This window comes from Emydura macquarii, unplaced genomic scaffold (assembly GCF_026122565.2).
Source record: "Emydura macquarii macquarii isolate MOO-44397 ecotype Brisbane River unplaced genomic scaffold, CSIRO-AGI_Emac_v2 contig_2897, whole genome shotgun sequence".
NCBI classification, from domain to species: Eukaryota; Metazoa; Chordata; order Testudines; family Chelidae; genus Emydura; species Emydura macquarii.
This window is the reverse complement of record NW_027133034.1, coordinates 33,739,144-33,883,322: the sequence shown is the minus strand read 5'-3', so window position 1 is coordinate 33,883,322 and position 144,179 is coordinate 33,739,144. Positions and strand designations below refer to the sequence as shown.

At 40.2% G+C, this 144,179-nt stretch overlaps 1 protein-coding gene across 2 annotated transcripts; it reads right to left on the bottom strand.

Annotated features, from left to right (window-relative positions):
- Positions 1-51,312: 51,312 nt before the first annotated feature.
- On the bottom strand, positions 51,313-136,104 carry ST8SIA4 (ST8 alpha-N-acetyl-neuraminide alpha-2,8-sialyltransferase 4). 2 transcript variants are annotated; one of them, XM_067568765.1, is made up of 5 exons: positions 135,683-136,104; positions 127,636-127,767; positions 113,321-113,578; positions 86,757-87,050; positions 51,313-52,230 (listed from the first exon to the last, which is right to left on the bottom strand). In XM_067568765.1, exons 1-5 carry the CDS (start codon positions 135,793-135,795, stop codon positions 51,948-51,950), a joined length of 1,080 nt encoding a protein of 359 aa, XP_067424866.1. In that variant the 5' UTR covers positions 135,796-136,104; the 3' UTR covers positions 51,313-51,947. The 2 variants fall into 2 exon arrangements, with proteins under 2 accessions (XP_067424866.1, XP_067424867.1); XM_067568766.1 differs by lacking the exon at positions 51,313-52,230 and adding an exon at positions 54,341-54,505.
- Between the last annotated feature and the right edge of the window lie 8,075 nt (positions 136,105-144,179).

Sequence of the window (144,179 nt, the reverse complement as noted above, 5' to 3'; positions counted from 1 at the left end):
ACATTCACCTTTGCCATGACGTACAAATATTTGTCAATGGCTAGGCAGCTACTGTGCTGTAATCCCCACTTATTACCCTAATCATAACTCTTCCACTGTTCCCTTAGGCTCCCACCAATCGCACTTCCTCAGATGTCTGTTGTATCCACTGGTTGCCTCTTATATACTTAGTCTGTAAGCTCTTTGGGGCAAAGACAGCTTTGTCTTTATGTATGTACGAGTTCTAGCACAATGGTGCCCCAGTCCAGCTGGAGCTTCTAAGCTATACTGAAATATAAATATTAAATAATAAAAATAGATGGGAACATTTAGTCACAGATAAGAGAGAGCCCTAGAAGGGGTTATACTTTAGGTGACACAGTCTCTTGTGAAGGCAGCATATAACACCTTCTTAGAAAAGATTGCTCTCCAGTCCCTACCCCCAGGATGCCAGGAATACTGGCTACCTTTGCAGGTCATCTGGCTGTAAATTAGCTCTTTGTTTGGTCTCCAACTCAAGAGCAGGATGAAGATCTGGGATGTTTCAATATGATCACATACAGAATAAAATTTAGTTAACCAGGAGTTTGTTTGCCAAAGATTCCTTAAACTGAGCTGTGCTCTATGCCCAACTGTTCTTTTTAACCCCAGGGGAAGGGGCTGGTGGTTGGTAGGTCTAATTTTGGCATAAAGTTTGGCTTAAATTATAGATATACTTGGAAAAGTAAGACAAAACTTGATGCACCTGATGTGCAAGAAATTGGAATTTAGCATCTCTAAAATGCATTTCCATTGTTTTATCCTTTACCGTGTTTCTTCAAGTTAGAAGAAGAAATTGAGAAGTTTTGTTTGTCTTTATTTTTCACATAGACAATAGGATCTCATGGAAGTGATTATTAAAAAGATAAGGTACAAACGAGACATTTAAAAAAAAAAAAAAAAAGCTGGAGAAAGCATCCTCTATAATATGTCAAGGGCCCATGGAAAATAAAGGACTGTAAATATGTGTAGCTGATCATCTCTCTCCCTCTTTTACATAGACTGATCTTGGGGGAGTTTCTGTAAGTAATAGTTCTGGCTGAGAGAGAGATTATGATTTGGCATTACATAGTATTTAAAAAGCAATTTAAAGATGGGAATAAAGAAATCACTCACCAAATTGCTGATTTCTACACCTGAGTTGAGAGAAGATTAGGAAAGTGATATCACAGGTCAGTGAAGTTGAAAAGAAAGTGAATAATGTGGAAGATAGGGCGAATAAATTGGCATCGGTGAATAGCAAATGTTTAAATCAACTAAAACAACAAAGATTGAAAATAGATGAATTAGATAATAAAAGCAGGAGAAACAATCTGTCTCCTTGGCTTGCCTGAAAGGGAAGAGAGAACAAGAACAGAAGGATTAATAGGAAATCTCTTTAAAGAAATGTTTATAGAAGATTTTAAGAACTTATTGTTTGTCATGGGGAGGGCACAAGGCATAACACCTGTTAGCTTCCTCAAAGCAATTATAAAGTTTCTTAATTATAGTAATAAAGACAAGCTGTTACAGCTGGCTAGACTGAATAAAAGTCTGATTTATAATTCAGACAAGTATTGCTATTCCTAGATTCTAGTATGGAAATACAAAGGAGAAGAATTCATGGAAATTGAAAGCAAGCTTTGGGATTATAAAATTAAGCACTCTGTTTTATCCTGCTACATTTACAGTTGGATTTGACAGAAACAATTAGTTCTTTACAATGTCAGAAGACTGTCAATTTTGATGTGCAAGAGATGACAAAGCCAGATCTTTATAAAAAGTTAGGGGCCATATCTTGTAAATCCTTACGCATGTCACTTAGGAGTCTTTACAGGCACGTGTAGTCCCAAGGAAGACTCCTGTAAGTAAAAAAAAAACAAAACCCTGTAGGGTCTGGTCAACAAATTGTAAATGTGAATAAAGCCTTGATTTATTAATCCTGCTGAAAGAAAATTATGACTTAGTACATTGGGCTAAACTGTTCAGCAGTTTTAGAATGAGTCTGTGGGAAAAATGCACTGTTTTGCCCATGTTACATTCTGGCGATCTTTTCTGTGAAAAGCTGTTGCATCCCCCCACTTGTGCTTTGCGGCAGAGACTTGAAAGTTGGTAGGGTTGTGCTTTTTGTCATCCCTATGGAAAATCTGCCCAAATTTGGCCAATAAGACTTTGGAAAATTGCACATACTCTGTGGAGATGCATTCAATTTTAGCAGTTAAAAATCTCTAATTCACTCCTCACTGAGCATCCTGAAGGCTCTCTCAACTCCTAATGCTAACCAGACTAAACCAGTGCCAACCCCCTCAATGACTAAGCATGCTTCAGCTCAGCGCTACAGGTCTCAAAGACTTTCCCTGTAATTCCTCCTCGTCCTCACTGCTCCAGGCTGGGGGCACGCAGACAACAGAACTGAGAGCAAGAGCACAGCCTGTGCTCTCAATGTCCCTCCCCAACCCGCCCCCCTTCGCCCCTTCACACACACACTGGTGCCTGGGCAGCATGAAGGAGGAAGCCATCTGTTTCAAATGCAGATGAGACAAAAGCCAGATCGAGGTGAGGGAAAGGAGTAGGTTGAGAAAAGGAGTCTACTAAGAGTGGGAGTTGAAATGGGGGAGACTAAGGACAAGGAGTTAGGGCAGGATGGGGGTACATGGAAGTGGATGGGCAAGGAGACAGACTAAATGTGGGGAGGAGGAGAGACTGGGCACTGGGGGGGACTTTAGGACTAGGATTGGCTGGACAAGGTGATTGAGACTGTGATGAAGTGGAGAATGGGACTAAGACAAGGAGCTAAGGAAGGGGATGAGATAGGACTGGGACATGAACAGCTTCGAGAGGATGGGTCATGCAGGGGAGGACAGACAGATGGGCTGTTCCCACCAAAACACAAACTTCTCCAGAGCCTGGAATGGAACGCATGTTTCCTGAGTCTCACCATACATCTGCTGTTAGCAAATATTTGTGAAATGCACTAGCAAATCTCATGTGTCACCCCCCTTTAGTGCTCATCCACAGAGGATATCAACCTACTGTTGCTACCAGTTACTCCATTAGCTCAAGTGGTAGAAGTCTGTTCTGTTGATCTAAAGCAGCAAATAGTTTACTACTACTTGTATGGGCCAATGCAACTAACTTAGGACCTTCTCAGATTATTGATATATGGATTTTACCAGTAATCTCTATATATTGGCATAAAAATTTAAACATTATCATGATCTCCTGGTAGCAGACACTGAAGAAATGCATTAGACACACATCAGCTATTTTAATTACCATTTTTAAAGCTTCACTAGTTCTCTTATCCTTTGTGTTTAATAGGCTCTCTTAACTGTTTATATTATCTTCAAATTAAACTTTTCCTTTTCTGGAGAAACCTAATAGATGACTGAAATATTTTGCAACCACTAACTATTTCATAAAAGACTTTTTACAATAAGGTTTCTTTGGTATTCTTTTGACTGCCCAATGACTAATAAACTTGAGAGATCCCTTTTACTGGACCAATATTTTCAGTTCTTGAATGAAAAGATGTAGGGGCCAATCCTATGAGGTGCTGAGCACTTAAGAACGGTGCTGCATTGATGGCTCTCAGAAGAACTCAGCATCTTCCAGGATTGGACCCCAAGCTCCATATCAGGGAAAAACAGAAGTTGCCTAATATGGGTTGTATACGTCTATGCTCTGAATAAGGACTTCTGGAGCTGGTGCAATACACACATATTGAACTCCATGACTTTCTTAACAATGACATCATAAGACCCGTGTGAAATTTATTTTAGCCCAATGCACCAATTCATATCTTCTGTTTCAGAAGTTATGAAAAGAAAGGGCATGCCTTGCAGTACAGATTCTCCCTTAGACGGCCATATTAACTGCTGCTATCAAACAGAAAGGGACAGCCTTCAGAATCTAAAAACATTCAATTGGCTGGTCAGAATGTGAATGTAGCTATGTAATAGCAACTAATCTTTGCTTCAGCCTGGTTTAGTTATTTAGATAATTGGTTACTGAAGACATTATTGATGGTGCTGATGCAGTGGACTAATTTCTGAATTTAGCTGCAAAAGTGTAAATCTGGAATAACTCCATTAACTTCATTGAAGTTCCTCCAGGCTTACCCTGAAGGCAGTAGTAAAATTTTAGCTCACACCTATTCTCAGGGGACTTTCAGTTCTATGAATGTCCCAGATGCAAGCCTGGAGAGAAATGCCATAGGTAGTTTAAAGGTTTTACAGAGTAGTTTTGTGGAGGTATAAATTGACAAATCTTCTGCCCTGTACACTGAGAAACACAAGAATGGAACAGGTCAAAAATAGGGGGGGTTAAAATTATACTTAAGTCAATTCAAAGTGGTTTTGTTCAGTTGGTTTATGTAATGATCTCATCTCTTTTGTTTTGAAAAAACATTCCACTATGTAACTAAGCTATTTAAAACTGGCAATACTAAAAAACTCAACAACTTCAAATCCACACATACACACACACACACTATATATATTTAATTTTCTCAGAACAAATAACATTTCTGGGGTTTGGGGGCAGTTTAATGGAAAATTTCAAAACAGTTGAAGTACTTTTGCAAAAGATTCTATTTTGGGGGGAAAGGCCACATTTTGGCAAAAAGTCTTGTCTGAAAAATGTTGCCCATTTGTAGTAACCAAGCCAGCTATGCACAGAGTATGTTGCTAGGATTAAGGGTCTCTTTCCTGGGTCTGAGGCCTGGTCTACAAATTCGGCAGCAGTCGCCAGGAGAGACGTAAGCTACAGAGAGTAGCTTGTGTATCTCCCAGTGACTTCCTAAATTCTACCCTCCCTTTGATGCAGCATTAATCCTTTTGTGGGGGTGGATTTAATTAATTGAATTCTGGATCGATTGAACAGGTCTCCACTTCCACTCAATTGATCCCAAAGAATCAATCCGGTGGTGCTGAATGTGCCACCGTGAGTGAAGACATACCTAGGACAATATGCAGCTGTCCACTCTGCAGCTAGGCATGCCATTTCTGCTATGCCCCTTGCCAGGAGGCAATGCCTGATGATTGTGACTGAAAAAAGGGATTGTTCCATTAAGCTTTTTAAAATAACCCTCAGCATTCCAAAAATAATAGCAATGCATTTCTCTGCCTTACGTTTATTTGGTACTTTGTGCTTCAGATGTAAGTCTTCATTGTTTCAGAATTCGCGACCATCTCATAGTGCATCTTCCTGAGCTGGATGAAGAGGTGGCAGTCATACATATTTGTCCTTGTAACAGTCACATAGTAGATATTAATAATCAAAACTTTCTTTTGCAGTTGTCAATTCTCCAAACTATAAAAATTGTATTCCTTTCTATGCAATAACACTTCATAAGATAACAGAAGAAAATGTCCAAACTGTGCAACCCTGCTGACTGATAAAGTACCTAACAAACTTAAAGCAGAGGTGTGCATTATTAACAGTGTTAAATGATAGAAAATTAGGTCCCAATCCCATAACTGACATCTGGCTTTGCACAAAGCCCTGTTGACTTCGTTTGGCCAATTGGAGCCTTTTATTCTATTTTTCTGCACAGGAGATTTTGCAGTGATTCTGTTCTAAGGAAAATATAATAGCAAAACTTTCAAAGAGCTCAATCCACAGAGCTATTTCACAGCCGGTTTCAAAATGTGAGATGATGATTTAGGAATTGGTATAGAACATTTATCTAAAATGGCTAGCGTGAAAAGATTGTCAATAATGGTCTCCAATACTGTTGGTGCAACTTTGTACCTATAATTAAATGCAAGTGCACAGTCAGACCCAGTTAGATTCCTGGCTGAAACCACATTAGAGCAAAGTTAAGTCTACAATATTTAGTCCAGATTGAGTCCTTTTTTCAAAAAAGAGCCTTTACGGTAACCAATCAAGGAAAGCTTGGACATCACATGTAGTTACTTAACTACTTTGACACATCTTACTATATGTGGGTTGTCCACGTTTCTTTCCCATTTGCTTAACTATATCCTTTGTCCCACCTACTACTGTGATGCACTGTAAAATAATTGGAAGTGAAATACCCAGTAGGTGGCATGCCTGTGGCAGAACAGCAACAGCAAAGGGAAGATTTGGCTAGAAAAGGGCCTTTGGACTATCTCTATTTCGCTATAAACCTTTGAAAATAGAGGTGTCTGGGAAACTATCACGCTTATAATTGAGATAAGAGGCAGAGTTACTGTGAATGAATCCCAGTACAATCCCTCCTCCCTTTTGGTTTATTGTACTCAAAATATCATTAATTGAACTTGATGCCATATTGAAAGCATGCAAAGTGGCGCTCCTAACTGAAGTTTTAGAACTGACAGAAATTTTCCAGGGGGAACACTTTTCACACGTGTGCACAAATCTCTTCCCAAATCAAAAAGCTAATTTTCAACTAGAGACTGGACATTTCAACACAACTCAACTCTTGCAAAAATGTTTGAAAATTTTTGTCTTTGTTCCAAGGTGGAACAATTTTTTTTTTTTTTTTTTTTTTTTTTTTTTTTTAAATTTTGAAACCTCGAAAGTTGCTGTGAAACAGAACTATGGCTCTCTGGCTAGCTCTATACCCATGCTAAGCTAACCCAGGTGTCAGAGATGGGTGCTGATCAAAAGAATTAACTCTGCAGTGAAGACAGATGGACAATTTAGCCCTAATGGATTCACCCAACATAGCACAGGAACACTGCTGGGTACTCAGCAGCTTTGACATTAAAAAATGGATTTAAGAACCTCACTTAATATACTTATTTTTGAAAACTTTGTTTCAGTTTTTTGTAATGTCCTTATGCTCCTTAATTGCTGCTTATGTTCACTCCCAAATAGCCCCACTAATCTCTCTCAATCAGTGTCCTGCCACGACTTCCTGTTCTCCTTCCTGGAACAGCGTTCCACTTTCAAAGAAACCAAAGATCCAACACTGTCTGGGCAGCCATACATTAACCTTCAGGATGTATCAGTCCTTGCCTGGACCCTACCCCTTTAGGCAAGATGGATGAGCAAATCACCTGTGCCTCTGACTCCTTCACATTACTACCATTCTGTTCCGGGTCACATCTAGCAGTATCGTGAGTCTCCATGTGGATGAGCAGTGTGGCGTAGAGGTAGAAGGCTGAATGAGTTGTGGCACAATTTCCATATTGTAATAGATATAGGGTTTGCTCTCTGTCACACTGCTTCACAATGAGTCTCCAGAGCATACCCACCCTGTGTCCTGCCCCATTGCTAAAAGGATCACTCCCATTATGTGATTACATAAACATGCCATTTTAATAAAATTCAGAATTTCTAGTAAATACATAATTTTATACTCTAAAGCCATTTCTATCATTATATTTATTCCAGATTCCTCACGCTAGCATAGTAGGTCCCAATCCTGATTGGGGACTCTGGGCTGCACCATAATATAAATAATAAAAATGGGATTTGTATCCTTATGACTTTTGGATATTCTCCTGCATACTTATTTTATTATATCATATTATATTTAATCCGACAGATACGCTTCCATAAACTGTACAGGATGGACAGATTAGTTCATAGTCATTTGTTACAGTATCTGATTGACTTCTGTTATTCCACCATTTTTCAGAAATACCTAGTATATCAAGATCTTCAGCCATTTCCAGGCATTCTAGTTCATCTGTTTAATTTTCCTTTTAAAGTTTCTTGCATTCATATAGACTTTTTGGGTCTTTTTCCTGGTTTTTTAAATATTTTTTTATTTAACTCTAATTGGCATCTTGGGTTTTGGGTCTCCCCTGGAATATATCTGATCTCACACTGTTCCTCTGCCAATTCAGTAGTGGTTATACTCTTAAATACGGAGACACTTTTGCATCACAGACATCCCTAGCAGAAGATGATCTGACCTGTGTACTTCTCAGCACCTTGCAGCTTTTCCCTCCAACTTCTACTTTAAATATTCCCTGAAAACACTGTTAATTTTCTGTGCCTGCAGTTATGGTCACCTTTGGTTAAGGTGGAACCCATTGTCTTTGTATATGCACTCCCAAGCTCCAAAAGTCACTTTTGTGTGCTTAATAAACGTACACACAACCTCTTTACAGTTTCATTCACACAGTAAGATCCTAATAGTTCCCCTGCACAGCTGGCCCTACAAGTGTAAATGGAAGCATTTCAGATAAAGCTACAGTAGCAACCCTCAATGGGCTTTTCCTATTAATCTAAAGTTTGCTCGCAGGACCATATACTTTCTTATTTCATTGGTACCAATAGGTCCTATAACTACAGATTCCACTTCAGCATTCACTAGAAGTTTTAGATGTTTTATGAGCTACACCACCTTCAGGCCTTTTAGTGGCTACAACCCTCAGTGCTGGTAAAAGCTAAGGGTAATTCTCTTTAACCTCAAAAAACTGAAGTCTGTGTTTTGAGAGTCACAGTTCCTGACTTTAATCCCACTGTCACATGAGCTGGGAACAGTATGTATCATGTGGAATTGGTTAACAGATTGGCTGACTTCTTCTGAATCTTCAGCTATTCTGATATAAATTGTCTAGTTGAAAAGAAAAAGAATTTGTGATGTCTGAGTTATTTAAAACCTCAAAGAAGCAAAACACACTATATAACTAATCCTGTCTCAGTCAGGGTGCAAAGTCATACAGTGAGAGATCTGAAAAGAGAATATTACAAAACTCAGAGAAAATGAGAATAAATTGTAGTGGTGTAGCTGTTTTTGTTTTTACAACATCAACATGTCAGAAAGTTAAGGCAATCTTTAGAGTTTTTTGGGGTTTTTTTACATTCTGTAATGGCTCTACACTGTTCTTCCAGCAAACACCAATTTTATTTTCATAGCTTTAATCAATATTTCACACAGTGAAACCTTTTTCCTCAACACCATGGGTTATCAAAACATTCTTCAGATGTAGGCTGCTTTGTGCATTAACCACCTATGCTATAATCACATGTGGATTCTATCTATGCCACAATTAGATCATAAACTATGGGAATTCCACTCCATTTTTTTGCAATTCTTCTGTCAGCACACAATATACAAATTTTCGACTTCATGAGGTGAGCCCAAGTTTTTGTGGTGTGGACCTTCTACTGGGGATCTGATTTAGTTTTTATTTACTTCAGATGAAACCATTTACTGTTTTAAAATAAAATTTTCATCTACATATTTCTCAAAGCAAAGGCACCACTTAAAAAAAATCACCTATTTTTCTAATGAGAAAACAGTATTAAGTCCTATGAGTAAAATTAAGAATAAATCTTTCAGAAGCATCTAAGGGTACATCAACACTGCAACCCCACCCCCGCAGTCTTAAAGTTGGCTGTCTCGGGTACGTGGTGGAGGAGAGGGGTACTCAGGTCCCAGGCTCCAGCCTGAGCAGAAACATCAGTGTAGGTGTATCTTAAGTGACTTACAAGTCTAAGTCCCATTTTGAAAATGGAACTTTAGTTCCTAAGTCACTTAGGCACATTTGATTTACTCTAAATTTTTAACCTGTGTCCTCTTGTGGGGGAAGGGAGGGGAACGATGTCTGAAACCATTATAATTTGTGTTTCTTGAAGACAAAAGCTGATGTTCAAATGTCACTGATTGTCCTTAATTCATTAATAGAATATAAGCATATTGGCTATCTGAATCAATACAAAACAAAGTGTGGTGGCTACTGGGAGTTACATGAGTGCAAAATAAAGTCCTTAGGGTTTACTGATGAAGTATACAGAATAATTTGCACATGGACTTCCAACCTTGGCCCTGTGCTAAAATTTTCAAGTTGCTCCAAAGTGTCCAGTCCAAATTTAAATTAAACTCTAAATTAAAGATTACCTCTACTGAACAACCAATTTTTGCAGGCCTGTTAGGTGTTTACGTGTTAGGTAAGTTTAACATCTCATTCTAGACAGTGATTCTCAATCTTTTTTCATTTGTGGACCCCTAAAATTTCAAATGGAGGTGCGGACCCCTTTAGAAATTCAACCTGTGGTCCACAGACCTCTATCTACTGACTAACAGAATTCACCCATAAATGTTGCATGTGCTTAGCATGGCATTTGACTCAGCATGAGAAAGGGCACTAAACTGTGGGCTGCTATGGTAACAACAATACTTCCGGGTCTTGACCTGTAGGTGTGGGTATTCACATACTTCTGACTGATCAGAAAAAGGAAATACCTTTTCTGAGATCTGAAACTTGATTTTCATAGTCACCTTTCGCAGACCCCTTAGACATAGTTTGCAGTCACCAGGGATCCATGAACCACAAGTTGAAAACCACTGTTTTAGGGCATCTACTACACATTGCTAACATTACCATTTTTCCTCAGAAGCCCCACAGAATTAGATAAGAAGTTTTTTGGGGGGTTTTTTTGGTAAGTTTGGCTAAAACACAAAGTGAAATTCCTCAAACCAGGCTAGATTTCCAGATTCAGAGTGGTGTAGCACCCTGAAGCACTCCATCCTCTGTGGGATTCCAAAAGCTCAGTTGTCTGTATCATTCAAGGAAGTGAGAGACTGACTCAGTTTCAGTTCACCTATCTGGTACTACAGAGAACTATTACTAGTCCGACCAGAATTAAGTGATTGCTTTAGAATCGACAGCCTGCTTTAATCATGTTCCTCATTAATTTTCTTGTCGGGAAGGACACCTACAAGATTAAGCAGATTGCTGCCTTATTGCTTTCCTTCTATATAAGGAAATGAGATGTGAGTAACGCCTGAATACCTATGGAGAGGCAATCCTCAGCCGGTGAGGAATAGCCATTTAACTTAGATGTATCCATTTAGTTGACCTAGCGCTCATACAATAGCTGCTGAAATAGAAAAATTCCCCATGTGATTATTATTGGTGGTCTAGTGGACCTATCGCTGATGAAGTAGCTGATGATTAGCAAATAATTCAATGGTTGCACTGCTACTCCCTTTTTTACCATAGTCTACACATGAGGGACTTTTGTGTATCCTCAGGGTACAAATAAAGACTGAAACTTATATGACAAAAATGGGACTGTTGAATGGAGAACTCACACAACACACACAAAAAATCATTTCATAAAACTGCATTGCTTCTGTAAGAAGCTCAAAGTCTTGGTGAGAATAACAATGGAAAGTTATGGTTAAATATTCTCATTCACCAACTTTACAAACCAAATTTGATGCAAATGTACAGCCAAATCCCATGCTGTGAAGGACCATCTTTACTTCAGCTGGAATGTCTGGTCTAAGACTTCTGGTCTAAGAATAGAAAATTGATGCAAATTATTTCAGTGGTATAAAGGGCCTGATACAAAGCCTGATGAAGTCTATGGGAAGACCACAATTTCTTAGTATAGCATTAGGGAAATACCTATTTGAAATTTAGATAAAGGTAGATACTTGCTTAATTTCCTTGTGATAGCTATCAATTGTGTTTTTAAAATATTGTAACAAAAACTAATACCCCACAGTATAAATGTTTCATAATACAAGAAGTAAAGATATAGAAAGACTTACTGATTGTATTAGCTTAAAAACCTAATGGATCAGTTGGGATGAACTGAGTAGGAACAAGTCATTGGTATAACTTTAAAAAGAGTATGCGTCCTTACTTGAACCATGACTTATATTGCCTCAAGTCTGCTATATTCCATTACCTTGTATATCTGACATTACTCTTTCCTATTTACGGAATGCTACATAGCTGCATTGCCTCAGGAGCCTTCCTTTCTTTCCCCTTTGTTGCCTGATCTATGGATTGTGTATTCATTATAGTGATAACTGGGAACTCTTAAGTAAACACGGAGCTTTGATGGGTTCTTGTCCCAAGATCAGGCCCAGTATTAAAATTACTGTTCAGTTGAGGAACCTGATGTACATGATTACAACACTCACACTTTGGAAAATCCTTCTGTATTTGTAATAGTTTTATTAATACATTGAGCAAAGTCACCAAAACTCTAACCCAGCAAGGCAGATAGAGATAATACAGAATGTCCATTCGAACATCTATATACTTACACCATCACTTGCAGAACAACCTGAAATGTTAGCTATTATCTTCATCACCATTTCCAGTGGCCGTCATCTTGGCACCACCCAAGGGCTATATCTTTCCCTTCCCAAGCACACAACCTGGGATACAACTTTTATAATGTGTTACGCTGACTCCACTATGCCTAATAGACATTCAGTAGGGGTTTCTCTCCTCTTCCTTTTTTATATTTCCTCACCCTACCTATGTTGAGTGCCCTTATCTTATAGGTTAGTATATTAATGATCTCAACTTATCATATATGTGAATTTGTTGCCATGTCACTCTTGTGGTCAGATGTCTGCAGATGGTCCTAACCTAAAATATCCAAAAGCTGGTATCCGTTCAATATTTTTGCAGTTATCTGGTATAAACTTCCCCCTTAAACACCACTTTTCCAGTTCCCAAAACTCAGGGTGATTGTCAGGCTACTTGTCTGTGCCAAAGTTCACAGGCCTCAAAGTCTTATGCTAACTGATTAAGCCAATGTCTTACAGGACACAGGCCTGTAGGCTCATTGCTTTGCTGCCTGAACTTATGCATGTGCCTTACCTATAGGCCACATCTTGTTGCTGGGGGGATAGGGTAATAATTGGTATCTGCAATCAGAAATATAGCTGCAGAATATGTAGACATACCTCAGCCATCTTTGATCTAGCTAGCTCAAATAACAATGGCAGTGAAGTTGCAGCCACATGGGCTAGACGGTTAAATACATACAGGCTCCTAGGCAGGCTTGTACGATCCATGCTGCCATTGCTTCAGTGCTCCTGCTATTTGAGCTAGCTCTGTCAAAATGGCTAGGGTTTGTCTACATGTGCTGCAGTCACACTTCTGGAGTATAGACCTTTCCCTCATGGTTCATCAAGTAGCAGATTACTACTCCAATGCTGCCTCGGCTGTGCTGACCATGGAGGTAGAGGGGAAGCAAAGCCAAAGCTCTGTCTGCTCCCTACCTCTGCCCACCCACACAATCCTCACTTATGCACCCAGAACTAAGATCTGGAGAAACGAGACTGTGCATAGGGATTTTATGCCTTAATTTCCTTCTCAGCCCTGCGGTGTAGCCCTTTATCTTTAATAGAAGAAATAATTAAAACTGAATTTCTTCTGTGTACATAAAGCATGGAAAGCTACCATTTTAGGCATTGAGGGTTTACATGTGTATGCTCACAAGCCTCGTGGACTAAGGAGTATAACAAGTCTTTAAGGGAAAAATTTAATTTTAGTTATGGCCTAAATGACAGAAGTTGTTTCTGCCCCCATATTATGATGCGTATATTGTGATCAATATTCCAAGCAGTCTTCGTCAATGGGATTTTCCTATTAGATGGGTAGTGGGAAAAGTCCATGAAAACAGTCACTAGCTGCAGAGTGCAAATGTAAGCACCATTGTGCATGTGTAATTCTTTAGCCTTAGGGCCGTGTATAAGTCTGTTATTGTACTGAATGAGTATATTACAGCCAAAAGATGAGCTGCTCACAGGAGGTTTGGCACAGAATAACCAGAAAAGCTTGTCTGTTGCAAGCTTATCTCATGTTTTGACTGTCTATGAAGCACTTTATCATGACCACCATCATCAATTATCTTAAACAAACAAAATCCCAGGCAACGCTCCTATTTCTATCTGATTAACAGCTTTCTAAGCATATCAGTTTCATTTCTGAACAGTTATTCTTAAGTATTATTTAAAATACACACCCTAAATTCAAGGAACTTTCTCAAAAGCTACTAAGTGGTCATCTTAATGAGAAATAGGAGACTTTAAGAAAGAAAGGATTCTTGAGCGTAAGGACAGAAAATTGTTGCTAATGCTTTGGAAAGGTTTCTATTTGTATGATGTGTGCTTGAATGCATTTGCTGCTTATCTCTGTATAAATAAAATGCCATATCTTGCTGACACTGAAGGGTTCCATCTGATGCATTGCTGAAGCTTTTTGAAGCCTCATTTTATTTCTTCTTGAAAACAATTTATAGGTCAAGGTGACAGTGACCTCTTCCTGTTCTCATGCTTGAGTTTTGAAGGGCTTTGGACATGTTAATATTTAGCATGGCAGTATTTTGAGACTGTCTGTAAAAGGCTTTTATTCCTACAAGCATGAGCAAATTTCCTTTCTGATGTACGGTAGGTAGTCAGGGTCCCACGCATTTCAAGGATGGCTGTTTTTCCTCCAAGTCTTTAAGTTAATGCAGCTACCTGTCTCAACAGCTGTCTGTAATGGCTCACAATATATGGGTTAGCCTGTATGGGATTTCATTATAGGCTGCTGTATCTCCACTGCGTACCTGCCTACTTACACTACCTATACTCTCTTCTGCCTGGTCCACCTTGTTGATTCTGGACACTTTGTGATCAGTGTGAATACCAGTGAGACATGGTACACCTGATTTGCAGATCAATAAGGTTTAATGTGCAAGGTTTTCTATAAATATACTAGTTGGAGACAAAGCCTAAAATTAACTACAATATATTATACTCACTAATCCTGGAGAGCTAAGCAGTCACTCAGAAGGCTGTATACAGGAATGGCTTTCTTCAGGGGCCCCGCCAGGGAGTCAGTGGATCCTCTGGTCCAACCAGCAGCACCTCCTGCAGAGTCAGGTGTTGATGGAGCACCCCCCTTTGTCTAAATAATGACTACTTTTACCCTTCCATAAATAATCTTCACCTAATTATCTCTCTCTCTCATATCATATATGCTAATTACCTACATTGGGTTTCCACCCTTAACTACATTCCATTCTCACCATAATAACTGGTGTCACCAAAACAACATCTGGTGATAGGAGGGGCGGAGTAAAAATATGCCCCTTGGCAATAAAACAGTGTACCCCAAACGTTCAAGGATAACTTGTTGTTCCCATCACCGTTATCTATGTGCAGCTGCAAGCATACAGTATCTGTATTTTGTCTTATTATGTGCCATGCTATGCAGAAACTGAGACATCTGTAAGGTTATTCAGTCTCTGCCAACTGGAAGATATCATGCTACAGGGGTCAGAATAGCCAAGCAAGCAACTGAAGCTATGCTAGGCCTGTAGGACAGAGGTCAAGCAACTCAAACTGTACTGGGCCTCCAACACAGCTCTGAAAACTGGATCAGTCTTAATCAAGTGATGCACATGTCTCTCAATTAGAAACAGACACAGGACTACGGTAGGGATTGTATGTCGTTCCTATCCCTTAGGCCAGCATGCCAGCCTTTCTAAGGATCTAAGATAAGCACTAGGACTGAGGATGTTAGGGATCAGGCTAGTTCCTGTGTTTGCTTAGAGATGAGTTACAGATGTTGTATTCCAGATTCCATCCAGGCTGCCTTTTATTAGTAATTTCATAGCTGTCCAATCATATAAAATAGTTTGAGGCCATCTCTGATGCAATGTGAATACCTAGCTGACCCACCTGCCAGCTCTGCTCTTTACAACAGCAAGGGAGTGGGGAGAAATTGTGGTCCCAGCTGAAGGTATATTATCCATAGGCCCAGTCCAACTCTCAGAGAACTCACAGGAAGCATTTCCATTGATTTTAATAGGAAATAGATTGAGCTGCTTGGTAACTGCCTCTCTTTCACCCTATAATTAGGACACTGTCCATTGAGGAAATATAGGATCCAGCTCCCCTATGAAAAGTCCATTATTTCTTATATATTTAGCCAACTTCATTCACACATCCTGCGTTTATTATTGTTTTGCATTCAGTGTTGGCAACATATTTACATTTCAGTCAATAATGGGGTTTTGTAGATATGTATTTTTCTATATATCACTAGCTTAGAAAAGAGTATTCAAGGTTTAAATTATTCTTTTGCCATTATTCCTTCATCATTGCTGGTGGTAGGCAAATTGGGGCTGAGATGATTTGTACTAATTTATAAAATTCAGTAAACAATGAAAAAGAGGACAGGATGTGAAGTCTTTTTTTTGGGTGGGGGGAGGGGAGAGAGAGAGAGAGAGGATTTTCTATAAGCCATTAGGAAGTCAAAAATGAAAACATAATCATAGTCTCTATCCTTGCATGACATCACCTATATTTCGAGCAAAGCAAGAACCAATTATAGCTTCTCTGAATGGGTCATCAATTAAGAAAAAAGCATGTGTATGGGAAAGTAATTTTTCTATTTATTCTGACAGAATATGTTTTCTTAATTCATGGCACACCCCGGATGACACAATAGAAGCAATTTCAGCTTTTATTGTAGGTGAAAAAAGACCTTGGGAACTGTCATGTTTGGAAGCTTTTTTTTTTTTTTTTTTTTTAATCCACACTATTACTGAGAAATAGTCTTACCTGCAATTATTTCAGGGAAAGAAATCACTAGTTCCAACAAAAAGATGCACAAATTCCAAACTGATTACTTTATAAACACAATTTAAGGTAAATACATAATCAAAAGTAATTTTATTAGTTGAATTATCCTTTTTATTTTTGCAATAGCAATTGAGAATGCCACAAGACAGCTGAATGGCCTGAAAGTACAAGAAATGGATGTACTGGTTCAACAGACTTTTTAAAAAAACTACTTGTGAAACCCATAAAATCCTCTAGAAAATACAGAAATTTTACCCTAAATCACAACTATATATTAAATGTAAAAGCTTCTCTTTACATATGATTTAATCAGTGTATAGGATCCTGGAAGCTCAGAATACATAAGGAGGGCTTTCCAAATTTCACTGAGTATCCGGAAGCAGAAGCCAGATTACCACAAATCTAGGGATAAATACCCAGAACACTCAAATAAGCTGCTATCCAAACAGTCCAGTTTTATCTGAGATACCCGGCTGCAAAAGCAAGATACTGGGTTGCAAATCTGAACAGGTCACAGATTAGTAAAGGAGAATAATTAACACTGGTTCATGAAACAAGAAATCTGAAGTTCATACGTTTAAGAAGGTAGGATGTATTCCAGTCCATGATTTATAGTTGGTTTTACCATAGTTGAAGCTATCTGTTTGCTACAGTCATGATTTCTATAACAAAATCCATGATTTAAGACTTCTTTCATAAAAAAGTAGTTGTCCCTGTTTTCACTTTTCCTGGTCTAAAGATGTGTTTAGATTTATAAAACCAAATAGCATAGAAATGTATAATATACTTTATAAAAACAGACAACCCAGTGTTTAATAAAAATAGAATAGATGGGATTTTGCTCTGGACATGCTTTTAATGTATTTGACAGCATTTAGCATTTTTCTAATGAACAAATAAACTTAGACCATACTGTGCTATGATTCTCCTTTATTTCTTTGAACTCAAATTATTATGTAATTTTTTTTTTACCATTTCAAAGCCATTTCCCTCCTTTTTTTAACCACCACAAAAAACCAACCTTATTCATAGCCCTAATGATCCTAGACATTTCCTGCCAAGAGAAGTAGGTCAAGACCTATGGAAAGCAACTAGATTTGGAATGAAGTACTGTAAAGTTGACACATTGCTTCTGGACATGAGTTTCCAACAGTAAGCAGGTCAGTGGATCCAAGTGAGACAGACCTGGAGCTTAATCTCTTCGTTGCACCTTACACTATGAAATGGTTAGAATTGGCTCTGTCAGAATGGTACTTTCTACATTGTGTGTGAATTTGCACACAGCCAGTCTGTTCAGGCTCTGCTACTTTAGGCACAATGTTATGTTAAGCTCAAAAGCCGTATGTGTCAAACTGCATTTCAGGATCACTCAGAACTAAGCTGGGATGAGAGGAATCAGCAGTTTTATTGTAACGTGAGCTGGAGCAGAGAAATAACTTGCCAAATGAAGTGTTACCCTGGAATTGAGGGGTGTGTTACCCCAGAATTTGATCAAGCTAATTGCAGCCATATTATGGGCATTCAGCCACCATTAATTAATAAAATAGAACATCACATAGTTAAGGATTAATTTGGACAAGCCAGGCTTTTGGAGGCAAGGTCAAATATTAGCTGCAGGCTTGCAATTGCTGCTAATCAGAATGAGAGGAGTGGAGGAAAAAGTCAACAAATTATGAACCTGAAAGAAAATAAGTGGATGGAGACCTTGAATTGGGTGCCTTTGATACAGAAGCTTATTATGGCTAAGATTGTTAGGAATGTTTTATTGAGAAGTAGTTTACTGAAGTTAGAAGTGATGACCCAGTAGGAGCCACTATGAGTTATATGTTTTGTAAAAGCTAGTTATAAAAAGACTAGATAGAGTGTATTTTGGAGCAGTTCTCTGAAGATGTCCAGAAAGCCTTTTGCCTGATACCCTATTCCCTGGTGGGGAAGTGACTGACCATTGCTGACCTGCTGTTAATTAGTCGCCATCATCTCAGTTTTTAGGTAATTATTTGGGATGTTCTAAACCTATTGCTTATGTCTGTGTGCTTAAATCTAATAGTAGTTTTAGATAAGATTATGTTTATTGGTATCCATTTTTCATCAGCCAGAAGCTCTGTGTTCCCATTGATTTATTCCTGACATTGCATGGAGTGAAACAGTTAAGTTACCATTGCTTTGGGTTTTAAGACTCCAGTTAACTGAAGCTGTGGCTTGTTCACAGCACCCCCAAGATTCAGTTTGCAGCAGACGGTGCAATTATGTGCTGTGTGCAAGAAATGAAATCATGTATTCTAGCCACTGATTAAAAAGAGGATAACTTTTTGCTAGGGAGGCATCAGCTGCAGCACTTCAACTGGAATATAGCTGCTGCCTTTGAAAGGTTTTGATTTGGTTAATCACAGAAGACTTTCTGGAATACTAATAAGGATTCTAAGCAGAACAAATTCATTCCTGATGGAGCCTTGCAGCAGATAACATGGAATAATATGAATGCAGGCCTGTAAAATGTGATCAAAATGGAATTAAAACTCTCAAAAAAAAAAACCTCTGCAAACCTACTCCGCCAAAAACTAGTCGCAAGAGAGTGACAGACACTTAGTCACTCAGAGGAAAGTGTTAAGCTGCCTTTAGGACAGAAAATAAACAAGAGACCTCAAAATTTCATGTATTTAAAAGAATTTTCATTAACATGATTTGTGGATTGTTTCTATAGAGTTTCCCTATGATCTTAAAATATTTACTCCATTGTAGTAAAAATGAAAAACAACTTTTATATATAAAACATTCTGAGAAACAACCTAGGGAAATGTGGGCTAGAGGAAATAACTATAAGGTAGTGCACAACTGATTGAAAAACTGTACTCAGAGTAATTATCAAAGTTTTGCTGTCAAACTGGGACAATTATCTAGCAGGGTTCAGCTGGGGTCTGTGCTGGGTCTGGTACTATTCAGTGTTTTCATTAATGACTTGTATAGTACAGTGAAGAGTATACATACAAAATTTGTGGATGATACCAAGCTGGGAGGGATTGCAAGCACTTTGGAGGACAGGACTAGAATTCAAAATGACCATGACAAATTGGACAATTGGTCTGAAATCAACAAGATGAAATTCAATTGACAAGTGCGAAGTACTTCACTTAGGAAGGAAAAAATCAAATGCATAACCACAAAATGGGTGGTTCTACTGCTGAAAAGGATCTGGGGATTATAGTGGATCATAAATTGAAAGGAGTCAACAATGTAATGCAGTCACAGAAAAGGCTAATATTATTCAGGGTGTATTAACAGATGTTTTGTATGTAAGACACTGGAGGTAATTGTCCCACTCTCCTCAGCACTGGTGAGGCCTCAGATAGGGTAATATGTCCAATTCTAGGCACCACACTTTAAGAAAGAGATAGACAAATTGGAGAGAGTTCAGATCAACTAAAATGTTAAGTTTAGAAAACCTGATCTATGTGGAAAGGTTAGTTATTTTTTTAAAGACATCTTTAGTCTTGAAAAAAGAAGACTGAGCGGGGACCTGATAATTCTTCATATCTATTAATAGCTGCTATACAGTGATTAATTGTTCTCCATGTCCACTAAAGGTAGGACAAGAAGTTATTGATTTAATCCGCAGCAAGGACAGTTCTGGTTAGATGTTAGGAAAACATTTCAAGCTAAGAGGTTGAAACACTGGAATAGGTTAACAAGGGAGGTAGTGGAATCCCTTTCCTTGAAGGTTTTTCAAACCAGGTTAGACAAATACCTCTCAGATAAGGTCTAGGTATACTTGGTCCTACCTCAGCACACAAACTAACTAGATGACCTGTCCAGATTCCTTCCAGCCCTGCATTTGTATGATTCTGTGAAATATCTTGGGTGAAGGGCAAATATGGTTGTATGCTACACTTGCACCATTCCATCCTCCAAAGCCTCCAGCAGCCTCAGGGCTGTTCTAACTTGCTAAAGTAGTAAAGACTACTAAGCTGACAAAGGATTACCAGTTCAGCACTGCTCTGACTGTCTGTCACAGGGCATGGTTCCCTCACCCTTATTGCTACAGGTGTGAGGACTGTGCAAGTTCAACAGCAAGTGCTTTATCAATGTTTGTTCCCTACAGCATAAGGCTTTTTCCCAAATCTTTATCTACTACCAAGGCATGGGCTGGAGGGGAAGCTAACCTCACTGAGATCTTCAGCTTATTTGGTTGGTTGGTTGGTTGGTCGGTCTGTCCAGGTTTCCCCCTCTGTATTGTCTATTCCCTCCTGTCTTTTAACTATTTCCAGCTGAGGTGCTGAATCCCCCAACTGACTAGCTAATCATTTAATACTTATACTATTATCTCATCAGTTTACTTCATGTGGGGACACTTCCAAAGTGCTCAGAGTGGTAAGTCAGCTTTAGGCTATTCACACTCTGTCACACCACCTCACTCCTATGCCTCAGGCAGGGTAGAGGGAAGAGGATTGGCAGTGAGCTAACTATGACAGCTTCCAACTACCTGGGCATTCCTCCTTGCTAGAGGAAATCTTCAACCACGTGACCTGGGCATGTTAAGGTGCAAAGAGACTATATAAGGTCCAAGGTTCTGCTCTCCATGTTTGTGCTATTTAAGCCAAATTGCTATTCAAGTGGAGTGTGAATTTTTAAATTGCTAGCAAATCAGTGAAATGGGGCTATTATTGGCTGTAGCATTGAGGCACAGTATGTAAATCTTACCAGAAGATACAAATATATTTATTGTTTAAAATATATAAGTATCTCTGTTGTATAAAATGTTTACCGAGTGGTCTGTCCCATCTGCTCCAGAAGACAATGTCTAATGCCAGTAAGGATCTATTATATTCTGCAAGATAGGATATTAAGCACCCAAAATTAAACAGAGCCAGATGCTGGGCAGTTGTGCCCCATGCCACCTGTGGAAAAATTCCCTACTATCCCTAGGAAGATCTCACCTGTGTAAGGCGATCCCCTCTGGTGCTCTAGACTTGTGACAGTGGCTTCTACATTATTTCCTGCAGTCAGCATTAGCATCATGCTCAGAGGATCCTTGCCTTGGTGATAGCACACTGACAGAATGGTCTGTTCAGGCCACAGGCAGCACGTGCAACTTACGGTGTATATATACACAGCAAAAATTGTGCATTAACTAGCCTACCTGAATCCAGCTAGAAATAGCAGCAAAGACAAAGTGTGTGAGCTGAGTACGTAACCCAGGGTCTATGCTGGCTTTATACCCACTGCTATTGTTATTTGCACTAGCCTGAGTCATAGCTCAAGCTTGAGTTATTGACTCATGCAGGCTAGCCTATGCACAGCTTTTGATGCACAGACATAACCTCAGAGCAGCTCTTGTGCCAGGGTCTAGCCAAGAGAGATCAGCTCAAGGCTTGGAAAAACACAAAGGTGCTTAAAAACCACTTTTGCTCTTTCTCCTTCACTCTTCACGTGCGCCAAGCACTCCTTGGCCACAGCTGAGCATCTGGCCCATGATATTTTACTCCTATTGGAAAGTTAGTGCATGTTATACATTTTAACATCTGCACATTGAAATGTATTTTCATGCAATGTTTCGTTTTTATAACAAAATTGACACGTTCCATTTAAAACAAAGGGGTACGAAGCAGTTGAACAGCTTTAGTGGAAAAAAATGTATACAGTCCAATTATGATAACTTTACACAATGACATAAGGCAATGAGTTCAGAATTTTAGTTTGCTGATACATAGACTGTCTTATTCCAGAGCAAAGTGTGTAAAACCTCTACAAAGCAGGCATTTTAAGATAAAACAACAAGAGTCCTGTAGCACCTTAAAGACTAACAAATTTCTGCGCGCATAAGCTTTCGTGGGTTGCAACCCACTTTGTCAGATGCATGTTCCTGTTGCCATTTAAACAGATAATTCCACAATAAAACTATACCTTGCAAATGATTAAGACGTGCTTTGGTTCAAATCAGTCCTGGCTGTACTTCTGCATAAAGCTTTGAAGCTGTTTGTAAGAAATAGGTCTTTGCCTGTGTAGAGTTTTGATTGCTTTTTTAACAATACAAAATAAATAGCTTTTCAGCCTTACCACCTGGAATAATGACTGCAGAAACAATCTGAAATTATAGTGCATGGCACACAGCAACAAATAGATTTCCTTATATATTACAAAATAAGACAGCAAATGTAATTTTAGTTTGTGTTCAACAAAATGTAAGGGAAGTTTGATAAGAGATCTTCCAGATGACTATTTTCTCAAGTCAATATATACTCCTTTGCTGCATCTAGTGCAGCATAACAGATCTCATACTTGATTTAATTTCATAAATATGCTAAAATTCAAGATGAATATTTTGATATTCCTGTATAACTTTGTTTAAAATCTAAATTTTGTTAAAATTTGTTAAAAAGTTGTTTAAAAAGCCCTAGACACTGAAAAAATATGACTGAATAATATAATTTTGGAGAATGTTCAGAAAAAAGATTACACTAATGCATTAATTTGTCAAAATTAAGGAGACTGACCAGCATTTCATACTGCATATGCATTTGTTAGCAGGATGGATGGTTTAACATGTTCTTTTACCAAGCAAGTCTTTTTGTAAAGAAACATCATTTCACAAAAGGAGCTTGAAAAATGACATCAACCCAACTAATTCTTGAACAATATTTGGAAAATATCAAAAGTGATCAACCTTTCAGTGGCTTTTCTGCCTTTGATGGAATGCTTCACTTTTTCTTAATCAATGAAAATAAGTGTAGAGCAGATCTCTGCTGCATAGATTTGCATGATTGAAACCACTTCCATAGCTATTGCTGTACCATACAGGCTTTTTTCTCTTGGGGGCTACAGTCATTAACACTGAAGTATCCAGTCTTGCAGAGGAGTTATAAAGCTGGACCAAACAGATTTGCACTGCTGTTGAACCTCAAGCTCCAGCTGGAGTTCCTGCTGCACTAGAAGTTTGCTGTAATATTGCTTCCCAGTCCTGTAAGCATTTGACTGGAAACTGACTATATTCTCAGCTAGCATACAGATTTTCCAAGCAAAAGGAGATGTGAATCACAAACTGCCCATTCTCTTCTGTGACCCAGGGATCTCAGTGCCACCAGGCAGAGGGCTCAGGAGGTGCTTAGGGTTTTATGGGAATCCCCTGATCAGATATCTGTATAATAGTTCGCCAAAAGGCGGCATGTGAGGTCTTTACCAAGAACCATTTGCACAGTGGTCATCCTAATTATTGCAAAAATGAATTGTGGGAAAGCTCTTCCTCTACTTTGGTGGGTCCAGCGCTTCCATCTAGCAGTAGGTCAGGGAACTGCTTCACCCTTTAGTGTTCTTCCACCCTCTAGTGGTGGGGGGGGATAATACAGCTTCTCTAAGATGGCCACTCCCTGTGGGCTCCCAATCCTGTCACTGGTTCTCACAGGCCCTTGCCTCTATACGGGGGCTCTGGCCCCTCCAGTGAATGGGTGGTAGGGAGAACAGGGGTGCCCGATCCCATGCTTGACTCCAACCCACGAACCCTACAAATAGCAGCCTCGCATTGTGGCTTCAGAAAAGCTGCTAGTTTCCCTGGGTTACTTCCCTGTGCCCCTTGACTTAATGTCCATACCCTGCTCGGCCTCCATGCCAAGGAAGGCTCCTGACCCCTGACAGCTCCACTGGGCATGGTAGTGCCCAAACCAAATGTCCAGTTCAATCTTTTCCTTCTGGCACGGTCTCTTCCCTTAGGCCTCCAGACCTGAGAAAAGTCCTTGCAGGGTTCTCTTCTACCTGCGTTCTGCTCCTTCTCCTAAACCCTCCTGGCTCTTGACAGCATCTTGCCTGCTCATACATTCTGGTACCCTGTCTCACTCTCACAAGTCCAGCCACACCCTTTCACTGGAGGGAAGGCTTTTTAACACGTCCTGTGTGGGGCCTTGAGGCCGCAAGGAGGAGAAATACTCCCCCTTGGCCGACACCCTGAGGGCTCAGGGCTACGAGGTCCAGATCCACGCCTTGATCGTCGGGGCCCTGGGCGCCTGGGACCCCTGCAACGAGCCCGTGATCTGGGCCTGCGGTGTGGTTCGGCGCTACACCAAGCTCATGCGTCACCTCATGGTCTCGGACTCCATCCAGTGGTCTCAGGACATCTACATCGAGCACATCACCGGCCACCGGCAGTACCTTGAGGAGAGGGCTGGATCATCTCCACAGGACTCTTCTTCCGGACCTACGGACCCAACCCACCACCACCATGATGGATGCGGTGAGGGACATACCAACGAACGCGGCGGGGGACATACCAACGGACGCAGCGAGCGATAAACCATCGGACTTAATGAGGGACACACCACTTTGTATGGACTTATTTACTCTCTTTGTTAAACACCCCCAAAGTAACCCACATACTTAGTAACGTTCCCATATATCCCCTTGTATCTCTTAGCGCCCACACCATCACGCCCCATCCAGGATCCCGCAGCTTTTCCGTTGTTGTTCTCCCCTGACTTCCAATCACACCCCGTACCCCCCGATAACCTGCATACTGTCTCTGGATGTTTTATAACTTTTCCCCTTTAACTCTATGGGTTACCTGTTTGTTATTTTTTTAAACATTCACTCAATAAAAAACATTAACCGGGAGTAACCCCTGCTCAGTTACTAAGGAAAACGGGACTTACTGATCCTGGGGCTGATATATCGGCCTTCTAGCACTCGCCGGTAGCCATCCCTGTCCCTGTCACAGTATGTATGGAAAATATGTAAGGAGTTATCTATACTAAAAATTATGTGGTTAAGGTCTTGGAGTTCAGGCAGGTCACCAGGAGATGACATACCTCTCGATTGAAAGGAAGGTAACTGACACCCATTTGCCTGTCTGGCCACTTGTGTACTGTATGCCTTGTACTGTATGCATATTTGCCTTCCCAGCCAGGTGTGAACTGAGAAATTACAACATCTATGTGAGGAGAAATTTACAAGAAGAAATAAAGAGCAGGGGCTGGTCCTGTATATGAAGAAAGACAAAGGATTGGCCCGGTATGTACTGGTGTGAAAGAGAGATACTGAATCCTTCACCTAGGAGGCAAACTGATAGCATGGATGTCCTTGAAAGAAGGGCCATAGCCAGTCTGGCTGTAAAATATTGGAAGGATTGTGGGAAAGCAATATTTAAACAGTATAAACGACAGTAGAATTAAGTGTGGATGCTAACCTGCATGTTAGGATTTGATTTTATAGGTAACTATTTTTTCCTGTACTTCTATGTGCTTGAATCTTTATGCTCTTATATATAGCTAAGTGAAGTCACATAAGGTTATTTGAGTACCGTGTGTTAAGCAGAGCAGTGATCTAAAGTAAAATGGGTGGGGGGGAGGGGAGGGCTGTACTGCTTCAAAAGAAGCAGTAAATACTGCAGAGCTGTCTAGTGAGCCAAGAGCTGGACACCCTATGGAGACACGTGGAAGGGATTGGGGGTTGGACTGTACCTATTCCTACGGCCGGTGTTAGTGAGGGAAGAAACAAAAGAGAGGGCCCCCACCCCGCCTCCCTGAGCTGCTCACACATTGGATTTCTTTAACGTTGCTGAAGTTGGTGCCCTCTGGGACGTGAAGCCCTGCCTATCCCTAAACTATAGAGTAACAATGGGGCCTATGAGGCATAGAGGAAAATGCTTGTGTGGCAGCTCCAGCACCAACAAGGCCCCCTCACACAAGGCAGGGGCTAGTAAGGTGCCTCACATCCCTCACTACCCCAGGAACTCTCCTAGCCCATAGTCCTAGAAAATCCTGCCCCTGTTCCTGCCAAACAATGGGGAAATGGACAGGGACAGAAGACACCACAGCTTTATGGGGTTCACTGAAATTTCAGCTCAGCACCACAGGCATCTCCACAGCAAAGCAACAGTGCATCAGGTTTATCCAACCACCTGGTCAGATCCTCCTCCTAACCTCATTTTCTCCAGCTTGTACAGCATGGCTTGGGGCAGGGGAGTGCTAGATCCAGGGACAGTACAAATTTTGTAATCGGCCAAGGAAGAAAGCACTGCTGTGACTAACTTTTCCTCAGACAACCACAGTGTTCCCTTCCCCTTCCTGGATCTCAATTGCCCCCCTATACTTGTAAGGCTCCTAGCTGAAAGGGGAGGGTAAGAGGGGGGCTGGTGGTTGAAAAGCACTCAGATTCTAAGGTCAGAAGGGATCAATATGATCATCTAGTCTGACCTCCTGCACAACACAGGCCACAGAACCTCACCCATCCACTGCTGTAATAAACCCCTAACCTATGACTGAGTTATTAAAGTCCTAAAAACATGGTTTAAAGACTTTAAGGCACAGAGAATCCACCAGCAAGTGAGCCGTGCCCCATGCTACAGAGGAAGGTAAAAGTGTGTAATTTTCCAAGAGGCAAAAAGCAGCTGTTATTAAAACAATAAGGTAAATTATAAGTTTTCTACAACTGTTCCACTCCCACTGAGGATCTTGCTAAACCAGCCACCTCCTGTCTCCATCGCTGTCTGCATGATGGAAGCGAAATGCACAGGCACTGGGGCACAAGGATTGTTTGCTGATAATCTTTTTTTTTTTTAATAGCTTCTCCCAAATGCATAAGAGTTGTTCCTTGGAAATCAATAAAATCATAGATTTATAGCTGTGTCTTCTTGGGGGACCAGATAAAGGTTGAAGTGGTTTGGGGACTTGACTTAAAATCAGGACTATAGCACCAGAGCAAGAGGGCATAGGAAGGGTGGAGGTCCATTAATAATTTACCAGCCTTGGCTTTGGATTCCTGCCACAGCTCCAGGTCTTCCTTTGGTTCTTTGGAGGCAAGAGGGCTTCCTCAATGGGCTCTTGCAGGTAACGATGAGGAATCATATCTTCCTTCTCCTCTAGGGCCTCCTGTGTGGTCCCTACTGCTGCCTCATTCCGGCCCTCATTGACATCCCATTAGACAATGGGGCTGGCAAGGTTGAGAAGGGGGTCATGAGCCATCTCAGGCTCTGTTAGTGGGAACCCTTGAAAGCACACAGTCATGCTTGTCATAGAAAGGGCATATATAAGAGGCCCTCCTGCAGTGACTGTTCGAGTCTTTTGCCCTCCTGTACATGAAACTCAGGTGCTTGATGTGTTCCCAGCAGTGAGCTCCTGAAATCCTCTAAATGCCTGTCTGCTCCAGCATCCATGAAATTTCCTTTGGACCTGTATGTTCCTGCCACTCTGGGTGAAGTCATGGAGGACAGTGTACTCCTACCACATTGATCAGTATGTGGGTGTGGTTGGTGGTCTAGATGACTGTTCTTGGAGCAGGATTCTAGTTCACCTGTACTGATCAAAAGAGCACTCCAGGCAGCTGTTCTGGTGTGGTCAGTGCAGCTTGCTGCTACTGGTGAGAGTTTGGGGACAGAAACCTTTATAGATCGGATCAGACTCAGGCAGAAAAGGGTTCAGTGCATTGTGGGAATGGAGTGGAGAGCTATTTAAACTTGAGAACTAGTACATGCCCCCTACCGCCATCCACATTGGCACAGGTACTATGCCAAAGCCTGAGGCATGTGCATACTGACACCCCTCAGGTGTGCTAGCTTACTGATCCTCTAGTCAGCTTCTGGGAAGTTAGCTGTGTACAAGATTAAGGCACAGCTACACACATGTACAATTGCTAATATAGATGTAGCCATAGATAGCTGGGAATCTGTCTGTCTGTCTGTCTTAGGGTTAGGCTTTGTGGCTTTTCCATTATCCTCCCAAAGGGATGACATGGGTGGAGGAGGAATATCTGTGAAAAGCTCCCTGCTGGGTTTTAATGCAGGCGAGGATGTTTTGGTCTTCTATTAACAATAACTTGCCACAATATACGGGCCAAATTCTGACTTCTGTATCAAGCAGGAGAGCCTATGGATTCCAAAGGTATTACTCCAGACTTACCCATGAGAAAGTGAAGCCATAATTTTGCCCTCTGTATGCTACTCATACCACAGCAGGGAATCTCGATGCCTGCTGCAACTACACTGGTTTCCAGTAACACTTTATGACATCACTGATTTCTCAATTAAATAGGAACTGAAATAATGCAGTTACTAGTAAAAATGCCCCCTAAAGAAAGGGATTTTAAGAACAAAGAGATGGCAATGTTATACACCAGCTAAAGCCAAGAATTTTCACAGAAAGCTCTGTCAATAGCCATCACTTAAAACCACACCAGGGGAGATTTCCGATATCCCTTATTTACTGAGAACTAAATCTATGGTGTGAGATGTTTTCTACACTGGTTGTCAGGGTACATTTAATTAATGCTGAAAGGGGTCTTTCTTAGGGCTGGTAAAATCGAAAATTACATCTACAACATATTACCTTCTATTTATACATGGAATATAGTCTATCAGGTTTGTTTTGTTTGCATTATCCTCAGTGTGCTTACCTGCTCCATTCCTATGAGCATTTTGACCACTGAAATAAGCAAGGATTCTGCTCAGGAACAGGATTATAAGAACAAAGAAGACAGACAAATGAGATGGTGAGGTATGCATTCACCCACCTGTAATAACAGATTAATCTCATGTCCTGCGTTAGATGTTGGAAAGTCACCTAGCTGAAAAATTGGAGGGTTTACATTATCCTTTGTTTTAGAAGGTTGATGTACAGTGAAATCTGTACTAACGGTCATTACTAAACAATCTTCTCTCAAACATCCATTTAAAGAATACTCCCCCAAAGTCTGAAGACCTCTAGTACAAGTTTCTTTAATTTATAGTTAAAGACCATCTCTGTCAATCCACAGATTTTGCTATTGCATTGTGTAACCAAAGCAGTTTTAACTCTTTATATTTCATGAACAGTAAGACTAAATAAATATTGTCTTTTTTTAAAAATGGAGGCCTGATTCATTTACTCTAAGGACATATTAAACTCCTCTAGCTTTGCAAAAGGCACTTAAAATAAATGTACATTGCCAGGTTGATGTAAAGAGGCCTTGATATAAATGACAATCAGCCCTTTTATAGGAGGTTGAATATGGAGCTTGTCAGCCTTAACAATGACACTTCATATCTATAAAATAAACCCTTTTTTCCCTTCCAACTAGTTTAACAACGTTACAATACAGGAATATAGAGACTAGGCATCTGTGCATATATTATTTTTCTTTAAAAAAAGCCTATTCCTATTAAGAATAAGATTCAATTAATAGTATCAACTCATAGATACAATAGTTCTATGCTATATCTGAACAGTTACTGTTATTTCATGATTCCAGGAAATCTAAAAAATTAAATCAAGTATTTTCTAGATTAATAATTACCAGTAATTTAATATTTTAAGGGACATTGTCCAGTAGCATGCGTAAGTAGATTTATATAATAAAATCACCTAGAGATTTTTTGTATAAGTATCCTAGTAATTAGAGTTATGATAACATGACAGCTACCCAGCGGCATTAAATACTCATGTACAAATAATAAATTAATTTAGCCAGTGTGATAGAGTCAGGCCAGAGGACCTCAGAAGGGCATACCAGGGCCAGTATGTAAGCCCAAGAATTCCAAAAGCCCTTTTTCCTGCAAGCAGAGGAGAGATGATTGCAAGGCAATTAGAGACACCTGGACCCAACGAAGGGCTAGTCCAGGTGTACTTAAACCCTGCCTTCCCTATCGGGGGGGCGCACACGCACAGGCGAAGAAAGCTGCCAGAAATCTTGTGGCAGCTGGAGGAGAAAATTCCCCCTGGGTAGGAGACGGTGCTTCTTTGCAGCCAGAGGGGCAGAGAAGGAGACAACCATTAGCCCCAGCCAGCAGGAGGGAGCCACAGTAAGGTACCTTCTCTGGCCCCGGGGGTATGCTGAGGGGAAAGGACAAAAGACTTGTTCAGCCTGGGGAGATGGGGTAACTGGTGACTCCCTGGCCCACTACAAGGGATAGAAGCGTGAGACCCACTAGAGTGAAGCCAGCTGTTTGCCACACGTGGTGTCAGGAGTGCGATTGATCATGCAGTGGACTTAAACAAGGGCAGTTCTAGCCCACCCCACTCCTAAGATGGAGGACCTGGTAAAAGCCTTGGTGCAAGCCACGGCTGCCCAGCAGGAGGCTGCATGGTTGCAGCAAGACACCAACCACCTGCTGATGAGCCAAGCTGCCTAGGATCGGGCCCTACTATTGGAGATAGTGAGTCAGCTGAAAACCCTGGCCGTGGCCAACCTGGAGTGCTGCCAGAAGACGTTTGACCAGATGCTGGCGGAGGACAAGCTGGTCTCGGTGCGTCACGCCGAGGAGCGAGACCGGGCCAAGGCGGAGGCCTGGGAGAACGAGACAGTTGGCAGTCAGGGAACTTTCACGGACTGCCGGGGAAGAAAGGGCCTCGGAACAGTCAGCTATTCCCCACCCCAAGGGCTCGGACTGCCGGAGCAGTGGGCAAGCCCATGCTGGGGAGCAGGAGGGCTGGAGAGTGGCCTAGGCCCAAAAGGGGGTTTTAGGACCCCAGAGAAAGGGGTTCTAGCCTGAAGCCAGGCAGCCCCAGGGATAGGGGGCTGTCTTGGCCAGGGTACAGGTGCTACACCTGCAGGGAGATAAGGCATCTAGCCGCCCAATGCCCCAGTGCAAGGGAACCCATACAATGTGGGCTGGGTGAGTTTGCCGGACCCTGCAGCCTGGTCTACCCGGTGGGGGTGGCGGAGACCGCCCATAGATACACCCGGCCAGTTAAAGTGAACAGCATAGCGACCACTGCACTAGTGGACTGGGGGAGCGCCATCACTCTGGTCTCAAGAAAACTAGTGGGCCAGGACCAGCTGTCCTGGGCCAAATGCCCTGGAATAACCTGTGTGCATGGTGTGGTCATTTTGTACCCATCCACTCCAGTCCATATCGGGATTCAGGGGTGGACCACGAGGGTAACGGTTGGTGTTGTCCCGAAACTTCCCTACCTAGTCCTCATAGGGTGGAACCTCCCAGGGTTTGGGTCCCTACTACCCATGGGAGAGTCCCCGACGGGTAGCGACCCTGAGATCAGGAGCGAGGACTCCAATGGTTATCTGACCCAAGCAGCTCAACCCCATGGTGTTGGGAGGGGGTGGGGAATATGTGACAAAGTCAGGCCAGAGGGTCTCAGAAGGGCATATCAGGGCCAGTATGTAAGCCCAAGAATGCCAAAAGCCCTTTTTCCTGCAAGCAGAGGAGAGATGATTGCAAGGCAATTAGAGACACCGGGACCCAATGAAGGACTAGTCCAGGTGTACTTAAACCCTGCCTTCCCTATAGGGAGGGGGGGAAAGCACAGGAGAAGGAAGCTGCCAGAAAGCTGGTGGCAGCTGGAGGAGAAAATTCCCCCAGGCTAGGAGACGGTGCTTCTCTGCAGCCAGAGGGGCATAGAAGGAGACAATCCTTAGCCCCAGCGGGCAGGAGGGAGCCACAGTAAGGTACCTTCCCTGGCCCTGGGGGCATGCTGAGGGGAAAGGACAAAAGATTTGTTCTGCCTGGGGAGATGGGGTATGTGGTGACTCCCTGGCCCACTACAAGGGGTAGAAGCGTAAGACCCACTAGAGTGAAGCCAGCTGTTTGCCACACCAGTCAATAAATCAAAGCAACAAACTACCCTCTTTAATCAACATCAGGAACATATCCTTAACTTTCCTCAAAATGCCATTTGCAGCATGCCCAGAACATAACCATTCTAGCAATGTGATCCAACAAGGTTTTGGGCATATCCACAAAAATGGGCTTCATTAAATCATGGATAACTGAGGTTTTATTTAGCACTAACGAGGCATTAACCACTATGAAAAACAAGGCTAGGATCCTGGTCTCCCAAGAACTTAGCCTCCTGAAAACACTAGTTGAAACCAGCAGGACTGAGCCTAAACATCTGCTTTCTGGTTTGCAGAAGGTTTTTTAAAATAAATGTTTCAAGTTTATGGACTTGCCTCCCTCTGCCCAAAACCATAATGATCATTGGGTCCCTACATGACCCAGTCCCTACACACAAACCCCTCCTAGCACACAGCAATGTTTCAACCAATCTTTCAGCCACTTGAAAGTGACCAACAAAGGAATGCAGCTTCTGCAGCTGGGTGCCCAAAAATATCTCCCCTTGCCCGCAATTAGCTGCAAAAGACATTATTAAAACCCTTTCCAATTCACCCATTAACACCTCACACTAACCCTCTGTCTCTACTTCAGGACCTTTCATATCCTAAGGTGCCATCCCTCTCCCCTACAAAACAAATATCCTTCCCCTTTCTATGGCCATCATGTCTTTCCTCCCTCTACAGGCATATTGCCCATGTGGGTCAACCAATTACCAAGGTCTCTAAGGCCATGTCTAAACTACCACTTTTGACGGTATAACTTCTGTTGCTCAGGGGTGTGAAAAAACACCCCCCGGGTGGCATAAGTTACACTGACAGAAGTGCCAGTGTGGCCAGTGCTGTGTTGGCGGGAGAAGCTCAAGCCAACACAGCTACCGCTGCTCATGGAGGTGGTTTTATTATGCCGATGGGAGCTCTCTCTCTTTAGCACAGAGCGGCTACTTGAGTGGTCTTACAGTGGTGCAGCTGCATCGGTTCAGGACTGCTGCTGTGGGGTCTGTAGTGTAGACATGGCCTAAATCTCTCTCCTACAAGTCCCACTGCCCTAGAAGTGGTACAGACAAAAATCCAAGACTCTCCTCTTTTCCTGGCCTCTAAGGCCTCTCACATCCATGGTTTAAACTCTTGCAACCACCTCCCACCCTCAAAAAACAAGAGGAGGTTACACTCAATACTGTAGCATTCCCTAGACTTTCAGGCCACTTCCATATGCCAGCCTCCCCGCCACAGATAGTGCGCTATAGTTACCTACACTTACAAAGGGAATCTCATCCTGACGGTTTCCTCCCCTTGCTGGGCTCTCATGCCAGAAGGAGAAAAACACCTGTCATGCAACTCAGCCATACCACACTCCCTCTCCTCATCGAAATCCCCTCAGTACCGGTAGGCCATAGTTTTAAAAAAGACTGGGCCCTTTCAGCCCTGACTGGCTGCAGTAGGCGCCCTGTGATAGGAATAGGCTGCAATGACAGCCCTCAATGGTGATAAGGTGATGGTGCCAAGCTGCAATATAGCAGTGGCGCCAATTGCAACTGCTGTTTAAGCCCAAAATGTAGTCTTCATTAAAAGAATAGACTAGAAGGGGGTGACTGACAAAACCTCTGGATAGACACATTGGCATGATTTGTTAAACCCTATTATTTCAAAGAAAAGAGGGTTTTTCCATGGTTTTGTTTCACTTCTCCTTTCTTCTATAATATTAGCACCCTAAATTGGTGCAAGGGCCAGAAAGTGAAATGGACTATTAACAGAAAGATAACATGTTCATAAAACTGCCTTATTCGTGCATTTAATTTAAATAGCTTGTGATTCAGGGGTGCTGAGTGTCAGTGCTGTCTGGAGTGGCTCACGAGTGAGAATACCAGCCAGGGCAGACTGTTAAGCAGGGCACAAACTGGTCGTGAATTCTATACTTGGATTTCACCAACCAAGTAGAAAGTGTAAATGCTGCAGGCACTATACAGCCTTAACATGACATCTCAACAGTCCCCTTGGGCATTCTGATCCATCTTACCACCCAGGCAAGCTTGACTCTGTGATAGATGAGTTCTTTATACTGAAGATCACAAAATATTAAGGTTACTCCCGGTCCCAATTTACCCAGGTCAATTTGCACCTTAGCTCTCACAGCAAAGACAATGCTTGTACCCAATCCTGTAATAAACTAATAACGGTTTATTAACTAAGAAAAAGATAGGAGAGGTATTTACCAGGTTAAACTTGCACACCCACATGCTTAGTAGTATTAGGTTTCAGATGGTGATAGATATGCCAGCTCTATATGTCCATTAGAGCTAATCCAGGTTAGTTCTGACAATTGCTTGCTTATGGTTAGGAATCTTTGCCCCTTTAGAGTCCAAACAGCATAAAAAGACTCCAGTTCCTTCTGCTTGGGGATTTTTACACCACCTCCTTAGATTCCAAGCTGATGGGACAAGTGCTTCTGCACATAACCTCGTCATGGGTGGGTGGACAAGCGACAAGGCCACAATGGCCTATTTGGATTCAGTAGTCCTTCCTGTTTGAGTGACAGAGTTTCAGAATAAACATTTTACGGTTCTAGAGCAAACACCTAAGTACTACCTTCTAGCATGGGACAAAGGTATTATAAGTAGGATTAATATGTGCATCATCCTACAAGCATTCCATAAAGTCTAAACACTAAACAAATTCTTATAACACTAATATCTAACTATATTAACCCACTGGTAAGCCAGCCTGGTCTCCAGCCATGCAGTCCTCAGTGGTTAGTGAAGTCCAGGACCTTGGCATGCCCGAGGGCCAGAAACTGAAACAGACCATTAACAAAAAGGTAAAATGTTCATAAAACTGCCTTCTTTATTACTTTAATTTAAATAGCTTGAGATGCAGAGGAGCTGAGTACCCACAATCCCAACTCAAGTCAATGGAAGCTAATGGTGTGCAGCACCCCTGAAAGTCAGCACTTTCAATTGGATACCTATTCGTGGATTTAAGTGCTTCATTTAGGCACCCAAGCTCAAGAATATTTGACATTCACGTCTCTAATGCTTCATTTTTAAGCTGCCTCTTTAACCCATCAGGTCCTGTGAATTTTTTTTTTAACTCCCTATTGTTGCAAAATTCACACAGCCTGGCGCTGTCTAGGAACATAAGCATCCAATTTATTCAACAATGTGAATTGCTACAACGTGCTGCTGCTACTCCAGTGACTCACTCATAGCAGATGGCTCTTATTCAAAGTGCTTCTCTTTACAAAAAATCCACTTTAAAAAACTGCCCCAACGATTACGTGTCTAAAATCTACAACCATGAGTAGACTTATTCTTAATAGCTCTTCATAGGCTCTTCTACTTTTTTCTGGAAGGACAAGCTATGGCGTTAGAGTGGCCTCTTACAGTGTGAGTGACTACTTCTGTTCTTAGTTAACCCTGTGTAAATATGGAGTAACTCAACTGAAATTAACTCCCTAGCCAGACACAACTGTCTCAATTTAACGTTGTATGCTGGATGAGTGGATCATTCAGATTTCATATGTGGGCATTTGGCCAGTGCCTCATTAGTACTGGTAGATCTCCTGGCATACATTCTCTTTTCGTTTACACCACTGCTACCGCAGAGGTTTCAATCCTGCTTCCAAAAAGCCTTTCCTCAGTCAAGTGTCATCAAAGCATGAAAATTTCCACCCCTTAATAAAACAAATTACACAAAAATCATGCAATGGGTGTCAAAGATCTCTTTTCAGTCACACTGCTCTTCTCACTCCCCATTCTCATCATCCCACAGCTGTGAGGTGATGTTGCCTCTGGATTGTAACCTCTTTGGGGCAGGGAACTTGTTGTCTGACCCTGTAGAACAGCTGTAAAAGCCCTAACACAATGTTGGCACTATTCAGATATTAAATAATAATTAATAGTATTACATCAATGTATTCATGAAGTGAGTTTTTGTTTTTCTCTCTCTCTCGCTCTAATCCAGGTTGATATACACGTCTGCTACCTTCAGCTATTTCTTTCTACTTTGGGCTCTTCCTTTTTTATAGTGAGAGAGGGAGTAGGAATTGGATTCAGATGCATTTACTGGCAGCAGCAGCAGCAGAGGCCTTATCATCTCTAGAAGTTACATCAGCTATTGTGCTCAAGTACAAACAAAACACAACAGCAAAGCTTACAGTTCTCAAACAAAGTTATTGATGACCTCAGTTGGAGTCACATTTATCATGTCCTTTTCTTGATTTAAAGGGCATTCTGCAGGCAAAAGCACTGCTTACAAGTAACTTGTGCAGATTAGGAATTTGTTAAAAAAATTATTGATCAGTTTTATGGCTTTAAATGCATTGGGTTCTAAGACATAATTCTGATAGTCAGCACTGTTTCTATACATTATAATTCAGATCACATAATATGGATATAGGGGCTAAAATAATAGAATCATAGGAATGTATGACTAGAAGGGACCTTGATAGGTCATCTATTCCAGTTCCCTTCACTGAGGCAGGACTAAGTATTATCTAGACTAGTGATATTCAGACTGAGGCTCGTGAGCCACACATGGCTCTTCAATGTGTCTCCTGCCGCTCTTTGCAGCACATGATATTAAATCACTATGTGATTTAATTATTAACCAGTCTACATTATTAAGCAATCAGGATGCTTTTACTATGTTATTAACCAATTGTAATTGATAAAATAATATTTGGTCAGTCATGCTGCTGTGAGAATATTATTATATATATAAACTAAATATTTCTCCTGTCATACTGTTTAAATATAAATTTATAGGACTATAGTAAATGAAACAATGAATTCACGAATTCACACTACTGTGGCTCTTTTGGGTAATGTCGATCACTAATTTGACTCCTGAACCACTGAGATCTGAGTTTCACTGATCTAGACCACCCCTGAGAGGTGTTTGTATAACCTAATATTAAAAACCTCCAATAAAAACCTCCACAACTTCCTTAGATAATCTGTTCCAGTGCTTAACTCTCCTTACAGTTAGGAAGTTTTTTCTAATGCCTAACCTAAATATCCCTTCCTTCAATTTATGGCCTTTACTTATTGTCCTGGCCTCAGTGGATAAGGAGAACCTTTTATGTACTTGAAGACTGTTATCACATCCCCCTTTAGTCTTTTCTTCTACAGACTGAACAAACCCAATGTTTTCAATCTTTCCATGTAGGTCTTGTTTTTTAGACCGTTAATCATTTTTGTTGCTCTCCTCTGGACTTTCTCCAATTTTTCCACATCTTTCCCAAAGTGTGGTGCCCAGAATTGGACACACTACTCTAGTTGAGGCCTTATCAGTGCTGAATAGAGTGTATCTTGCTTACAACACTCCTGCTAATATATCTCAGAAGTATGTATTATTTTTTTCAACTGTATTACATTGTTGACTCATATTTAGTTTGTTCTCCACTATATCCCCCAGATCCTTTTCTGGAGTACTCCTTCTTGGGTAGTCACTTCCCATTTGTTCAACTGATTATGTCTTCCTAAGTGTAGTACTTTGCATTTGTCCTTATTGAGTTTCATCCTATTTATTTCAGGCAATTTTGCCAATTTGTTAAGACCATTTTAAATTCTAATCCTGTCCTCCTTGCAAACCTTCCCAGAATGATATCATTCAGACTCTTTAAGCGTACTCTCTATGTCATTATTCAAATAATTTATGAAGATATTGAATAGAACCAGATCCAGGACAGATCCCCGAGGGACCCCACTTGATATTCCCTTCCAGCTTGATTGTGAACCATTGCTAATTAGTCTCTGAGTATGGTTTTCCAGCCAGTTGTTCACTCATCTTACACTAGGTCTGGCTAGGCTATTTTTCCCCTAGCTTCTTTATGAGAATGTCAGACAGCAGCAAAAGCCTTACTAAAGTTAAGATATATCACATCTACTGCTTCCCACCATCCATAAGTCTTGTTACCCTTTCAAAGAAGGATATTAGGTTGGTTTGAAATAATTTGTTCTTGACAAATCCATGTTGACTGTTACTTATCACCTTCTTATCATTTAGGTGCTTACAAACTGATTGTTTATTTGTTCCATTAGCTTTCTGGGTACTGAAGTTAGTGCCTTTTCCCCTCTCTCCAATGCCGTAAAACAAATCAAGGAAAGCAGAAGAGTTGCTCTTAGAAATAGGGTTCATATGCTTCCCTTCATCTCTAAAACTTCAGAAGAGAAGCAGCAACCCACACAAAGGCACTTTCCTGGAGCTGCCACTCCCTCATGTTGTATCTTGTCAGATGTTGGGCTGGCAGCAGAGAATGCTGCGAGTCCCAGTGAAGTCCAAAGATCTCAAGGAATAATGGAGCCAGTTTCCCCAAATCTCAGTCTAATAGCAATTTCTCCCTACAAACCTGACTTTCTAAGCATAGAATTGAGTTGTTGCCATTTGGTAGTCTTCTACCAGCTTCCAGCTAGCCTTCTTCTCCATGACCCACCATGCAAAAAGGGAGTTTCTTCTGCATTAAGCTGCAGTATGATAGTGCATTGTGCATCATAACTTCTTTTGCCTTGAGATAGAAGCATGCTGTGTAATGCAGCTGTTCCTACGTTCCTCCCCCAGACCATGAAGAGCTGAGTGCCAATGTAAAAGCCATGGTGGGCTGGAGATGGTAATACAACTGTAAAGGATCCATTGGATAGATTTATTTCACCTCCACAGGATTCTCCTGATCTTTCTCTGTGTGTGATTACGGTCTTTCTGCTATCAGACGGTGGGAGACAGCAGCGGTAGGCGCCAGCAGACAGCAGGAGCCATCAGCAGGGACTCCACGAGGCCCGGAGGTGGCCGGAGGCAGCAGTGGAGAGGGCCTGGTCAAGCCAGTATCCAGCAGGAGCCTGAAGATGGGGACTGGCTGATCCCCAACCACGAGGTGGACACTGCAACTATGACGGTCAGTACAGGGGAAAGCAAGAAGGGAGAAGCAAAGGACACCCCCCTGTACTCTGGGGTGGATTTAGCTCATTGAGTTCATGAATTCTGTTTGCACTGTTTCCCAAACCAGTGCAGTGTTACTTCCTTCCTGTTGTTAAAAGGTTTACTTTCTACACTCAGACTCTGTGCTTGCGAGAGGAGAAGTATTGCCCTCTGGGGTGCCTAGGGGATAGTGTGTGATTTCCCAGGTGACGGCTCGAGCCAATTTGGTGTTGTATCATTGATAGGGACCCCTAGATATAGAACCCAGCCCTTGCTGCTGCCGACTCTGTCTGACAGAAGGCTTACATTTGCCCCCAAAACCAGTTCTCAATCCTAATTGTGCATTTGGTTCTGAAAACCTTGATCAAACTAATGGGTATGTGTTCACCTGATTGGTCACATGTACTTATGCACTTTTTCTTGAAAATAAGCAGTTCATTGGACTTCCTCCAGTCCCTTGCCAAAATTAAGTCAATTGTTTATAGACCTGTTCAAACCTGGAGCCATCTATAAGACTACACAGCCAGAAAATGGTCTTATGATCCACAAGGGACAAAGAGCAAAAATTATTCCCCTGCTGCGTTAAATTGTAATTGGTGTATTTGTTTCTTACTGGTCATCAGTCTCTCAGGAAGCACCCATCATGGCTTTTCCTGCACTTACCATAAGCTCAGTGTATGTAGGCCATGAGGAAAAAAGGAAGGGGAAGGTGGGTAACTGGTGCTCATCTAGCCTTTTTTCCACAAATGCAGCAACCAACCAGGGATCTATCCATACTTTAGAGGAGTTGGGAGAATACGTAGGAACTGGCAATCTCTTCAGGCCATCCCTTTCCTACCTGGGATCCAACTACATAATTCTGTGCTGTACCCCAGAGGGATCATTCTTTCATTAATAGAGTTAGAATTGTCAATAATTGTGCAACACCATGTATGACATTTCTCGCAGTGAGAACAAGTACTATTTTTCTCTACAGGTGTCCTCCTCTCTCCACTCATAACATAACTTTCTAAATCCACTGGAGCATGCCAGGGTGACAGCAGAAGAGGGATTGGGCTGAGAGAGCTCGGGGAATGGTGGATCAATGGAGTAAACTGGGGATTGAGGAGAAGATCCTAGAGCAGTCACTCTCATTCTGCCACTGCTTTTAATTAGCCTCCCATATTCTCTCCTATTCTCATTTGGGTCCCCCTTGGCTTTTACTGCTGTTCCCTTTCAGTCCAATCAGGAGAGAAATACATACATAACCAGATAAGGAGTGTGCGTGCATGTGCGTGCACTGAGAGAGAGAAAGAGAATGAATTATTCTGGGCATTAGGAAATCACAGTACTTCCCTGAAGCTGAAGATGACTTCCATTCAAGCTAATGGGGGAACAGTTTGTTAAGTCAGACTGCAACAATGGAACACTGTCCAAGAACTAGACTGCATGATAGCCTGGCCAGTGACTGGGCCAGACTGTCCAAGGGATTTCCAGCAGGTCTGATGATAAATGCAGCGACAGGTAATTAATTGATTTGAAAGACAGAGAGTGTGTATTTGTCAGAAGAAGCAGAAATACCAGCAAAACACACAAAAAGGCTGCAATGAAGCTAAGATAGCCAGAGAAGCACTTGCAGTGTGGCCCTGAGAAAAGCTAGGAGAAAGAGCGTTTGTCTAGAATGCTGGCTAAAGAGTGGCTTGGAACTGAGAAAAGAAATTTTCTCCTGCTGTTTGATTGCTACCGTGTTCAGGGAAGCAGGAGTTCCATCAAAGAAATACCTGACTCCATCATGAATTTCTCTCAACAGAAACAACCGCCAAGACCACAAAAACTGGATAATTGCTCAAGTCAGAAGGGGTAATTATATATTAATTTTAAAGTCCATCAAAAAACAACTCATGTATCTCCTGTAAACATTTGCTAAAGGTTTGAATTAAAACTATGGATGATGGCAAATATTAAGCAGGACTAACTGAACAGAACCTAGCAGGACCATCAGAGATGGCCAAAGCCAAAGAAACCCAAGCATCCTTAAATTCATAGAATGTAATGCTAGAATGGATCATCCTGATCATCTAATCTGACCTGTTGCAGATTGCAGGCCACAGAACCTCACCCTACTCCTGTAACAGATCCATAACATCTGGCTGAGTTACTGAAGTCCTCAGATCTTGATTTAAAGACTTTGAGTTACAAAGAATCCACCATTTACTCTAGTTCAAACCAGCAAGTGACCTGTACCCCATGATGCACAGGAAGATGACCCCCCTGTCCTCCAGGTTTATGCCAACCTGATCTTGGGGAAAATTTATTCTCAACCTGAAATATGACAATGAGTTAGACCCTGAGCATGTGGGTAAGACTCACTAGCCAGACACCTGGGAAAGGATGTTCTGTAGTTACTCAGAGCTCTTGCCATCTAGTGACCCATCTGCAGCTGTTGGAGATATTTGCTAATAGCAGTCATGGATGGCTCATGTGCCGTTGCTGGCAATCTCATCATACCATCCCCTCCATAAATTTATCAAGCTCAGTCTTGAAACAAGTGACATTTTTCACCCCTACTACTCCTCTTGAAAGGCTATTCCAGGACTTCACTCCTCTGATGGCTAGAAACTTCATATAATTTCAAGCCTAAACTTACTGATGGCCAGTTTAATATCCATTTGTTCTTGTGCCAACACTGGCCCTTAGCTTAAATAACTCCTCTCCTTCCCTCATGTTTAGTCCTCTAATATATTTACAGAGAGCAATCATATCTCCCCTCAGCCTTTGTTTGGTTAGGCTAAACGAGCCAAGATCCTTAAATCTCCTCTAATAAATTAGGTTCTCCATTCCTCTGATCATCCTAGTAGCCCTTCTCTGTATCTATTCCCATTTGAATTAATCTTTCTTAAACACGGGACACCAGAATTACACAGAGTATTCCAGATGAGTTCTCACCAGTGCCTTATATAATGGTAATAATACTTCCCTATATCTATTGGAAATACCTCATCTGATGCAGCCTAGGATTGCATTAGCTTTTTTCATAGCCACATCACATTGGCGGCTCATAGTCATCCTGTGATGGACCAATGCACCGAGCTCTTTCTCATCCTCTATCACTTCCAGCTGATATGTCCTCACCTTACAGCAAACATTCTTGTTGTTAGAACCCAAGTTCATGACCTTGCACTGTTAAATTTCATCCCACTGCTTGTTTCTGTTTGGCTTCACCCAGATTCCTCACTCAGTTAGATACAGTCATTTTATTGCCGTGGCACATACTTGACTGCTACTGTCATTGGCATTGGCACTGGCACTATTTTTCCTCTTGATGTCCATTCTCCTGACCTCTGTCATTCCTTTGTCCATTACTGTATCCTGACCTACTTGATTATCCTCCTGTTCAATATTAGAATCAGGTGTGAAGATTACATGAACATCTCCCAAATGAAATTCCTAGTTTACAGCTCTTCTAATCAATTGTGCAAGCATCTATCCCAGAAGTCTATTTCCCTCCCTACTCGAGTGGAGTCCATCCCATGAAAACAGTCCTCAATCCATGAATGTCTCCTTCAAAGCCCTCATTATACACCACCGCCTGAGCCATTTGATCATTATAATCTTTTCTTGCCTTCTATTGCCTCCTCTAGGGACAGATTTGAATCCCACTGAAGATCACCTTAATCTTCATTTCTTTAAGCATCTTTCCCAGCCTGGCATAGTCTTCCTTGAGGCGTTCTAGCAAAAATCTAGCAGTATAATTTGTTCCTACATGAAGGATAATCAGTGGATTCTTTCTGCTTCCATTAGGATCCTCTTCAGCTTCAAGTCCACATCCCATATGTAGTATGACATGTCCCTAGTAGACAGCACTCCCTGGATCAGCTCTGGTGACAGGCCTGCCTGTTCTTCTTAATAGGATATCCCCAAACACATAGGTCTGGTATTGGTGCAATTCTCCAGCCTTCCCTCTTCTGATCTTTCAGGCTGCAAATATTCTTGTCTTCTGTTCTCCCTTGCAATCCTCTGTGAGCCATCCTTTATCCTCCTGGGGCTCTGAACACTGGCTATCCCCATTGACTCTTCCCCTTCTCTTGTAGGACTAGCCACTCTTCTCTTCTGCCTTGCCCTTCCATTTTCTATTACTGCCTACCTCTCCTTTTTATTTTCTAACTCAGTAAACTTGTTTCTCAGTTCTATTTCTCCTTTACTTGCCTATCTTTTCCTCCACCTGGTTTTTGTAGTCACATACTTCAACTGGCCACTTTCCTCATCCAGCAATCTACTTGCACAGTTCTCCAGTTCAGCTTGCATCTGCAAGTTTTGAGTTTTCCTTTCAGCCTCCTCTCCCTTTCCCTCTATCATCTGCTCAAATCCCCTTCAAAATTCTACCCTACTTCCTAGCTGCATCTCCAAACCTAAGATCTTCTCTTCCATCAGATCTATCACATAGCACTTCATAGAAATGAAACATCTCTCAGGTACAGTCTCCAGAATAATGTACATCCTGCAGCTTCCACATCCAGTCATCTTCATTACTTCTTCCTTTCTTCAGGTCCCTACCACTGCTGCCTCTGTAGCTATCATAGCCTTCCCTCCTCAGCGCCTGTCAAAAGCAAACAAAACAGTCCCCCAAGTCCCACAAACATTGTGCTGTTGGCTGCCCATTTGGCTGCCTTTATAAGGCTGCTGATTGAGCTGCCCCCTAATGAGGGATGCCCTGCCCCCAATCAAGGCTCAGTTATCATCTAATGCTCTGTTGCTCTTGAAACACACTGCCCCCTACCAGCTAACAGACTCTGCACTTTGTGGTGTTAGAATCATAGCATCATAGAATATTAGAGTTGGAAGGGACCTCAGGAGGTCATCTAGTCCAACCCACTGCTCAAAGCAGGACTAACCTCAGCTATATCATCCCAACCAGGGCTTTGTCAAGCCTCAGCTTAAAACCTCTAAGGATGGAGATTCCACCACCTCCCTAGGTAACCCATTCCAGTGCTTCACCACCCTCCTAGTAAAAAACTTTTTCCTAATGTCCAACCTAGACCTCCCGCCCTGCAACTTGAGACCGTTGCTCCTTGTTCTGTCATCTGCCACCACCGAGAACAGCCTAGCCCCCTCCTCCCTGGAACCCCCTTTCAGGTAGTTAAAGGCCGCTATCAAATCCCCCTCACTCTTCTCCTTTGCAGACTAAACAAGCCCAGTTCCCTCAGCCTCTCCTCATAAGTCCTGTGCTCCAGCCCCCTAATCATTTTGGTTGCCCTCCGCTGCACTCTCTCCAACTTGTCCACATCCTTTTTGTAGTGGGGGGCCCAAAACTGGACACAATATTCTAAATGCGGCCTCACCAATGCCGCATAGAGGGGAATAATCACTTCCCGTGACCTGCTGGCAATGCCCCTCCTAATGCAGCCCAATATGCCATTAGCCTTCTTGACAACCAGGGCACACTGCTGACTCATATCCAGCTTTTTATCCACCGTTACCCCCAGATCCTTTTCTGCAGAGCTGCTGCCCAGCTCGTCGGTCCCCAGTCTATAGCTGTGCATGGGATTCTTCCTTCCTAAGTGGAGGACTCTGCACTTGTCCTTGTTGAACCTCATTAGATTTCTTTTGGCCCAATCCTCCAGTTTGTTTAGGTCACTCTGTATCCTATCCCTACCCTGCAGGGTATCTACCACTCCCCCCAGCTTAGTGTCGTCTGCAAATACATTCCCAAGGGGATAGTAACTTTAGGTCAAGTGCTGAGCCTGTAAACCATTTTGGTTACTCTGAGCAACTCTAAGTCGCTGGCAGACACTGGGGACAGATTATTTGCTCTATCTTCTTTACACTGTTCCGTAACTTGTCCACTGGATAAAACCCCAATGTGTAATGAATGGGGTTTTCTGGGCAGATAGAAGTACTGGAATCACTCTACGTTATCCTCCAGCAGTGGGTGTGTACCAGAGACATGTCCAGGTAAGGTAGGTGTGTAGCCAATACATAGCACATGCATGCATTTCATTTCAATGGAGTTACACTAGTGATGAATTTGTCCCTTTGTATTTATTATTAGGCTGTTTGCCCATCAACAGAATGGTAACATTCATAGATGCATATATCAATAGATGGAATTGCAAATTCCAGTAATGGTGAAGGCCTACAAATTGCTCTAATTCATGAATGAATGAAAGCAATCCTATTAACTCAATGTAGGACACACAAAAGGAGGTCCATAATAGGATGCTCCCACAGAAGGAACACTCTAAAGGCACCATTCAACCTGGGAGTGAGCAGTAGAGCTGACAGAAAATCAGAAATTCCATCCTGTGGGAAAATCATATTTTAACATTTGTTTTTTCCTAAATCAGGATGAAGTCAAAATACCAAACCTTTTTGCAGAAAGAAAAGTTCTGAATTTGTTCAATTTGGAAATGTTGAAATGTTTAGTTATATATATATATATATTTGTGAACATATATATTTGAATTATATATATATTTGTGAACAAAGTTATTTCAACTTTCTCAAATTGAAATATTTTATTTTGGCTTGATTCAAAATTGAACAACATCCGCCTGAGATGCTGTGATGCCTCATGGGAACTATAGTTTGGGTACCTCATGGGATTCCCATAATGCATCAAGGCAGTGTCACAAGAAATGGGCCACAGTACATCATGGGAAATGTAGTCAGACCAAGGGGCCCAGGCCATAGAGAAGAATGGGGACATGAGGCACCTAAACTACAACTCCCATGAGGAACTGTGGCAGCTCAGATGGACAGAGTTTATGGCAAATTGACTTGAAGTGAGATGTAGCAATTTGGTTTGACAAACTAAAATATTTTGATCTGGCTAACCCTGACATGAAATGAAATATTTTGTTTAGATTTTCCCAACCGAGGAGGGGGAGAAAGTAAAATAAAACAAAAACAAAAACAAAAAATCCTATGGAAAACATGAATTTTGTGGAAACCACATTTTCACTGAAAAAACATTTAGAAAGAAAATTCCTAAACATTTCTAATCAGTAGGCAATAACGTCAATAGATTTGTGTTGGGGCTGAATTTGTTCTTGAGCCTCTTTGATATACAGATAGCCTTAACACAAAGCCATTACATTCCACGTCCCTATTAGTGGAACTGAGAAGCAATCTCAATAATCTGTAGACCATGCACTGCACTAGAACATGAAGAGTTCTCTTCATGAGGAGGCAGACTTTTAATTAATGGGCACTCTTTTCATTTTAGTAACCACATTGCACCAGATTTTGGTCTCAGTAACAACAATAGATTAAGTCAATGGATTTGAATCAATGGAGCTTATGTCAGTGAAGTTTTTTCAGATATACTCTGGTGTAACTATGAGCAGAATTTGGCCAATAAGACTATATTCTACCATTGATCTTCAAGGAAAATTAGCATTGACTTCAGTGAGAACAAGACTGGTCTCCATATGATCCAAAGAGTGAAAAAAAAGTGGATCAACCAAGGAGGGGGAAGGGGGTATCTTTGTCATTCTGTTTCTTCCTCATCATACTTTTCCTTATGCAAATTTTAGTCTCCTAGAAAACAAATATTTTTTCTCTCAGCCCACAGCCTCCTCCACTTTGCTATCTATCTAATCTATCAACCACCACAGTATTTGAGTGCCATGAAAAGACAATTAAAGTCAAAGTGAAAATTATGTCCTCTCTTGCATTATTCTTTTCAGAAATAGTCTTTTATATTCTTGTTAATCAGGTTTTCTAAGGATTCTGAGGAAGCAATCAAACAATGTTAACATACATATATATTTTGGAATGATAAAATAGAGGCTAAGAAGGAATACATTGAGCAGAGAAAGACGAGGATAGCAAGGCCATCGTTGAGGACTGTGGAAGAAAACATATCGGATACTCTTAGCATAAGCACCTCTGCATTATAGGTGCAAAGAATATATCATAGTACTGTTATATATAATTTGATATTACTGTGGAAGGTAATTAAAGCAACACCACTGCCCCAATAAAAACTGACCAAACACTCTCTACTATTATAGGAGTATGGGCTGGATTCAGTAAAATATAATGTCTGGCTTCTATGTGGTGGAAAACAGTGGAGCTCTGCAAAATATTGTCTTTCGTGGCTTTTTCAAATATGTGCAGGCTTCAGCAGTGTGTGCAAGTTGAATCTCCCATTGGGAAAGAATCTATCAAATTTATTACAGAATGGTATTTTCTATGGATTTTTAAAAGAAAATAATCTATACGATTCTAAAGCAGGGATATAAATTCTCTATTTGATTCCATAGTACAACTTACAAGTCAATAGCAAATGATAACATTTACTATTAACTCTATTGGCTCTGACAGTAACTTCCATAAAAATCTATTAATTCCTACATAACCCTATGGATTTCATCCCTGTTACATTCTAAAGTGCCTGTAAGTATTAAATCTGGCCATGTTTGATTAGTTTCACAATCCTTAAATTCAGACACATGATATATTTTAAAACATTTTTGGATTGCAACATATTAAGACTAATTTAAAAAACTATGAAAAACCTGTGAAAATAAACTCAAGGCTTATTGTAGTATATAGGAACACAGTATAAGAGAATAACAGAAAAAATGAAAAAATTGTTTAATTTATTTTAGTTATACAAATAATAAAACAGTAATATCCAAATGCTGTACACAAAATAATATTAAACAGGACAAGTCTGACAGAATACACCTTAATACTTTAAACTACACAAACAATATTGTGTATGCTCAGTAGCAATAGTACTGTGCAGAAATGCTGCACTCCATAAACTCTCTTCCTTCATTATATACATTTAGAACAATTGTGCTTTTCCCTACACAAAGGAACATACCTTATAAACAATACAAATTAATGTGCAATTTAAAGGTTCAAGCTTGCAAGATGCTAAACACCTGTTTGCTCCGAGTACTCTCAACTCTCAGTGAACTGAATGGGAGGAAAGAGTGCTCAACACCTCACAGGATAAGACCTCCCCACCAAAAAAATAAAAAAAGTATTCAACCCATAGGTAGGACCTGCAAATTGAAATCCGTTCAAACAAGTTGCCATCCTCAAGAATGTGTTGATTTCATTTTTTAATGAGAAGTTTATTTCTGGGTGGGATTTATTAATTGCAGTTCAATCTGTAAATACATCAAATTGCCCAAACCACTTCAAGATTTGAAACGTTCAGTAGATGTTAGACTTAGGAGCGAGGGAGAAAGAACTGTCCCAAAGCTGAAAACTTAACACGTAAATATATTATCCATCATTTGCCATTAAACCAAAAGAGAGAGGGTCCCTGCCAAAGAAATGTTAGAATATTAGTTAATAAATCATTTACAACAAATGTGTCTGAATGAAAACAAATTCCTCTGCTAACTTTGCCTCACTGTAGATCTGCCTCAGGATTCTGGCAACGTAATAGAGGGTTTCCAGAATTCTGCTTTCAATTATTATTCTTTTTTTAAACACATTTGCAAGAATCATTACTGGTGATTGCTACATCTTGTGTAGGAATAAGTCAGTCTTTTGAGAGCATTCCTCATTCATAATCAGCTTAATCTAATGCCCAGTTTCATATCTCCTCCAAATCAGGTATCATTATAGCAGGCGGGCTACTTGTCCATTTTATTTTATCTCGTTAACGTAAGTCAGTGATAAGTGTTGGGCAATAATTATTACAACGGATGTTCATACTAGCAGTCCTGTATGGGGAGAAATGAAAACAACAGAACTCATCCAAAGCTGTTGCGCAGATTTGAGCTACAGATTGAGTTGAAGAAACACACAGTGAAATCCTTTATACTGCATAGGCCTTGTGCCCTACTTAAACCTCCATATAAGTTGTAGGAGGCCAATCCTTCACTGACCTCCAAGGGAAAAAGAGGGTCACATAGCGGAAGCAGTGATTTCACTACTAAGAGAGGAGAGGATTTGGGGAGCTTGAATGGAGGTGCCCTGTACATTATGGAGACCAGCTCTGTAATCCCTATGCAGCAGTGCTAAGGCGCAGGGCATGGCAGTCCAGGGAAGGGCTGGCATCAGAGTGTATGTTGATATGGAGATTTACCTGATATGGACCTCCACAAAGAGGGGGGGAGGGGGGCGGGGAGGAAGAAGGGACAGGACCATGGGGAAGAGGGTTGCAGTAGTAGCCACAGGACTGGGAATCCCCCTCTTCAGCCTGCCAAAGAGTCTTTCTACATTACACTGAGCTACTCATTGGGATTGTTTACAGTTTTTGCACTGGGGTCAATTCATTAACAGAGAACTAGATGTGAACACTGCAAAATAGGCTCATGCATATCTTTTAAATACTGAACGTATCTGCCTGCTTCCTCAACCTTCACCTGCTGAATTGTAAATCTGAACTCCCTCATCAACCATTTGGTTTCTCAGTCTCATTGTTTTCCCTAAGTTTACTAAAAAAAATTTAAACTTTCTTATTTTTCTTTTGTGCAACAGGAAATAAAGCGTTTCCATTTACTCTAAGCTTTCTCTAGCTTGATTGAACTCATAATGGAGTATTAAAAAGTTCCCTGAGACGGGAGAAAAAAAGAAGTTTTAATCCATGCTGAAGCCCTTTTTTGACTGTAGACTCTGCCATCTGGGAGCAGTTCAACAGAGAGACCACATTCACAGTCCATGAAGTATGTAGTAACAAAGGTACATGAATAAGCTAAAAAGGCACTACTGTGAGCTTCTACAAGATGGATATCAGTGAATCTGAGTGGACAATCAATTGGTCCATAAAAAAAATGGGTTGTACAAGTTGCCATATTTACTGTTAACAAGGATATCACCCATATTTGTTTTAAAATGCAAACCTTCAACATTTACCCTATACAGTTTTGCAGTTTTTCAAATCCAATTTAAATAGATTCCATAACTTAGTGTTGCCAAGTAGCTTTAAGTGATGCCCCTATGATTTCTGCAATTAAAAAACCAAAAAGGCCACATAAGGCCAAATCTTGGATCCCAGCACAAAACTGAAGCAAACAAGTGTTGTGCAGGAGAGCTTGGTTAAGGGGAAGAAATAAATGTTCATTATGTCTATGAAAGGGACAGCTATGCCTTCAAACCTAGTTTGTTTGCTTGGTAATAAATGCTGGGGCCTCCTATGAGGGGAATCTGACCAGTAGCTCTGCACGATCAGGAACTTCTCCCTCAAGCACATGCCCACACCCATATGACACCAAATGTAATGAGTCCTGCACATGCAGATTAGGAACAAGATTTGTCCTTAGGGCTAAAACCCACCATATGTTGTATTGATGCAGAGGGGTGGAAGGAGGACTCAGTCAAAAGGGCAAAGATATGTTCCTTCAACTTTCTTAAGTGCTAGTTCTGGGGCTTGACAAATGTGCTTGGAGACATAATCAGGCTTCCGATCTCTCTGTGATTAGGGGGCAAGCAGAGTAAAACTACGATACAGAGCTCGTTCCACTAGAACCCACATGTCTAAAGCCTGCAGTTGGGTTCAGTTGGCCACAGTCTCCCTCTACTAATGTGTGAGTAAAGTCTTTAAATTAGTTCTTCTCCCTTGGTGCTCCTTGCTCACGGGCCTGGTGTTAAGTTTCCTGAGATACACATTCTAAAAAGGAAGTATTCTGATTTTACTTAACTCCAATGCATTCATTGTAATTACAAAGTTTGTGATATAAACCGACTAAAAAATGGTACCGCAGACTCTTCTGTACTAGATTCTGAAGATACTTCTTTCTCTATACTCCTCCTGCAGCTTCTAAATCGCTTTCTTGGAAAAGTACAGGACAAAAGCAGTTGTTCTGAATAATAAAATGAATGAATGAGGTTTGGAAGAAAAGAACAGACATGGGAATAATACAGCAATGTGCTATTTTCATCAGTAACTTATCAGTATATTGGACTTATGCAAGAATTTGGAAAATAGAGCATGAATTAAACATTCAGTTTTTATCCATTCCAATATGGTAGGGATATTGTGTGTTGCAAAATTTTGCTACATTAATTCTTTATTATCTTGGTTAAAAGAAAACAAACAGATCCAAAAAATTAAAACCTCCCATTGACTACGCTATAGTGTTTTTAAGACAATTAAAAAATTGAAAATATCAATTTTGCTCCAATGGAAATAAAAATCACACTCAGATATGTTTAAGTGCATGGAATAAAAACAATTTGGATATTTCTAAAGAACAAATCACTGCAGGCAAAGTCAGCTAAGGGAATTTGTTTGAGGCGCTTCATTCAAACGAAGTAGAAAACAGATTACAATAAACAAAAATAATACCCTGAAACACTTTTCCTTCAGCAGCACAGCACCACAGTAATAAATGTACACATTTTATCCATGAAAAGAAAAACAGATGTATTTGTATACAAAAAAAATCAGTGTAATCTTTGGTACCAAATGTAAGGGCACCTTCTTATTAAGTACATCCTCTCCAATTGGCATGTAACAGAAACTTTTCTTTAAGAATGGCTCAAAATTACCAATCTTAGAGTGGTTCTGTTTAGCTGCTACTGACGACTGCAGCTAAAAAAGCAATCTGGAGGTTTAGAGTTGTGCAACAGCAGGAAACAACAAATTTTTTTAAAGTATTTGATTTTTTTCCCCCATAAGAACTTATTTCTTCAAATACAACTCTTTGAAGATTTTATTTTTAATTGTTCGTACTGTCCTCAAAAAATCCTTTAAGGATTCCAATACCCAAATGAAAAAACAAAAAAAACAACAATCAGAAAAACCACCAACAAAACAATGAGGTTATAATACAAGGTCAGACACAGTCCCCTGACTGAAGGCATTTACTTGATCTATTTAATCTTATGGACATCACTTTCTCCACTAATTCCACCAGGCTTTCTGACTCCAAAAGGTTGTTTTATATCCCCAAGGACAGATTCCATCTGCTGGGTATTTCTTCTATAAACCGCTCAGCTTTTGGTGGCAAGTCAGCACTAAATGGACTATTTGCTTCTTCTTTAACTGATGATGAATGCATAATTGGATTTTGTAAACACTACTGATTATACATTCAAGCTTTGTTCTTGGTGAAAGTGGCACTTACTTGAACCCTTGCAGTCAAGATATCTTAGTTTTATAGCACGTTACAGATATAGCATCAGCTGGTCACGGACTTCTCGTAAGCTTCCTTTTTCCAATGGCTTAGTGGGTATTGAAATATGTCCTCTGTTGGACCCCATTGCCACTTCACAACATCTTCATGATGAAATAAATATTCTGTACTTTGTATTGTACTTTACATGTGTTTTATTGCTTTACACATTTCCCTGTTGTTAATTTCAGTGCTCCTCTGTTATGTAACATATTTAAAGTTTTAAACTCTAATGGCATCCTATGAGGGCTGGCATTAGAAAAGTACCGATACTTTAGATCGTCATAGTAATGATATTTGACTGGTTTTCCATACAAATCCTTTGGGAATGGCCAGAATCCATACAGGTGAATTTCATCACAAAATCTGGTAGCGAGTGTGTACATGAGGAGACCGGTGCTGGGTCGTTTGATGTGAACCTTGTTTGTCAGCCAGTAACTACAAAGCAAACAAGAAAAAGACAAGTCATGAAACATACATACAAACTCCATGTAAACAAAATGTGTGAAATGAACTTGGTTTATCTTCATTATATATATTATTTTTCTTTCGTGCATGTTTCTATGGGCTTCATTCATTTCCTTGGAATGGATATATACAGATTATCTGGTTTCTTCTCGTTTAGAGCAAGATGGTAAGCAGTTACTTGCAAAAGTAGTTCCATTAACTTTCAGTGGTATGACCTGTGTACGTAACTGCTCACCTGTGTGAGAAAGGAGTTCACAACTTTTTAATGGGGTTAACTTTCTTTTTGGAGAAGGAGGAGGAGGAGGTTGAAGCCTGGACCATTACATGGTATTGCCCCTGAGCTGAACCTTTACATTGGCTCAGTTAGCAATTCAAAGGAGTTAGGAATTCAAACAGAATATGAAGTTACCACTTGAGTTCTGGAACTGTCAGCTCCAAAAGCTATAGATTTTAGAAAGAGATTTCATCCATCTTGAAAAGCCAGTTTATACATTATTTCATAGACGTTGGATGTGGGAAAGACCTAAAATATCACTTTATCTAAGTGATGGGGACATCCATTCTAAGGGGCAGTGTTAACAGATCCAGAGGGTAAAAACCACACCCTCCATTTCTTTATGGTTCAATGGGAGAGGTTCCCAAGATTGTTGTGGGGGTTTTTTGTTGTTTTTTGTTATTGGTTTTTTTTGTGAGATGGGGTCATGGTATGGAAAAGTTTGAAAGCCACTGATTCAGTTTAGCACTTGCTAATCGGGATCATTCATTAAAGTTAAACAGCAAGATAGGAGGAAGTATCTGGGCTGAAAAAAAAAGTCTAAATAGTTTACTTTCACTGTGAACTAGTTCAGCACTTTGGGCCAAAGTTTTTTAGACTATCATTCAAAAATATGCATGTAGCTGTTCTAATTATCAGGTAACTGCATAGGCAAAACTGGCCACATAGACATCTATCTGATCATTTGCACATTGAATGACCCAGTTTAATACATTAAGTATCTAATTAGCCAATTTAATACACACCAATATGCAAATGAATTGCTTGTGCAAAAGTTGATGCGATTATAAACATATTTTTTCCAATGACCATTAGCTTCCTTTAACAAAAAACACAAAGGCAAAAATTTATTTTTGTAAAATCTGATAGTTTTATTGAAAAATAAAGGATATTTTTATTAAAGTAATCTGACCCTTTAACTTGTTTACTACAAATTTGAGAGTATTCCTTTTCCCCATGACAAAGATTGCGCTTTATAAATTTACCATTAAAATGAACTATTTCTGCTATCTTTACATTTACTAACAAAACCCCCATAAGTCTGAACATGCTTTTGCTGACTTGATAGACGAATCTGTATGTGAAATCAAGGTGTTAGCAAAAGATGATGTTTCTAATTTGCTATTCTAAAATATTATGCAGTGTTGTAGTTACACTGTTACTTTGGTTTTCAGCAATCTCTCCTTCCAAACAAACAATGACAAAATACATCTAGGCAGGCTTAGTTCTGGATGTCATTAATCACAGGTTTCTCAGGGTTTTGTAAGCATATATTGGCAATAACTTGGAGCCCCACAACTACAAAAGTTGATGTAAGAGAAAGAAACACAAAGATGTGAAGTATGTGCTAAATTTAGGCTTTTTTCTTTTGCGGCAAAAAGAAATCCTGACTGATGACAGTCCATCAGGAGAAAATTCACATCTGTTTTCTGGTGTATTTTGAATAAACCTAAGGAACTGTATTCTGGAAGGAGGCACTGAACTGAACCATTTTTTGACAATTTTGTTTTCTTGGTTCTATTCAGGTTTGCTAAAGCCTATTTTTACGATACATATGTGCCAGCATTCAACAGTTTTAAATCAGAAGCTCTGGTTTATGAAAAAGGAAACACTTTTTTGTTAGGGCCAATGGAACTAATACACATAACATTAAGGTAGCTACATTGGCAATGACTCATTAGTTCAACACATTGTCTTCTAAGACATATCAATTTTATATTAACACCAAGTTAAAGAGAGGCCAGCCATACGGGGATCTGAGTTCGAGTTCCATATTCTAAGAAGCTCTCAAGGTCAGCAGGTGCTGAAAAATCACCGATAACCTGCTCCATCCGCTGAAGAAGGAAGACAGCATGTTGTTCTCTACTGAGAAGCCTTTACCTCCAGGCTAGCCTGCCATTCTACCCAAGCAACTCAGCCCAACAATGAACCTTTGACAAGCAGAGGGGCTGTTTCACAGACCATTCTTGCCTAAAAACAAGTAAATGAAAATATTAAGTGTAATATATAAGAGTACTGCACAGCTCTCATAACTGCAGGCCAAGACTTACATTTTGTGTTGCTCAAATATATTTACTTAAAGTTTCCCCATCCGTAAAACTGGGGTAATGGCATTTATCATCCTTTGCAAAACAGGTGGAGATCTCTGGTGCTAAAAATGCTAAACAAGAGCTAAGTTTTTTTTTTAAATTATTATTAATAATCGAAATAAATAGAAATGATCTGATTTTCTGCCAAGTATCCATAAATCCCACTGAAGTTAATATTCATTCGCTTCACTGAAAAATCAGGTCACTTTTACATAGGTACCTAAATATGGATTTAGGAACCAGGGGAAGTTTTCAAAGACAAATGGCAGCTGGGTGCCTAAACCAGGAAAGTCATTGGGAAGTTAGACATCTAACTGCTATTTGAAAATATTTGAAAATCTTTATAGCCTTTCTTTCTTTAGGCACCCAGTTCTGAAAACTGTGGTCATCATCATCATCATCATCATCAAATGAGGTTTGGGCATATTAGTGGTTTGGTAAGGACTTGCCTCATGCTTGCTCGGACATTAGTTAAGGTTTGTTCAGCACTTTGAAGAGGTAAAGCTCTGTAAGTTTTAAGTATTATTACTGTTTGGAGTGCACACTTATGGTTGTGTGATTGGGTTTTTTAGGACACACAAATTGTATTAATTTAGTGCAACAATGGGAACTCTTGTGAATACTCGTGCTTGCCAACATGAGTAACAGTAGCAAAATTATCCCTTAATATCAAAAGGGTGTCTTAAAAGCACCAGAAGCCCTAAAATCCAAAAATATCCATTCTGTTAAAATTGGCCTTTTCAGTTTCAGTCAGTGTCTTGCAGTCTGAATCTCTGAAGTGGCTGCGGCTCAAACTGTCACTGCTTTCTGCTCAGAAAAACCAGCCTCTCTTTAAATGGAAAAAAAAGGGGGGGGGGAAAAGCCATCACACACACAAAATCTTTCCTGTTGCATTTACACAGTTTTTAAAAGCTGACAGAGCGCTCACAGGCTGAGATATGGCCACTTTAAAGACAGCAGAGAAAGACGCCGAAATCTCTTTTGTCTAAAAAGCAGATGAATGAAAGCAAAGTAAGAAAGCAAGTATTATGGTATACAGTTCTGATAATTGCACAGTATTACATGCCAATTTTAATGCTTTCATTAACCTGTATTTTTAGGCAGGAGAGACTTCTGAGATGTTTCCTCTGCTGTCTGCTTTCAGTTCAGAGAAACTGACCTGGCATTTTAAAACTGGTAAGAGTTTTATTTTAATATTTTGTTTTGTTTAGACTCTCTGAGATGAAAGCAATGAATGCTAGACTCCCTGACATGAAAGCAACTTCAGAGTGAGCTATCACCACTCCAAGGACTTCAGTCCACAAATACAGATATCGCTCAACCTAGGCTGAAGCTGAAACCCAGGGATCAGCCGAAATAGGTGTTCCTAGGCTATGCAGAACTGCTGTGGAACCCAGGCTCACCACATGCAGGAGGTTGCAGTGTCAAGCTGCTCACCTACTATGCAGCTGCCTTTCCCTCAGAAGCCCAACCAACTGCTTCCATTATGTTGGAAACCTTCCATGGCCTCCTCCTACCCTGGGTGAATTTCACTCACGTAAGAATGGCAGAGTCAAGCCTTGGAGAAATCAATCTGCAATATACAGACAGCTCTATATTTTTAGCACAAGGAATTAGTACCAGTTATTTCCAAGAGATAGAGAGATTAATAATCTATTACAGCTAGGATGAAAAAAAACCCAGCATAACAAAGTCTATCATTAGTAGAGTTTACAATGGGAATTAAAAACCTGCAAGAAAAACTTTTCTCCTACCTGTCAAAACCCTTATCCAAATCATACTGAGAAAAAAGTAACTGTTCACCCACTCATATAAATGAGAGAGGAACCCAAACTAAACTCCACACTCAAAATATAGGGTTGGTTTAAATTTGTATCTGAATTTTGCAACTTGAGATCAATTCTAATACATATCAAAAGGACAAGTTATGAAATGAATAAAAACGTTAGGGGCATTTAAGGCATTTTGAAGCTTAAAGCCTTCTTTAGACATTACATTTATAATTAATCAGAAGTGAGAACATTTCACCTCTGCAAATCCAAGATCCCAATCATTGTTTGAATTGATTTTAAAATAGACCTTTTGCTCTACCTGGCCTCTGTGATTTAGTCTTCGATTAGATGACTAAAATTGTTAATGACTAGAATAGCTGCCCCTCTGAGAGATCAGTTAAGGCTGAATTTTTGGAAATTCCTTAATGCTGCAAGTAATTGTTTGCTCATTAGGCATTTTGCACCTTTCCCTTTCTGCTTTGAACACTCTCCCTGTGAACACATTCAGTAAAATCTAAAATATAAGGAAAACCTCTTTTTATTTATTCTAGGAGCATGATTTGAAATGTATTGATTCTTTGTAAAATTAAGATTAAGAATTCAAAGCAGCAAAGGAAAAGACAGTTCTACTCAGGACCTGGAAAATGCAGCAGGCATCTTTAGTTTTTCACTGGTAATCTCTGGACTACATTCACAGTGAACCACATCCTATTTTCAAACTGAATGTGGATATAGCAATCACAACAAACACCACCAGTCCTGAACAGACTATCACCTTCAGGCTAAGATCAGAATCCTCCCAAGCCTCCTGGCAAGATAGAACAGCCATATTAACAAGAAGTTCCTGGATTCAATCAAATTCTAAAACATCCTTGCATATTACTTCAAACCATCAAAAAGCCATAGAATAGAAGACCATGTGGGTCATTGTGACCATTCAGTGTTAGTGTCACCATCGACAACAATGGCTGATATTCTAGCATTGAAACATCTATTTCTTCTTCCCCAAAGTTCCCACAGGCTTCTATGGTTTTCTGATTATCTCTGACAAAAGAAGTGGAAAGGAAGACACACAGTGCATCAGTGACAGAAAACATAAGCAGACATTGACATGCTCCACTACCATGAATACAAACTTACGTGCTGGCTGTTGAAGAAACAGAGCAATCCTGCCTTTCTTTCACCATAGCAGCTGCTAAATCATGTTCCACTGATCTATTACAGAATGAATATCCTCTTGTTAACTGAGTAGATCAGCTACTTCCAATGGGAAGTATTATTAGTGTACTTCTTGGAGAAAGTCATCCATATCAAATATAGACTCTTGGAGTCCTAGAAAGCATACAACAGGCATAGACCTGGCGATATGATACCCTCCCACTTTGAATTTTCCCATTCTCATCCCTGTCTAAAGTTGCAGCAGGCAGTGAAAAAGTTATCTACTTCCATCCAAACTCTCCCTTAGCTCTCAGGAAGCAATGTCAGCAAGTGCTTATCTGCTCACAATGAATGTGTGTAGCAGCAATTTGCCAATTTAAACATTCTGATTACTAATCTTAAAACAGAAGTCATTAGCAAAATACTGTTTGGTTAGTGGAATTAACCAGTGATTAGTATACTGAGTGTAATCTACATAGAATGCTGTTTAAAGCCTTTAAAGGCCATTAAAGCCTTGCATCATGTAATATTAAGATTTAAAAATATTTGTGAGGAAAATTATTTATGTATCAGAAAGAATACAGTAAAAATATTAATGTAAACAAAATCGGTTTACATTTTCACTATTTAGCATAAAGAGTTATTGCTTTAAAAGCTTACAATATGAGCTTACAATATGTTATAAATGCATAATTTCTATTGAATTTCTGATGCAGAGGTCCCAGATACAATATTTGAGGAGAGGCGTGATTGGCAATAAGTCTGGCACTTAGAATAAAGTCTTCAGGGACAGCAGACTTTGAGAAGTCCTATCATGGTGGAAAAGTGACGTAAGGATGGATTTATCTAATGGTACTGTGTCGTCACTATCTTGCCCTGCTCAAGTGGGGCAAAGTTTGAGCAAGACTTTCAGCACAGTGGTTTCACCCCAGTAAGATGAAAGAGGTAGATACTGTGACTAGCAAAAAAGTGTGCCATATTAATTAGGTATTTCTGCATGAGAAACTGAAAATCTGTAAATCTGAACTGACATGGTTAAGGGTGAAATCAAATGCAAACTGCAAAATGGTGGTGAGGATAGGTTTTATTTCATATATTTGACACCATTTTATTCAGTTGTGAACGGAAAATATAGCATAGCTAAAAAACCAAGAGTAAACTTAAAAAAAAATTGTGACAGCATCAGCTGAAGGTTATCAGACTATGGCATATTAGCTTTCTTGGCACATGTCCTATAGCATTCTGAAACCACACAGAAGTATGGCCCACACTGTTACAGGCTAACAAATAACATCACAATATGTATGCAAGTACAAAGAAAGACAGACAGACTTTGTTCCCTATTGTTTAATGAATATATACATATAATGACAGACCCAAAACCTATGTTAAATAACATAATTAAGATTGCAAAGTCAAGCATTCAAAGTTAGGAAATGCCACAATTAAAGTTGCTGGTGCTACTTTTATTTGGCCCTAATTTAAAAACTTCGCATTACAATATGTTCACATGCTTCTTTTTCCACAGGTCTCAACCTATGCCCCTCTACAGATCTGGCTCTTGTTCCCTTCTTCATTTGAATTAGGCAGCTTCCTTCTTCATGTTACCTGGGCCCAGGAGAGGGGTTATTAGGGGCATAGGAGAAACAGTTTCGTGCTCTCAGTTCAGGTACCCGATCCCAGTCCTGGCTGCAGCAGTCCACAGCTACAATTGCAATCCACAGCTGCAATTGCAATGGAAGTCATGCTGAGCCCTGGGATGGAGCATGCTCAGTGCAGTTGGAATCTGCAGGGAATTTAGCTGCTAAAAATCTAAGAAACCTCTGCAGAGCATGTGCAAATAATGATTTTTTTAGAAACTTATAACTCAGCCATATTTGACTGGATTTTCTTGGGCATAGAAAAAGGCACATCCCTGACACAAAGGCCACCCTCTGCCAAATTTCAACTCCCTGATCCAAAGCAAATTCTGGAATTCCTTAACATGGGGAAGACAATGTACTTTTCCCTAGCATTGTTCTCAGAAATGGCTGATCCCTTTTGTTTGAAGTTAAAACAAAACATCTGTGGAGCTAAGAGATTATTTCTGCTGGACAATAAACAGCATTTAAATTAGTACCTGACTATGGAGCTTTCATTTTTTAGATGCTATAAGATTTTGCATGCAAGTGTATGATGCTCATTCTATTTTATTCCTGTAAAATGTATAATATAATATACTATACTATGAGAAGCTGCTGTAAGTGTTTATATTAGTTCTAGAGACAAGTGTTGCGAGTAATGGACTTTCCACCATTATTTGAAAAATTTAAGTCATTTAATTAAGTCATATAATTTAGGTATTCAATTAGTGTTAAAAATAACCTACTGTTTAATGTCTTCTGGTTCTCACTGATGACTTTACACTGGTTTCATTATGATCATTGTACAGAAGACAACTGTGGATTGAATCAAGTGGTTCATAACACTATGGTTTACACTCAAATCCTTGAGTGCTAGAGACAGAATAATAAATATATGGGTTGTTGTTTTTTTGTTCCTACACAAATAAGGCCTTGTACAAAAAGGGAGACAGGAATGGAAACTCAATTTTTCCATTTTGATAGACCGTTTTACCAAAGCCTATTATGTAAAATGTTCAATTATTTTACTGGGCGAAGTTTGTCTGTTTTAACTTGCCAATTTCCACCAACTACACAATTCTCTCTCTCTCATGCAGGTCCTTATTAAAAATCAGAGACTAAAATCAGAGACTGATAAACATCCGTTTGAACGTTGCCTTCATGTGCACCAATTACAACACGGAGTATCCATTGGTTTCTGTAGAGCTATTCTAATTGCTGTAACTGTAACTCATTTTGGCCTATATATTAATAATTTGGTTTAATGTTTACATTTCACCTTGTTTGAGGCCAAAATTAAATGCACCTTGGATAATTAAATTGTCCTTGTGTGGAGCTTTCTTATGTCAGCTATGGTGGTGTGAGGGCAGCCCCTCCTTTGGACCCGATTGATTACAGGATGGACAGAAATCAGGAGCTGGCCTCTCCATCCCCACACCTTTCTCCAGATCCCTGGTCGGCTAGAGAGAAATCCTACACCTACTTCCTCCTGCCAGGTCTCCCCCCACCGGAGGGTGAGAATCACACTTGAGAGGCTGTGTGAGGTGCAAGAGGGGACACGTGCTGTTGCTGCAATCTCTGAGCTGGAGTTCAAGGCTGTGGAACGGACCCAAGGTGCATGATCATCATAAGCTTGCATGCACTACATGCAAGAATCAGGCATTGTCCAAAGGGAAGAAGATGCCCTAATTTGTGACAGAGGGACCAAAGCATCTTGGACTGTTTGTTTACTTCTGGAATTAAGAGGTTTTTTGTTAAGCAGCTAAGATGTATTTAATTATACTCATTTTAACTGTTCCTTTCAATGACACCGTGGTTGTCTATGCTGATAAAAGTGTTGTGATAGTTCTATGCATTGGCATGATTTCTGGGTGAATTCCTGCTCCTTGAGGATCATAGGAAGATCCTCCGCCCCCAGGATAGGCTATTTCAAATTTCTCCATCTAGCTCTAGGAAGGGAGCCCCTGCCACACTTGGTATATCTCCAGTGAAGTCAACAGAATTACACTAAGAAATTTATTTGTACTTGATTAGGGTTTTATAACAAAAATTTAGCTTTGCAACTCTGTCTGCAAACACGTTTCAGCTAAGTTGCTCACTCTGCTAATAAGGGATTTTCTACCTTTCATACTACATTTTTCTACATCTTGCTACACTTTCAGTCCCTGTACACATAAAACTCCTATTGACATCAGTCGAGCCCTAACTACACAATTAGATCCTTCGTGCAAGAATTTGAAATCAAGTGTGAAACCACATGAAAAACAACGTGTGAGGGGACAATAATTTGAGAGGACAATAACATACAGCATTTCTGAAGCAATGGAACTCTTCAGCAAGATAAGTACCCCAAAAGTTCATGTTGCACAACAACAGAATCCCAGCTTGCTGTCACAAGGTCTTGAAATCACAATTTTCATAAAAGTGGTGCAAAACCAAAAGCGGTTTTCATAAAAGTTGAGTGCACTGTAAATGTTGTAAATCTAAATTAGTGTAATATGTACTGATTTGGAAAATAATATGAGTGTGATACTGAAGAGAGGGAGTGGGGGGACAGAAGGGTTTAGAAGGAGAAGCAAGTGCTATGAAGATTTAAGAAAACCAGATCCCTGTTTACTGACTTACATCCACAACTCTTAGCACTCCCACTGAATGCCAATTTCATGTAAATCATGCTCATTTTGGCTACCCATTCATGCCAAATCAGTGCAAATAACACTACTTGGCCACCTACACCTGTCTTATTAACAATTTCCCCGCAAAGTGAAACAATACAATATTTACTGTACAGCTCTCTCAAGCAGTTAGCATACAAGACAAACAACTGTTTTATCAAACGTAATAATGCACTTTAATAAAGGGAGATGCACTTGTTCAAACTGTCAAGTTCTCTTTAATAATGAGCTCAGTCAATGCTACGTCCCCTTTCTTCTGTCCTTGACCTGATTTGGTGCTAAGTGGTTTCTGCTAAACATTTTCAGATACAGTTGGATTCCTGTTTATAAAACAGATGGTGAATGAAAAGACTATTAGCCTGGGCTTCTGATGTGGGGGTGTAGCCAGATATGATCTTACAGTCAGTGTGGTGTGGAAAAGTAGGCACGGCAAAAGGAAATGGGGCATGACTACCATGCATCTAAACCACACCAATCTTTAGTTGAGTTTTGACTTGCATTTAACTTGCTTTTATAACCTGGCATATGTTAGAGCAACCCTCAAGATGGCCCTGTGCAGAGCAGCATCGGATTAGGAAACTGCAAAGAAGAGCTTTAAACCACATTTGTACCTATCTCTACCTAAACTTTGTTTATTTCAGTTGAAGCTGGCTCATTGTCTTTATCTGTTCACATTAAATGAAACACGTGAAAACATTTTTTTCCCTTTTAAGATGATACTGAACCTTATGGGGCAATTCTGTCTATATTTAGACCTGCAGAATTTATGGGCTTGAAGAGGAACAGAATTTGGCTCTATGTTTTCAGAAATGTCTAAAGGAGCTAAAACTGCACACTATTTAAAACATCAAGGACAAGATTTTTTAAAATAAATGTTGTAAGCCTAAAATTTTCATTTACTCATTTGGGTACATTATCTTGCTCTCATACAACAATTTACTGTATGTATATTCAGGTAGGGTATAAATCCACAATACCATTAAAAAAGCCCACTGAAGAGTAGGTCTATGAATGATTCTTAGAATGTAAAGGAAATCTTAAAAAAAATATCTGTTCGTGAAATTTTCCAGGTTGCCAACTTCATATGAGCAAATAAAATATAAATAAATAAAAATCAAAATGTAAGCATATATATTTTTTATCAATCAATAAAACTCACTCAGACTATCTCTGATATTCAACAGTGGCTGTTGAAGTGCCTATTATGTATGGATTATTACAAAATTATTGTTATAACTTCAGAAGATAAGATTTCATTTCATTTCAGAAGACAAGCTGACCCATGATACAGTAACTAGTTCAATAGCGACATCAGTAATGAATAAGTTTTAGATGAATGTAAGAAAAAATAATGTACTGATTTTAGAAGATCAAGCACACAGGTGTCCCACTGTAAGTGTAATGGCAAAATACCATCTTATATTACTTCTCAAGTAATAGGTTAAGTGAACTCAACATGAACTTAGACATACTATTCCAAGGGGTCTCTATGTTTTCCTTTTACAATATTTACAACTGCAAGCCATGCATAATACTAATAAGAAATCTATTCCATGTGCTTCTGTGGAAAGAGTCCTGATTCAGCCTCCAAAATTATAAACATGTCAAAATAAGAATATCATATCTCTCTTAAAAATAAGGTGATTGTCATGTCATGCTTTTGGTGTTGGAGCAATATTTCTATAATCCAACTTCCAAGATAACTTTTCTGGTTATTAAATTAATGTTATTAGGAACTACCCAAAGGCAGACAATCTGAGAGAAAAATACCAACATGCTTAGTTTTATGCTTGTATGTTGATAATTACTTCAAATTAGAGTTATTGAGCTAAGAAAAGACCTAAATATACTTAGCACACATTATAAAAACAACACAGATTGAGACTTTAAGAGACTGTTGACTTCTATTAAAGGTGTCTGTGAATAAAGGCTCAATCCTGCAACCCTCACCTCATGCAAGCAGTCCTCACTCATGCAAGTTGTTCTATTGACTTGTATACAGCTATTCGTATGATTAACAGTATGCCTCATACCGGAAGTCAACATTTAAATTAGACCACAATTTACCAATACTAAGAACTCTAGTGACGAATCACAAAACCACCTAACCAGGTGTTTAGAAGAATTTAATTAAACAAACTAACAAACTTCATATAAAAAGCTGCAAAAAACTGTTTTCTCCTGGATGAAATTAGAAGGCTAGCAAGCCTCAGTGCTGGGGCGGGGAGGGGGGGGGATGGGTAATTACGATTATTAAGATACAGACACAGATTTTTTTCAAAAGAAATTTGCTATGACATGTATTTTTCAGAAATAGTTAAATAATGTATGCTGGCTGATCCTCTGTAACTATGGAGCCATAGCAACAGAGCTTGTTTTTCTCCTTTTACACATAGTACATTAAATGTAGTGCTACAACATAATTACCATTCATTATTTTAGAAAGAAAATGTGTAAATCTTACCGTGTGCCACAGTAAATAACACAATTAAAACAGAAACACAAAGGTATTTTTAAGAAGCTGTCAAATATATGCAGTCAATCATCAAGGATCCTGCTAAAAAATGGAGTCAATGTGAGTTTTACTATTGACGGCAATGGGATCAGGAGCAGGCCCCAAGTTGTTAGCTAAAGACAGTATTCAACATCTGTGTGTTCATTTTCAAGGCCTTCTGTGGAATTTGCCCAATGTACCTCAGATGCTTTCCAAGACAAAGATTTCCATTGACATTCCTCAGGAACTATGAAGCAGCCAACCTCAAGATGGAGTTCATGAGAATAAGTGAAAAGTCTTATTTGGAAAGAAGCCCAAGACTTTGAAAGTATTAGCAGAAATGAAGGCCCACAAATCTCACTGCCTGTAGAACAAAGTGTTAAATTCACTTCCAATTATCATTCCCTCACCTACTATTAAGAACAGTAAAAAAGAAAAGAAAAGAAAATCAGTGAAGGCAAAAAGGAAGAGAGAAAAAAGAAGCAGGAGACAGCTAAATACATTTAAAAAATAATTTCTACTGGTTCTGGACAAGGAGGAAATGAAAGCTGACTACTGAGGACTGGAAAAAAGCAAATATAGTGCCCATCTTCAAAAAAGGGAGGAAAGAGGATCCAGGGAACTACAGACCAGTCAGCCTCACCTCAATCCCTGGAAAAATCATGGAGCAGGTCCTTAAGGAATCCATTTTAAGGCACTTGGAAGAGAGGAAGGTGATTAGGAACAGTCAACACGGATTCACCAAGGGACAGTCATGCCTGACCAACCTAATTGCTTTCTATGATTAGGTGACTGGCTCTGTGGATGTAGGGAAGGCGGTGGATGTGATATACCTTGACTTTAGCAAAGCTTTTGATACTGTCTCTCACAGTATTCTTATCAGCAAGTTAAAGAAATATGGGTTGGATGAATGGACTATAAAATGATAGAGAACTGGCTAGAGCATAGGGCTAAACGAGTAGTGATCAATGGCTCCATGTCTAGCTGGCAACCGGTCACAAGCGGAGTTCCCCAGGGGTTGGTCCTGGGGCCGGTTTTGTTCAACATCTTTATTAATGATCTGGAGGATGGGGTAGATTGCACCCTCAGCAAGTTTGCGGACGACACTAAGCTGGGGGGAGTGGTAGATACCCTGCAGGGTAGGGATAGGATACAGAGTGACCTAAACAAACTGGAGGATTGGGCCAAAAGAAATCTAATGAGGTTCAACAAAGAAAAGTGCAGAGTCCTCCACTTAGGAAGGAAGAATCCCATGCACAGCTATAGACTGGGGACCGACGAGCTGGGCAGCAGCTCTGCAGAAAAAGGACCTGGGGGTAATGGTGGATAAAAAGCTGGATATGAGTCAGCAGTGTGCCCTGGTTGTCAAGAAGGCTAATAGCGTATTGGGCTGCATTAGGAGGGGCGTTGCCAGCAGGTCACGGGAAGTGATTATTCCCCTCTATTCGGCATTGGTGAGGCCGCATTTAGAATATTGTGTCCAGTTTTGGGCCCCCCACTACAAAAAGGATGTGGACAAGTTGGAGAGAGTCCAGCGGAGGGCAACAAAAATGATTAGGGGGCTGGAGCACAGAACTTATGAGGAGAGGCTGAGGGAACTGGGCTTGTTTAGTCTGCAAAAGAGAAGAATGAGGGGGATTTGATAGCGGCCTTTAACTACCTGAAAGGGGGTTCCAGGGAGGATGGGGCTAGGCTGTTCTCGGTGGTGGCAGATGATAGAACAAGGAACAATGGTCTCAAGTTGCAGGGCGGGAGGTCTAGGTTGGACATTAGGAAAAGGTTTTTCACTAGGAGGGTGGTGAAGCACTGGAATGGGTTACTAGGGAGGTGGTGGAATCTCTATCCTTAGAGGTTTTTAAGCTGAGGCTTGACAAAGCCCTGGCTGGGATGATATAGCTGAGGTTAGTCCTGCTTTGAGCAGGGGGTTGGAGTAGATGACCTCCTGAGGTCCCTTCCAGCTCTAATATTCTATGATTCTATGATACTGGCCTAACGGGATTTTGGTTACTACCTCTTGGAGGTATTCTAATTATCACGTGTAAGAACAAAGATGGATAAGCTCCCCTTTCTAAACGACACAGAACTCAAAAATACTCTACAAATTCTTCACTTATTTCAGTGAAATTATACTATTGTGTCTTGGCTAGATATGGTTTCTGATAACATTGTTATGTCTTTTCCACATAAGTGTTTTGTCAATTTTGTTGCTTTTATCAAAATGAAAAACTTTAATACGATGGAGTTCGTTGCTCTCTCTGTGATTTCTAGATTGTTCATCTCACCTCTCATTTTCAATGTATCGTTTAGATAGAATATATACAGTTAATCAAAATTAATTTCTTGTTTGGTGTTCCAATTTTAGTGTTCATAGAGGGCATTTATTTTGATTACAGATCTTTTTCACTTCCAGGATGAAACTGGAATTTCATTTTATATGCCATTATGTACCTGTTTCTGTGTCTGCAAACATAACCCCCATCTCTAAACACCTGTTTGTCCTTAAAGGTCTCAATAATTAACCAATTCAACATCTCATATTATTAATGCTGCAATTTTATGTCAGCAGAATGACAATTAGGTATATGGTTAGAAGCTGAAAGGATCGTTACAGTTCCTTAAAGGAGGATATTTGCTAGATTACAAAATAGCTAGGAAGCAGCTGAAGCCCAGAGTCACAAAAAGACTTAGGTGCCTGAAGTTCAAAAAGTAGACACCACTGAGAACCTCACAGTCCCCACTAAACTGCAACTTAACTCTTGGTGGTGTCTAAAAGCATCTAAATTTCTGCTGTAGATGTCCCCAGGTACGTATGTTTTTGGCACTGGTCATGAATACAATCCCTCAGTACAGGGGCCCGGGTTCCTATCTCATGCCTAAGCCACAGTGGGATCCTCAAATCAGGTGAAACTAGATGTTCCCCTGTCTATCTCACCTGGGCATCTAACTCAGGGTTCTTCAATTAATTCTTTTTTGCTCTCTTTTCTCTTCTTCACATGTGCACGCGCACAATCCTGAAAGAGTTTTCTGCAAAACATTTTTTTAAACACTGATTATTCAGAGAATGCAAGTTTGCTCTTTAAAAGCACAGAAATTAGCTGAATCTATTTTTGATTAACATGGACTGTACCTACACATAGTTAACAAAATGTGCATTAATATTGGTTAAAAATTATCAATATTAAGTGTTTGCTTATTCTACAAATACTTGCTAGTGCCCTGACAAGGCAAACATTTACACACATACTTAACTTTGCTATTGTGAGTAGTAAAGCGAAGCATGTGTGAGTTTGCACCATCAGTGCCTAAGATCATACTTACTTAAAATGTTCTTATTAACAAAAAAATCAGGAAAGAAAATATTTGGAATTTTTTTAAGGGAAAAAAACAGTTCTATGAAGTAAAATAGCTAAACAGTCAAAAATGAGAGATCAAAATGTATGTATGTGAGTAGATGAGGATGGGGATATGAGGGAGCTAGGAGATTTCTTTAAGCCGGGCTTCAAAGCAATAAACCTCAGGTCACACCAAGTAAACATTTATCCAAATCTTTCTGCTTGTAGTAAAGGTACAATTAGTGAAAGAGACCAGAATTCAAAGCCACTTGATCGACTGACAAAAACATAATTTTTAACAAATGCAGAACTTTCAAGAAGTTTGGGTATTCTGACTCCAACTGCACTTTATGCATCACATAGTCTGATGGCACCATGTAACTAATAAACCATAATAACAGCTTCCTGTAAATCACAAGTGGAAGGTAGCAACACTTCCTGGAGACATGGGTTAATGCTAACGCTTATGAAAGGGACCAAATAATAGCTCAGGCCATAGCATAATGTGAAGCAGGAGCTGTGCTACACTGCCCACACAGCTCTGACAATACGCCTCAATTAGGACACAGCTCTGCTGTTCCAGGCTCTTGTTTCCTCAGATCACAGACTTTAAATGGTGCTGAATTGTACAGTTCTTTTGATGTGGTTAAACATATACCAGAGACTGTGTCAAAACCTCTAAACTCATTTTCACTGGTGAATTAAGTCAGAAGTTAATAAAAATCTCCAGGGGTTAAAGACTATTATGCCCCTTAGTCCACTGAAGCACCCAGTTCAACATAAGGTCAGGGGAGTTCATCATGCTGACAGAATAAGCATAAATCCAATCTCTTTGCTAGCAACAATAGTGTTATGATCACAATAAGGAGAAACAATGGGCCTAGTTCCACAAACACATACTCGATAGAGTAGTCATTCTTCATGCTAGGTAGTCCCACTGGAGTCAGCAGAACTACGCACATGAGTAAGAGTCCAACGGCATCCCTAGATATTTCTGTTAGATATATTTTAAATATTTCATTTTTCCTTCTGTAAGCGTAGTTGTACTAGAATTAAAACAGGACAAGACAGAGGAAAAGGGAGAACAGCAGAGATAATAAGACAGAGATCAAAACATGCTTGTGGAAAGATGAGGAGTATAATAGCCATGACTTGGAAACAAAAGTAGCACGAGTAGAGGAATTAGTCAAACTACTGTTGACTGACTATAATAGCTAATCTGATATTCATTGTGAACAACAGAACATTTGTTAAATATTCATATAAAAGAAAAAAGTAAATCAGTAATTTATATCCGACGAAGTGGGTTTCTGCCCACGAAAGCTTATGCCCAAACAAATTTGTTAGTCTTTAAGGTGCCACAGGACTCTCACAGTAATTTATACGAATCACAAAAAAAATCCATTGCAGTCTTTTATTTTCAATTAAAAAAAATTATATTTCATACTTTGCCTTCATTATCAGGTTAGTAACCCTGAAAAGACCCTAAAATTTAAAAATAAGACAAAAAACCCTAACTGAATATAAAATAAAGAGGTTCTAGGCTATTGAAGGTAACAGGCTAAAAGCAAGAAAGTAGACTGATCTAGACAGAGACAGATCTATAGATAACATGTTCTATCCAGAAATTAATTTATTGAGGTTGGTTAATTATCCGTAGCAATGTTTGAAATTATCAGCCAAATATAATTCTCCATTTATTCAGACGAGTCCTCATTTTTTCAAGAATGACAGTTATGCTATACACACACACTCGGAAAGACAAGTGCAAAAGAGTGAGTGAAAGAGTACAAAAGTAATAGACAAAGGGTACTTTTTGAAGTACAGTAATACCAGTTATTTCTAACAGCAAAATGAGGAGGAAAGTATTCATAAAAGACAAGCAAACATTTATTGCATGAAAGACAAAAGTTGTATACAAGACTGTGCAAGCCCACCCCACTGCTCTGAGTACGAAGTGGCATTGCTAGCCCATACTGAAGGCCACATAGTTATCGTGTACTAAATTTCTTAAACAAGAAACAACACCTAGCATAATTAGTGTGACCATATTTCCCTAAACTGAAAATGGGATGCATGGGGCTAGGCCCAAGCCACCTGGTGGCGGCACTCATTCCCCGTGAACATTCCTCCATGCCCCCAGTTGAGCCAAGTAGCAGAGATGGGGGCAGGGTGGAAAGGGAATGGGTATGGGCTGGGATCTGGGCAGCAGAGCAGAGTGTGAGTGTGCAAGTGAGAGTACTTTTGGGCTCAGAGCCAGGAGGTGAAGCTATTGGACTATGATCCAATTAGCAGTGTGATGTCCTTTTGAGACTGGGATAGCAGAGAGGCAGGAAGGAGACTCCATGTAGCAGCAGGAAGCAAGGAGACACCAGAGAGCAGCCTGGGGGAGGTGGAGGAGGCCAGAATGCAGGGCTGCCATTTAAGATTTTGGTATTGGAGGGAGGGGCAACTCCTGGCTGGTGAGGGGAACTGGGAGAGGACCGAGTGACAGGAGACAGATACGAAACTCGGGGGAGGGGGAAGCAAGTGCCCCCGCTGCCCTCCCTAAATGCCACCCCTGTTGGGAGGTGTCAGAAACAGGCAACTGGAGGCAGACTGGGGAGGGAAGAAGCCAGTTGGGGTGGGACGGGGGGCTGGAGAGGGCTCAGGGGACTGGCCCCAAAGGACAGTGGGTGGGGATGACATGTGGCCGGGGTGGGGGTTCCGGGGACCGGTCAGGAGGTTACCGGGGAGTCTAGGCCACACTCAGTGCCCCGGCATACATGGATGCCATGAGATCCGGTTGGGCACTTACCAGCCAGGTTGCCCAGTAGAGTTTGGTACCCACGAGTCGCATCTCCATAGCCTGGCCGGAGAAGAGTTTGAATTAGGGCTCTGACTGTGCTGCCCTCTGATTGGGCTGTAGAGTGAGCATGGCACCCCATCACTCCCTGATTGGAGGGGCAGCGCATAATGGAGACACATCAGCCAGGCTCCTGTTCCTCCCCCCAGACATTGCCACTCGCCCCCCTGAACATTCCCCCCTGAACTCTAGGGGGCACGCCCCACTTTTTGGCAAAACTGGCAATTAATCAATTGGCAACAGCAAATGGGACAAATGTCCAGGTTTGCCACAAAAAAAGTCAGGATCTTGGGGTCAGGGCTTAAAAAGGGGACTGTCCTGGCCAAAATGGGACATATAGTCACCCTAAGCATAATTTACAGCAGACTAAGGATTGGTTTTAATTATGCCGGCTGCAACAATCCCTCAGGGAATACTTCCCCACACAGGGATCAGGCAGAGTATTAGGCAACCATTCCTTGACACAGCCTCTACATACCCCCTCTATCACGAGGAATCTCCATCAGTCTCTATTAGGCAGAGTTTTATGGCAGCTTGAGTTTCCAAAAGAGAAGCAGCAAGAGCAAGAGTCTGGTCTATACGTTTTAGTGCATTCATATGAATGTTTATTTGAGAAATTCATCCTAATCTAGTAAAAGACTGATTTTTGTAAGATAAAATGGTCTTTTTGTTGCAAAGAGGGATGGCCTTTAAATGATGGTCATACAAATTATGTTGTAGCTAATACAGATCCTGGTTCAGAAAAGCACTGATGCTCAACTTTAAGCAAGTGTTAAATCTCCCTGAAATCAATGGGATACAAGCACATGCTTAAAGTTAATCATGTACTTAAGTGCTCTGTTGCAGGGGCCATAATTCTCACTTTTACTGGGTGTCTCTATTTGTAAGAAAGGCAGGTGTGATATAGAATGAAACCATGACATTACATGGCTTGTAACAAGACAACATTTGGGTTGAATGGATAAGACTACATAACTACACACTGCTCACTCTGGAAAAGCCACATAAAATGAAGAGCTCTACTCCCCTAGTGAAAAACAAAGATGCCTTTTTTCTGATGAGAGATGATAATCCAGCGGTCAGAGTAGTTAGGAAAACAGCATGATGTAGTCTAACTGTAAAATGACAGTGTTAGGAATATTCTGCCAGTGCAGCAGTTTGATTGTGTGATGATCCCTCAGTGCTTTGTAATAAACTGTATACTTCAGTTTTAATTTTTAAAACCTGCATTTCAAAAAAGAAAAGCTTGGGATTCTTACTGTGTTGGACAAGCATTGCCACAAATTACCTTTATCTCTGTTTTGTTCTTTTTTTAAATTTCAAAAGCATACCACTGGAATGGTATAATTAAAGTTAACAACTTGCATTGGTTCTAATTCCTCCATTGGCTCTAGTCTTTCCTACTAATATAGGTAACTGCTCTTATGCTAATATCCAAGGAATATGTTTTCGCTATAGAAAAAATCCCAATACTTCTCCTTTTTGGACACACTAACATGAAAAGGAAAAATGCAAGAAATTAAGATACGCTGCACCGTGTTCAATACAGTAAGGGTGTGGTCTGCAACCTTTACCTTTTAGATCTGATGTGAAGTTCAAAACTACACATCATGAAGTTCAAAATAAATGGCCTAATTAGTTCCTAGAGTTCTTCTGGAATCCAAGCTATGGAGCCCCAACGGTGGAACGCTCACTCACTGAGGGGCAGCAGCAGTGCAAACCGTTCACAATGTCAGGTCAGGGGCCAGCCAATACTGCCCACAGAGAAGGCAGGCACACCAGAGAGAGTGGCATGGCATGATCTGGCAAACATGGTGATTCAGTGCATCTCCAAGGCAATCTCTTCAGGCTGGCCTCCGATGGAGCTCTCATGAATTTAGAACTGTTCTCAACTTGCACCCAAGCCCACAGAGGTCAATCCAGCCCAATATCTGTTCCTGATACATATGGTAAAGCACATGCTTATTATTATTTGGTGCTATTTGTTAGAGTAACTACAGCATGAAATGTGACCATTTTTTCTTTAAATAAGACAATTTAAGGTCTCCTTTTTAGAGAGTATTATATATAAAATATCTATTACAGACAATTAGATTTGATAAGTATAATAAACCAGGACATATTAATCAGATATAAAGCTATGGATTTTGCAGTTAAAAATACACTGACAAATGGGATGTGTATTAGCCAATCAGAAGAGCCATGATGAATACATACACAAATAAAGGACTTAAATAACCAAAGAGGAACAGGTTACAATCTAGGACCCAGATTTAGTAAAGTCCTTAAGAACAGGAGTTAATGGGATTTAAACTCATGCTTAAGGTTTTTCCTGAAAAGGCATGGTTTGCTGAATCAGAACCTACTGGAATATAATGCTCATGAAAGATGCCAGATTGACAGCGTGGTAAATATTCTCCATTCATCCATCTCTCTCTCTCTCTCTCTCTCTCACACTCACACACAGAGAACATCTACAGGCATCACAAGGATGTGCCAAAATGCCACAGTCCACTTCCTAGTTTCCATGTCCATTCAGCCTCTGGCTGCTCTGCTAACGTAAGTGCTAATTAGCACCAACTGTGATTGGCTACTGGGCCAAGACCACCAACTTATTTCATATAGGCCACGTAGCCATCAGATGACAATGACTTCCAATCACTCCTGGACTAGGCCAGAGAAAAAACTGTGGCATATGGGTGAAAGACTCTAGATACTGTTATTAATTCCCTGAGCAACCTCTTAACCACAAAAGAACCTGTGATACAGAGCAGCGGATGGCTGGCATTATGCTCTCCAGGAGGATCCCATGACTTGCTTTTCTCCTTGGTCTGACGAAACCCAGATTTGATAGTTTTCTGTATCAGCCCATCTTTTCTACTGGGCATTTGGGAAAGTGAGATAATGGAGTGCGCTTGAGGGTCTTTGTTATATGACTGCTGCTTCTTGTCAGGCAAATGGAAGTGTGTGTGTGTGTGTGTGTGTGTGTGTGTGTGTGTGTGTGTGTGTGTGTGTGTGTGTGTGTGAGAGAGAGAGAGAGAGTGTGAGTGTGTGTGTACTTTATTATATCATTTGTCTTATTTTGTTATTGCAGGTTTTATGAGTTTTTAATATAGAACAAAGGTGTTCAAGTGGAGGGATGCACATTATTATTACTATTATAAATCAACTAAAAAAAAAGTATCATGACTAATTTCCAATAAACTAGCTAACCAGTTCCAATGAACTGCATGAAAATCACATTCTCAAAAATGAAACCTTGCAAATCTATTTTTAAATATTTATCCTTTTTCTTTAAAAAAATGCAAATATTATTCACTTTGTTGCTTATACCCTTCAAGCAAATATTAAAATGTCTAGCTGAAATAAATAAGCTGCAAGTCATTGTATATTGCCAATGGCCCTACTTATTTACGAACGACCATATCATTAATACTAATTTGAAGCGAGATCCTTAGTTTGAATTCAAAACTACTCAACTTCAAGTCATCAATGTTATAGAAATCAAGTGTGTGTATATACTGGCACAGGTCCCAGACTTTTCATGTCCAGAAGTTTATAAAAACTAAAAATAAAAAAACAAAACCAGAAAAAAACCCATTTATAGATCAATGAAGTGCTTTATTTATCTGCCCTTTCTGAACTACATAAGTAAGCAAATATTTGGCAAAATACTCACACTTGTTTGGCTGTCCCATGGCTAAGGCACTCAGGAGTTCAAATTTCTGGCTCTGTCACAGACTTCCTGTGTGACCTTGGAGAAGTCATTCAAGTCCAGAGTCCTACCCATTGTCTTTCTCCACCTTAGGTCATGCTATGACATGACCTGAGGGATTTAGGGAGACACCAATTTAACCAGTGACTCTCTTCCTTTATGAAGACCCTGTCCAATGCCTACTGACATCATTGGAAAGACTCTCACTGATGTCAGTGGGTGCTAGATAAGGCCCTGAGTTCCGTCTGTGAAGCTGGTGGCCAGCATTCAGCAGTACATCAAGCTCATGAAACTGGAGACCCTTGCAAGGATCTTGTCTAAGTTCTCCTGTGAGGTTTTTCCTTAACAGATCTTTTGTGACTGACATTTCTGCTAAGACAGAAAGAAACAACCACTTGAGACCATGCTGTAAAAGTTTCTTATGAGAGGGGTATTTGTGCCTCAGCACCATGAATCTGTGATTATAAGTCCTTCTTCCAAAGAGTTTAAAAAGTTTGCAGAAGTAGATTTACACTGTGGGAATGTAATGAGGAACTGAATACTCTCCTGACAGAAGTCATACCAATTTCAGGCCACACGTATATTTTAAGGTCGCTGTGGAAGTTATAAATTTTACTTGAAGCCAAGGATTTTGACATGAGTGTAAAATGTATCCATTTTGCATTTTGGCACAACTCTGATACACCCACAACTTCCTCTTTGCAAAGGTTTTTGGCAACTGTGCCTCCTGCAAAACACACTGTGGGGAAGAGATAGTGTATTGGCTAGCTGTGGTATCTTATCTCAGGCTATGTTTACACTGGCGGCGGCAAATTCGCTGCCGCCAGATCGATCTTCCATGATCGATTGAGCGGTCAGTGAGACCCGCTCAATCGATGAGGGAGTCGACTGAATAAGTCCACCCCCTCAACTAGCGTAGCTAGTTCCCGTCAGCACAGCACGCAGAAGCAGTCGACCGGAATTACGCAAATTACTCTGCGTGGTTTTCGTAACTCTCGTCGACTGCTGCTGAATTTCTGGGTAAGTGTGAACAAGCTCTCAGATTCTTTCTACAGATAGTGTTTGACAGTAGAGGAGAAAATGATTGCTAATTCTGACTGGAAATCCCCCAGTCCCATCCCTAGCATACAAACAGCAACCAAATTTAAAAAGTGAAGTGCTATCAATAACTTCTCAACATTCTGTTACTGATGTACTAAAAATATGTTTAAATGGGTGCAAACTACTTGAGATAAAGATTCCTGTGCCCATCCAAAGATGAATGGAATATATCGATATCTATATCTATATATATGCTCTCTCCACAGTGCTCATGTGAATTTGTGTATATTTTCAAATATGATTTCTATCATGAAAGAGTAAAAATGGAAGTCACAGCCTTACAGAGGGTTGACATTCATAACTTTTAAATGACTAGTTAACTCTATTTTTAGGCACCAAGCCCACAGCTCGTGTTTATTTAAAAAGTCTATCTTACTGTTTTGAATTAACATGGTTTATTTGAAAAACAGATCCCCAAACGGCTGTTCTTAAAAAGCCACATGTAAACTAAAAAAGAAGTCTTTAGAATGTGTTACACAAAGGAATTTAGAAGATGATGGATTATTTACTATTGGACTTATATGCAAAAGAAAAAAGATTGAGTCAAATCCTCCCTTCAAATATATGCTCATGACTCCCACTGAAGTATCTGAAGGCATACTTAAGCCCCCTTGATTAGAATTTTTGCTGCATTCTCAACTGTAGGACAACCAAGTCAATGTTAATTTGTTTTCTAGCTTAAATTGGTAGGGCTCTGTCCTGCTCACATTGCAGCCAACAGCAGAATTCCCACCGATTTACTGGCAACAGGTTGGGCTATTTTTTAAATTCTATATAAAATAATAAGCAATCCTATGACTTGGAGTGAGGTAAAAGGTACCAGTCTGTCTTGTGGTGACATCATCTACATCTCATGATCATCTATGCAGAAATACATTCAATGCTTTGTTGTTCTTTAAGAGATGAATCCAACTCATTAAAGTCAAACAGTGACATTCAAGCATGTAGTATAAAGGTGACACACAATGGGGAAGAAACAGGCGTGTATATTTGTTGTTTGTTTTCTTCATCATCTGTACAAAAGACCTGAAAAAGTTTTTTGATGGTGGTGGTGGTGTTTTTTTCCCAAAAGGAGGGTGGTTATGTGTTTAGAAATTCAGATCCAATATTTTCTGGAAAACTCTATGGTTACTGGAGAACTAGTGAAATTATGACAAAATAGCCAAGAGAATGTAAACTGAGAAAGTAAAAGAAAAAGGGATTTTTAGTCACACTAATCCTCTTTATTTATTTTACTCCTGCTTTGCTTCATTAACTAATTCACAACTTAGAGAAAAAATTCTTGGTTAAATATTCAAAATCCCTATCCTGTCAATTTACAAGTTCAAGTAAGGTGTGAGAGCTGACTATATATATCTTCCAAGACCCTCTACAAAACCAGGAAAAATCACAGCTAATAGTCCTGAAATTTCTAAGATAAAAATCTACTTTAAAATGCCACGATAATACAAATAAACCTTATAGGATTTCCTTATATATCACGTAGAAGCAATAGAGGGCACAAATCCAATTATTTTAAATCCTTTGCAAATCATTTTAAAGGCAGAAACCTCATACTAGCCCCAGGTGCACTTTCTCCCTAATGTCATCCCTGCAGGGTCTGAATGTGTAGCCCATAGAGCTACCTTTAGCATTTATTTTATTTAGCAGTTAAACAAGGAACTTACCAGCCTGTATCCTGTAAGATGTTGGCTTCAGCAGTTAGTTTGAGGCCTATCAACTCTGGCATAGATAAATGGCCTAATGGTTACCCTTAAGTTTTGGGATCTGAGAATAGAATTCATTTAAGGGGGAATTTGTCCTTAATGACACCAGCCAACCACAGGAATATGAGTTAACACCAGCTTTTGAATATTTTAGGACAGAACATCTACAGATGTCTGACCACAAGAGTGCCATGACAATGAATTGACATATGATAAATTGAGATCATCAATATATTAACCTATAGGAGAAGGATGCCAAAAAATTAATAGGGTGAGGAAATACAAATAAGGAAGAGAGGAGAACCCCTGACTGAATATGCATTAGACATAGTGGTGTCAGCGTAACATATTATAAAAGTTGTATCCAAGCCTGTGGGAGAAGGAGAGAGACGTAGCCCTTGACAGGTGCCAGAATGATGGCCACTGGGGATGAGGAGGAAGGCAATAGTGATGAGGAAGATAATGGTTAACATTTCAGATTGTTCTGCAAGGGATGGTGGGAGTATATGGATGTTCAGATGTACATCGTGTATTATCTCTATGCACCTCACTGGGTTAGAGTGTTTGTGGCTTTGCTAACTATATTAATAAACTATTGTAAATACAGAAGGGTTCTGAAAGTGTGAGTGTTGCAGCTGTGTGCATCAAGGCTCCCAACAAAACAGTCATTTTAATAATACTGGGCCTGATCTTGGGACAAGAACCTGCCAAAACCTCAGAGTGAAAAAGCTGAAACTGAAACAGAACAAGGCAGTGGTCAAAAGGCTGTCAAAATAAATACAATTCTGTAAATATATTGTACAAGTAAACTGTGGGTTATTCCCTGTTCAATTTATTAATAGTAATTATTATTATGCACAGTGCTGTGATGGAGGGTAGACAAGCTAAGCTGCATAATGCCTGAAAATAAGGAATTTACTTAACATTTTTCAGATGACTTTAGTTTTTTTCCTGGCATTTTGCATTCCTCTTGGTGGATCCTGCAAGTCAATCCTAGTAATAAGAACAGATTCAGAAATTGCTCTTACACCTGAATCATCTATTTTCCAGTTACTAGCTGTAGAGCAGAATTAAAAAAGACTATCATGAAGAAAGCAAAGAAACAGACAATCCAATTGCCATCAATCCAGCAAAAACTAAGAATAATCAATCAAATGTAGGGGGAATGGAAACTCCCATTTGCACTGTCTGAGTTTCCCCTTAATTTCATCCAGCAGTTTGGCAGGGTTTACACCCACAGGGAAGAAGTAGAGCATTCTGTCTCCAAAACTGGCAGATGTACTGAGTGATCTCACCAGAGATACAAAACCATCAGAGAACAAGCCTCATTTCCCTGCACGATCTCCCATTCCCCAGCTCCTGTAGGTTCCAAGTTTGCCAGAAAAATGTCCCCAAACTCCTCTCAAGAAGCATGGTATTAATTTGTTCTTGTTTCTCCCACAGTTCAAACAGAAGAGAAGCAAGACATTCAGTTCCTCTTTCTCACCCTCCACAAAGTGCAGCATTGATCCCTCCCAGCAATTGTTTAGCATAGAGCTGCAGGAAGACTATTTGATTCTGCACAAAGTATTATTTTTCTGTACTACCAACTGTGTGATCACTATCAGAGTGAAGTTGTATAAAAGGTCATTCCCTTCAAAATAACAGCGGTTTGTCTCAACTTATAAAGGAAAAGGACTCTTCACTGAAATATGACCATAAATAGGCACAATCCCGTAATTCTTACTCCTCAGGCAAAACTCACAAAGACTTCATTAGGAATTTTGCCTCAATAGGGAGTACAAGATCAATCTCATTACTGTCTTTCACAAGCAGTGGCAAGATGAAAATCTTAATATAGGGAAAGCCTGTAGAATGGCTATGAAATTTCCCCTACACAAAAGGCTATGAAGGCATGAAGAAATTTCCAGTGAGATGGATGTTGAATGACTAACAGTTCAAGGGATGATTCTAATTGCAACTAAAAAAAGCCAGGATCATTCATTACATTTAAGTTAAGATACAGATGAGGACACTATTTATAGGAGTTATGGGGAGAGAAAGAGGGTAGACAAGGCGGGTTCACGTCCCAGAATTAGAGTATAGAAGACCGTAAAATTGTTTTGCTGACTCTTTTTTTGTTCCTCATGAGTTTCTTTGCATACTCTTATCAAAGAGGAATGAGGACTGTGGAGGAAGCAGAGGGAATAGACCTTCAGACCCACAGAACCCAGGGATCTGTGGATAATTTTGCCACAGCTCTCCAGTTCCTAGAACTATGTGTACTTCCGTCCAGCCCCTCCATGTTGCCTTCTGTTACCCTCCCTCTGATGGTGTGGTTCTTACAGGAGCTTTGGTGCACTATTTCGCTTCAGAAGGAACTCACTGGAAGTTAATGCTCTCTGGAGCAGTGTTAACAGCTATCCATGGGGTCTGCAGAACACAATGCCACTGAAGAGAGCACCCCTTGCTCTGCTAGTTTTAGTTGCCCTCCATTAGTGGAAATGAAGAGCAGCATTTGTGCCACAATGTTAGCCAATCTTAGTAAGTTCTGATCATCTCTGTGTCTGCTGTTTAATGTGGCTTCCATGGAAGTTCTGACTCAACAAGATACTCAGACCAGACCCTATATGTAGACACTGCACTCACACCATAAAATAGTTGAATAGGAAAATATCATTAAAAACATAAACAAAGAAAAACAACAGCTCAGCATGAAGCCTCAGGTCCATAAATAAACCCTGGTTTTATTTTTCTTAAATTTTTTGTTCAATTCAATTTATTGTTAAAAGCTATGTGGTTTGCTTACTGGAATTACCCTATAATTAACCTTCCTGTCAGGAACTAGAGAGAGCGAATCATTTAAATCAATTAAACCTTTAATTTAGAGGTTCTACTTCCTACTGTTAATCTTGAACACCATGGGGTATTGATTACCTCAATTATTTTGTCAATAATGCATGCACAATTACATAAAAAGTTCAGTAAAAGCTATTAGAAATAATGCATGAGGAAGTCATGCAATTGTCCAAAGAAAAACTCTTAGTGACCCAAATTGTAAGTAGTGATATAAACTGATATCTGACCAAGCAATACAACACGTAAGAGAAATTTCTTTGCATTTGCCCACAGGAAAAGGATTACAGCATAAAACGACTTGATCATCATGGGCAAGAACTGCTTAAGTCAGAATCTGAATGTAAAGGTCACTGAAGATATGCAATTGCTTAAAAATGCAGTTATCATAGTGGACTTAGTATTTACATAATATGTGCATACAAAGCTTTAAATCATCATGAGATTTCTGAGCAATACCCATCATTCACAGAAGTTTAATAGAGCATGAAATCTGCAAAAAAGCAATTTATTTTTCAAACACCACATTACCTTTCTTATGAACCAAACAGCCCACAAATGACCAGAAAAAAATAAAGTTTTCTTGAAATTCTCTCATAATGTGGGGGAAGAGTAGGATACATTCTCAAGAAGAAGAATGACCAGATCCTGCTAAAAGTAATCGTATTAAAGCCAACAGAGCTAAATGAATAAGAAGAGAAAGGTTTGGTGCCATATGTGATCACTGCAAAACTGTCTTGTTATTACATACACTAGTACGTATGAAGATATAATTTAGTCATACTAGATCACCTCAGTGGTCTATCAAGTCTAATATCCTTTCTCTGGCAATTGCTTATGCCTGATGGTTAGAGAAAGATGAAGGAAAATAATGCCCCGGATGACTTGGCAATGCTGTTCATAGGAAAAAAGCAGGGGTGATTCCTTCCTGAATCCTGCAACCAAAAGCCTACGTGCTGAAGCATGAAATTTCTTTAATCCTTGCTCAACATGACAAGTTGGAAACAAGAGTCATAAAGTCATCCAGCCTGCTTTACACTACAGTCTCCCTAGAGCTCCAAATTTTTCATGAAAATTTAATGAAAATTCAGGTGCGTCAGACAACTGAGCTCTTGACACTGAATTAAACATAGAGTTGCACAGGACAAAGTTTGACTTGTTCTACAAAAACTGAATATTTTACAATTTGATTGTAAGCTCCTGAGGGTAGGGACTGTCCCTTGCTTTGTGTTTGTAAAGAACGCACAGAGACGCATTGTGTTCGGTCGGTCTACAATGCAATAAAAAAACATGGCACTGAGTCGCAGAGCCCAGGTCAGCTGACTCAGGTTCCTGGGGCTTGGGCTGGAGGTGTAGACAGTTGGGCTAGGGTTGAAGCCCGGGCTCTGAGACCCTCCCTTCATACAGGGTCTCTTAGCCCAGGCTCCTGTCTGAGATCAAATGTATATACTGCAACCTTGCAAGCCTAAGTCAGCTGACTTGAGCGAGTCACCTTGTAACCGTCGGTGTTTCATTGTAGTGTAGACATACCCTAAGGCTGACTGGGCCTTTGAGCATTACTATCTCACAAATAATACACAGTTCTACTTTGCAAGCTTTTGTAGAATTGTACTTGCAAATCTAATAAAAATTAGACAAGTATCACCAAAGACCCTCAATTTGCGCATCAGAACTCTATGGAAGTGCTCTGTCCCTCAAAAGAAAAAACAGTGAATGTGTAGGCCATAAAGGGCATCTTCTCTAGCAGAGATGAAAATTCCTTTCTTTCAAAACAACTTCATGAATTAATTTAAACATCAAGTCGCACATTTTATTTATCCCCATTGGATTATCCTTTCAAGTTCAGGATACCACTTTGGAAGCTCCTCCTAATATTATGTCTTTGGGGGAAATACCAAAGCAGCCCACCACAGTAGCATTTAATTTCAGAAAGGGGAACTAAAAATGAGGAAGCTAGTTAAACAGAAATTGAAAGGTACAGTGCCAAAAGTGAAATCCCTAAAAGCTGCATGGAAACTTTTTAAAGACACCATAATAGAGGCACAATTTAAATGTATACCTCAAATTAAAAAACGTAGTAAGAGGACCAAAAAAGTGCCACCATGGCTAAACAACAAGGTAAAAAGCAGTTAGCGGCAAAAAGGCATCCTTTAAAAAGTGGAAGTTAAATCCTATTGAGGAAAATAAAAAGGAGCATAAACTCTGGCAAGTGAAGTGTAAAACTATAATTAGGAAGGCCAAAAAAGAATTTGATGAACAGCTAGCCAAAATATTTTTTAAATACATCAGAGGGAAGCCTGCTAAATGTCTAGTAGGGCAACTGGACTATCAAGATGTTAAAGGAGCGCTCAAGGAAGATAAGGTTATTGCAGAGAAACTAAACGAATTCTTTGCTTCCGTCTCCACAGCTGAGGATATTAGGAAAATTCCCAAACCTGACCCATTCTTTTTAGGTGACAAATCTGAGCAACAGTCCCACCTTAAGGTGGCATTAGAGGAGGTTTTGGATCAAACTGATAAATTAAACAGTAATAAGTCACCAGGACTAAATGGTATCCACACAAGAGTTCTGAAGGAACTCAAATGTGAAACTGCAAAATTATTAATTGTGGTACGTAGCCTATCATTTCAATGAGTTCTCTGAAAGCATCCACTCAATGTGCAGCAGCAGTCAAAAAAGCTAACAATGCTGGAAACCATTAGGAGAGGGATAGATAATAAGACTGAAAATATTATATTGCCTCTTTATAAATCCATGATACACCCACATCTTGAATACTGCATATTCAAAAAAGATATATTGAAATTGGAAAAGGTACAGAAAAGGGCAACTGAAATGATTAGGGGTATTTGAAAGCTTCCATATGAGAAGAAATTAATAAGACCAGTTGAAAAAGTGACAACTAAGGGAGGATATGATAGAGGTTTATAAAATCATGACTGGTGTGGGGAAAGCAAATAAGGAAGTGTTATTTACTCCTTCTCATAATATAAAAACTAGGGGTCACCAAATGAAATTAATAGGCAGCAGATTTAAAATGAACAAATGGAAATATTTCTTCACACAATGCACAGTCAACCTGTGGAACTCTTGCCAGAGGATATTGTGAAGGACAAAACTATAATGGGGTTCAAAAAGGAACTAGATAAGTTCATGGAGGATAGGTCAATCAATGATTATTCACCAGGATAGGCAAAGGGACAGAGACTGGGAATGGCTGATGGGCTAGATCACTTTATGATTACCTGTTTTATTCATTTCTGCTGAAGCACCTGGCATTGGTCATTGCTGGAAGACAGGTTACTGAGGTACAATGGAAAAAAGGAAAAAGGATATGTACACACAAATATTCTGTGTTTAAAAAAAGGCAGGGGGGACTTGTGAAACACATTAATCTATTATATATGCGAGCTTTGGCCTGACCAAGTATGGCCATTCTTATGTTCTTAAAAATCTCTCCGTTTTCCTTAATATAACTTTGGAAGCATTTCAAGACATAAAAAGCAACAATAGAACCTTTGTGATTTTGCTAACTGATACTCTCATCATTAAAGTTTAATTTAAAGAACCACCATTGTATAAAATATTAAATGCAATGTAATATGTAAAACAGTGAAGCCTTGATAATATGAATGCAAGTGAGAGGAAACACAAAAACGACTATTCATATGTTTAGAAGTTAAAAGGGAGTTTGTGTGTCTTTGGAGAAAAACACAAATATTAATTTGGGGGAATGATTTTAAATGTCACGTTCACAGGTGTGTACTTCAAGCTTTTTTTGTGGTCTTTAATGAAAGTCACCACACTATATTCAAGGATAGGGATATGAAAACTCTAAGAACCCTGATATTCTACAAAATAAGCATCACAAAAGTAATGAATATACAATTATCATCATATTGGGTAAAATAAAGTACCTGAACAGACAATGCCCCTTTTTGCAGTTCAGCCTTGCTTATCTTTCTTTCATCAAACATTCAAACTTGATTTCGTCTTATTCTTTCAAATACTATCTGATGTAAAATATGAAAGCTCGCATATATAATAGATTAATGTGTTTCACAAGTCCCCCCCGCCTTTTTTTAAACACAGAATATTTGTGTGTACATATCCTTTTTTCCATGTAGCTAGCAGCAATCTTCTACATATTTTAATGCTATTTCTTTCACTTCTGCAGTAGCTGAGGACTCCATCAATTATCACAGTTTACTTATTAGACAGTAGTCTTGTGCTCAAGCATAGCAAAAACTACTGTTATACAGATGACAAGTTCAACCTCCAAATAAGAGTTTTAGTAGCGTTGCTTCTGCAACATGCTTTTTCAGAAGAGCACAAATCATCACACAATTCACACTGAGTTCAGGGGCATGCACAAGGGGGGCCGATCAGGGCCATGGGGCCACTGTAGTCAGTAGAGGCACAAAACTCCTTTGGGGCTGGGACGGGGAGAGCGAGCTCCTCCGGACCTTGGGCCATGGGGGAAGAGCCAGTTTCTCTGACACTGGGGTCACAACAGGGTCACAGAAAGTGCCCCTCCAAAAAGCGGCCAAATATTTACTCCTGTGTATGTCCCTGGCTGGGTTTGAAATAAAAATGAATGGAACAAAAATAAATATAGAATTGTCATGTATTAAATGTTCCTTAGAGCTACAACACCATAATATGCAAATTATAGTTACTACATGAAGTTCTGTATTTGTTTCAAGCTATTGCAGAAGTCAGACAAGGTAACTATATCAACTATATCAACCTTATCATATAGACTAACTTTGTAAACAAGTGCGGAGTGTGTGTGGGGTGGGGGACAAATTTTACTTCATGTTTTCACATTACATGTTTGTCACCGGGGAATGCGGAACTGAAATTTAGGCATATTTAAAACAATAAAGGCAATAAGGCAATAAAACCAGTCTTCAAGATTAGTCTTTGCCTCTCAACTTCTACCATTGCCATAACATACTAAGTGTTCAGCTTGAAATATATAGACCACATACATCTCAAAAGTTATCGCCATAATAAGTATCTCTAAACATGAAAGAGATGGTATTTTTTTCAGAGGCATAAATTGTATTTAAAACTAAACCTCATTGCTATAGACTTGTACTTTTTTTGAAAAGTCAGAAAAGCCTCCCCCTCCCCACAAAAAAAACACAAAAAAACCTTAGAGTAACAATTTGAAAGAGAGGGCCTGAGATTTAACAATACTGAAACACCACATGAGCTGAAATCTCATATATTTCTAAATACAGGGTCTCATAACAGGGCAATCCTAAATGAGATTTTAAATTGTTGGCCTACATTTTCAAAACTAACTAGTGATTTTGGGTGACTCAGCTGTAGGTTCCCAATTTAAGATACAAAAAAGGGACTTGATTTTCAGAGGATAAGTTCACAGTGCTTTCTAAAAATTAGGTTCTTTTAAGGTGCCTCAAGTTGGCCACCCAAAAATCTAAGCACCCCAAATCGCTAGTCACTTTTGAGAATTTAAGCTATTGCTACAGATGGACTTGACAGCAGTTGTTTGTTAAATGAAACTGGACTTATTTTAAAAGATTACTATGTTATTTATTCATTCATTCATTGAGATTTATACACACATTAAATAAAGAGCACGAATCCATATGTTCTAGGCACATTAGACACAACTTGAAAATTCAACAAAATCAGTGCCCAAATATAACTCAAGTGTAGCAGTATAATTCAAAACAACCCACTAACAGCAAACCAGGCAATCCAATACCACATTAATCTCTCGCTCTAACAATTGCCCTTCTATTCTCAAAGGCCTGAAGTAAAAAAAAATGAGGTTTGCCATCTGTAGGTAGTCAAAGTTAACCTGTTTCGGACAGTGAGGTGAGCAAACTATAAAGCCATGGAATTGTAAAACCATTTTCATGGAAAAACACCCTGCCAGCAGCTTCTTCTCATGTCTACCAGTGAGACTTCAGCTAAAACATCTCGCCTGATCTCAGCTGTGGTGGACTGGCAGACAGGCAGGTTCTAAGCTGTTTAGGGCTGTATAATCGAAATAAACACCTCAAACACCACCTGAAAACCCACAGGTCACTAGTGAAGTTCATGGAGCATGGATGGAATATGTTCACAGCAAGTGTACTTAATAAATGAGCTGAAATATTGCACCAACTTTAGTTTGTGAATGGTTTTAAGGCGTATCCCGTGTGTACCATGGTAATCTTATCTTAAAATAACAAAGACATGAATGACAGTTACAAGGTCCACATCCAAGAGGCACATTCAATTTTAACTGGTTTACAAAAATAGTCTCCTAGCTCCATTGGGCACATACATAGCTTTAAACAACAACTAATTTTAAGCTTTCAGTCATTCCGACAAGTTGGCTGTTTTGGGTGGCCCAAATGGCTCCCAATACAGGACAAAACAAGGAATATTTTGGAAAGGAGCCCCAGTTTTTCAGATCTGCCAGACAGACTCTTTTGTGGTACACCATTTCTACAGGTGGAATCTAACTTTTCCTCATGAAATACCAATCTGTTTTTTCCTCCACAGCCTTGCCCAATAAAGGACATGAAGCACTTTTAATTGTCCTCTGTGTGCCAAAAGCTTCCCACAGATGCTTTCAATTCATCTTATTTTTCAGTAATTTCTCCTTATGATAATAAAATTGTTCTGTTCATGAAGGTGAAAGAGAAAAGTTACTAAGCTAAAACACCCCAAATGTTTACCTTTGAACTCAATGAGTGGAGAACATTTATAACCAAACAAACTTAGCTTTATCAACAAATGTAATCCATTATGAAATTTTCTAGGTTTACTAGAGCTTTTTTCTGTCTACTGGAAATTTTAGTTATGAATTCCATTGTGCGAAGGACAGACCAGTCTTTTTCAGACACTTACCCTCTGACAGCATGAATAAGTCTCAGTGATGGATAGGCGGTTCGCACTTTCAATTTATTCTTAAGGATTAATGCATTAACCCACTCCACATGCTTCTCTCCGCCTTTGACCATGAAAGCAGGGATCCAAAGGACACTGTCATTCAGCATGGATAGTCTATGCACAAATTTTTCTCTGTCACTCTCATTCCGAAAGCCTCCAAATGCTCTTTGTACAACTGATGGATTCATGGTAATAAAATCAGATTTAGTTCCCACATCTGCAGCAAACTCCACCACAGGGGCTAGATTGCACCTGAAGAGGAAGACATTAATGGACAAATGAAAATAAATATGAACCATTAACTTAGATAAGGGTATGCATGAAGGAAAAGCTGAAAATGAACATGTAAGACTGTTTAAACTAGGTGAGCAAAAAATACCAATGCATGGTTTTACTTAGTACTACATAGAGACTGGACATTCCCAGCATGTTATTAAGTATAACAACAACTCAGAGAAGAAGATACTGTACCGTACACTTAAAATTCAAATAATTAGTGTTCAAAACAGAATGTGTTAATACATAGACAAGTGCTTATCAATAACATCATGTCTCTTACAGCTATTATTATTTTTCACAAGTGTGCATTTGTATAATCTATCTTGATAAAATTCTTTCAGACCAAATTCTTAAAGGTAATCATGCCAATCTAATAATATTACATAATGGAGAACAAGAACAGAATAAAGAAAAAATTAGTTTGTACAGCAAACATAATTGGCAGCAAAATCAAACCGGTTTGGGTTTGTTTAGTTGTCAGTACAGCTGATTGAAAAATTCTGACATTCAAAATGTGGATGAAATTTTTCCATCTAAGTCTCTAGTTTTCACCAGAAGAGTGACTTTTTTTGTGAAAATTATGACCCGTTTTTAGACCACCTGCAATTGTCAGTGACCCCTTGCTTTCTTCAAACTTGTTCAAGCCTTCTCCACCAGCATGCAACTTTTTGTCACAAATTAAGCAAAAAAAGTTTTACTATAACATATTGGCCATTAAACTCATCATTAGTAACACATCCACATATTATATATCTGATAACATTTAAAATCTGTCCTAGAATAAATTGTATTTAAAATTTTTAATACATAAATTATATCTCCAGAAGAATAAGAGAATCTATTAAATCCATATTCACACAGCACAAACATAGCTAGGGCTTTTCTTACTCATTTCTTTCCTTCTGCAGTTGATACTTTGCTACCAAATCTTCCTATTTTTCCAACAAGTAATCTTTTGGTTTGCGACAAAAATGGGATGTAATTTTTGCAAAAACTGTCAGAAAAGTTTATGTAGTGCCTATACTATGGTGCTCATTAGTGTCGTAAGTGTGCACCCAGAAAACATTAATTAATTTATCCTCACATTGGCATCCCAGTCTAGTGCTTTAACCCCAAGAGCTGCCTTCCTCTCAGTAATTCTCAAACAGTGTAATTTTAAATGAAGAACGTTAAATGTGAAGTAGGAATTGAGGTGGAAAAACATACTGGGTCCACTTCATATCTGTGGTGTAACTCAACCAAAGTCAATAGTGTTTGTACAGTAGCCAGCACAATGGCTAATTCTGAACATGGCCCGAGGCACTACTCTAATATAAATAGTAATTATATTAGAGTTTAATTCATTTCACAAGACATAAGACTTGCATTGCAAATTCTATTACCTGTACGTACAACTGCTAGACTCCTTGTGGATGTGAAAGATACCATGCTGAAAAAAACTGTATGTAAAACTGCACTGAAACAAATGCAGGTTATGTATTGAAAATTTGGCTGATATTTCTCTAAGACAAACCTCTTCTGAGCTGGCAACACCAGCACTGTTTGTATAGCATCATCTCTCTTCAATTCCAAAGGTTCTCTGCAGTTAGAAAATGGTGCCTATGGCTATTCGCCGCCATCAGATTGACTTATCTGGATCGACTGAGCAGTCAGTGAAGACCCACTCAGTCGATCCAGAAACTGACGTATTAAGACCATCTCCTCAAGTGGCGAAGCACTGTGTCGATGGGAACCGGCGCAATGCATTGAAGACGGAGCGCAGAACAGAAGCACAGAAGTCGACGGGAGTTATGCAAGTTTTTTGCGTAGTTTGCATAACTCCGGTCGACTGCAGCCAAATCTCCGAGGTAAGTGTAGACAAGCCACAAATGTAATTTCCCCATAAACCTGAAAAATAATTATAGGCAGGCGAGCCAGCAAGAGTTAATATCTTGTGTGTTATATCCCCAATTCATCGTAACATATCTAATACAAAAGGTTATGTTTTATAATGCTGTACTTTCTTGGCATAATCTATCTGGCAGTACATGTTTTATAATAGGCATCATCTTGAGATTTTTCAAATATGCGTTAGAAAAAAAGCTCAAATGCACTCTTTGGTAATGGAGGTGTCCATGCACTGTTATGAAACACCTCAATCAAATTTTTCAACTTTGGTGCCTAATTATATGGATGGAGAAACCTAAATAAGTGGTTTGATTGTTAGATATGCTATGTATCTTCAATGTTGGTGCTTGGTCCTCTCAAAATCTAGTCAGTTATTTTAGATGCATAAATATGAATTTAAGAGAATCATTTTAGGTAGTCAGTTTGAAAAACTTTTGTAATAGTAAAAGTACAACAATGCCCTGTGAAACTCTAGTTTCATGGGAGTACCTCAATGTTTGCTAATGCAGTGCCTAAACTGTTGTTATTTTGGTAGAATACCAGTGTAACAATAGCTGTTACAGCAATATAGATTTGTGATAGGAGAATGAACAATACTATATTGGGAGTGGCTGATTGCTTTATAACAGTATTATCAGATTTTGCTCACTTCCCACCTACTTAGCAGATTTTTCCCTCCAAGAAATGTGGCTTACTAAACAGAAGATATCAGTACTTAATGTTTCCTCAATAGTTTAATATCTTATAGCCCAGTCTAGAAGCAATGCAAAATCTTGCAAAAATCTGCAAGTTAAAAATAGCACATTCTTCACAAAGCAGCATAAGACACAATTCTTTCTGGCATTCTAAGTGACCCATCCAAGACTATGCTCCAACAGTGACAGACTATATTTCTGATGCCATGCTGCCACTACCAATCAACTTACATTTCCACAGGGTTCTAGGAAATCTGATATTAAAATGCCTTTCACAATCTATTTTTTTTAAAATACCTGGGAAACATGAGCACACTACCATGATGTGGGGTCAGAGAGAGAGAGAGAGAGAGAGAGAGCGCATGCTATAGCGAGATATTATCTGTATCTGCCTTCACTGAAGGTTTCAGAGTAACATACTAAAAATAAATACCTTTCTGTAAAATCGGATGTGAATGATCTCCACAGAGACATTCTGATCTTGCATACATTATGTTTTATTTTTGCAAAAAATTATTGGCATTTTAGAGACCTAGTTGTTACATGATCAGCAAAACGTTCTTCTTACTTAATGCAACTGGGACTGTTCTTGGAATTCAGCACTGCATTTTCTGAATGATAATGACCCATGTCTAAATGCTTTTTTATCTGGCATAAGATGACTTCACACATATTCTGCATTTCATTATATTTTTTTCTAGATCATAAACTAGTTACATTTAGGGTGACCACATAGCAAATGTGAAAAGTCAGAAAAGGAGGTAGAAGGTAATAGGCACCTATATAAGACAAAGCCCTGAATATTGGGATTGTCCCTACAAAATGAGGACATCTGGTCACCCTAGTTACATCATACATTTCCACTTTTCCATTCTCAGGAATCCACAAATAGGACTTTTTTATTCTTTTTGGAATGCTCAGATTCTAAAACTTTTAGTTGTTGTCGTTTCCATTTAGGACTTCGTGTTCTCAGATATACATGCATGAACCTTATAAATCTAGCTACTGCACTTGCACACAGATCTAAGTACATGTAGATAACTTCCTGTACCTGAGACTTTTTTGAGTCTCTAATGCACCACCTTTCTGATGTATCATGCTTGCAGAACTTAAATAAATAAACTATTTTCTTAGTGGACATCAATTATTTTCTACTGTCTATTCTGCACACCTGTTTCAGGACAGCATCCTTATTCAGGAAAGCAGTAAGCATGTGTTTAATTTAGAGCCTGGGTTTAAATCTTATTGAAATCAATGGGACTTAAGCACACGCTTAAAGAAAATCACAGGTTTAATGCATTCCAGAATACAGATGCATTGAAGAATATGCTTTATTGCTTTCCTGAACTGGAACCTCAGATGAATGGCAAAGGAGAAAGACAAAATGGTATCTGAATTAGAATATGCCACATTTTATCACACATTCAATTTGTAACCAGATTTCAAACTACCGCAGCTTTTTACCCAACTAATTCACTTCCATCATGCTCTCAGTTCAATTCACTAAAAAGGTATGCATTTTACGCCACTTATTGTCTATTTAATCATAACGTATTGTACCCAACCCCATTGCAGAGTATTGCATTGTACACCAGACTCCTTTATAGGTCTGGGAGCATGCTCTGTGCAGCATGAGCTCAGAGACCAGCACTGAAAGTGCTCTATTGCCCTCCTGAGCCGGCTCCCCTCCAGCCTCAGGAAGTCTCTTCCTTTTTCTGCACTGGATGGATTATAGATCCCATTTTCTAGATCCTTTAACTCTAGCTCAGCCAGGGCAGAAGGTAGAAACCGAGCACTGCTTAATTTGTAATGAAAGAGAGGCTGTGGCTCAAGCAATTTTTTTATTTTCATAACTGATGCAACAAGCCCAGAGGTGCCGGGGCTATGAACTACCGAGCCTAGAGGCTCAGCCCTGGGAAGCCTCGGCACAAATTAAGCACTCATACCCAGTAGTAAGCAAGCAGGTTCATTACAATATATTCTAGTACCAGAACATTAAAGGACAAGCTTCAAATTAAACTTTAATTTCTCCTAATAAAAAAAGACTAGGGCAGAAGTGTCCCTGCCACCACTCAGCCAGATTGAGCAAGGGAGAATAGATACTACAGTGGCATTTACTGGGCTATTTCCTTCCCACCTGTCCCTACATTGTTTCCTTCCAATGGCACTTATTTAAAATCCCACTTTCACATGCAATTCTCTCCCAGATCTCAGCAACTCCCTTTAAGCTTCACAAGCACATCACCATTTTAACAAAAACAATATCACCACTACTTCAGTCAACCTGCAAGAAAGAAAGCTTAACTCATCAATGTCAAACAGGACAGACTTGAATATAAGAAGTCCTCAAGTCACTTATTAAAGTTGTGAACATGAAAACAGGAGAAAAATATCAGTTATATCCTAAACTGCAGATGGACTTCAGGAAGCAGGTGAGTGGCTTTACGTATGAGCATCAGCAAAACTTCAGTAATTCATCACATCCTGAGGAAATTTGCAAGGCTACAGCACCCTGTTCACAAATTCCTTACTGCAGCCTATTTTAATGGGACTGTGATGTAAACAGGGATGCCCTGGTAACAAGAACCTTACCAAAAAGGGCTGTTTTATTTAGTTCCTTTGTTTTTATCCATAAAAATTTAACACTGGGAAATGGCTCTGGACTTTGAAATTGAAAGAATAAATATTTCTATATGAAACCCCCCCCCCCCAAAAAAAAACCCAGTTTAGCAGCAGCTTTAGTGCATTCTTTTCCCCTTAGACTGACTAGAGAATTCAACTGTATTAATTCCTTGTATCCCCCAGTTCTTAGAAACATCTGTCTTAGTCTGGTGGTGTAGAAAGTTTAATTATCATGGGGAAAAAAGTAAACAGGTGAGGAAGGGTCATAATACATGTGTTTACTAGTATCCATTCCATTGCATAAAAAGCAGCCCACACAGATTCTACAGCTCAATACTCTTGCTATCGGATGAACCAAGACAATATCCAAAATCCTAAATCATCTTGTTCACCACCCCATAAAAAGGATATCCAGGAAATTGCTGGCCAATAAATCTAACCTCAACATCACATAAAAAAACCTAGAGCAAATAAGGATTCAAGAAGCTAGTGAGGAGGGTAAGTAAGCAGCAAGAAGAAAGTTAAGATAAGCACAGTAAGCTCAAGTTCTAGTCAAACTAAACCAGATTATTTTTATGACAAATGTATCATAGTGGACACACTATATGAAAGATATTAAAAACAGTTCCACATGGAGTCTCATATAGAAAGCAAAAATGTGATTTGGATAAGAATACTGTAGTAGGATGGATACAGAACTGGCTGGAGAAGAGTAATTATTAATGGCCTTGTGTAACAATATCTTGAAGCATTCAACAAGGGTCAGTGTTACTTAGGGCTTGTCTACACTTACCTTGAGATTCGGTGGCAGTCGACAAGAGTTCACAAACTACACAAAAAACCTGCGTAACTCCCGTCAACTTCTCTGCTTCTCTTCTGCGCGCCGTCTTCATTGCACTGTGCTGACGCAGCGCTACGCCACTTGAGAAGGTGGTCTTAATACGTCGATTTCTGGATTGACTGAGCGGGTCTTCACTGACCACTCAGTCGATCCAGAGAAATCGATCTGACATCAGTGAAGATGTAGCCTTAGTATCTTCATAAATGACCTAGAGCAGAGGTGCTCAGCTGGGAGTGGGCCCCTCTAAGGAGATGCAGAATATATTCGGTGGAGGGGAGAAACAGGGACATGAGAAGCTTTATGAAAAGGATCTTAGTGTGCACATTTTACCCAAAGCAATGAATAACTAGTAAAGCTGATTCCTCCAGACATAATAGACCCTCAGATGGCACTGTGCATTTGCCTTTAGAAGGCACAGTGCATTTTGACAGATTTGTTAAACTTGCATAGCATTATACAAAGTCGTTGCCATCTGTATGCTAATCCGTTTGCTACAACGTGGTGTGCACATTTAATTGTGAGCATGGACCACAATCATAGTTTTGCTTTTGCTCTTATTACAATAGATTGTTGGCTCATTTGTGCCACAGGAAAGAATGACGAGGTGAAAAACAAAGACGCTGAAACTGATTCATGTGAAGCACCGGTGTTGCATATGTTGGTATATGTACTTGTGTGGTGGAGGATGAGAGGGTGTAAAGTACTACAGACACAAAGAAGGAGGGCACGATCAAAATAAATTTGAGAACCATTAACCAAAAAGGAAAGAGCAGAGAGGACAGCAATCAGATTTGTTGATAAAATGAAACTAACAGGGATGGACTAGCACAGCGGACGACAAGTAAATTCAGGAAGCTGTAAAAAAAATCAGAGTAACAGACAAATTACGAGAACAAGATTTAATAAATAAATTATGAGTTGGTTCACTTGGGAGAAAGAATATTCTAAGTATAAAATGTGCATTTCCTTGGTAGGAAACAATACTCCATATATAAACTTGGGGGTGACGTGAAAGAATAAATGGAACATGAGCATGCAATGTGATGCTGTCACCACAAAAGGAAATGATGTACTTAAATACACTGCATGTCATTTGGAAATCCATATAATGAACCACTCCCTGAGATGCACATAGCACAGGCTAAATGCACGCACACAAAGTGGTTAAACCACTGATCCTGCTGCAGCACTGTCCAGGAACAGTTCCCCTATACCATGTCAGGGCAGCCCTCAGGTCTAGTGGGCCAAAGAAGTTGAAAATGCAGCCAAAGATTAGCATTGCACAGCCTCTTTTCCTTCTGGCCAAGCCTTCTCACTCTTACACTGGCATCAAGAGTGAGGAGTGAAACAAGAATCCCTACATCATTGGAGGATCAACCTTAAAGTGAAATGATCCATGCTCAGCTCATTATGCTGGTTTATGGCCTAATTATGCCTTTGCCACAGTGAAGTTAGAACAGAATAACCTTATAAGGAAGGCAATGCAATCACATTCGTGGAATTAACAGTCAAATACAGATTCTGTTATTCCACAGTGATGCCATGGAATGGGCTAGCTGACTGAAATGTACATATTCAACTCTAATATTGATGGGCCAATCCTGCAATCCTTTCTCAGTCAAATTCCAATTTAAAGCAATAAGTAAAATCTGAATAATGACCTCAGCATTTTGCCCTATATATTTTAAGGATTGGTCTACACTTACCCCGGCGATTCGGCGGCAGTCAATGGGAGTTACGCAAACTACCCAGAAAACTTGCGTAACTCCCGTCGACTGCTGCGCTTCTCTTCTGCGCTCCGTCTTCACTGTACTGCACCACTCGAGGGGGTGGATTAATAGCGTCGACTTTTGGATCGACTGAGCGGGTCTTCACTGACCACTCAGGTCAATCCAGATAAGTTGATCTGACGGCAGCGACGTTGCCGCTATCATTGTAGACATAGCTGAAGCTTGTTGATCCATTGACTAATCTGAGCAATTTGTAGAATACAGGCTTGTTGGTGTAAATATGTGTTTGGCAGCTGTTATTGGCATCAAGCAAAACCTGCACATAGTGCTGCTGTGGAAGCGTTTCCTCTTTCAGTAAACCATTCCTTATGGATCAAAGAATAAGATGCCAACCTTATGGCATTAGCTACAGGTGTACTCTGGAAGCCAAAATATTAAGATTATCCTTTGCAGGAAATTTGATATTTATTCATGTCACCTAAAATCTACAGATGGACCTAAACTGGCACCAAGAACCCAAACCCTTTCCCCTCATGGACTGCAACTTTGATAGTTCAGATACAAGTCCTGATCTCTGAAATGGACCGAAACTGGAAACCTGAATCCAGACACCCCTGAATTTTTAGAATGTGTCTGAATATGGAACTGAACTTCAAGGCTCAGATGCACTGCAATAAAACTAAAAACAAAAAACAAAAGCAAGGGTAGCACAGAACCTACCAGTCAGAGCAATACCTGCTCATCTGTCTATTTACAGAAAACACATCACTAAGATGACTGTATATTTAACAGAAACAGCTTCACTGCATTGCATTTGGAATACATGTAGAATGAAGCAAAGTGTTAATTTTTAACAAAAAAAGAAGAGAACTGGGTCAGACCAATGGTCCATCTAGTCCAGTCTCCTGTCTTCCAACAGTTGCCAATGTCAGCTGCTTCAGATGGAATGAACAGAAAAGGCAATCACTGAGTGATCCATCCCATCGCTCACTTCCAGTTTCTGACGTCAGCAGCTACAGCCACCCAGAGCATGAAGTTGCATCCCTGACCATCTTCTCTATTAGCCATTGATGGACCTATCCTCCATGAATTTATCTAATTCTTTTTTGAACCCTGTAATACTTTTGGTCTTCATACAAAATCCCTTGGCAATAAATTCCACAGCTTGTTTTACACCTGCTGCCTATTAATCTCATTGGGTAATCCCTGGTTCTTGTGTCAAGGTGTAAATAACATTTCCTTATTCACCTTCTCCACACCATTCATGATTTTATAGACCTCAGTTATCTCCCCCTCTTAGTCATCTCTTATCCAACCTGGAAAGTCACAGCCGCCTTATGCGGAAGCTGTTTCACACGCTTAATCACCTTTGTTGCCCTTCTTTGTATCTTTTCCAATTCTAATACATCTTTTCTCGAGATGGGGCAATCAGAACTGCATGCAGTATTCCAGGTGTGGGCATACCAGTATATATATAAATCCATGGTATTATGATATTCACTATTTTTTTCCCTAATGATTCCTAACATTGTTAGCTTTTTTGACTGCTGCTGCACATTGAAAAGATGTTTTCAGAGAACTACCCACAATGACTCCAAGATCCCTTTCTTGAGTGGTAACAGCTAATTTAGCTCCCATCATTTTGTATGTATACTTGGGATTATATTTTCAAATGTGCATTATTTTGCATTTGTCACCCTTCAATTTCATCTGCCATTTTGTTGCCTAGCCATCTAGTTTTGCGAGATTCTTTTGTAACTCTTCGCAGTCTGCTTTGGACTTAACTATCTTGAATAATTTTGTATTATCTGCAATTTTTGCTACCTCACTGTATATGTTGAACAGCACTGGTCCCAGAGCAAATCTCTGGGGACACCACTATTTATCTCTCTCCATTCTGAAAACTGATCATTTATTCCTACCCTGGTTTCCTATCTTTTAACCAGTTACTGATCCAGGAAAGGACCTTCCCTCTCATCCCATGACTGCTTACTTTGCTTAAGAGCCTTTAGTGTGGGACCTTATTAAAGGCTTTCTGAAAGTCCAAGTACAGTATATCCACTGGATCAACCTTGTCCACATGTTTGTTGACTGCCTCAAAGAATTCTAATACAACAAGAGTCCTGTATCTCCTTAAAGACTAACAAATTTCTGCGGGCATAAGCTTTCGTGTAAGCTTGTAATGAGCAAGAAGTAATTGTCACTGTTCACACATTCTGACCTTCTAATCAATGGTTGTGAATAGGCCTCATCCACCCTAACTGAATTGACTTTATTAGCACCTGCCCTCCCCATTGTTATGTTTCTTACCCTTGGATCTATATATATACCTCCTGTCTATGGTTTCTATTTCATGCATCTGACGAAGTGGGTTGCAGCCCACAAAAGCTTATGCCCACAGAAATTTGTTAGTCTTTAAGGTGCTACAGGACTCTCGTTGTTTTTGCAGTATACAGACTAACATGGCTACCCCTCTGAATATAATAGATTAGTGAGACATAATTTCCCTTTACAAAAGCCACGCTGACTCTACTCCAACAAATCATGTTCATCTATGTGTCTGATCATTCTGTTCTTTACTATAGTTTCAGCCAATTTACCTGCTACTGAAAGTAGGCTTACCAGCCTATATTTGCCAGGATTGCCTCTGGAGCCTTTTTTGAAAAATTGAAGCCACATTGGCTATCCTGCAGTCATCTGATACAAAAGCAGATTTAAATGATAGGTTACATACCACACTTAGTAATTCTGCAATTTCATAGTTGAATTCCTTCAGAACTCCTTGGTGACTATCATCTGGTCCTGGTGATTTATTACTGTTTAATTTATCAATTTGTTCCAAAGCCTCCTCCATTGAAACCTCAATCAGGGACAGTTCCTCAGATTTCTCATCTAAAAAAAAATGGCTCAGGTGTGGGAACATCCCTCACATCCTCTGCAGTGAAGACTGATGCAAAGAATTGATTTAGCTTCTCAACAGTGGCCATATCTTGCTTGAGTATTCCATTAGCACCTCAATCATCCAATGGCTCTATTGATCATTTGGCAGGCTGTTAGTTTTTGAGTCTTTAGCGAGTTGCTCTTCCAAATTCTTTTTTGGGCTGTTTAATTATACTTTCACACTTGAGTTGCCACAGTTAATGCTCCTTTCTATTTTCCTCAGTAGGATTTATCTTCCAGCTTTTTAAAGAATGCTTTTTGGCCTCTAACTGCTACTTTTACTTTGTTGTGGCACTTTTTTGGTCCTCTATATTTTTTTAATTTGTGGTATACTGTTAATTTGAGCCTCAATGATGGTGTTTTTAAAAAGTTTCCATGCAGCTTGCAGGTATTTCACTTTTGTGACTATACCTTTTAATTTCCATTTCACTAGCTTCCTCGTTTTTGTGAAGTTAAATGCTGCAATGGTGAGTTCCTTTGGTGTTTTTCCCCTCACAAGCATGTTAAATTCAATTATATTATAGTCACTTTTACCAAGTGGTTCAACTATATTCACTTCTTGGACCAGATCCTGCACTCCACTTAGGACTAAATCAAGAATTGCCTCTCCCCTTGTGGGTTCCAGAAGTAGCTGGTCCAAGAAGCAGTCATTTATGGTGTCTAGACATTTTCTCTCTGCATCCCATACTGAGGTGACATGTACCAGTCAACATGGAGACAGAAAAAACTCAATAATTATCATCAATAACAACTACTATTTTATAGCCTTGTTAATCTCCCCAAGCATTTTACAATTACCATCCTCATCCTGGTTAAGTAGTTAGTACTATAGTTGTACTACTATATTCTGATTATTCAAGCATGGAATTTCTATCTAGAGATTCTGTGGTACAGTTTGATTCATTTAAGATTTCTTTCACATATAGTGCCACTGCCTCATCAGCCCAATCTACTCTGTCATTCCTATAGATTTTGTATCCTGATCTTATCATGTCCCATTGAGTATCATGGTTCCACCACATTTCTGTGATGCCAATTACATAAATATTATCATTTCAGGCACTCTAGTTCACCCATCTTAGTATTTAAACTTCAAGCATTTGTACACAAGCACTTACAAAATGTGTCACTTTTTAGCAGTCTGCCATTATGTGATGTAACTGAACGGGACTCTTTTTCATTTTCGGTTTCTCTTCAGTTCCTACCTGTACATTATCAATGTCCATCCTCACATCCTTAGTAGGATACAGAGAATCCCCAATAATAGATCCTCCCCTAAGGGATGTCTCTGTCCAAACTCTGTGCTCTCCACATCTGTTGGCTTTCCCCCAGCTCTTAGTTTAAAAAGAGATTTTTATTTTTTCCTAAAAGAGCAGAAGAGTTCTAGCAACAGCAGTAATTTGAAAAGGATATGATTTTGAGCCCTCAGGGATGCTCTGGGAGCCAGTGGGGTTCCTGCCATAAATTAGAGCAGAGGTTTCTCCAATTTAAGGCAGCCTTCCCAATGGCTACCTCTTGTCTACTCCACAGACTGGAGAGCCCAGAATTCCCTAATAGTGATGTTCTCACTTCCCACACAGCCCTTCCAACCCTACCTCCCATCTGCTGGGTTTGCACAGTAGCCAGTATAGAACTTCTTGCGGCAGTCATATGCTGTGCCTATGCTGATGGAGTTTTCGCAAGACCCCTGTGGCAGCACAATTCCAGCTCCTATACGCCACTGGTATATTTGGGTCAGGTCTGTCCCATATGGTCTATCATGTTCATGGTATCATTTGTTAACTATTCCCCACTATGAAACTTGCCATAAGAATTCAGAGTTCAAGACAGGTTTCATTTAAAGAGGTGAAACCTTCTTTAAGATCAGTTGCTGACCAATTTCCTCATTTCTATTACCCTTAGTTTTAAGTTGTTTACAAAACAGGAATTTAAACTTATGACCACTAAGTTCCTTGTTCCTGCAGTAACACACTGACTGTGAGACAGGTTCTTCTCGTTTGAGGCAGCAAAATGAAATGACAGGAAGGACTAAAATGGTATTAGCAACAGACCTAAGTAATTCCTGCTGTTTCCTGTAGAGTTCTTCTGACATAATTATAAAGAAATAAATTCATATCACTGACATATTGCTGTATAGTATATGCAAAAAGCTACATAAGTGAAATATTGAGAATGAGATTCTAAATCACAGAAAGCCAGAAAACTGGAAGTTGTAGTTTCCACCATAGTAACTCCATCTTCTAGGGTATATGTAGCTTTTTTCTTATGCTACATAAGAGGATTATTCTCCATGGCAGATCTCACAACACTAACTTTTTCGTTATTTTAATATAGATAATTTTAGGTAATTCCTCAGTGGAGGAGGAGAAGTTAACTATTCTGACTTACACTTTTAGGAGGGTTAAGTGGAATTTTTCTACTCACATAAAAAAAGGAACTTTGTGGTTCTGAATAGCAAGAGGCAGTGCTTTAGATATTCAAAAGAGAAAAGGGGGGGGGGGGAAGGTGGAAAGCGTTCAGACTGGAGCTGCACTTACTGAAAAGTTATTTTTTAAAACCACAAAACCCAGCAAATAAAGAAGGGGGTTAGGGGAGCAGATTTATTGCACAAGTGGTAACTTCTAGCTCTTGAGATCAGACTGGAGTTTGATATATTTTTTGTTTAGGAGAGTTTTACAGAGTAATGGAATTATGCTGGTTTTAAAAAGGTAAATTTTTGTTGGTGAGGAAGAGAGGTTTATCTCTCCAGTTTGTCTCTCTAATATTCTGTTGTGACATTTGACTAGCCTATATGTGGGCAGCTGAAATCACCATTATTATTGTTTTATTGACTTAAGACTGATCTTCCTTCAAATTGCACAGTCAGGCCAACATTTACGAAACTGGGTGTTTTAAGTCAGGTTTCCAAATGCTTATTGAGATTCCCTAAACAACTGCCCCAATTTTCAAAACTACTGAGCATCTGACAACACCAACTGAAGTCAATGGCAGTTAGGTGCTCACTGAACTGATGATTCCCATTGGTGGTGAAAAGTTCCTAAAGCTGGTTCTACCTCACCTACTTTGCAGCCTGTGCCACAGTGGGCATGCCAAGAGATGGAAAAGGTCTACCTGGAAAAATCCTGGCTTGGAGCAGAAACCCAAAAGGAAACATTCCAGATACAACGAAATAAGAATAATCTCAGAGCTGCTCTAACTCACATCAAGGCTTCCAGCTGTCCCCAAGACTGGAAACAGAATAGTGGTAGTAAGTCACCTCTGCCCTCCCCACTTCTCAGGGGCACCAAAAGAAGAACAGCAACACCTGAAGATATGACCTATTTTTATGCAACTGTTTTGTCTGACAAAAATATCAGGAACATAATAGAAATGAGAAGATTCACTAACTGGTAAAGACTAATTTGTCATGTACAGAAGAGAAGCAACAGAAGCATTAGAACCTATGATGGAAAAAGTGTCAGGAGAAGCTGAAAAGTTGTCTTCAAAGTGCCGCCCATATTTATGATACTCTATAAATAATATATTTTAAGTAAATAAAAGACATGACAAGATGATATGGTTATCCAAATTAAAAATAAGGGTTATTCTTGTCTACAGTGAAGTCTACAGCCAATTTTTTGCTAAGACATGGGAGGGAGATAATAGAAGAGGAAGCTGGGGCCTATGCATAGGTAAACATTGAATGAAGTGAGCAATATTACTCTAGATACTATTCATCTCACATAGTGTAATTATAGCTATTTTACTCCACACCGGACCAATTTGCAGAAAGAGGACAAACATTGGGCTGACGCACTTGCAGATTCTGAAGATGGAGAGAGTTTTAAAGGTTCTATTGAAATGATCTATCACACACAGCCACATGATACCTTAAAGTGCAGTTCTGCTCTGAAGAACGAGTTTGTAAAATTGGCAACTTCTCTCAACAGATCTGCTGTCTGTGTGCATTCATTATTGTATCTGCTTACTTTAACAATGAAAAGAAAGCTTCTACTGCATTTTTACCTCTTATCCCTACAGCACCAAGACAGTTAAGAGGAACTAAGCTGGTTTCTATTCCTTCTTGTGAATAATGGAACTTAATAAACAACTTTTGTTCAATCACTTTCCCCTGTGGAAACTTCACTGAACGCAAGGGGAATGCACAGGTTTCACTAAGGGAATAATTTAAAGACAACTGACAATGGAAAACTGAAGGCCTAATTTGACTGGCAAAACCTTTATTACTGATTATAATGTACAACAAAAATTCATCTGCTTCCTAGAAATCAGGGACAGCAGGAATAGCATTTGTGGGGGCCAGTAAATATCTTTATACTTCTAAGCTGTGCTCTTTTACACTAAAAATCTTTGAGACAATTAACAGGGAATCCCAAAATGCTGTTTTTACATAGACAATTTTCAAAGTACAATTACACCTTAAGTAGAGTTGTGTAATATGGCATATTAGCAACATGTGAGTTCAGTGGAGACAGATTGGGTAAAATGTTGTGACTGTTTCCCTTTTTGGGAGGGTCTGATATCTTTCCCTCATGGAAAGAAAAGATTGGAGTATAGAAAGAGGCAGGAGTTTGGAGATTTAGAAGAGAAGTATAAGATGTTATTCACACTGAAGCTGTACTGAAAAATGTTATTTCACTTGACCAGAAACCTCAGAAGCAGAAGTACTAATATGGGAAACTTATTGGATTGCAGAAGCAATAAAAAACATTTAATAACCTTCCGTAACTGTTGTTCTTTAATATGTGCTGCTCATGTCCATTCCATATTAGGTGTGTGTGCACCCCTGTGCCCGGCTGACGGAGATTTTTTTGCCTTAGTGGTATCCGTAGGGCTGGCTCTGGCACCTTCAGTTCCTTCTTGCTGTCAAATCCGATGGCGGGGACAGAGGGCGGGTCATGCAATGGACATGAGCAACACATCTTGAAGAAAGAATGGTTACTTACCTTGTAACTGTTGTTCTTCAAGATGTGTTGCTCATGTCCATTCCCAATTAGGTGTGTGTGCACACCACATGCACCAGTGCCGCAAACTTTTCCCCTAGAGGTATCCTCGTAGGGCCGGCTCCAGCGCCCCCTTCAGCGGCAGGCATATGCGCCCGCACATAGGCGCTGCCAGCCCCTCCACCCTCTCAGTTCCTTCTTACTGCCAGTGACAGTGCTGGAACGTGTCTTGCTCTCGCACTGAGAAAGACAGATTCTATCCCCCCACTCCAGCCCTTGTACACCGTTCTGGAGGCATTCAACTGCTGTACAGGAGCCACAAGTGACCATGAGAACATTCCCTTGGTACAGACACAATATAGGGCTGGTATATACTGCCCCCCCCCCCCACACACACACACATTACCCCCGGCATAGAGGACAGGCTGGGGATGGGGCTGGAGACAAATCAGGAGTGGGCCCATACTGGCCCTATGAGGATTCTGGGTAGCACTGTAGCCCACAATGGGCTGCTATTACTTTGAGCAGCCAGGGACTCCATAATTTACACTAGGGGCCATTTCACTTCTCAGATGCACAGCATGAAATTAAACCCTAAGAATACGGAGATGGTATGTTTGGGGATTGTCATATATATTAATCAGATTCAGACAGGTTCAATAAGACATATTCAAAAGATGTTTAAAAAGATAGCCAGATTCCTTCCCCTCCATGGGAAGAACTAAAAAAACTCTCATTCATAACCAGACATTTAGATTTAAAATGTTTTATTAAAGCTACTGTTAAAATTGTCTAATACACAGGTTAAAGAAAGTTTCTATAATCTGGACATAATGCTTAAAATTATCCAAAGTTTGGTTTAAAAAGTCATAACATACATATAGTACTTAATCTGCAATATCCCAAATTAAGGTTAATAAATTTAATGATAGAGTTTAAATATTAGCATCCAAATATTCAGATACATCACTCTCAGAAAATTACACTAAGTATGGTTTGTGGAAAGCAAATTTAGCAATGAGTGTAGATTGTCCCTCAGTAACTGAGAATTTAGGATAAACTGTCCCTCAGTAAATACAATCCATCAGAGAAGTATTTCAGGTTACTTCCTAACTTCACTTCTTAATGGCACTCCAGCTCATTTCTCCTGGTATTGCTGATGTCCAGTGATATGTTCTATATAGATGTCCCTTGTCCACCTGATGGTGTCTGAAAGACACCATAAATCACCACATCAGCTGAGCATAACACAGACTCCACATTGCTCCAACACTCGCTCATTTACAGGGATCCCATGTGCCCAGCTCCGATGATCAGCACATGTGTTTGAACCTCATAACCCCTAGATCTCAGGGTGTCTGCAAGAGGGGCATATTTCTCTATCTTTTGAGCATCTATCGGGCATCACGGAAGGCCAGAGTCATGTTCTCAAAAAGGAAATGTGACATCCACTATGAGGATCCTCTTCTGTTCCTTATTAGTAATGACAATGTCTGGTCATGGTTAGCTGTCTGTTCCAGGAATAGCAGAGTTCACAGCAACCTTCCCCATGGTTGTCTGCGATGTTCCTCACCGTAGCGTCTAGGCATGTCAGAAGTCGGAATGCATAAGTGATCACTGCAACGTCACACAGATCACCCATTCAAGCAATGCTGGCACCACCCTCTCTGTGCAAGGTGTAGACCAGTGCATTATTGGCCCTCTGGATAAGAAACAGCCACTTCTTCACCAACTGCCTTATGGTGTTATCTGCTTTGTTGAGAGGTACTGTCTCCACAGCAGATCTTCTCAGGACAAATGAAATGCGGGGGATCATGAATGTGTTCAAGGCATCGGTATTCTGCCATGGGGACAGCAGTGAGGAGTCGATCTTGGCCAAGTCCCACAGGATCTCCACAATGGTATCCTCAGGTATCTGATGGACATGAAAATCCATGGGCGTGCCGAGATGTTGGCATGCTTGCCCCTATTCAAGCAAGATCATGGGTTCATCCTGGATCTTAAATGGTGTCGCCTAGACCGAGTCCCTTCTACTGCTATCAATATGCAGGGATGCATACTTCCTAGCATTGAAGCGGAGTCCCATATACTTGGCAGCCTGGCTGGTGACATTGAGCATTTGTTGGAGATTTTCAGGGTTATCTGTGATCAGGACAGATAGTCTGCATAGGCCAAGATATTCGCCCTGTTTTTATATAGGTTGAAACCACCTAGACCACTGAAGATTGCTCAAATGAGCAGCTCTATGACTAGATTGAAAACAATGCGGCTGAGGGGACAGTCTTGCTTCATGCCGCCATGGATTGGAATTTCACGAGTCTCGCCTTCTGTGGAACGGATGTTGGTGGTGCAGCCTTCGTAAATTTCCTAGACCAGCTGAAGGAAGTTTTCAGGCATCCCATACTCTCAGAGCATGGAAAAAATGTGCTGGTGGGACATGGATCCAAAAGCATTAGCCAGGTTGAGCCATGCTAAGGCACATTGCCTCTGTGCCCTCCTGGCCACGTGGATAGCAGTTTGAAGTTGTGTTCGTAACAGCCTTCACACAGCATGAAGCCCTTCTGGATGGAGCTGATGGCTCCTCTGTTCACCAACCTGACTGTAATCCTAGCCACGAGACAGCTGGCATACAGTTTGTACACAGCGGAACAGAGAGATGGGTTTCATATTACTGGGGTCATCTCACTTGCCTTTTTTGTAGATGAGTACCATCAGACTTCTTCCAAGAACTGGGAGTATGGCAGAACTATTTTCACTTGCTGAAAATGACAGTTAACCTCAGTCAACCAGGATCTCATTTTTCCAGGAAGTCATAGCAAATGCAATCTTTTCCTGAGGCAGTGCTTTTTGTTTTCATTATTTCCTATGATGTAAAGTCTTCTTCCTGTCCCCTGGATAGCGAACCCAGGGTAGGGAATGAAGGAATCCTGGACACTGCACATCATTCTGAACTACAAGGGTGTATTTGATTGTGAAGTATGAGAATAGTCTCTCAGACAGGACTGCACAGTAACTGAGGGCCCATCGAGAATCTCTCTCATAGCCTTAGGGTTGTTTGACTGGTACAATTTCTGCAGACAGGTCTTTAGTGAGTCTGTCTACAACGAGGTCATATTGATTAGTCCTAAGTGGAGATAGCTCCATCACTGGCTGTGTTTCACTGGGTGACCTGTTAGCCCTTCTGACAACTGTCTCCCATGAAGTTACCTTCGTCGGGGAGGGAGTGCTGAGCCTTCTGATGATGGGGTCGTGCTGGACATTCTGTGAGGAAGCCCTACGCCATTTGGACATGGAGTTAACTTGTATAATATCTGCAAGGGGGCACCGACCCTCCTATTGGCACGGTCCTGTTTAGGGACCTTTAAGGCAACACTTATCCTTTTGATGGTAGCATCCTGTTCATCTGAAAGTGACTCCCCCTTCCACCTTTCTTCCTCCCCTTTCCCATATGGCAGAAGTGTGAATGACTCACTCATTTCAATCACTGATACTCAGTGACGATTTTAATGACTTAAATACATGTTTCCCCAAGTTTTCACAATTCATAGTGCAACCTGAAAAGCACTGAAGGCATGTAACATTGCTTTTTGTATTTCACATCTTTGTTTTTAAAACTGATTGACTCAAACACGTTCTAGATCATCAACTCATCTCATGTAGACCACTGCACAATCGTCAGCTGGTAAGAATTTGGGCCTGGATCCTACAAGCTGATCTGTGCAGACCCTTGAGTCAATGGGGCTCTGCATGGGCTCAGGGCTCTGTCCACTCATATCAACTTGCTTTAGTCATTACCTCCAAGGATCTGACTCACAATGGCGACCTACAGGTTAAGGGCTTAATATCCCACTATCCCCTACCACACTCTGATTTTTAAAATTAGTAAAAGTAAGTTATTTGTAAATATGTTGAAGCTTTATTAATATTTAGCATGAGAAGCTGCACTTTTTCATCCAGTGAGCTATACAGTCTCTAGTAATATGAAACCATTCATCTCCTGCCAAAACCCATCTAGGGCTGCCCATTAGTGCTGTCACAGGAACACATAATTTACAAAAAAGACAATAGAGCCATTTGTGTGTGCCTGTGACACCCTGTTTCTGCTGAAGCAGCAGCAGCTTCGTGAAGCCAGGAGAAAACTACTTTCAATTTCTTGGGATTTTTGTTTTGCAGAGAAGACGGAAAAAAAGTCACCTCGGAAACTCCCAGCTGCCTGGATGAGGTTTGAGCAGCGCTGTCACACTGCTCTCCCTGGGGAAGGCATAGGTCTAGTCAGCAGTTGGAGAGGGTATTTGAATGAGGGGAAGGAAGGTAAACATGGCATATTCTAAGCAGCTCACCAAAAAGCTCCTCAAATCCTTTGAGATAAAAAAGTGTCACCTTCCCTGCCATCTGTCCCCTCTGAAAAAAAATGAAAGCAAACACCTCACTAAAACACCAAGACATGAGCAAAAGGACTTTTCCAAGTACAAAGACAATTTGTTGTTTTTACTTCTAGGGTTCATTAGAGACACTATAGCAAGCTGCCAGGGCATTCTGACTAATGACTCAAAATGCTGGATTCTGTTCAGAAATTACTATCATGAACCGACATAAAAACAACGGAATCTGCTGTGGGTCACTTGTGGGAAACTGAAATTAAACTGCTAGTAAATTGTGGCACATCACTACTCCAATGAGGCTATTTGTAAAAAGTGTGACTCATCAGAAAGTGGATGAGATTAAGAATTAATTACTTTCAGATCCTGGGCAAACTGGAAGGAGATCTGACTATATATTGGAATAAATGGCTAGCAGAAACCTCCAGAAATTGTAACTTCTTTGAACGAGTACAATGTGCTCCTGCCCACCAAAACTCCTCTTCAGAATTAGCTCAATTCAGACCCGGATTAGCACTTCGTGAATCTCTGAATTTAGTAAATAACTATTCTCAAGAAAGTAGGGATTCACATATGGGAGTTTAAATCAAGACACATCTATCTAGTCTATTGACTAGAAACACCTGTGATGGGTACAAAAGCTGCATGTCCCTACATCTCTGTGTGTGTGTGTGAGAGAGAGAGAGAGAGAGAGAGAGAGAGAGAGAGAGAGAGAGAGAGAGAGAGAGAGAGAGAGAGAGAGAGAGAGAGAGAGTTGGGTTTCTTTTGTCATACAAGTAGAGTCATCCTGCAAACCCTTACTCAAATGAATAGAATAGATCTTGGGGCAAGTATCTTTTTCTCTCTCTCTCTGCAAGAGATGCATCATTTTCCTAATAAATCTTTATTCCTATATGAAACCAATGGGATTAATTACATGAGTAAGGACTGAAGTCATATGCATAAATACAGTATTTTGGTAACTTAAGAAGTGACAGAATTTCAAAACAGAGTAAATGTTTAGTATGTGGACAGTTTTGAGAAGTTGTGATATAAGGTTACTTGATATAATGAAAAAATTCCTCTCTGCCCAACCTACATCTCCAAGGAACATCTGCTATCAAATTAATATTTGGTAGGTTTAAACTCAATGACAGTTTGTTTCATACACATAGTCATTGCCATTATCTCAGATGCCACTGCATGAGAACTTACTTCCCCTACCAAACAAGAGGGGAGTGGGCAAAACTACTCTTAGAGCAGGTGCCTCCCTTTACTCAGGGATTAGCCTAAATGCTCCATCTAGCCTACGCTAATATATTTAGGTCTAGATTCTTTGTGGAATAAGGTGCTAATCAGGAGTAAGGCTGGCAGAATCTGTTCCTCATTTTGTTACACTGCAAAGGTTTCCTGTGTAGTCATCAGAACCCTTAAGTCCTGTGGAAAAAATTAAGCGGTTTTCCTTAAATCCTCAGCATTCTTAAAATTCTGAACCTAAAAATGAACTGAATTCTTTGTGTACTCATGAAATCACGAACTGTTCTAGGAAAATCAGAGAATCCTGAACTCATTTCTTGGCAGGTATGCCAGTGGCTCTTATTTTTGCTACCTGGAAACTTGATAATCATCTTACAAAATATGTCAAAGAATATTCAATTGTGTATTTTTAAACAAATGTTTTAAAACCACCATATAACCAAAAAATTGGCACTTGCTTACCCTACAAAGGTTAGCTCTATGCTCTTTAGTGGGTGTAACATGACTAGCATAATTCATGCTTGAAAACCTCAGACAGTGAGAGCTAGTACCCCAGGACTGAGGCACCTTAAACAGAAAAATGGTTAAGGTTAAAATCATTTATACCCTGAAAGCCTATTTCAATCTTGTTATTTTGTGTTATATTCAGCACATGTAGTCTGATGGCTACTGCTGCTGGTTTTTTAAGTACTTGCAGCTAATTTCTAAAGAAAAAGCACAATCATACTATGCAGACAAAGGAAAGGAAAGACAAAGGCAAAGGAAACTGGAGAGAAATGAGTCCTTAGAGCAGAAAAGGTCCACCAAATCTTACTGCATATGCATTTTTTTCCTGACTGCAACAGCAGTAGAAATGTTTAGAACTTCTTCAGTGGAGGAGAAAGCTTAGACAGGAGCACCATCTTGTATCTGTCTGATTAACAGCTAGAGAACTGAAGAACAGCAATAAGCAGAGCCGGGCCATTCTCAGCAGCCTGTGAGCAATCAGTTTATCATCTTATTTTTTACAGCACTGAATCCTTTCAAAGAGTGGCAGGTGTTCTTACAGTTAAGGAACCTTTTCATGGTACCATAAAGAAATGCTGCATGCTGTGATTTATCACATCAGCACTGTAGATGCAGGGATCAGTGTTCATTTACTAGGATACACTTAGCTTTAAAAGGCAACAAGGAAAGAAGCTGAAGAAAGAAAACAATGTGAAATCAGGAACATTTCAGATGAGAATCATGCCTCTATTATCTCTTCTTACCAAGTTAACTCAACTGGGCCAGACCTTTTGATTCTTAAACTGTTGTAGCTTTACTGAACTCAACAGACCTAAGCCACTTGACACCAGCAGATGATCTGGCCCCTTTACATTAAAGAAGTTACTCCTGATTTACACTGGTGTGTGAAGAGAATCAAGTCCTGTGTGTCTAGAGTTATGATTTTTCTCAAAAACAGCTGCTTTGGATGTGCACTAAATATGGTAGAAACAGACTATTGCACTGACAAGCATACAACTGCTTTTGCAAAAACGTGAGTCTTTAAATGCATTTTTAATGCTCTTTAATTGCATTGCATTCTTGCAACTGTATAATTTACTAGCAATTACCTGTTTGTTCCCATGTGTGCATATAGTGTGTGTCTGGGTTACTTATTTTTAAAAATCTGATTTAATAAACATGTTCTAAACACAAACTAGTTATTTTCTCCTTTAGCTAGCTCCATGCTCCAAGGGACTATGATAGTCTGACATCAGAAGCATACAACATAGTTTGCTGTCTCACAGAGAAGGGCCCAGTTATTAACGACCTTGGATGACTACCTTAGAAATAACAAGACACTATAAAATTTAAATAAGTTATATAATGAATGCTTCCTTCTACCTTTGATATTGCTTTTCACGGTGTCCAGATCATATTTCATTGGTTACTAATATTTTCAGGTCATCTTTAATGTAGTATCCAATTCAATCGTATTGTAATGCAAGATTGCTGGATTTACTATATCACAATCTAAATACTGTAGAATGTCTGAAGTATCCTCCTTACCCCTCAGACTCTGGCCTCACTGTCACTCTCAGTGTCACCATTAAACTAACAAGACCACTGATACTAGAGGTAGTCATGATCAAGATACTCCTGTTCTAATAAATCACACACATGCACTTTCTGTTATGTATTTTCTTTCATGAATCTCTTAAGAGGAAAACACAGTGTTACCAAAATTAACTGAATTATATTTAGTTTCACCAAAACAATATAAACATATACCTAAGACAGCTTCCTCATGCTATACAAAAAAAGTTAGTCTACAGAAGCTTTCTTCATTTGTTTGTACTGTGCCAAATACAGTCTATACATTATACAACTGCTTTTTCCAAATAAGCAAAACATGGTGAATAAAATGTGGATATTTTATTTTTAGAGACACCAATCAAAAGCAAAGGAACTAGCAAAGTCAGATGCTGGAGTTCATATCTGAGCCCTTACAGGAATACAATTATCCAGCATGAAGGGAGCATAGAATGTTATTTACTTTTATTGGGAGGAGGAACTTAAAAAGATATATTCACTGTTCTCTCATGATTCCTAAGGGCCTTCCTTACTACATACTTTAAGCAGCAGAAAGTCTCTGTAATGTACTTTAGCCATACACGTTCTGTGCACTTCTGAAGAGTTTTAAGCTCTGACCGGTGAATAAAATCTCTCTATACCATACATTCTCCAATGCCACACACCCCCTTCCTTGCACCTTGTTTATATGAAGAATGCACTAATCTGATCATGTTCTGGAACATTACGGATATTGCTTATCATAGCTAGTCCCTCTGATGCGATGGGATTGGACTGAAGTGATACATATGCCTCCAATCTAAATAGTGGAATTGTAGATTTTGCTTCCTGATGTTCATATTGTGCTTCATCATTTTCATTTTATTCACAGACTAATTTCTGTAGATTAAGCCTCTGCAAATGTACTTTATCTTTATTCCACAGGGCTCAAATTCATTGTTCGTTCCAAATTTCTGCTAGATCTCATCCTCTGGTTTCACTACTAGCTAGAAAGTGTTTTGGGGATGGGCAGAGGAGGTCTTCGAGATGAGTTCTTGGACTTCAATAGGAATTCAGCACATGATTAAAGTTAAATATATGCTTAGGTACTTTGCTGAATCCGAGCCTTTTTGAGGGACAATCATGAATTTGCCTTCACATAAAAGAATTTCCTGCATAAAATCTGGTATCTGTATCATTATGCAACTTGTCAAGTCAAATACATTAAATCTGCAAGAGGGCACAACAACAAAAAAAGCTGTAGGCTAACTGCAGTTAGGCAACAGACTATTTATAATGAAGAATCTCGACTACCACTTCTAACCGGGAAGAGTCAAAGGGTTCTCAGTACAAGTGGAACATGAATGGAAAAGGAAAGGGCAGTGTCTGGCCAGTCACTAGAACACCTCCCAAATAAAATATAGCTCCTATTATATGCAGTGTTTGGATCAGGTGTTGTAGGACAGAACACAGAGTTATGAAAGGTGGAGTGTGAAGAAAAGACATTATAATATATCTTCCAACTCCTTATAAGTTTCTTGACTCGGCCCTCCCAACTTTCTGCACTATCACTGTCCAAAATAAATGTCAGGCCCTTCAGTTAGCACGGTGCAGAAACATCTGAGGTCTTTGGCAACCCTAAGTGACATACAGCATTTTTGCATAACAGAGACTCGAAAGGATTTGTTTCCATTTTTATTAGCATCTTTGGCAGATTAATAGAAGTGATCATAAAATGGGATAACTAGCTGTGATTAAGTGCATAATGATGAAATGTATTTCAGATTGCCCGGTAGACTAACGAGGTTTTCTTAAATCTTGTTGAAAAACTTGCTGTGTTTCTCTACTCAAGCCTAAAATTGTGCCTTTGGAGAAAATATTACTCAATAATTCCTGCAGTTGTTACTACTAGGAAAAGGGTGATGTATTTCTTTAGCTGTGAATTTCAAAGTTGCATAAGAGAGTTAGTTGTCCAACTTCCACTGAAAGCTTTTGAAAATCCCAGTCTTAACATTATGAAAAGAAAATACCATAATTTTTCCTTTTGCAGATCCCTCCTCCTATCCTCTCATTTCTTTAACCAACATCTTTGAACAAGACAGAAAAGGAAAAACAAGAACGGGGCAGTGATGTGAGCTAACCCTACATATACAGTAATTTTCTATCATCACCCTTTCACCCTTCTTGTTTCATAGCAACAGAGACTTTGGCCTAAAAAGCACAGGCCCTATTTTTTTTGTCTAAACGTACCTATATATGTTCATATAATGCAGTTTGTCAAATGGAGCCAGTAACTGCTCTTAATTTGCCACTGACCTGTAAAGTCCTAAGACATTTTGTTGAGGTTAAGCATGTTTGAATGACTACACAAAAAGAAAAAATAATCATATGAAACTTTTTGTACATGCTGTGCGGATATATTGTTAGTGCAACGTGCGGCTTCCAGTTACTTTAATGGAAGCCATCTAACTAAAGTCCAATGCATAACAATGATATTTTGCCCCTCTACTGTATATAAAATATTTCAGTAATTTATGCTAGGCCATGTCTATTGGCCACGAGACAGGAAGAGATATTTTGGAAAAAGAAAATATTTTCCATTTACAGGACCAACTAGTCTATCGGAAAAATGATTTCATCTAGAATAAAACAAATGAACAATCAAAAGAAATGAGTAATATGAATCTCTCTTTTACCTCCAAGTGTGCACATCTCTCTTATTTTCAATAAAGAAGTAATCTTGTTCTTTTCCACACTGAAATGTATTTAAATTTAGGCATCACACAGTAAAAATATCATTTCAGATACATTACTCAGTAATTCCAAATAATCCCTGAAATTGATATCTCAGGTTAAAGCATTTCTGTCAGGTTGCCCCACACTCCAAGTCATAGATAGCAGGTTATAATCCCCAGCTGCAGATGAAAACTCACCTTATTACAAAGTCATGGCTGTCAATCTCCTTTCCACATTCACTGTCCAGGAGAATGCCAGAATTGCCTACAACTGCACATGTTTTAAATCGACGGTTCTTCATTGGTGAAACTTCAGGAAGGAGGCTATGCAAATCCTGAGAAATGTTCAGGGTGCGACGTCTGTCTAGCACATAGTGAATTACATCTCCTGGCTTGAAGCTGCTTTTGACCACGGAGACATCTCTTTCAGCATCCAAAAACCGAAGAATATTCTTCCTATTTTGAAATAAACGGATAGACTAATTGTGAGGAATGAATACTGTCTATCTTTTAATGATATGGATAAAACATAACAAAACAGTGTGAGGTTTCAAATTTTCATTCCCAGAATATCAGAGTATGGCCATTTCAGGTGCTGTAAAGTTATGTTAGGACTCCATTAGAAACTCTTATGGTCTTGATTAAAAAATGAAACATCACAAGCAATTACTCAAAGACAGAGTCTAATCCCTCCATAAGTTAAAGAATTAAGTGCCCATAGATTCAAGTTTTAAAAGGTGAACAGTGCATACGTACAGTAACTGGTTTTGAGTCCTATTTTAGAAAACTATCTGGCATATGGGTTCATGAACAGATTCCAAAATAAACCAAATCATCCCATTTTATTAACAATCTGTAAATTAACACAGTGTTTCTCAACCTTTTAAGAAGCAAGTACCCCCTAACTTCTGAAAATTTTAATAAGTACCCCAACACTCAATTTTCCACGGGATTTTATATTTACAGACTAATGTGAGCCATATGTTGGAAGAAGGGCTGAGTATATAAAGCCATGATATGACAGATGTCAGATCTAGTGTGGGTAAGATTACCACCTTTACACCAGGGTGCACAACTCATGTACGTACCTGGGCTAGAGGTGATGTTGGCCAAAGCTAGGAGGCTTTGAGCAGCATGCCAATGCTGGGGAATATAAAGCGCCATGCCAAATTTTTTGCCATAGATTTGAGAGGAGGAAGGGGTGAGAGAGAGACAGGGAAGGAGGGCGAGAGAGAGACAGGAAAAGAAGCAACTGATAAAATCTGGGGCTGTCATAAAGCAATGAAATTGACAAGTTTTCTGGGCACTGGGCTTTGAACCAGGGATGGGGGCTGCCACCTGGGCAAGTTGCAGGCAGCTGCTGCCTGGCTGCCAGCCTGGGAGGTGGGCGACTGCCACCCAATCCGAGCTGGGGCAGAGGAGGCTTCTGCGCCAGCTGGGACCCAGGGATGTGGGCAGGCGGCTGCTGCCCATCTTCAAGCCAGGGTGCTGAAAGCTGTCCCTTGGCTTGGAGCTGGAGTGCGGGTGGCTGCCGCCCAGCTGACAAGACGCAGGAGGCTGCCACCGGGCTCCCACCTGGGAACTGGGACCCAGCAGGAAGCAGGGGGCTGCTGCCCGCCTCTCCCAGAAGCTAGCGGCTGCCTCCCACCTCCCAGCTGGGAGCTGGGACCCGGCGGGAAGCGGGGGGCTGCTGCCCGCCTCCCCCAGATGCTGATGGCTACCGCCCGCCTCTCCACTGGGAGCTGTGATCTGGCGGGAAGTTGGCGGCTGCCACGCGCCTTCCCGAAAAGCCAGCGGCTGTCCCCTGCCTCTCAGCTGGGACCTGACGGGATGTGGGTAGCTGCTGCCCGCCTCCCAGCTGGGAGCTGACAGGTCAGGAAATGGGCAACTGCAGCCCGGCTTCCCGGGACTATGGTGCCTGCTGCCTGCCTCCCAGCTGGGGCTTTGACTAGGCAGGAAGTGGGGGGCTGCTGACTGCCTTTCCCAGAAGCCGGGGACTGCTGCACATCTCCCAACTAGGAGCTGGGACTGGGTGGGAAGTGGGCTGCTGCTGCCAGGCTTCCCCAGAAGTCAGCAGCTGCTGCCCGCCTCCCCTTCTCTCTTTCCTCCCCCCCCTCCCCTGAGTACCGCCTGCCTGCGTCTCGCGTACGTATCACAGGTTGAGAAACTACGAATTAAAAGATATTTTAAGACAGCCTCATGTCAAAAATCAAGGAATGAACCAGCATGGCTCTCACTGCCTTGGCTGAGTTCTCAGGCCAAGCAGCTAGATAAAACTTCTTTTTAACCTATAAACTGATCACATCTGACGTGGAAATTAGCAGGAGACAAGTCTGGATTCTCCACAGTATCTTTTTTACAGATACATTATTGCGCTGGAACTGCACTTTTAAAAAATTTACAGAGTTCCTCTCATCATCATGTCCTTCAGTTTTAAGCACCATCTTGGTATCATTATTATTCAGTGTGCTTGCACATGTGTAACTCATTAGAATTTAGCACTTATCTACACACAGAAGTTTCAGTACTTAAATCAGTTTAAGGTCAATGTAGGCCTCACATATATAAACTTGCAGCGGTTCTGTTAGACAAGTTCAGTTATATTGGTTTTCTTAAACCAGTGCAAACCCGAATGTAGATACTTATTTTGATTTAATAGTGGCTTATTTTGGTTCATCTTAATCCTGTTCCTAACTGACAAACTAAACCAAAATAAGCCACTATTATACCAAAATACGAGTGCCTACACAGCCTTTTCTACTGATTTAACATCATACTCAGGTTAGTGAAGACCTGCATATAGTCAAGCTCTTAGCTAAACTGGTCCAAAAATGTGTGTGGACACAAAGATTTAAACCTGTTTTATGTCAGTTTAGCTTGCACCTCTGCAAACCAAACAGTCAGGTTTAAACCAATCTAGGTGTCCACACCCACAGTTGTACCACTTTAGCTACAAAAAGTTTAAAAATCACAACTTTAGTTTAACCAGTACAATTGTAGAATGGGCCTCAGTAAATAATTCTCTTGATAATGCATGAGTTGGAAAAGAATCTGGTCCACTCTGTCATAGAGCCCAATTGTATAAACACAACCAGCTACAGATCCTGAATCAGCAAAGCATTTAAGCACATTTAAATCCGTCTCTATTCAACTAAGTACTGAAGTTTATTAATGGGACTACAGTACTGGGACTACAGTACATGTCTATAAAGTTAAGCAGGTGCTCAATAGGATGGAATGTGGAATTGGGGTTAGAACTACATTGAGAAGTCCTGATCTGGCAAAGATATTAGCCTAACTTTTGCTAAAGTACCAGAGATGGCTCATTACACATATATCATGTGGCAGAAGAGGGTTCTTAATTTTAAAATTGGTTATGAAAGAAGATTTAGCTAAAGCAGATTTGTTATCAATTAAATGGTGCTTTCCCTGAAAAAGTGTTCTATGTCAGTGTTGGCTCTGCAATTCCAACAGGAGGGGGAAAAAAAAAAAAAAAAAGCTGTAAAAATATTTTTGTCATTCAGGTTAGCAGATAAGACTGAACGCATTTGTTGAGTAAGAAAATGCTATTTTACATAGTTACTTTAAGGACTCCATATTGCTAATCCTTAGAACAGAATCAATACTTACCAGGGAAACCATCCTGCTGTTCTAACTATTGTACACATTATTTAGTAGTAGTACCTACTGGGAAACCTAATGGGGGAAATTTCTCCAAAGGTGAAAAGGGACAAAACATAGCAACATTATGTAAAATCAGCCAGCACTGTGTCACTGCCTCAAGATGCAAGAGAATGTCTGACATGTGAAACTGACTATAAAAGAATTGCCACTCTGGAATTTACCTTAAGAGCCTAAGGGGAAGTGAAATATGATATGATTTTTTCCTAATGTTGTCTCACACATCTTAAACCTAACTAAAACAGAGAAAAGAACCTTTTAGATTCTATTTTAGGGCTCTTCTGTATGTATGAAGGAGCATCAGAGCCAGGACATCTGATGATGTAGCATGCATGAGGAACTGAGAATAATGAAGCAGAATGGGAGATATTAAAACCTTAAATGCCTTAAGCTTTTGGTAAATGATTTAAATGGCAAGACAACAGTTCTTTTTTTGTAAAGCAAGATAAAAACTTTCTTCAGCCTGTAAGTTTAATAGACTTAAAAGCCCTGTGGGTTTGATACGTCTAGTTTTGTGGGCACCTGCAACACATATCTAAATGACTAGAATGTGAAAAAGAATGAAAAAAAAATTGCTCAGATTGCATTAAAAGCCTGATAAAAATACTCATTACATAGGAATACAGCCTTCAGAGTTGGGGCCTTTTAAAGGAGATGGTGACTACATCAAGAGCGACACTTTAGGAGCCAAAGAAGATGCTCTCTCATCCTCTGAAACTAAAAGGATGGTGGCCATAATGGAGAGCCTCAATGGTTAGGTGAAAATGTCAAAAGGACTTTCAGAGACTTGAGTGCAATAAAAATCACAAGGGAAGGCGAATCAGGAGGGCTCACTTTCAATATCTATGATACCTATATTTAATATCTAGGAGTCACCTGCCTATTATTGTGTGTATCAACAAACATGCAGCTACATTTACACATAAACAGGCTTTCCTGGGTATTATTTTAAAACTTAAAGAGACATAGTAAAGCCACCCAAGTGATGAATAACTTTCTATCTCACTTAACACAAAAGAGATTAGCTAGAAAGGGCCCTGGTTTAAACTGACTTGTAGTTATTAATTTAAATATGGGTAATTGAAAACCTAACCTCACTAGTTATGTAATTATTTTTAAATGTATGAAGGTTCTGATCCAACTCCCATTAAATTAATGGAAGTCTTTCATACATATGTAAGGAATAATCTGAATAAGAGGTAATTCACAATTTACAAAATGCTGTAGTTTTGTTTACATGACGAGTTTACAAGACAGATCTCTTGATTACATGATCACTTTTTGGAGAGTTCTCTCTTAGAAACTGAAAGCAGACATTCATATCAAACTGTGGACATAAATGCAGATTACTTAATAAACTGTGTGTGATTATTAGCAATGCCACTTATTTACAGCTTTTGGGGAGATTATCTATGGCTGCCTTTTAGGTAATAAAGTGGCATTTTTCTCCTAATATGCATTTTGATTTGTATTGATAAACTACAGTATTTGTATTTGTACTGCACCATAGAGCTAAACAATGATAGCTTCTCCAACCTCTGCCTGAGAATTGGACAGACTGAACAAGAATCGGGTGGATGAACGTATGTTTGTATATAACGTAAAGGCTCTGGATTAATTTGTAGTCCACTAAAAGATTGTTCAATTTTCTTGAACAATCTCCCAATTTCAATCTCCCAGAGAGATCCACAGATACCACATCTGCTTGCACCTATTTCCCAGGAAGATTTACATACCCAGCCCAGCTAGCACTGGAAGCCCTAGTTTCCAGAAAGGGTCAATGGTTATCTTCCAGTTGTCTCTAGTAGAAACAACAACAACTCATGAGGAAAACTTGCCAAAAAGCACCATAAATATATAGGAAGCCAGACCAACTGCAGAAATCTTGTGGCATTAAAGCTGTCATAACTACATTGAGAAGTCCTGTCCCGGCAAATACATTAACCTAACTCTTACTAAAGCTTTACCAGAGACCATTCATTAAGCATATACCATCTGGAAGGTAGTTATGTTTGCTTGTTTAACTCCAATAAACATCAGATTGCCTGCACTTTGGACTCTGGCCTGCTGCTTTCTGTCTGTGAACGTGTCTAGGAACCAAGAGAGATGGGGCAGGCCAGATCTAACACCAGTTCTCTGAAAAGTCTATTTATCCAAATCCATTCAATGCCCTCCATATACTCCTATGTTAGTTAATAGCACTTCCGTTTATCAGAAAGCCTAGTTATCTGAAAGTTTTGGATATCCCCTGGCACTAGGACATAAGCAGATTAAGCAACTACTTAGCACACTGAGCAGTTCAAGGGGCACCCAATTCACTTTTTTTAATATGTGTTGTATGTGGGGAGCCCCAAAGTATTACTGCTTAGGGCTCCCTATGGGCTAGCACCGCCTCTGTCCCCTGTGCCATTTGGATTGATGAGAGTGTATTTGATTTTTTAATAATTCTGAATAAGTGAAAAACGTACACTTTAATTTGATTAACCAATTTTTATTTTTCTGTATTTCTTTTCATGCTCTCACTATGCATAGTGATCACTAAGAAGAGACTTAACTGACAAAAGATAAGCAGTTCTAACAATTGCTACACACACCGTACATTTGAGTGTACATATTTAGTAATTGCAATGAGCTTTTTTGCATGCTATAAAAAAAATGGAGATTCATGTTTAGCTTCTCCAAGGAACTGTTGATTACTGAAAGGCAAATGGTCACTATTAAGAATATCTGCATGTGTTTTTAATTGCCCTGTAAAGCATCTTTGTAAACAAAGTCTCAGATTTTTAATGATCACATTGATCATTTTGACAGCTAAAACCAATTTCTCTAAATAGAATATAAAAAATAGCAAATCTTGGATCTCTTTTCGTTTGCACCCAACTTTGGGCTTTTTAGTTTTATTTTTTTCCTGATATGTATTTTTGTATAGAACAAACAAAACATCTAAATATAAAAAAAGCAACTAACAATTCTCACACATTACTAATTGCTCCTTTAAGAAAGATGTTAAAGAATCATTCAGTACATTTGGCACGTCATTTGTTGGATCCAGCAAAGCTTGTGCTCCTCAATGAAACAAGCACATGTATACCCAATCCAATTAATTTTTATTTTATTTTTTTTTACTGTGCCCATCTGTGTGCTAGGCACACCACAGAAGGCACATAAAAAATTAGGTCCCTACTCTGAGGAGTTTACACTCTAATTGACGGACTTCACAGATGAATGAAGACAAATGATGGCAATAATTTTGGTTGGGAGTATTGATTCAGGATCACATACAAAACAACTACTGACTTTTTCCTGTATCGAAGCTCTGACTGGGCACGCTGCAGGCTCCCACTCTTCTTATTTAACAGGAATCTCCATTTATTGCTCCCTGACACAGCACAATAGACACTTGGGTAATTTTCTCCCTGCTTTCCCTCAAAGGTTTCAATCCCCCTCAGTTTACATAGTATTGGAGATTAAAGGAGGTGGAAGAAGAAGATCACACTCTGAGTGGGACTCTAAAGACATGGGAAGTTGTATCTCAGATGTTTGAGCTTCCCTGGCCAATAAGCTTCTCACCAACATCCCTCCATTCTGACAGCACAGACTCTGCTTTGACACCCTCCCTACCTCCACCACAACCCTACTGCCACCCACAGCAGGAAGAACTCAGGGACATGACATCAGGAGGGTGTCAATTTCCATTGGCAGGTGAGTCTCTCCATATGACTGACAGCCGGTCAGATACCGAAAGAGCCAACCAGTCTCTTCCCCTCAGGCACAGGAGCTGCTAACTGTTCTGAAATTAAGTTGTCAGCAGGCAAAGGGTATCATCAATCTCCCACCAAGACAGTCACAACTGGAAAGGCAGCAAATTTGCTGCAATCTCCAATTACTAACAAATGATGTTCCCCCCCTTCCATAAAAGCCACCCACTTCTCTAAACAGGCATATTCTCAGTGACTACCATATCAGCCTCTGCTGATTCCTGGGTTAGGAACAGGAGCTAAGGATCCTTAAGGCCCAGTTGAAGGATGATGGGAGCTCTGATTAAGCCTCCCCACAGAGTCCTGATCATGGAGCAGCTTAGCAGCTACTCACCCTCCCACCTATGTTAACCTGACCATCCTAAGTATCTGATTCAAGTATTTAAAAAAAAAAAGAAAAGAAAAAGGGACTTCTGTGGATAATGGAAAGCTGGCAAGTCAAAAATGGTAATGGAGGGTGTGCCAGAGATGGTACAAAATGAACCATAGACTTTCAGCTGCCTAGTGGTTAGGTCTCAGCACATATTGAAACATGCTGTCCTTGTAGAAAGTAAAACCCACTATCAGATATTTTTCACCATTTAAACTTTTTATTGTGGGTGTCAAGCTGATGTAATACACAGCAGTGGCTGCCATCTATGGGTTTTATAGGTTTTATGAAATGCTGTACACTGTACATTAATGGTTGAACAAATTATTTCTCCTCTGCAAAGAACTGACAACTTTTTATACATTATTCAATAGATGCTAGCTTTTTCTTTATTGTACATGTTTCTTTTCGTTATTTGCTATGGCATACCTCACACCACAAGTCCAAACACTTTATTCACATTAACCATTGCAATAATAGGAGTATGAATCATCTTCATGATCTACATAGTTCATGTAATGTACTTTAGAAAGCTAAACAATTACTTTAGCAGTGAGAATATTCTAGGAGATTGCTAGAGACATTCTGAAATTAGTTCCTAAAACTCCCAGTGTAAAAAATATTAAGGGCTAGATCTTACTTATCGTTGTGCATGGAGGGAAGAGGTTGCACAGAGAGCCTATTGTGGAAGCAGAAGAACAAGATCTCTTCTTAGTGTTTAGAGAGTATCAGAAAGGAGACCAGATACAGCAATGGCCTGTGTTTCAGGGCATGGTCAACCCTGTAGAAGTTGTGCCCAGCCTTATTCCCCCATTACTGACTAGCATACACCATGGCAGTAAGGATTCCTGGAAAGGAGATGCATCTGCCAGCATCCCTGATCCCCCTTGCATTGAGGATAAGGGCAAGATTTGGCCTTAAGTCATATTAAGCTAAAAGCGTCAGTTGGATCGTCTACTTCCATGACATGATGCTCATGCTCATTGCCGCTACTGCTCAAAAAGTGGAGAGCCACTTAGTCTTCAGCAGCTATGGCAAGTCTTCACACTGGTGTAGTGGAATATTTCCTGCTTATACTAACAGAGGGAATATGCTCTTCTTCACCCATGTTGCTGGGATGACACTATAGCCTATGTCGAAGGTAGAAGATCCCACTTTAGAGTTAATTTCCTGTAACCTATAGCGTAACTAACATTTATTTTATTCAGCAGTAATGCGAAGAAGCTACAGGCCTGTATCCTGTAAGACATAAGGCTTGAGGACTATGAACTCTAGCACAGATAAAATAGCCTAAAGATCACCCCCTAGTTTTGGGAAACTGGGAATACAGTATTTAAGGTGGAAATCTGTCCATGACAACACCAGCCAACCACAGGAACATGAACTCACATCAGCTTTTGATATTTTAGGATGGGAACTCCTGCATATGTCTGACCACAAGAGTGCCTTAGCAGTAAATTGATGTATATGATAATAAGTTGAGCTCATTAATATACTAATCTATAGAGATTCCCAAACTCTGGTTCATGTCTCTCATACCTACAGGGATACATTTCTCGGGGGTATATGGGAGAAATTGTGTAACGGTGGATTTTACTTATTAATTATTTTATTTATTGAATTTTCAAATAGGCTACTCAGACAAAGCTTTAAAACTCTGTGGGAATTTGTTATATAAAATATGGTAGTTAATTTACTTCAAGATGTACCAATGAGAACACCAATACACAGAGACACTGATATACAGTGCCCTCACCTCCAATCATCCACAGCAAGGATTCAGTTGCCCAGCATCTGTCCGGTCTAACTGAGCTCAGAACTTAGTCAGGGTTTTTTTGGGCGGGTTGTATATGTCTCATTATAACTATATCTGTATGTAAGAGTGAAATATGAACAAATGGCTAAAGTGTTAAGATGAACACACAAATTGTCAGTGATGAGAAGGGTAGGGATATGTGGGCAGCTGGTAAATCTGGAACAGGGTATGCAATAAGAAAAGTTTGGGAAACCCTACCATAAGAGAAGGGCTCCCCAATGTTAGTAGGGTGTGGAAATACAAAATAAGGAAGAGGAGAGAAAACTCTACTGAATATGCATTAGACATAGTGGAGTCAGCGTAACATATTGTTATATGCCAGCCTATGGGCAGGAAGAGAGAGAGAGATGTAGCTCTTTGGTGGTGCCCGGATGATGCACACTGGTGATGATGAGGAAGATAATGGCTCACATTTCAGATTGTTCTGCAAGAGATGGTGGGAGTACATGGATGTTCAGATGTACATTCTGTATTATCTCTATCTACCTTGCTGGGTTAGAGTGCTTGTGACTTTGCTAAATGTATTAATAAACTACTAGAAATATAGAAGGGTTCCTAAAGTCAGGGTGAATAAAAATCAATGATTTTTTTTTTAAATCATCAATAAAATACTAAATTTCTCTCTCATTTAAAAAAATAAGTTACAATTAAATCTCATCACAAACATGCTAAACCTACACTTACAGTCTCATAAAAATGAATTAATGGTTCTAGTCTGTCCAGCCTAACTACCAGCTCTTGCTTCTTGAAAGCTCTAGGCTTTCAGTTTCTGTTTCTCAGCACACTAAGGTCACATGTGCAAATAAGGAGACAGGCTTGATAGGACTGTTGTTGTTCGGTGCTTATATGGTGGTGGAGCAGGGCCACGCAAGGCAGAGGAGTTAGTTAAGTCACTGTCAAAGACAGAGAGACAAAGGACAAAGGCAGAGCAGAAAGGGACAGTGGAGTGGACTAAAAAGAAAAAGGGAAGACATTATTCAGTTCACACACAGCTTCCTATATTCCCTCTCACTTTTGGCACAGAAAAACTGTAATGGCTTCTGGGCATAAGAGAGACCCTATCTGGGAATATTTTGAAGAAATGCCTTCCCTGGGTAAAAAAGGAAAATGTGTCAAGTGTAAGCAGTGCAAGAAGGAGATGCAGGGCTTAGTTGCAAAAATGAAACATCATAATGAAAAAAGCTTATTGGGAGAAAATGATGTGGATATGTCTAAAGAACAATGTGGATCAACTGGTTAGTAACTTAAATAATTCACTTTGCAATGCATCATTCAAGACTCTCTCTATGCCTTTTCTAGTATAAGTGTGATTTAATAAGTAAATGCCCAAGCTGTTTGATATGTTGGATGTTGCTAGAAAAAAAAAAGTTTATCTTAGCTAACCTTACGGCTTGTTTAATTAGTTAACTAGGTTTAGTATCTATCACCCAAGTATATAGAAAGCTGCAGTAAGAGAAATCTAGAGTTGCCAGTTGCCACTGGGTGTCATTTTCTTATTTTATATTACATAATACATGCCCCTTATTTTGGAACATCATGGCCACAGACCATAATGGTGATGTCATAAGTCTTTTCCGTATTTTACTTCAGCATAACTCAGCTTTCCCAAGGGAACCCCATCCTATACTTGTTTTCTCAAAAAACAGAAGTGCCAGTGAGTTCTATGGGGCTTACTCCAAAACTAAGTGCACTCTAAGTGCAATCAGTCTTAGCTTCTTTGGTCATTTGGAATCGGATCTGCATCCTTGCTGAAAAAAATGTAAATGATTAACTGAATAATAGAGTGAGAACAACAACTATCCAAAATCATTTTTGAATTTTGTTTCAGGATTCCATTTAAGCTTAAGAGACTTTGACTGTAACTGTTTACCAATGGATGACTCTGAAGTTGTTGCAGATACTTTGTCGTCTGAAATACGTTTAGTTGTAGCACTGCTGCTAAAAGCATCAGTAGCAAGCAAAAGATTTCAATCATCCAGTAAAACCACCACCATGGATGGGTTTGTAGTAAGGGCTAGCAAATACCAACAAGACACCACAGATGAGAAGATTGCTCGGTTTATTTATGCCACAAAATTCTCCTTTTCTCATTGTTAACAATAAACACTTCATTGACATGGTTGAGTCCTTATGACCACACTCCACTTTACAGATATTGGTGGAAGGTTGCTAGACACAGTGTATGAGAAGGAACTTAAACAGTGTGCAAGAAATACTGAGGGGAAATTTGCCAACTTAAGCCTTGATAGGGGGAGCAATGTACACAGTAATCCAGTAATATGTGCCTGTGTGACAACAGAAGATGGGGTTGCATATCTTTCAGAAACAATAGATACATTGGGAAATGCCCACACAACAGAATATTTAAAAGAAGTGGCCATGAAAGTTGTAATCAACTGTGAACAAAAATTCAACTGTCACATGGGCAGTTTTGTCAGACAATGCTGCAAACGTGGCAAAGATGAGAAGATACTTAGAAGAAGAAACGGAAGGATGCTCCTTAATAACATATGGCTCCAGTGCCCATTTAATGCATCTTTTAGCCAAAGACTTAAGTACGTCTTCTCCAGGAATAAAAGAAAATGTTGTTGAAGTTGCAAAATACTCCCGTAACAACCACTGTGCTTCAGCTTCATTGAAGAGAGCAAGAGGATCCAAACAAATTCCCCCTCAAGATGTTCAATGGAATTCTGTGGTTGATTGTTTTGAACCATTTATTAAGAACTGGCCTATTCCCATAAAACTTTGTGAAGAATACCATGATAAAATAGATGGAAGTATCTCATTCAAAGTATCTAACATTAGATTACAGAGGAATGTAGAGGATATGCTTAGTATACTGAAGCCTATATTGAAAGCCTTAAACAAACTTCAGAGAAATTGTTGCTGCATAGCTGATGCTGTCGAAATCTGGAAGGCATGTCAAGAGACATTGAAGAAAGAAATACCTCACCAGAAAGTTAAACTGCAGGCAATAAAGAAGCGAATGGATCAAGCACTAACTCCACCTCATTTTCTTGTGAACATTCTCGACTCCAGATATAAAGGTAGATGCCTAACTTCTGAAGATGATGATGCTACCATGGCATGGGCATCTCAAAATCACTCCTCAGTTATGCAAGTCATAATAAATTTCAGGGCTGGAGCAGAACCATTTAAACAGTACATGTTTACTGATGATGTTTTAAACAAAGTCACTCTCCTGAATGGGTGGAAATCATTAGCCAGGCACCTTGAAACAGAGTTCCTTCAGTTGCTGTTAGGGCGCACAAGACTTTGTTACGCGAAATTAGTGCAGCTTGACAAGAGTGAGGCCCTGAGGGCAGTGCTAAGCTTTTATAATCAATAGAACAAGAGTTAGGCCTCTCGAGAGCCTCTCTGCAGCTCGACACAGGTAATGAGTATTATGTACTATTTCCTAAATTAATAAAAATCAAGTTATCTAAAAAATTTCACAAAGTATACCCTCATAGATGTTGAAAAATGCTGTACTGAGTTGTAAATTTTAACATGTTTTAGTGATCAGATTTGCACCACTGTTTAAAAAATATGTGAAGTGGTATCAGTGGGAAACTTGATTTAAATCAATGATTTTCTCTTGGTGATTTAAATCATGATTTAAATGAATTATTTAATTTGCCTTGATTTAAAATCAATCCATCCTGGTCTGAGTGTTGCAACTGTGCACATCAGGGTTCCCATCTAAACACTAATTTTAATAATACTGGGCCTGATATTGGGACAAGAACCTGTCAAACCTCAGAGTGATAACTGGGGATTCTTAAGTAATCAATAGAATAAATATACAATTCATAGATCGAGCTACATCACACGCTTAATTTAAAAATCGAGAAACATTACTTCCTTAAAAAGCAATGAAATCGCTGAAATTTAAGTCGTCACAGTCATTGTCTAGTAATTGTTATAATGGTGAGGCACTGAGGTCACTCACAGCATAAGCTTTCCCAAATCTCAAGTGTCGTAAGTATCCCATAGAGTCCTTTTACCATAACTTTGCATATGTTAACCATCGAACTAGTAATATCTTCTCTTTGCTTTAGTATTCAAGACAAAATCCAGAAGTCCTTACTAAACCTTTATTCAGGCAATCTACTCTTCCATAAATAAGAGTTTTGCCTGATTAAGGACTTCAAGATTTGGTCCTTAAAAAGAAAATGGTTACATAGAGAATGCATAGATGCCTCACTTTAAGGACTAGACTGAATTTTTGCTAAATGCTGCAAATATGGATCAGTACATAGACTCCCCTGTTACCCCAACATGGAGAAGGGCAATTTGCCACCATCCTTCACTGGATATAGCATATTCCACAACCCCTACTGGCTCAATTCTACTAGCCAAGGCTCCACAGATTCCTTATCCCTCTCTAACCCCTACTTGCTTGACGGGCTGAGGAAGTACCAGACCCACAGCTCTGTACTCTCCCTTCCTGTAGCCTCCATGCTTGGACCCAAGGTCCAGGAAGCACTGCTGCAACCATCTGGAGTGAGAGGTTGTGGCTTCCTCTTATTGCGCTGTGTGACTCCCTAGTGTCAGGCACGTTCTGGCCTCAAGTAGCTAAATGGAAAAAAGAAAACTGCACAAAGAGTCAATACTACTACTATGTTATCCCACTCCCATAGAGCAATCACAGTTCTTCAAAGCTCAGATTTATTCATTTTTATATATGATGATGATGATGGAATTACTACTTCTTTTCAGGGTTTCAGGTCATTCAGCATGCAATATTTAATATAACTAACAATATTTTGTTAAGCAATGGCCACATTTAAACTGTAAATCAAGAGTTCTAGATAAGTTTGCTAGACCCAGAGAATTATAGACTTTAGTAATATGAAATTAATTGTATACTATTTAAGGCACTCACCTTATCTCCAGTACCAAAGAAGAATTGATTTTCCAGCCTTCTACAGAATGTTGAAAGATTGAAGAGCCACCCTTTTGAATTATTTTATCAGAGCTATTGAGCATTGATCTACTCAAACTCAACTCACCATCTCTGAAATGCAATACGGAAAAAAAGACATCATTAAGGATAGGTTGGGGATGCTGGGAAGCTTTTTCTGCACATCATCACAAAACACTAGTGGTGATTTATTTATATCCATGAGGAAAAGCAGCAAGAATCTCTCCCCCAACCCCACTCATTTTACATGTTCAATAAAATAAATTCCATCTAACAAGAAATAGTTTTTTAGATACAAGAAAATCCATAGTCTGAAAAATATAAGCTCTTTAATTACATTTCAGTTAGCTTATTTTTAAATTATATACTTTAAATACCAAGGAAACAAAATGTACTTAGCCCTTTTAATTGTGAATGTAGGCCAAAATTGACCAGATCCTATACTCCTGGTATATAAACTCCCACTGAGTATTATTAATAGCTACGCACTAAATTTCAGCTTTCAGTTCCCTTCACCCATCACATTTCTCAGTTACTATACATGTGCTGGGTACCATCAACTCTTTTTGACCCCAATGATATTACAAATCCCCCATGTGTGGCCCTTCAAGCTACTGGGGTTTATTCTTCTCTCAATCTGCTTATTTCCATACAACTTCATGCTTGGAACGAAGGGGAAAATATGCCCACAGTAATTTAAACTTGATTTTTAAGGACTTCTGCACACACATATGCTTCACACGACCATACAGTCTCAAAGAATGATCTTATCATATAGTTAAATACTAAGCAGAATCAGACCTGGATGTTGTTTAGGCAGAAAAAACTTGTGCACTAGAGGAAATGGTGGCTGAGGATCATGAACATGTATGGATGCATTTTAATTAAAAATCGGAAGATAATCATAATGGCCAGAGAATCACACAAATGTAATAGGACACCTAAAAAAATTACAAATAAGAATATCAGAAGTAACATTAAATCTAAATTCTTTCCTCTTGTACATCCACATAATACCACTGACTCCAGCACAGAGATACATGAGGCAAAATTTGGTTCTGAGTTCAAATTTAAAGTTCTTTAATCCAGAGTTTCCCAACCTGTGGGTCACAACTCAAAACTGGACCACCAGAATGTATCTAAGGGTTGTGTCAAGGCCTGGTGGGGCAAGAACTGGTCCTGCCCCTGTGGGGATGGGAGGCTCTGGGGGCTTGCAGAGCCCAGCCTGCGCTTTTCCTGCAATGGCAGCTCCCTGCTCCAGGCATTGTGACCTGGTGCATGGGATCACAGCGCCCCTCACATTGGGCCCAGCCACCCCTCTATCATGATGACAAGGGGCCAACTCGGCCAAATTTGATTAGCCCCATGTGCCTGTTCACAATGCCATTCACACAAATTTGCACCCCTCCAGATGCACCCCCTCAGGAAAATCAGGCATGAGCAGCACTGGAATCACAGAGGTCACAGCACTCACAGCAGGGAGCCAAGCCTAGACAGCCCCACAGGACAGGAGCAGCCGTTATGGTACACATGGTGTACTCATTAATATAATACGTACTAAATGTGCATATTATATATTGTGGCTAAGAAATATTTAGTAAACCAGATTATTTGTTGTGCTAAAGCTATTTACTGGGTCAGAACATGCCATCAAGATTTACAAGTGAAGCCTGAGCCCAAAATGGTTGATAATCACTGCTTTAATCCACACATGAACCAAAGTCACTGGATAATAAACTCTTAGAGTGCCTTTCATCCAACAGCATTTCAAATGACTTTACCAATTACATATAAGAATCTAACTAAGGAACTAAGCAAATGCAGCCACCTCTGAAATAATTATTATTAATAATAATAATAGGCTCCTGTACACGGCTTTTTATCTCTAGATCTCAATGCAAGTAAACGGAAAATGCCAGCTATCAGATGGTAAGCTCTTTGGGGCAGGTTCTGTCTTTTTTTCCTGTGTTTGTATAGCGCCTAGCACAAAAGGATCATGGTTCATGACAGGGGCTCCTAAGCACTATAAACAATATTTGGCAGTACACGTAAACAGTACACAACAGGTTAGTCTACGGTGACAAATAGTGGATAGCACAATTTAATCTGCAGTGGGACTTAAGTTAGGCTGAAGGTAATTTCCTAAACTAAAATTTGGCTAGCATTTAAAAAAAGTTGTGGTCATTAAAGATCCTGTAAGTGGTAAAACACTTTTACAAACTCACCCAAAAGACAAAACTACGAGGAACCCAGGGCCCCACTGCTGTCATGCTGGGTCACTGATGTAGTACTGGTTTAAAGGTAAGATACCATCTATTGAAAAACCAACAACTTTAAGTAATTGTACAGTTTTGTACCTTTATGCAAATTATCCTATTTATTTTAACGTGAAGAGGAGTTGGAGGATGTTGCACAAATCTAAATTCTCATGCAAAATAATCCCATTAGTGTTAATGAAAGTTATCTGCATATGTCTAGGGGAAAGATATCAATTTGATCGCATTTAACCATTCCTTTGTAACTCCATATGCAGTAAAACTTCTCTACAATAGGTATATATTTGCACTGCAACACGATAGAGTACATGCGGCTAAAGGAAAATTAACAAAATACATCAAGGAAAATATACCATCTAACAATACATCAGAGAGGATTCTTGCTTATGCTGAGTTAAGAATAATCCATTAAGCACTTTCACAGTGGCATGGGTGACAAAATTTAGCAATTAATTATGTTACTTGTACCTAAAAAGTACTCTACCATTTGAAATGTGGTTGACTTGAGTCTTCAAAATGTTCTCTACAACTACAACGAACTACAAATATGATGCTATAAAACAATTTTAAAAATCATGTTTTCAGTAACTGAAAGTCCCAAATGTTCTGCATTTAAGCTCTACTCCAAATGCAGTAGAATTTTGCTTACTTATAAGTGCTCACCCTACTATTTATCTCTTCATCTCTGATTTAAAATATCAGTAAATACACCAACAAATAAAAAGTTCAATTTACATAAAGCTAAGCATGTGCCACAAACACCAAGAAATTCTTGCTTCCATCTGAAATAGTCTGACAAGTGTAATAACAAATTTGGGCTACATGCTACCCTCCAGATCCGTGCAGCACTACAACTGATGTTAGCAGGAAGCCCACCTAAAGATGAAGGGCAATTTAGGACTGAAAGCAATCAGCCTTGATGCTGAATCTCCTGACTTTGGGGATATATTATACTCTGCACCCATATACGTCTATTAATATCAATGAACCAAACAAACAATCTGGAGTGGAATAAGACTCCTGAAAAATCTTTCCCAACCTCCCTTTTCTAGCCTGCAAACAACTCCCTCAACTTCACCAAACTCATCATCAGAAGGAAGGTTCCCACAGACCAGGCTCACCAAGTCCAGCACCAAATCTTGTCAGAACAGACACAAAACGTGAACACACATCTCCACTGCTATGATGAAAAGTATGTTGTTGGAGTATTGATCATGTTCCAGGGGTCCTACATATGCCTATCATAACATATTGGTGTACCTCATCCAATGCATCAAATGCCCCGACAACTATGTGAGTGAAAATAGACAAGCACAATGCTCTCAAATGAACTCACACAGAAAAATGATAAAAAGACAAAAAGACACTATATCATCCATCAATGAAAAAATGATAAGACGAACCACCACCACCCAGGGGCAAATACTTTTCACAAAATGATCACTCCATATCTGACTACTCAGTCCTTGACCCTCAAAGAAAACTTGCACATCACCTTCAAAAAAGACAGACCTGGGAGCTTAAATTCATAACTTTGCTAAACACTAAAAATCATGGACTTATGTCTGGTCTACACTAGTTAAGCTGCCTTATGTCAACCAAACTACCCACCGATGTAAGGTGACCACTACACTAACCTAGTAAACTCCACCTCTGCGAGAGGTGCAGTGCTTAGGTTGATGTAGTTGGGTGATGCAGTGTCTGTGTAGACACTGCGCGTTACTTACATCGCCTGTTGGCAGTCAGCCCCATGCAGGGCTCAGAGCCGGATGCCCCACCCCCAACCCACGGCTGATAGTGGAGGAGGGCTCCGGCTGTGAGCTCCTCCTGGGGCTCACTGCTTGGGCCATCAGTCCCCCACAGTTACGTCAGTGGAAGTGTTCCTGGTGAGGACACACACCACTGAGAGTGGGGGCATAACGTGGACGTGAGCCATCTTAATTTTGTAGTTTAGATAAGACCCCAAAGACACTGGCTTTATACCTCATTACAAAGTGTAACCCATTAACCTTCCTCTGTCCTGTGACTGCAGGGGTGTCAATTGCTCCATTAACATTTTATGGTCTTTTGCAACATGTTAACATCTTATGCTTAACAATCTGTTTCACCTTGCATTTAGCTGTGACACTCTGATTATCTTTTCCAGACCGGAAGAACTCTGCATAGCTTGAAAGCTTATTTTTCCACCAACAAAAATGGTCCAGTAAAAAATATTATCTCACCCTCCTTTGTCTCTCTCTCTAACCCAATATGTGTGAATGTGGTTTAGAATTTAAAAAACAAACTTTCTACCCATCAGAAGGCAACAACTTAAAAAGCTCCACATATATACCTATGTTATATGTTATATAATTACTCAGTTCGTTGGACTTCCACAGACTTAGCCATCTGCTTCAAGCAACTCCTGTATAACAACATTCTAAATGTCTGAGATTTACAAGTAATAAAATCTGATAACCCAATGTGGCCTACTCATATATATCAGTTTAAAGTAGAATTCAGTATTGTCAGAATTTCTGACCACGTTACAATACTGAAAATATCACTGTCTGAAAGAATGGCTTTGCTTTTCGTGACATTTGGTCCTAAATAGCCCAAATGTGATGACTTTTTGTTGAAAATTATTCTCTGCCTACCTTTGGCATAGGAGGAGAATTATTAGGTAGTTAGTTGGGAAAGAGAATGTGGGGATTCCCACTCATTCTTCCTGACTGTTGCATACAGGGATCCTGGACTGAGAGTAATTATGAAGGGCCAGATTTTGATATCCTTATTCACATTGAGTAGTACCATATTCCACAAGAAGTTTTACTAAAGTCAAAGGGACTTCTTGTACAGGAAAATGATACTCATTCTGAGTAACGATATCACAATGCTACCTAGTGGAGTTGTCTAATGATTGTATTGTACATTCTGTTAGAAATACCTACACTGGTGGATCTGTGCTCCTTTATCTTCTCTCATTTAAATATCTTTTCAAGGAAATAAATGAATATATTAAAATCAAAGACCATGAAATTACACAATAAATATCAAAAGTTTTCCAGAAAATAGATACTGAGAAAACAGGCTCTAATTAAGGGGCTAATTTCTAAATGATTTTAAATACTTTTAGTTATATGTGCCACCAAAGGCACATATTATGATACAGTACATGTTTATATTGATATAAACATATGTTTATCTTTAGTAAGCTAGAGAGAAAGAAGACTAACTAGTTTTAAATGTCTTTTTGGGCACACAAGTAAAACATTTGTAACATAACATATACACACGTCAAGAGAAGTTTGAAGAGAAAAGGATTGGAGCTCCACAGACAAGAACCCGTGCCACGGACCAAAAGAAGGGGGGAGGAATTGTGAGCAAGCTGTGTAAATGGGAAAAGGAGTAGAGAAGTGAAGACGTGTGTATATAATACCTACATCTGTAAAGAAATGGTTCCTGGCATATTAAAATCTCAGGTTAAGTCGTAGCAAGACAGGAAAAAGTTAGAACCCAGTTATGTGGGTGATACAACCAATACATTATTAATCATATAAAACACAAAGCCTGGGAGCCCCTTAACTCTATGCTGGAAAAAGCAAGGTAGGGAAGGAACTTGCTCGCTGCAGCTTGGCAGGAGTGGAACAATCTGTCTGGCCCCACAGATCTGTAATTAGAGGAGTTAATGAAGGAGGAGCCGCCCTGCTATCTGAACTGTGCATGCTCCTTTCCGGGACCAGGGGCGGGGGCAACCTGTCTGCGCTAACAAAGGCTCCGTTCTTTTGTCTCTCTTTCTGAGGCTGAGACTCGGCTCGGCGGTTGAAAGGGATGGGCAACGCTTTTCCTGTTGACTTGCAAGGAAACGCTCGCAATGCGAATTTGCAGACAAGCTAAGCAACAACGACAAAGCCTGCTCCGAGCTGATACAGCTGCTCTAGCCCGCCGGCTGCAACCTTGCTGCCAGCTGCGCACAGCTGCTTGTCACTCACGGTCCCTGCAAGCAGGCACAGGGGGAGCAGGCGAGGCGCGCTCCAGCGGTGCAAGGTCCGCTCCTCCTTCCAGCAGCACAGCTGCTTGTCAGGGACCCTTGTCGGGATGAAGGGGGAGGGGATGCACTCGCCTCCTTCCAGCATTGCCTGTCAAGGAACTTGGAAACGGGATGCTAGAGATGAGGGTGGGGAAGGATCGATGCACTCGCCTCCCTCACACTAGCACAGCTGTGCCCGCCAGCGTCTGGACCAAACCTCTCCGAGGCAGTGTCATCAGGCTGGCAGCGCAGACTGCAGACGGGCGCACACATGTAAACCCCTCCTTCCCAGCCACGCCAGCCGCACATGGTTAACGGAACCATATTGTATGTATAAATAAAAATGCACCCACGGAGAGAGAGAGGGCCATGCCGCTCTAGGTAATACCTCCTCAGCACACCCACCGCGTTAACACAAGGAACCGCACCTTTGGGGTGCTCGTAAAAGGGGACAGAGATTTGCCATGAGCCCTTTAGGGAGTTCTCTCATTCCTGAAAAACGATTCACTCTGGATTTTCTATTCTCCTCCCCCCCCCCCCCACAGACAGACACAAGAAGCCTCACAGAAAGTAACACCGCTTTGCACTTATATTGCACCTCCAAACCAACGAGCTCTCAGAGACTGCAAACATTAATGGATAAAATCCTGCTGTGAATGCTTCCGAAAATCGATTTTACGCTTCTGACATTAAAAAAAAAAAATGCGCTGCGTTATCGCATTTCTGCAGTCCTGGCTTTCTTGAAAAACAAACCAAGTAAGAACAAATGAATAAAAATTATACAGTCATCTCCAGGGGAAGGAAACAAAGAAAGCAAGCTTCTACACGTTAGTTTCAAGTTAAAAAAAAAAAAAACCCGGAGTGACCAAAGACACAGAAAAAACAAAGAGCCCAAGAGGAAAACAGCAAGCAGCTTTTCGTCTTTTGTCTTAATCACAGATTGGGAGAAGAAAGAAACAGGCGGTGGTCTGTGCAAGAAAAGGTTTCCAAGAGGAAACGTCTGAAGAGTGAAGGGGATTTTATAATCTACTCCTAGATCCCCAGGCAACATGGTACAAGCAATAACAGCCATCACCAAAGTTATGGGAACCCTCTATACAAACTTCAAAGCAACAAAGGCTGAAAGAGACAGCTCCTTGTTATTGCACACTCACGTTGGGAAGAAATCTCAAGCCAGCAAACGAAAAATAAACTTCATTTTGTTATTAGGGCCAGTGTAACCACCAGAAAGGTGCCCCAAGTCCATAGTAAAAAGCCTTTTCCATCTAAACTACTGAGAAAGTGTCATTGCCTAGATCACAAAATAAACAGCAAACCTCTTTCAAAACTACACGACGCTGGTCAACCCTTTCCTGTTTAAAAGTTACCCGCTTCCTTCAGCCTTTCTGCACGCCAAAAAACCAACCGTTTGTGAGGCGTAGGGCGTATTTAGCAAACCTCAGATCACACCTTACTTTTGCTAGATCTCAAATCAAGACAAACTCTTTATTGCGAGACAATGCTGCAGTTATTTTTGCCTTTGCATGAAAGCACTCAGCCCATTTATAAACCCGAAGTTGAAATAGATGCTATACTAGAAAAGCAATGAAAGTGGGGAGAGGGCGCGGATATCTGACCAGGATCTGATACACTTCAGGGCGAGAGAGCAAGATCCTGAGTCATTTAAATTTCACACGCTGTTTCTCCTTTGTCAAATCCTTCCAAGTCAAGACTTTGCATTTACCCAGTGAGTTGCGTTTCCTGGTGCTCCTCAGTTCTTGCTATTTCTTTTGTCTTATAAAATATCAGGAGGATACTTATCGTGCAGATAGTCCACCTCTTCCTGACGGAACGCATGTCTTCTGCCAGAGCCCTCCCTCCCTGCCCCCTTCTCTTTGTTTGGCAGGGGTGTGCAAAAAATAAAAACAACACACAAAGACTCTACGCAAATTTGCACACACATATGAAAAAAAAATGGAGCAGGCAGAGCGGCTGCTGCTATGGGCAAAAATCACAGGCGGCGGCGGCTGCTCCTTGGCTGGGGGAGTAAGTCCTTCTCTTCTCTACGGGCATTGCCCGGAGTCCGTGTGCGCACAGACGCGCCCAGCTCTCTCGGGCTCCAGCAGCCAGTCGCTCTCTCACGAGTCTTGTCTTCCCAGGGTAGAGACCAGGCGGCGGCGGCGGCGTCACTAGCCCCGCCCTTTCCCTGGCGGGGAAATGATGAGTGCGGCCCGGCCAATAAGTGGCCGGGGGGGCGGGGAAGGCTGCCACCCCAACTTTAAAAACCTTTCCCAGAGGCGGGCGCCGAGAGGCGCGAGAGTGGTTCGGTGCTGCTGCTGCTCCTCGCGCTGGAGGTAGGGCGGGCGCCGCCGCATCTGGCCGCGCCGCGCGCGCCTCTTCCGCGGAAGGGAGCACCCCGCAGAAAACTCCTGCAGGGCGCCCGCCCCCTGCCTGCCCTCCTCTTTGACTACAGCCGGAGGCTTCCACCCCGAGCGGCCAGCTGCGCGGGGCGGGCACGCACCGCTGGAGCCGGTGCGCTGCTTCCCCATCCCGCGTCAGAGGCTCCCGCTTGGCGCGAACAGCCGGCTGGCACGCAGTACGTCTCTGCGCAAGGGCTTAGCGATCTCTTTGATGCCCGCAGAAGAGCGTTTATTACAGCTGGCAGCAGGTCGCACAACAATCTCTTTTATAATACCCCCCGCCCCCCCATACACCCAACCTACAGGAGCAGGCACGGGGCCGGATGATTTGGAGATTATTCTTTTTTTTTTTCCCCAGAGGAGGGAGGAACACCTCTCTATAAAATCCCTTCGATCATCCAGCAACGGGAGAGTAGAAAAATACCCATTTTATTTTGAAGAGGGGCATGGGAGAAAGATTTTTAAAGGGGATGGGGGAGTATGGCGCCAATTGCCAAAATTTGCACCATAGGATGCTGCGATTGGTTGAGGGGGGAAATAACGTTAACTGAAAACAAATCCCTCGGCCCATGCTTACGCCCTGATCCTGCAAAGGTTTAGGCGTGTGCATAGTCCCACTTAAGGCGGTAAGACTACTGACATGCATTGTGTTAAGTGTGTACATAAATCTTTGCAGGATGGGGGTCTTAATGGACAGCATCGGCTAAGATTTTAGCAGAGCATAATTAAATCCCAACCCCCTCTGTGCAGTTTTATTACATATACTTGTTAGCTGGTCTGGCACTCACAATGGGCTGTTACTATCAGACTTCTGCAGGGACAATTTGTATGAAATGAATAGTGATCTTTTAATACACAATAAAACGGAAGGGTGGGGGAGGGAAGGAGGAGAGACACAAAACAAAAAAACATGGGCAGGTGAAAATTAGTGGGAAAAAAAATCCATGGGCAGGTGAAACCTGAGTCATTTGACCAACATTATCTAGTTCCCTTGGGTTGTACTTACTTTCCTCCAGCCCCTCTACTCTCTCTTCCAATGGAGTTGACATGTCACTGTATGGGGGAATCCATGACTCCTGACTGGTAAATATATAGGTGAGAGGAGAGGGGAGTCAACACAGGCAGGCAGAAGATACAATAAAAGACAATGTTGGCACAAGAACAAATGGGTATAAACAGGCAGTGAATAAATATAGACTGGAAATTAAAAGGTTTCTAACAATCTGCAACAGCCTCCCAATAAAAATTATGGGGGCAAATAACCTATCTAGGCTGAAGATGGAGCTTGATAAATTTAGGTTCAGGATTGTGTGAGGGGATTGCCTGCATTTGCAGGGGACTAGACTCAGTGACCCATAAGGTCCGTTTTAGAAGCCTGTAAGGTATAAAGAGGGAAAAATACTCTAATGTGCATTACTTTGCATTTAATCAACACTGTTCTTTGTCATGTTTCCCATTCATCTACACTCTTTAGGTTCCTCCAGAGTTTCCCACAGTCCTTTCTGGGCTTGACAAACAATTGTTTAGCTTACTCATCTGCAAATTGTTATATCCCTAATCACCCTCCTTTCCAGACCTAGTGCAGAATATTGAGGCACTGTTAACTTTAAGCCATGATAAAAATTAATAATTTATTCCTACACTTGATACATGATAAACCTTTGCCTCTCATCCCAAAACTAGTTAGTTTCTTTTGTGAGGAATCTTGTCGAAAGCCTGTTGAAAATCTAAATAAACTATAATCAGCCAGTTCTTCTTTATTCATTACTGTGACACAAAGACTTCTAAGAGATGAGTGAGGCAATTTTCCTTGCAGAAATCATATTAGCCAGACCCTATCACATCATGATCTTGCATATATTATTCTATTTTTTAATCTATCATTTCAACTAATTGACCAAGTACAGATGTAAGGCTCACCAGTCTATAATTCCCCAGATCACATCAGGAACCTTTTAAAATAGATGTTAAAATTTGCTCTCCTCCAACCATCAGTTAAGTTGCTTCAGACCTAAGCTCCGTCATGAGAATCTAGATTTTTTCCCCTCACCACAGCAGAACCTTCTACACATATTTGCATGGGAATCATAGAAGATTAGAGTTGGAAGGGACCACAGAAGATCATCTAGTCCAACCCCCTGATCAAAGCAGGACCAACCCCAACTAAATCATCCCAGCCAGGGCTTTGTCAAGCCGGGCCTTAAAAAAACCTCTAAGGATGGAGATTCCACTACTTTCCTAGGTAACTCATTCCAGTACTTCACCACCCTCCTAATGAAACAGTTTTTCCTAATATCCAACCCCCACTGCAACTTGAGACAATGCTCCTTGTTCTGTCATCTGCTACCACTGAGAACAGTCTAGCTCCATCTCTTTGGAATCCCCCATATGGGTGATTAAAACCCCTATAGTTGCAGAGTCTCTAACATTTGCTACATTGTATATAATAATTTACAAATTCTAATATTTGTTAACAGAAAGGGCCCACTCCAGCACCAATGCCTATTGAAGTCAACAGGAATTTTGCCATTGACTTTGAGAGCTAAATCAAACAACAAAGAAAACTGGTATACTGTTACTCTGATAATCCAGTCTCTCAGATAATGATTTCCAGATGAACAGGAACAACAAGAGGTAGACAACCCCTTTGCCTCTAGGACAGTGGTCCCCAAATTGTGGTGATGTGGAGGAACTTTTTTTTTGGGGGGGGGTAGGAGAGGGGGGGGGAGGTGAAGTGAGGCCCAGGCCAACCCACAGACGGGGCAGGGAAGGAGCACCACTCAGCCCCGCCCCCAGTTTTGCCCCGGCCCACTGGCAGCCACAGCCCGACTATTGTTCTGAACTTTGCTGGCCATAGATTTCTCCTCATGTCCCTTTGATTTCTTTATCAAATATTCTCCAATTCCTACCTTCTGATTTATAGTAATTACTATCAGCTTCCCCTTTCTTCCAGTTACTTTATTGGGAGTTCTAGTGGCAGAAGGAATGCACTATCTGTCCCCATGGCCCTGGGCGCCTTTCCCAGGCTGCTTTTCAGGTTATGAAACTGCAACTCGTCTGTGCGCACTATGCAGGAATTTTTGGCCACTGGAATTATTCAGATGTGTTCTATTGGCCCCTCCTCAACTTGTTCCAGTCCATTCCCCAAAGCACCTCAGTGCCAGCCTCTTCAGCACCCACTGAGCCCCTACTTCAGCACCCAATAGGAATATGAGAGGAGAACTTGTACCTGGGTGTTCTGCCCAGGTTTCCACTCCTTGTACTCTAGTTCTTGTATGTAGTCAAGTACAGTAATAAGCAGAGGCATATAGTTAATTGAGCCAGGTGGTGCATTTTATTTCTAATAACAGTTTATTAGAACACAAAATGAGTTTACCGTATAAAAAATTTTGAAATTCTTATCTAGTGCTTCACCAATTCTTTTAATTACTTTTCTTTAATGTGCCATCAACAGCACTTCATAGCACTAACAAGCTATCTAAATTATGCCTTGGAATGATATTCCTTGTTTTTTTATAGAAACTGATATTTACATAAAGAGAATTCATATCAAATATAGTTTATTTTATATGAATTAAATAGTTTAGTTATATGAATCCAGAAACATGCTCAGAAAATCCTATTTCATGGCAGCTAATAACAGTAAGATTTTTCACAAAGGGTTATTGGAGGAGAAAAAATTGTGACTTCTACAAATAATCAGGCATTTAAGCAGTTCACATTTTTCAGTGTGCTAATTAGTTCCTACATCACAGACTTCATGAGAGCCTAAACTTTGTACTGAAGAATATATTTAGCGACTGAAACATTTACATTTGTTGAACCATATTAAGTCTCTTTACATTAAATACATTTCATTCTATGCATCTCTGCCAAAAAAAAAAACACAATCTTTTTGTGGCCAAATTCTGCTCTCATTTACACTAATAGAAAGCTACTGCAGTCAAAGTAAAATTTTAGTTCTTTGGGCCTTATTATACAGTTTCCTGTTTAAAAAGTAACTCTATTTAAATAGTTCTGCCAAAAAGAAAATAATATGACATGGCCCTGTATTTGTAACTACTTATGCTGTGAGGAGGAGTTTGGTGGATGTCTTTGTTCTTGAGGAGATACTTATTCATATATGCTCAACCCTTTGTAAGTGTGATTTAGTTTTGCACACGGCATTTGCTACTACAAGCCATTCTACCTTTGTTGTGTAACAAAATATCTTAGTTAGATGATAAACGATTAATCCTTTGAGCAGTTTCTAAGCAATTCTCATGGTGAGATCTTTTTTCAGAGGCAAGCTTCAATGTGTTTTATCATTTCCCTTGTTATCTGTACCTGAGTTATCAAAGTTAACACTGTCAGTATTTATTTAGTGTTGATGTTCAGGAGACACTAATACTTTTCACAAACAAAAGAACCAATCTTAACCCCAAATTTTAAAACCTCCCTTTGGGTTTTTTGTCATTATTCATTGTCATTCAACATATTTGTGCTAGAAGAGTTCTTTGATATGTAATCTTTTTGTTCTTGAAGCAGAAGTATAATCCAGTATTGTATTTTTAAAATTATTAACACTTCAAATAGCAAAACACTGCATAATTTAAGTAGTTGTGGTAAACTGTTTTTTAGCATATATTATATATTCCACCATATAGATCTTGAAATATATGGGTGGGTTATGCTGATTTTTGTTTTTCAAATTCATAAAAAGCATGTCAAAACTTGGTAACAATGTATGTTTTGTTTTCAGATATTTCCCTCTTTTTTGTGATTAAAGTACAATGATGACTTGTATGTGACAGCCTGACGGAATAGCCACTGGATCAATGTAGATAGAGTCGCAATAAACTTAGATGTACAGTATTGCCAAATCTTTCTCAGCAATTTCTTGTGTGGTGGAAATCTTTTCCCCATTCTTCCCCATCCCACCATAGAAGTGCTGTAATAAATCATAATGTTAAGGCCAAATTCCAGCTGGGTTTTGCTTTTGTATTTTTCTTTTGCATTGTTGTAGCTACACCAGAGCAGACACACCCAAGCTGTAGCTGCACTATAGACGTGCAAGACAGAGCTTGCACTGTTGCAGCAATTATTTGAGGGGGTCTGCACTAGTGTAACTATATCAGTGTAGCATTGGTATTCAGACTGTGGGGTACATCCTGCCCATGGGTCGGGGGGAGGCAGAGCCATGAGGTTATTGGGAAGGGCAGAAGGACCTGACTGATTAAGAATTTCTCTTGTTTCTTCAAACTATTGTTGATTAAATGAAAATAATTCTTTTCTCTAGCCAAAAAAGTCACCTGTTCCAGCGACTGCTGCCAGGTTGGAAAAACAAGGAGACAGGAAGGATGAGGAATAAAACGGCATGGCCTCTCTACAGAGGCCGTGCGTGTGTGTGTATGTGTGTGGTGGGGGCATTCCAGCTGACTCACCTCTCCAGAGGTTGATGCACATGTGCTCCCTGGTGGTGGTTCCTCCCTCTTCTCCCAGCCTCTTGTGCTTTGTGCATGCATGCTAGGGATTGTGCCAGAGACAGAGAAGCTGTGGCTTATCAGTGATTCTGGGGTTCCCAGGGATGGAGGAGAGGGGGGTGCAATCTTTCTGTGTCCTGTTGGACCCACCTGTCTGGAACACATCCCAGGAAGAGTATTCTTGCAGGCCAGGAGCAGCTAGGATGGGATCACTCACAAATACTGTTTCTTAGAAGGGGGAAGCATGCATGTGGCATGAGATCCCTGAAGGGGGCCATAACAAAAAAGAAAAGGAGTTTGGGAACCTCTGGACTAGATCAAGTTTCCCTGACCGAGACATGTCCTTATAGGACTGTAAGGCCAGAACTGCACTACAAACTCCTGGCAGCTTAGCTATGTTGGTCAGCAATCACAGCGCTGACCAATATAGCCGTGCCAGCAAGACACCTAGCTTAGACCCAGCTATACCATCAACATTGCATTTTTGCCAATATAGCTCATTTCGCTGAGGGTGCATGTCTTGGCGCGAGAGGGGAGTGTCTTCATGATCAGTCATCCAAGTGTGAAGCTGGATTAAGGAGTGGTAAGAAGCGGTCACATTTCTTAGGCCACTAGGAGTGCCCAGCACTAGCCTTTGAGTTCCGTGAAAGCCATGGTGTCAGATTTCAGATTATGGAGAAACCAAAGTTAGCTTGCAGCTGTGGGGAGCAGCTTCACCTAGGTTGTCTGACAGAATTAGGGCAGCCAGAGGCCCAGCCAGAGGCCTTGCAGCTGAGCCAGCAAGCATCTCTATGGGGCAGTTGAGAGAGCTTTAGACACAGGAGACAGTAATGGTGCTTCTCACCACTCAGCAACAGTTCCTCCTGGCCTCTCTCTGGGATTAGCTCTGTCAGCCTGACGCTTTCTTCTCGTGATTCATGTTCTCTCTCACAATCAGTCTGCAGCCCCTCTCCTGCTCCTCAGGAGTTTCAGTGCCTCATCTTCATGGCATAGTCCTCCAGTCAAGTCACAAGAGTTCTCCCCTTCCAGGAGTAATATCAATGTCTTTCTTGCCTCCCAAGCAGTCCTTAAGTCCACTGCCCTGCACGGGCCACTCCCTCAGCAGATAGCGGAGACAGACAGTCTTCAAATACAGCTGCCCAGATTGGGCCACACAGTGGCTGATAGGGGAACCCAACCCCGCCCTCTACTCTGGATTCCACTCCAGGGTCTTATCTCCAGCAGCAAAGGCACAGGTAGCTACAAGCCTTATTGCCACTCCTCTGGACTACTTCCTAACTTGCATATCCCAAGCTCACATTCTCCACCCTTGTAGCCAAACCCCTTTCCTCTTGTGTCTAAATCTTTCGCTCCCTTGTCCCAGGCATAGTGACTGCAGCCCTCTTTCTGCTACTAGCCCCCTGGCTTTATAGAAGCCCTGCCTATTCCTGTACAGGTGAGCTTCTCTTAACTAGCGCTTTCCTCAGCCTAAATATCCCCCAGCTTGCAGCCTACTAGGTTAATTGGCCCATCTGGCCTACATTAACCCCTTCGGCCAAGTGTGGGAAGCACACTCCATCAGAGATATAGCAGAAACATGAACTAGATTCTGAGACTGTACACAAGGATTTCTTCACTCTAATCTTCTCTCTGAAATTCTTTCCCTCTGAAGCTTGGGTCAAGATATTTAACCATTGTGTTCCCTCAGCTATAAAATGGCATTAATACTTACATACCACACAGCAAGAAGGCTGTGAAAGTTAAACACTTGATGTTTGTAGAGAAACATGTGCACGCTAGACTTTGGGAGGATGCTCCACAAAAGACTCCAGTGGCTACAGACCTAGCGGCTTCCACATATTAAAGATTATCTGTGATAATTTTTCCTTGAAATGCTATGCACAGATCCCTCCCAGCATAAGCAGCTGACCTCCAATCCTGCAGCTGGGGCAGCAGGAAATAAAGATTTTCCTCCTTCCTCCGTGCACTTTTTTTTAAAATAAGTGAATCAGTAAAATTTTGGATACATCCCAAATAATATTACTAACCCTCTCCAAATCCTCAGGCTGGCTCTGTGCATAGTGGGGTGATCATAATAGACAGTTAGGTTTGGTATATGAGGGACAGTGGCTGTATTTTGTTTTGCAAACTTGCCTAAAACTACAGAGGCCACATGTAGTCCATCTATAGGCAAGCCACACATCCAATTTTAACTGGACAATCCTGCTTTTGTAATGTTTGTCCCCCATCTGGTTCTGAGATAAAACCAGATGTGGTTTTGTCCGATAACAGACAGATGCCATAATGGAGAGCACACTGCTCAGCCCATGCTGGTGAGATTTTGCACATACTGGGCACATGCAAAGTCATGCCAGTAGGG

What these genes read in the sequence shown, in the direction of transcription:
- ST8SIA4 (XM_067568765.1), bottom strand. Translation starts at nt 135,795, where the DNA reads ATGCGTTCCGTCAGGAAGAGGTGGACTATCTGCACGATAAGTATCCTC. An exon ending in CAGGAAACGCAACTCACTGG is followed by an intron (nt 127,768 to 135,682) that starts GTAAATGCAAAG and finishes ATTGCATTTCAG; the next exon opens with AGATGGTGAGTTGAGTTTGA. An exon ending in CTTATTCATGCTGTCAGAGG is followed by an intron (nt 52,231 to 86,756) that starts GTAAGTGTCTGA and finishes TTTGCTTTGTAG; the next exon opens with TTACTGGCTGACAAACAAGG.